At 39.9% G+C, this 144,179-nt stretch overlaps 7 protein-coding genes and 2 long non-coding RNA genes across 15 annotated transcripts in view; 6 read left to right on the top strand and 3 right to left on the bottom strand.

Annotated features, from left to right (window-relative positions):
* Positions 1 to 9,225: 9,225 nt before the first annotated feature.
* On the bottom strand, positions 9,226 to 14,429 carry LOC116255770 (uncharacterized). Its single transcript, XR_004172956.1, has 3 exons — positions 14,292 to 14,429; positions 11,976 to 12,061; positions 9,226 to 10,594 (listed from the first exon to the last, which is right to left on the bottom strand). It is a non-coding gene; the product is annotated as an uncharacterized LOC116255770 (long non-coding RNA).
* Positions 14,393 to 79,148, top strand: LOC116255768 (peroxisomal nicotinamide adenine dinucleotide carrier-like). 3 transcript variants are annotated; one of them, XM_050078384.1, is made up of 11 exons: positions 14,393 to 14,605; positions 14,704 to 14,808; positions 14,953 to 15,027; positions 16,805 to 16,935; positions 17,206 to 17,260; positions 19,183 to 19,329; positions 62,841 to 62,909; positions 62,995 to 63,105; positions 77,251 to 77,352; positions 78,032 to 78,086; positions 78,657 to 79,148. In XM_050078384.1, the coding sequence occupies exons 1-11, from the start codon at positions 14,525 to 14,527 to the stop codon at positions 78,845 to 78,847; spliced, it is 1,122 nt and encodes a 373-aa protein (XP_049934341.1). In that variant the 5' UTR covers positions 14,393 to 14,524; the 3' UTR covers positions 78,848 to 79,148. The 3 variants fall into 3 exon arrangements, with proteins under 3 accessions (XP_049934341.1, XP_031487614.1, XP_031487615.1); XM_031631754.2 differs by having other exon boundaries at positions 77,251 to 77,319; XM_031631755.2 differs by having other exon boundaries at positions 77,251 to 77,371; positions 78,657 to 78,796.
* LOC116255769 (uncharacterized) lies at positions 20,809 to 25,290 on the top strand. Its single transcript, XM_031631756.2, has 2 exons — positions 20,809 to 24,888; positions 25,170 to 25,290. Exons 1-2 carry the CDS (start codon positions 23,937 to 23,939, stop codon positions 25,205 to 25,207), a joined length of 990 nt encoding a protein of 329 aa, XP_031487616.1. The 5' UTR covers positions 20,809 to 23,936; the 3' UTR covers positions 25,208 to 25,290.
* LOC126410152 (uncharacterized) lies at positions 64,558 to 66,175 on the top strand. The gene is made up of 2 exons (XM_050078385.1): positions 64,558 to 65,746; positions 66,040 to 66,175. Exons 1-2 carry the CDS (start codon positions 64,717 to 64,719, stop codon positions 66,081 to 66,083), a joined length of 1,074 nt encoding a protein of 357 aa, XP_049934342.1. The 5' UTR covers positions 64,558 to 64,716; the 3' UTR covers positions 66,084 to 66,175.
* Positions 79,149 to 101,511: 22,363 nt separating the features above from the next.
* On the top strand, positions 101,512 to 104,935 carry LOC116256686 (uncharacterized). Its single transcript, XM_031633098.2, has 5 exons — positions 101,512 to 101,882; positions 102,002 to 102,051; positions 103,432 to 103,555; positions 103,646 to 103,750; positions 104,244 to 104,935. Exons 1-5 carry the CDS (start codon positions 101,699 to 101,701, stop codon positions 104,882 to 104,884), a joined length of 1,104 nt encoding a protein of 367 aa, XP_031488958.1. The 5' UTR covers positions 101,512 to 101,698; the 3' UTR covers positions 104,885 to 104,935.
* A 1,869-nt stretch (positions 104,936 to 106,804) lies between these two features.
* On the bottom strand, positions 106,805 to 110,108 carry LOC116256540 (uncharacterized). Of its 3 annotated transcripts, none has more exons than XR_007573662.1 (3): positions 109,200 to 110,092; positions 107,232 to 107,562; positions 106,805 to 107,144 (listed from the first exon to the last, which is right to left on the bottom strand). It is a non-coding gene; the product is annotated as an uncharacterized LOC116256540 (long non-coding RNA). The 3 variants fall into 3 exon arrangements; XR_004173152.2 differs by having other exon boundaries at positions 107,398 to 107,562; positions 109,200 to 110,070; XR_007573661.1 differs by having other exon boundaries at positions 106,805 to 107,562; positions 109,200 to 110,108.
* A 15-nt stretch (positions 110,109 to 110,123) lies between these two features.
* LOC116256539 (uncharacterized) lies at positions 110,124 to 112,096 on the bottom strand. The gene is made up of 4 exons (XM_050078481.1): positions 112,058 to 112,096; positions 111,180 to 111,419; positions 111,040 to 111,097; positions 110,124 to 110,954 (listed from the first exon to the last, which is right to left on the bottom strand). Exons 1-4 carry the CDS (start codon positions 112,094 to 112,096, stop codon positions 110,848 to 110,850), a joined length of 444 nt encoding a protein of 147 aa, XP_049934438.1. The 3' UTR covers positions 110,124 to 110,847.
* A 4,267-nt stretch (positions 112,097 to 116,363) lies between these two features.
* On the top strand, positions 116,364 to 118,044 carry LOC116256537 (protein ALP1-like). Its single transcript, XM_050078409.1, has 4 exons — positions 116,364 to 116,712; positions 116,795 to 117,023; positions 117,100 to 117,552; positions 117,623 to 118,044. The coding sequence occupies exons 1-4, from the start codon at positions 116,431 to 116,433 to the stop codon at positions 117,634 to 117,636; spliced, it is 978 nt and encodes a 325-aa protein (XP_049934366.1). The 5' UTR covers positions 116,364 to 116,430; the 3' UTR covers positions 117,637 to 118,044.
* Positions 118,045 to 120,807: 2,763 nt separating this feature from the next.
* LOC116255403 (tetratricopeptide repeat protein SKI3) overlaps positions 120,808 to 144,179 on the top strand; it is a 66,245-nt gene continuing 42,873 nt past the window's right edge. The window contains exons 1-15 of one of the 3 annotated variants that reach the window (XM_050078420.1): positions 120,810 to 120,949; positions 122,916 to 122,975; positions 124,754 to 124,859; positions 124,961 to 125,173; positions 125,259 to 125,381; positions 128,032 to 128,115; positions 128,213 to 128,263; positions 128,343 to 128,435; positions 134,857 to 134,997; positions 135,074 to 135,154; positions 139,438 to 139,685; positions 139,765 to 139,936; positions 140,905 to 141,020; positions 141,121 to 141,178; positions 142,378 to 142,443. In XM_050078420.1, coding sequence (XP_049934377.1) covers positions 124,809 to 124,859; positions 124,961 to 125,173; positions 125,259 to 125,381; positions 128,032 to 128,115; positions 128,213 to 128,263; positions 128,343 to 128,435; positions 134,857 to 134,997; positions 135,074 to 135,154; positions 139,438 to 139,685; positions 139,765 to 139,936; positions 140,905 to 141,020; positions 141,121 to 141,178; positions 142,378 to 142,443 — 1,497 coding nt within the window. In that variant the 5' untranslated portion in view covers positions 120,810 to 120,949; positions 122,916 to 122,975; positions 124,754 to 124,808. Of the gene's footprint in view, positions 120,950 to 122,915; positions 122,976 to 124,753; positions 124,860 to 124,960; positions 125,174 to 125,258; positions 125,382 to 128,031; positions 128,116 to 128,212; positions 128,264 to 128,342; positions 128,436 to 134,856; positions 134,998 to 135,073; positions 135,155 to 139,437; positions 139,686 to 139,764; positions 139,937 to 140,904; positions 141,021 to 141,120; positions 141,179 to 142,377; positions 142,444 to 144,179 lie in introns of those variants that run through there. The other 2 variants (XM_031631202.2, XM_031631203.2) reach the window with 2 other exon arrangements.

A 144,179-nucleotide genomic window follows, 5' to 3' on the forward strand; every position in this document is an offset into this window, starting at 1 on the left:
TCATTTCCTTTTATTTTTTTGAATTAACTCTGCATTTCAATAGTGTGTTTGATTGCCTCAAATTTGAGATCCTCAGGATTTGAAAACCATGGATTTAAGGTCAGACAATCTCCTTCTGGTGTTAAATCTCAATACAAAGAAGTAAAATAAGGATATTAAAGGTTGGCCTTAGATCCTTAGATGAACCGTAGATTTTATCATGGATACATCAACAAAAGCATACTACATCATATCCAAGGATTTCAAATATGAAGCTATCAAATACCCCTTAATGTTAATTCTGCTAATGTTGTGCTTAGGATAGTAACTTAATAGTTTAATGTTTTTTTATTTTCATATTTTAGCAAGGGCATTTAGTTTAGGTGGCACCAGTGGTATGTTAATGTAAGCGGCTAGCTAACTTCTAAATTTTTCTTCATTGTCATATAATCCGTTGATGTGACATGTGCATAGAGGTGTCTTGGTGCTTCTGATGATTTTCATGATATTCTCAATCTCCTTCATTGTTGCAGGAATGATTTTTTTATAGTCACAAGTTTAGGAGTAGTTGACTACTTGATTTTCACTATGTTTCATTTTTCTAATTAATGTTTCATAGTAAGTTCACATGTGTGATTTTGCATCATTAACAATGTGTAGATTCTGGTCTTGTGATATGGATTCATGCGTCTAGTCATGCATTGCTTAAAAAAATTGCATATATAGTTGGTAAGCATGTTTTCATCCATCTAGATTCATTTAAGTTTCATTCATGAATCGGTACTTTTCTATTTTTTGACCAAAATCTGGCCAACAACCATGATTTTCGACGAGCTTAGATTGTACTCATGTCCATTGATCGAGCTTGTTGGAGGTGAGGGCACACAAGCAAATCAATGAAAAAAAAGGATAAATTACCACCGTTATTTAGTGTTATAGTTTAGGAAGTTGTTGTTTTGTTTCTTTTTTAGGATTTTGTCAAAATGACTTGTGAGGATTGCACGTTTTTATTTTGGTTAAGCCAGTTGTCACCATCCAAGATGCACACCTTGGATGTGTCTTAGTTAAGAGAGCATAGTCAATGTTCAGACTGAATATTAGACACAATATTGGCTTGGTGTATCAAAGATCTATGCCTTTGTTACGCAAATGGCCTTTTCCATCCTTCTAAGATCTAAGTGTGCCTTGGTCATCGATGGTGGCAGGCAAGTATGGTGCATAGTCCCACAAATTTTATTTGCTAATACCACATGACATTATGATACATTCTGACATTTTAGCAAAACTTTAAATGTTGCTGAAGTTATTGATTGATCATGAGAGCTGAAGATTGTCAAAATATCAATATCAATGAGCAAAATAAATGGAAAACTGTAGTTCTGTAGATATTCTCTTGTTTGGAAGTTCAGTAAATACTTGTAGCTGACCCTTTATAAGAATGTGTAATAGCAAAACAATGTGCTTTTCTTGCATTAGACTATTGATGTCCGCATTGATATGTATAAGTGTCATGTGGTGTCTAGCAGTGTGGCACATTGTTAACAATTGATTCATATTGTAATAGAAATATGATTTTTGTTGTGCCTTTTCTATATCATGTTGTTGACTATATTTTATTGATGTCCATTTGATATCTTTAAGTATCACAACTTCACATCACTAACATTGAGATTTTAAGTGTTTGTTGGAATCAAACTATTAACAAACTAGTGGCCAAAACTCGTAGCTCTTTGTGACGCATTGCTAGCAATTAATTTGTCTATAATAACAATATGATAATCGATGGTGCTTTTCCTACATCAAACTACTGATTGTTGTAATAGCACTATGATGACATGTTCTGCCTATAACAACTCTTTTTATGTTGTGCACCCCCTCGCCATGCATAATTTGACATATATATTTGAATGTACATGTTGTAGGTGAAGTAGTTGACGAGTGGAAGATATGAGACATTATAACATAGTTAACTCTGTCAACATCAGATGTAGAATTGTTTAACTCTGTCAACATCAGATGTAGAATTGTCACTAGCATTACCTACAAATGAAGTTTTATTTGTTGATGACAACATGGATGAAAAAACCAAGTGGTCAAATATGTAAGCCAAATGAAAATTGTAAGCAGTTGTTACAATGCAGTGGGCGATGATCCTATAAATGCACCTACCCATGAACACAACACAAGTGATCTACTCATTCTACAAGTAAAGGAAAATGTATCAATATGTTCATGCATACATGAAAAAAGTGCAATGGATCCTTCTGTCACTGGTATGAAGGCTCCACGTGAGGGAATGGAGTTCAAAGGGAAGATGTATTCAACTCCTACAACAATTATGTGTTACACCAAGGGTTTAACATCAAGAAGGGTAGTCACGACTGTTGTAAGGAGGACTTGTGTATGTATGAAAGAGGGATGGCTGAAGGAGAGCAAGGCCAATAGATTTAGAAGGGAACTTCAAGGTGCAGGTGCATTGCAAGAATGGTGATAAGGAGGCTAGCAAACAACAAAGTTTTTATTATGACATTCATAAGCGGACACAACCATCCCATGGCATCTCATGTTATTGCTTGAATGTTGAAGTCACATTGGAAAGTAACATGAGCCCATGCCACCATTGGAGAATTAGCATCTAACGCTAGCATTCCTCCACGCCAGATGTACAACTATATTGGCAAGTTGAGTGGTTGACAATGTACCTTTCACTCCCTCTGACCTAAGGAACCACCTCTAGTGAAAGAGATAATGTGACATAAAAAGCGATGAAATACATGCTACCATAGACTACATGTGAAAGAAGTCGAGCAAGGACCTTGGCTTTTATAGTGATCTTTATTAATTGGATGAAATGGATATGTAACAAACATGTTTTTGGCAGATACTTGATCATAATCACTATCGATGCTTCAACAATGTTCTTGTGTTTGACACTACAATAAAGATCAACACTTAACAATGGGCATTTCCACAGTTTGTGGGTGTGAACGAACCACTACTCCCAGAGCAGCGTATCTAGTGGCACATTTTTGTATGACCAGAAAATAAAATGCATTGGTTGGTTGTTTTCACTGTTTAGTGATGCAATGGGGTGTACCCACAAGCTGTGTTGACAAACAGGGTCAGTGGCCATAGTGCAAGTGTGGTGGACAACACACCAACGAAAAATGTACAAACAATATAGGCAACATTTTCAACAAGAAGGCTAGTTTCAAGAAGTGCATCTTGAAGTCAGAAGACGAACAATCTTTTCTATCATCACGGAATGAAATAAAGAGAAGTTGGCACTTGCATATGGTAGCTAATCTTTTTGTGCATATATAATAAGCATGCACAGGATTGAGAGTATGCATGTGACCCTTTAAAACCTCTATTTGTGTTTAACAATCTTCTGATTTTTTAAGCAACATGAGTTATTTGTGGAAAATCTTAAGGTGGCGTTTGATGGACTGGAAACCTAGAATTGGAAAAATATTTCTGGAAATATATCTCCTGAAAAAAATGAATAGGAAAAATCATTCCGATTCCGATTTTGATGTGTGTGTGATGACTGAGAAACAAATTTTCATAAATATGTTTCTTAGTTTGATGAAGAAGAAACATATTTCCAGATTTCAGTTACTTCTCACAACAAATAATGGAGTTCCACGAAACCATATCTCTCTGCGGCATTTCATCAAATACGTGCTAGCCTCTTCCAAGCTCTTGCATTCCCCATACATATCTATCCAAGGAGTTGCATACCACAACATTGTCCTGTCTTGGAAACTACAGTTCCTAACATAACTATGAATCTTTCTGCCTCTTTCAACGTCCCCCTTTGCTGCTTAGATTGATAGAATTTCCATTGTCAGTATACTTGTTGAATCTGATTCTTTCTTCTTCCATCAGTTGAAACACCTCCAAAGCTTCTACATATCTACCTCTTTGCGCATACCCGCTATTCATCGAGTTTCACAATACAACGTCTCGCTCAGTCATTTTATCAAATAGTTGGTGTGTGTCATCAACATTAAAGTTGTTTGATCTTTTAATGATTTCATTTTTTTTCCTTCTGTCACACCCCAACCTTTTGACCCTCAAATATTTTTTTTTAACCATAAAGCATTGAGGTGTGACGACACAACAATTCAAAAAGGAGGAAGTTATGCCATTCGAAACAATGAGCAAACTTTCATTTATATAACAATTTCAGTTCATACAAAATCACATCTGTGTATGACAAAAATGTCCCAAATCATATAATTGATGCCTAACAAAAACAAGACATCAATAAAATCAAAATAAGATGCGCTGACACTACAAAGGACCCAAAACCTCTCTAGTAGGATGTGAGTGAAGTCATTTGATCAACCTGCTGCCCCGGATCTGCCAAAACCTAAAAAGAAAAAAAACAATTAAAGGCTTAGCCTTCGCTGGCAACAAGCCATGAAAATCCCAAACCCTCTTAGGTAGGGCTCAAATATGAGATAATCAAAATCATGAAAACAAATTATCATCATGTCGTGTCATGGCATAGTCACACCATTTATCAAGAAGGCCCCTCACATATACCACGACATGTAAATGTCATTCAATGGCCATGATAACACAATTCCATCACATGTCAGACATGCATAAAGTATCATCTTCATTCATTTCATTAACATGCACATCATTCACATACATTTCATTTATATTTTTATCATTTTCATTAGCTTCAATGAATTGACAGTTCTTGTGGGTGCAAACACAAGCACGTGCACGCCGCAGACAGCTTACAACCAAGAGATAACCCCTGTGGTGGGCCATAACAGTATGGATCAATTCCCATTGTAGCGGTAGAGCACTCATCCATGGGTGAGTGAATTTTAAGGAGAGATACTCAGTCTTCCCTAGGACACCCAGGTTGGGAAGGCGGCAGTCGAACGCTCCAAGCACATCACACAACAGTACCCTGGGACCTTGCACCGCCTGCGCTCCAAACAGGTGAGACTAGTGGCGAAGGCGGGGCAACTCCCAAACACATAGACACATCCCACTGGCCTCTCATCTCTTATTCTTTCATTATTATGATTATAATTACGCATTCACAAAATAACTGGCTAGCTCATGAGGTTGGTTCACTTCACGAGTGCACCCATACCTCCAATTGTCTCCACACGAGGGCTACACATATCATTAACATTATTAGCTAGCCTTCATAACAATACGGGTACAACCACCCTTCCATTTCATTCAATTGCATCATTGTCCGCAGCAATACATATGCAACAAATCATAATATTCACATTCATAAAAATTCACATCTTATCAAACACATCATTTACATTTTTCAAAACTTAGCTAAATCCCAGAGAGTAGTCTTGATCTGTGATTGGCTCGTAGCTGTCCTAGGTAATTATCATTCTAGGATGCTTTCTAATGCACAATTGGGGTCGAGGAGACACTCGACTCGATACTCCACCTCATTTGTCCTAAGCAGTTATCAATTCTAGCATACACATGCAAATGCGTAACAGTTTTCAAAACAAACTTCTAATAGTTTTTCAAAACAAAGCTTATCATATATCAAATCATTCGCATGCATACATACATTCACTCACAAAATAATCATTCAATCGCATCACAATCCTAGGATCCCACGATCCTAGGAACACACATTCACACGTTGGCGCCAGGGATTTGCCTGAAATGCCGCCATACCTGTCGCGTGTTCACAAAACACTTCAAAATGCCTCGAGCTTCAAGTCTTGTTGCTTAAGGTGTACTGGACGTGCTCAGTGTACCTGCAAACATACACAAGTGGTAAATTCTCTACTAGTTTAGTTTTGCAATCTATACAAATATAAAACAAAATCATTGAGACACATGTCATCGTCTCAAGAGGGTGTCGATGGGTAGTGTCGACCTACAAAGCCCTCCAATAGGCCTCTTCTCAGCCCTAGAGGTTATCGCCAAATGGTTTAAGCTTCACGCTTTCGATTTGAATCAATCACTAATCCATTTCTCCCTTGCTTCCTTAGTTGGGGTGTCAACCTAACATACCTACAATACCCGAACACAACGTACGTGCACCTCTATCACGGTTCTAAATCTTCTCCACACCACAATAATTTCTGCCATGTTTCCCCAATTGCTTCAAAAATCAACTTATAATGCTAAAGAGATAAACATACAAGTGGGCACTTGTCTTACTCAACATAGTCATAATCTTCCCCCAAAATAGCAACATCGCTAATATGCATTCTAAATCATCAATTCTTAATTCTAGCATGCTCAAACAATAATTATATGTGCTCCAACAAAAAATATACGACAATCTAAGCTCGATTATGTCTTTCTCACCCCAATTTCAAAGTCTTAGCTGTTGCAGTCCTCACGGCAGCCACCTCACAAGTTCAAGTGATCCCCCAAACAACCAAAATTAACTGTCGTCGTCACCTCCCAAGCCTTCAACTCGCTAGTATGAGGGAAAATGATGTGTCCCCAAAATAATCACAAACAGCAATAAGGAGGTTAGAAGAGGACCTTCCGCAGTGAAGAGTTGGTTCAGTTAAAGATGGGAGACACTCGAAGTGAGGAAAAACTGGCGGGAAAGAGAGAGTGTGCAGAGGGAGAGTGCATGATTGAGGGGTTGCAGATATAGGGGAGACTAACAGGGAGAGGGTTCGGGCAAAGGGGAAAGACAGGCAGAGGGGAGGGAAATCGAGCTAGAGAAATGGGAGAGATGGTGAGGAGGAGACAGATGAGACGATGAGAGAACTCAAGCAGAGAGAGAGAGAGAGAGAGAGAGAGAGAGAGAGAGAGAGAGAGAATGTGTGGGCAGAGCCGCAGAAGGAGGGTGCTGATAGAGAAGGGAGAGGCTGCGTAGGAGGGAGGAGGAGAAGAAGGAAGAGGAAGGAGGAGGCGGAGAGAAATCGGGCCTCACCTGAGCGTCGCCATGCTGTTCTCATCGCCGCCCTGCACCAACCTCCGTCTTCTTCTTCTTATTCTTCTTCTTGCTGGCATGAGAGGCAACAAAGGGGAACTGAGAGGAAGACGAGGGAGAAAGGCCCTCGCGTCGGGTTCTCATGCAACAGATTTCAGGTCCGGGTCTGGACCCGCTCTAGCCCGATCTGAAAACATAAAGCGTTACACCTTCTCTCGATTCTCTCTTCCTCTCCCTGATTCTTCCCCATTGCAGCCAATAGAGGGCGATGGCTGCCTTACCAGCGCTAGCCTGCACCAGGCACAGGCACTGGCTCGCCGGTGTCGCTTCGGCTGCCACCGCTCGACAAAAAGAGGAAAAGGCAAAGCGCCTCCCTCTCTTCCCCTGTATGTCGACTCAGAGAAAGGGGAGGCGTGAGGTGCCTCCCCCATCTCCGCATCTGGCTGCCCTCCCATCGCCAGTAAGATACCGAGCGGCAGCCTACCGGCATTGTGAGGGTGGTCGCCCATTAGGATGGAGGAAGGCATTTCACACCTCCCCTGAGCATGGCGGCGACGGGTAGGGGGGAGGAATGGCGAACCTCTGCCTTCTTCTTCAGGACAAGGAAAATAGAAAGGAGAAACCCATCGATGGCTCGCTCCATGGTCAGCAAGCGGAGGAACCGACATCTATAGAGGTTTACTGCTGAAAATCGAAAAACAAAGATAGATACAAAGGTTTGGATTGTTTTGTGAGGATGAAGGCGTGAGTGTGAGCATGACGAAGGCATGAGTGAGGACGAAGCCCTAATGGGCAAAAAAAAACCAGAAACATATTTCCACCTCTCTCAGTGGAAATATGTTTCCTGAAACATATTTCCAAAATCGACCTCAATGGTTGAAAAAATAATTCTGTGTTTGTTGCCATGGAAATTTTTTGAAAATTTGAATAATATTTCTCGTTGAACAGTACATTTCTAGGGCATCAAATGTGCCCTAAGAGAAATGAGCTACATAGGCAGGGCTGCACACGAGCCGAGTCGAGCTTGCCCAGCTCAAACTCGACTCGGCTCATAGAGCTACAGCTCGAGCTCGACTCCCTGACACAAGCTCGAGCTCGACTCGATTGTATAGAGTTGAGCTCAAACTTGACTCCCTTAACTCGATTAACTTGTTTAGAATAGAAGAAACCAACCTCGAGGAGGCAACGAAGCTCGTCGAGCTTAGCTAGTGGCTTCTAGAGTTTATTCCTAGCTTTGACAAGCTGTTCCTCCATATCCTTCTCCCAGGCTGACACCATCTTCCCTCTGGCGATTGCACGCAAAAACCTTCACGCTGACCCACCCACTTTCACTTGTTCAACTATCAGGCTAACCCCAACGCCATCCCCAGCGAGGAAGCACGAAAAGAAAATGGAAGTCCTAGGGCAAAAATCACAAATGAACGACAAAACAACAACCAGGTAAAAATACGGGCTAGGGTTTCACAGAAGCAACTCAGCACACAGTGGAGATGGAGTCTGAGGGGGAGAGAGAGAGAGAGAGAGAGAGAGGGAGGGCGTGGAAGGGCAAAGAAGAAGGAAAGAGGGGTTTTGCCCCTTTCTTTTTTTCCTTTGTGCCATTCGTTGGGTGGTAGAGAGGAGAGAGAGTGGCGGTGAGTCGGTGCGGCCATGCTCCAGGCGCAGTAGGGAGGGGAGGGAGATGATCAGGGGCTGCGACGCCCCCTCTTCTCGAGACACGACAGAGAGATAAGAGGAGGTTAAGGGCTGTGACGCCTGTTTTCTCTAGACACAATAGAGAGAGGAGGGAGGATGTTAATGGCTGTGAAGGTGGAGGAGCTAGGGGCTGCGCTCCAACCTCTGTTCTTGAGACATGACAAACATTGAGAGGGAGGTGGAGAGAAGGAACCTTGTTAGAGAAGAGGGAATTCAGGCGGCAGATGGCCAGCAGCTCCAGGCGGCACAATTGCAGGGAGAACGGCAGTGATGAGGAAGAAACCCTTCCCCTGTGTCTTTCTCTCTTCCCACCGCAGTAGAAATGAGAGAGATAGGGAGAAGTCGAAACGAAAATGTTAAAAATGAAAACAAAATAAACAAAAAAGTTTAACCTAAATTGGTGAATCAGTTTTGGTGACTCAGTGAACCGGTTCATATAATTAAGCAAAACGATTTTCAGTAATCGAGCCGAGCCGAGCATAAACGAGTCGAGTTCTTACAACTCGAACTCAACTCATTTAATGTTTCGAGTGTAAGTTTAAACTCGAGCTTGGCTCGTTTATAAACGAGTCGAGCTCGAGTGACGATGTTGATACATGTTGCAGAAGTGTACATACCCATTGTGTTTGAGTGGCTGAGGAGTGAATTTGTTGAAGCTATCAACACTCCACTAGAGGAAATTGCATGTGATGACAATGTGCTTATGTATCTGGTTGGGGCAAGCCAGGTGTCATGCAGCATAGAGGGAAACATACTTCAATACTTATGCATGAAATTTGATATAGTGGTATCTTCTGCCAACATGCATTAAAGGTGTTGATGCGCAAAAACATCAATGAAATACTTAAAACACTACTTGCTAATGTATTGGAGCACGAACGTGAAGAGGGAGTTGTTGGGCAAATGCATCAGTATTAAGGTAGTCGACAATGGCAATTGTTTCATTACCTCCTACTACCGACAACTATATATCTCCTTAATGTTGGTTGTTGAATTTGTCTCAAAGAATGAACAAATGTTCTAGCAGGTCGTAGAGTTTTGGAAGAAGATGTTCAAGCATGTTAGTGCATTGGATGTTACTGCTGAGAAAGGCCCCATTAGCAGCAACCAAACCTATGACTCTTGACCTAGATGAGAAAATTCATCCAAAGGTTAACATTCTATTCAATAACTCCATGGTAGATGTTGTTGATGCTGATGGATCCTACCACAATGCAAGAAGTAACAAGCATAAATTGTCTATTACTATTGATCATGGTCATAAGAGATCCAAAGACCAATACAAAGTTTGCAAAAGGTGAAAAAAGAGAAAAGGATGAGGCATAGTGCAATGAGAAGGTCACTAATTGCATGATGAAACTTCAGCAGCCTACAGCCTATAGAGGACACAATGTTGTGGAACCTCAAATTTTTTGCCATTACAGTCAGACAAAGTTACTTGAACAAATGCATGAATGCCCTTTATGGCAATTGCTAGGTCACACAGAGTATCTGTCAATAGGTCACATAGATGTTCAAATTCACTCTAAAAGAGAAACATTGTGCTATCAATTCCATAGTGTTTTTATGTACATGTAGATGTATTTTGCTAAAAAAATGCTATGAAAAACGTTTTATGTAGAAGTACATTTTTTATGATAGACGTAAATATTTAATATGAATGCACCATATTTTTTGAGAAGATATATACTATTACACCCTGATTTTTCATCATTTTTTTTAACACTAAACATCAAGGCGTGACAACATAACAATCAATGCAGAGCTACAATTTCAAAATAAGAATGGGGATGAGTATTTTATTTATGCACAACAAATATTTTTTTGTATACAAAATGACTTTATATGATTATAAATGACTGCATAACAAAACAATGATGCTTCAAACCAAAACAATGTCATCCATGGACCACAAGAGCAAGGCATGATGTGTCGGCACAACAAAGCACAAAACTTCCCAATAGAATGTGAGTTGCGCCCTCTAATCAACCTGCTGCCATTGTTTACTTGGACCTGAAAAAGAAAAACAACAAAGGCTGAGCCTTCAAAGTATGATGACAAACAAGGCAAATACCTAACCCTCTAGGGTAAGGGTTTAGAATTTGGAAACTAAGAGCAGAATGAATCACTACCACAACTACGTGTAGATGGATATGTGCTATATGTTGAACTAACAATTAATTCTTTCCATGTAGTAAAAAAAGTATGGGTCTAAACAACCATCACAAGAGATTATATTTCACTACTTTATATAATTTGTCTTGTGTAAGTTTTCATCCATCATCAATGCAACACTAGCACACTCTTTGTTAATCAATATACATTCATTCACATTTTCGTTAACAATTTATAGCCCTTGTGAGTGCAAAGCATAGGTGCATGCAGCCACAAGTGACCTCAGGTTGAAAGACCATTCCAACGGTGACCCAAAAAACTAAGGATCCATACTTACTGCAGCAGTAGAGTAGCCTTTCAAGGAAGAACTTAATCCAATGGGAGTTGTTCAATTTTCCCTAGGATACCCAGGTAGAGAAGGCAGGAGCCTAATGCTCCAAGCATAACACATAATGATATATGACACCTTGCACCGCCAGCCCTCTAAAAAGGAAAGACCAACATTATAGGTGGAATGTATCCCAAATGTATTGCCTTGAGCAACATACACAATATTTTTGGTAGAAACACAAAGTCAACTCAATTACTTCAAGCCCAAAGCAACCCCAAAACACATTCGTTGAGAGGTCATGTAGTCAATTGTTGCCCTAAGAGATAGCTTAACAATACACAAAGGGTAACACCCTACCTTTTGACATACCATTCAAGGTAGGCATTAACCATATACAATACAGAGTACACTTACACACTTAGCAAATAGTGAAATAAAGTGTAAATTTCACGATTTAATTTATTCCATACTCATCATTTCACAATCACAAAGAAAAGGGGATTCTGCATCATTCATTGGACACAAATCCTTAGCCGAACCACAAAGAGAAATTTCTATCTGTGGTTGACATGTTACTATCCCAAGCTGTTATCATGTTTGGATGCTTACTAATGCATAGTCAGGGTTGAAGATATATTCAACTCGATATCCAGCTTAAGGTTGTTCTAAATCGTTATATTTCTAGCATATTTATGCCCTCATGAATTCGTTAAGGACAACTGACAATACATTACATGCATGTGAAAGACATTATCATATGTGAATTTTACCATTTTCATGAAGGCTATACAATCAATTATTTGTCAGACAAAACACTAATTCATGCATTATTCTTAACAAAGAAACGTTGTTTTCATAGTCCAATAATCCTAGGAGTCCACACCAATTAGAGGTTGATATAATTTATATTTAGAATTAGTAAGGGACTTGCCTAGAATGCCATCATACCTAGTTCATGTCTCCACAAACAACAAAAAACGTCACTTGAGCTTTGAATCCTCTCACTCAGGGTCAGCTTGATGTTTTGGGTCCATCTGCAAAAATTTAGATTCATAAGTTCTCGAGTTGGTTAGTTTGACACTAACTCCTAGCACAATTTGATGACAGTAAATAGACAAAGTCAAAATTGATGTGCCATGTGGAGGGGAGGCCAATTCCTCAACCCGACATGATTTTGTTTCACCCCATTACGAGCGTTTATGTGAGCATCCTTGCTGCTAGGTTTCAATGCAATTTCTCATTCCCAACTTCAACTATTGCACCAAACGAAACTGAATTCGACCCCAACACAATCCTTGAGGCTGAATTGAGATCAATTTGAAGTCTTCCTTTGTCTCTTAGCTCATTAATTTTCACAAATCCCTAGCTAAAAACTCGAGTACTTAAGTTTAGTGACATTTTCTTCAAATCCCACTAATCGTGACTTGCTATTAACTTTTATGAGACTATATATATTGGGTAAGGGACAAAAACCAGACTTTTAAATTCATATTAAAAAATGTTTTAAACAAAATGTGAACTTTATAATGTGTTTATAAGCACAAATTTAATACCAATCATGCTAGTTCAAGTCAGTTTTGTAAAAAAATGATCTGTTTACTTCTCATTTTTTGATGTTTCTTTCGACTATGAAAAAACATTATTTAGGTAAGAAAATAACTAACTTAGTATATGTTTCTCATCAAATCACTCTTAAGATCATATCTATAAGGTTAGATTTCAAAAAAATAATATTTTAAGAATTAATTTCAATAGGTCTGGTTTTTCTCTCTTACACGAGTGGTCTGGCTTTTACCAACTTTCCTCTCTCTCTCTCTCTCTCTCTCTCTCTCTCCATTTTATCGGCTCTCTCATTTTCTCTCTCTCTCTCTCTCTCTTCCTATGTGTATATATATATACACACACACATGAAATTTCCCCGACAAACAATCACAAGACTTAAAAAACATCTAAGCACGATCACATTAGTTAACATCAAGTTTAAATGGCTAAGGGCTGAATAATTGATGCAATTTCGCATAAACATGCACAAACTAAAATTCTGGACATGACATCAATTTTTCATTCCCGAAATAACATTAGCCCTATTTGCTCAAAATTTATTAAATCACACACAACAAAGAGCTTAATTTGTACATTCAAACATCCCACCTCACTCAATTAACAGCCCTGAAATTATGGATTCCACTAATCATATCCTTATTGACCCTAAGGCCAATCCCATCTTATAATTCCTTCATGAAGATGTTAAACTGCTAAATAGAATGCCAAGTACCTTTAGAGAAAATTAAAATATCACCTGCCAAAGTAATACCAAGCCTACCAGTGCAGGGCATTATAGGAATGCTAATCTTTTTTATCTTCCACTATGATTTTGAAACTTCTACTAATGACCTCCATGACAATATTAAATACATAAGATAAAATGAGGTCACCCTCACTTAAGGCGTTTGGCTCCTTAACACCATCATTCCTCTTCTCCATCAATGAGGACTGAGCATTGTAGTGTGTAGTGTTGCATTTCATGACTTGTAGGTTAAAGCCAAGAGCCAGTAGACTACTGCGAATAGTAAGGCAGGAAACTTTGTCATAAAAAATCCATCTTCAAACAAGTAACTGTCTAGCGCCTTTTGCTAAGCCAGTCAATGAGGTCTTGAGGATAAATGAATTGACCATAGACTAGTCTGTTTGTAAGGAAGGCTCCATGACTAGCATCAAGTATCCTAGAGAGGATAGATTGCATGTGAAGGACCATGATATTTGTGATGAGTTCATATATGCTCTTACATAGTGGAATGCATCGGAAATTGCCTACACATATGGCTTCTTTGAATTTTGGGAGGAGCACAATGTTGGTTCTATTGTGCAACTTATAAAAATCTATTATTGTACTAGAGAGGTCTTTCCAGCTGCGTTACTTAAGGATACTTATATGACTGGAAGGGTGGAGGGCACTAATGTCATCTTTTTGCTTATTACTAATGCGTATATAATGACAAAGATACTCTCAAGTCTCAATTTACATAACAAAAAAAAAAAGAAAACTTCTTGTAAAGATAAAGATCCAGTATTATGACATCAGGATCCACCGGATATCATGCTAAAGCTTAAAGTGGGATGGTGTGGCAAATTTGCCATTAGTTGGTACTTACCCGACGACTAGGTTGCTATTTCTAACCTTACGAGTAGGGGCCCTGACGATTAAGTTTTTTGTTTTTTTTTTACACAAAGTACTAAAAAAGAATATATAAATTTTTTAATTACCAAGGTGTCCCTTCTGTTCCCTTCAGTTTTTACGGCGTAAATGGGTTGAGCGCACGCAACTCACTTCCGAGAGGGTCAGCCTGCCTCAGCCGCTCGGGTGGTGGAGCAATATCGGTACATAGCGGAGGCCTTTTTTTGGTACAGATGGCAGCCACGGGGACTCGGTGCATCATAATCGTCAGTTGCAAGTGGTTGGTTGGAGGTGGGAGGAGAGGGCTGCGCTGCTGGTGGCAATGTCGAACGCGCTTGCCAATGGGGTTGCCGGAGCTGGAGGGGGAATCATCGCCCAAATCGTCACCTACCCGCTCCAGACGGTTAGCTCTTAGACCCTCGCCTCGTTTTCCGACGAAGAAAAGGCACAGAAAATATGTAAAAGTGTCCATTTTGAGCTCAATCCCTCGACTCCACGCAGTTAAACACACGGCAGCAGACTGAAAGGGTTGCCAGAGATCGCGCTTCCTCTTCTGGAACGCAGCCCAAACGCTCCTCCAAGGGAACCCTGGCGGAGATCATCCAGGTTCGATTTTCATCCCAAACTCCCTTGGGGAAAGCTATATTTTAGATTTCCCCTGCCCCTCTTAGCATAGAGCAGCGATTCCTAGTTCCCAAAACGCAAGTCAAGTTGCAATCCCATTCTTCTTTCTATTCCACTAACTTGCAGGTCATCAAAACTGAAGGTTGGGGAGGTTTATACAGTGGGCTGAAGCCCTCTTTGTTGGGAACCGCTGCATCCCAGGTGTGTCCTTTCGTATTCACTTTATAATGAATAAACTCCTAGACCATTGTCTTTTGCAAAAACGGTGATGTGTCATAAGTGGGCGACCTAATAGACTCCGACGACCTAGGGTAGGATTGGTCCATCTAGGTACTTGGTTTGACGGATTTTAGTGCGCGCCATATGCTGCCTCAGTTTTACTACGAATGAGGGAATAAACGATAACGAAGACGATTATATACAAACATTATCGTTCAAGAAGGCTAACGCTTCTGATTTCTTAAACACAATATTAGTTTGAAGTGATTCCTAGGTATGTAATGTTGAGAAATATCTTCCTCAACTAGTTCTAATACCATTCCAATCGGTTCATATGAAGATTAACTAGCGATTAGTTTGGGTGCTTCAACTTGCCTTCTAACATGCTCTGTTTCGCTCCCAATAATGCATGAAGTGGTCATGAGGTACAACAACAACATGTAAACACCACAAGCTACAAATTTTTGAAAAGCGAGAAGAATCAACCACTTCGGTGAATAATTTGGTCGAAGAGGCCGTACATTTTGCGACAGTTGTTAGAGACAAAATAAAACTATTTAACAATTAATTAATTATATAGCATATTGTAAATTAGCATTTTGCCATTTTTTACTTGCAAAATTTGTATATATATATATATATATATATCGAGGCGTGCACAAGTGACTATTTTTTTATGGATTACGGTGTTCGACACTCGTACCCGTGTCCATGTCCATGCGACATGGGCCTTAGGCATGCCTAATCGCATTCATTCAATGAAGTCAATGGTAGATCTAGTAAGACACTGGACCTAGTCAAACCTGTTATTAAGTCATAATGAGGTAGTTGTGCAAATAAAGTGAAGAGGTTAAGGTCAATATAATATTTTAAATAGGGTATTAAAAGTGAAGGAAGGGAAACCAAAGTGCTACTTTGTTAGAGAGAGAAACAAATCAGATGGGAGCTTTAATGCCTCTAAATCTTGGTCATAGAAAACATTTTTTTTTTTAAAACATTTTTAAAATGTGAAAATAAGTCAGCTAAAAAAACTGCAAAAAAACACTTTTTATGAAAAAACGTCAAAAATGAAAAACATGAAAAATGTGTTTTTTTCGTGTTTTTTATTTTTTTTGTGCTTTCACGTATTTTTCATATTTTCCCTATTTTTGTGTTTTCATGTTCTTTATGTTTTTATTACCAATTTTAATTTTTGCATTTTACTTTTAAGTTTTTTTTTAATTATTTTAAATTTGCTGAGATTTTCCTGAAATTTTCTCAAGAAAATAACTTTACCATATTTTATTTGAGAAAAACCTCACCATTTAAAACCCGGAATGATATTTGTGACCATGTCCTAAACAAGGCTTATTTAATGCTGTATTCTTGCTTAGTGTTAAACCTTTGCTTAATTTAACATTTTAGAAGCTGTTTTCAGTCTTCATCAATTATTTGTAAGAAAATCAGTACCGCATTCATAAAAGTTCTCTATTATTTTTTGTCATTTTGTGTTTTTTTTCTAATTTTTTGTGTTTTGGAAAATTTCCCAAGATGTTTCCAAGAAAGACAGGCATTTGATAAATGCTTGATAAAGCCTTGCCGAGAACGATATTTGTGGCAATGATGGTGATCCATGTTCAGGCTTCAAATGTATTTCTGTCCAAAAAATATCTAGGAAAAACGAGACATGCTGGTTTATTTTCCGTGGCTAAGTTTTATATATAACAGACAGATCTGTTCATGTTGAAAATGCTTACTACTCCTGATGTTCTTTTTGCAGGGAATCTATTATTACTTCTACCAAGTATTAAAAAACAAGGCTGAAGCCATTGCAGTTGCTCAGAAAAAGGAAGGCCTTGGAGATGGTACTGTTGGCATGTTTTCTTGGTTGGTGGTTGCAGCCATGGCTGGGTGGGTGAAATATGCCAAGCATGATTTAGTGATCTGTGCATGTTATTTTGATTAGATTGAAACTGTTTATCCTTAGTAATGTGTTTCCATGTCATTTAGCTTTCTTCTATTTTCATTTCAAATTCAACAATATTACAAATCTGAATATCATAGACCAAACGACTAAGAATAAAATGAATCTTTCAAATATAAATTTCATTTGCATAAAATCTTTGGTCTGGAAATTTCATGTCTGATCTATGGTATCCTCCATTGTGTTGGTTCATGCAGTTGCGCTAATGTGTTGGTTACAAATCCAATATGGGTTATTGTTACTCGCATGCAGGTAAGTTCAGACTGTCCAACTAATTGGCTTGATGTTCATGTGCTACATTATCCTGCTTAGCTCTTTAGATATGTTTGGTGAATTTTCTAGTGGCAGCACTTGGCTTATATAAAACTTAAAATTTCTGATTTTTACCATCAATTATCACAAAATAGAGTTTCTCAATATAATTTTTTTCCTTTAAATGTTAGTGCATTTCTTCATATCAAGCATTGCAAACAAATTACGCAGTGAACATGCTCAATTATGATGTTTAGCTATTTGTTTTTAGTATGATTTTATGTTTCCGACATTTATGTTGTGCTTAAGTTGAAATTGGCAATGATATTACATAGGACTGCAACCTGAACAACAAAGATTGCAATGCAAAAAAAGCGAAAAAAAAAGCATGTGATTGCTTTTGACACCCAAACGAAGGAAATAACTTCATGTTACCTCAAGATAGCTCTGCAGTTAGATCCAAGGGTATGATCCATTTCATCTGTTGCTTGTTGTATGGTTATGATCTGTAGAAAGCGTGTTAATGTTAAGATGTGATAGACCGTGTTTTGGATCTGGACCATGATCAAAGGACATCCTATATATTGCATGCGTCTCAGTTAGTGCATGTCCAAATTGTTTTCTTTATTCGATGTTGTAAATTGGTGTATAAAGGGCAGTGTTCCCAACTTGTAATCATGCTTATAATTATAATGAGTTAGAGTTGGGAGCTGGATTAATTGCTGCCACACCTCCCTTGGGTGCATTCTCTTCTCTCCTTTCCTATGTTTTTTGCAGAATATGATTGTGGCAATTAAATCAGATTTTGATATGGCAAAATCTTTCAGTTAACAGTAACTGTTAGCTATGGAACTAATGGTCCTGGGAGAGATTGAATATGCAAATAGGATGAGGGAGTTAAAAAACGGAACTTGGTTAACTGTTTTGATTGTTGGTGACTTTCACGAAACCATACCATTTTGTGGCATAACTAGCCAAATTGTACAACTTTTATATGTTTTTTCACAACAACATTGGACTGTTCTTGGACATAGGATGATTTTTATAAGACTTAACATGATAAAAGTAAATTGTATACGAAAAGTCAAAAACATGTAGCTGGCAGACCCTTATGTACCAGACTTTGAGGGAAACCATTTAAGCCATCTATTATAAGGAGATCAGATAGTGGAGATTAAGTTATAAATATATAAGCCAAACTGTATGCAAGAGTCGGAAATGCCCTTAAAAGAGACGAGGGATTTCTTTTAAGGAAACTCATTTGGTTCGTCTTTCTCTCTCTCTCCTCCTATGAAGGCTATTTAGTTATTTTGGACTCTTCAAAAGATAGCTTCACTTCTATATTTTCAACTTAATTTCCATTGTCTTACCTCCTTAAAATCGATGGCCTAGATGACTACCATCAAGTGTCGTATATGAGGTATATATATATATATATATATATATATATATATATATGTATATATAGCCGTGTCCAAATTTCCAATTTTTTAACACTCATTGTATCTGAAACTCATGTCCATGTCCGACACTAACGCCTGTGTCTCTGTCCACACAACATAGGTCATTGTTCATGCATTGATATCAGTTAGGTAATATTTTATTCTCCTGTAATAATCCCTTAGTTGTTCTTCATGTATTGATATCAATTAGGTAATATTCCAGCCTCCCGTAAAAATTTTTAAATGAACAATAATAGAAATCATTAAAATATGCATTGCCACGTTGAGGTTCAGTTTCAAGAAATATCTAGGTAGTATTGTGATATTTTGTTTAATTAGATTTTCGTTCATCTGTTGACTTAGTTTATCTTTGAACTATATTTCACCAATTCTCATGGACTTTTCTTGGTAGATAGATAATAGTAGTCATCAGCTGTTGGTAAAGGAGACATATGATGGATATTGCTTTTATTCTTGCAGACCCACACTCAAGCACAAAGGCATATTTTGGAGAGAGCAAGGAAAGTCATGGCTTCTGAAAATAATTCATCTGATCTAAGTTCTATTTACAATAAGTCATCTGGCCTTCTACAACCGCCAGTTCATCCATACGGAACATGGCATGCAGTCTGTACTACTTGCATTCTTCTTTATGTTAAAAATATTTATTAAATATGATTATTCTTCCTTGATAAGTTAAATTGCTGACTTATTTTAGCTTTAAATTGAGATGTATCAAAATTCTCATGCTCATCTCTAGTTTTGTTTGTTGTGGACGTGGCTTTCTGAAGTATCTCTTTTCTCATTTTTCGGTCTAAATGAATGCATTCCTAACAATGTTGTAAAAAATGTATCATAAGCTGTATTGGTCTAACCAAAGGTACGTTGTACCATAAAAGATCATAATGTATCATAACTATATCATAAATTATTTTTTTTAATTAAAAAAAATCAGAAAATAAAGAAAAATAAAAAATAAAAAAGTAAAAAATAAAAAAATATGTTCTTCATAAAAAAAATGTTATACATAATGATAGACTTATTATAGCTATGAAGTTACTATTTGTCATTCCTGAACATTCATAATCATAATTCATAATCAACTGCAATAAGATTATACTTCTAGCACATTAAGAAATACCACATGACATGATATACATCATAACCATAGATTCATAAGGTCCATAAGTCTGCCAGAAAACACATCAAAAAACAAATTTTAGTTGTTACGATTTACATCATAAAATGATAATGAAATGATGAAAATTTTCAATGTCAATACAAATAGCAAATGAAAGCACTCTCGACTCTCATTCATAATCTTCATTCTCATCTTCATATGCATCTTCATTGTCATCTCCGTCTTCATGAAGTTGAACATCCTCACTGACATATCCTGCAGGCTCTCCATCAGCAATTTTTGTTCCTTCAGTTTCAATGTTGAAGCACTAAAGATGATCATCATCAACTATTGTGGTTGGTTCTTCCTCAACCCATGGTTCCAACATGTCAAAGGAATCCAAGCTGATAGGATCAAACTGAGATATGTGCTTTCTTGTTGATGTTTTTTTTGTAATTGCTTATGTTAAATGAGAAAAGTCTGTTAATATATAATTATATATATTATAAAGCAAATCTATATTAAAATATTTAATTACTTCTGAAACAACTCTATATTAAGCCGTATACCCTTTGTTGTAATCTCATATTATATCGAACAAAAACAAGGTCATTCAATTGTTCGAGCTTGTTCCTCTTCTTGTTATAGATATATTGGAAAATGCTCCAATTCCTTTCGCATCCATTAGCACTACATGCCCGGCTGAGGACTTTAATTGCAAAAGGTTTAAAGTTTGGACAATAGTTCGCAATTCTATTTCACCACAAATTTACAAAAACTAAAAGGAATCCCATGTAAAACAACAAAAAGATAACAAATGTAAATACAATTTAAAATTTATGTGTAATTACCTGGAATGGTTGTGCTTATTCCCATGTCAATTATCAAACTTAACAATATAACAAAAATACAATCATATAGAATATGAATGTTATATTATTATGTTCTGTATAATATTGTTAAGTCTGATAATTGTATATGTTTAAAATAATTGTATAAGCAACATGGGAATAAAGACAACCATTCGAGCCAGGGCAACCATGCATGCAGGTAATTACACAAAAATTTTAAATTTACTTTACATTTTTTTATCTATGTAATGTTTTACATATGATTCATTTTTTTTTTGTTTAGATTTATGGTTGAATAGGTTTGATTGTCCAAACCTTAAACCTTTTGCCATTAATGTCCTCAGCCAGACATGTTGTACTAATGAATGCGAAAGGAATTAGAGCATGTTCCAACATATCCATGACAAGAAGATGAACATGATCGAACATAAAAGGTTGAAGGACCTTGTTTATGTTCGATATAGTATGAGGTAGAAACAAAGGTAATAGAACTTAATATATAGTTGTTTCATAAGTAATTAAATATTGTAGTATAAATTTGGTTTATAATATATATAATTATATATTAACAATTTTTCTCATATTTAACATAGTCAATTACAAAAAACATCAACAAGAAAAGACACATCTCAATTTGATCCTATAAGCTTGGACAACTTTGATGTGTTGGAACCACAGGTTGAGAAAAAACCAACCCCAACATTTGATGATGATCATCTTTAGTGCTTCAACATTGAAGTTGAAGGAATAGAAATTGTTGATAAAGGAGAGCCTGCAGGATATGTCAGTAAGGTTGTTGAACTTCATGGTGATGACAATGAATATGAAGATGAGAATGAAGATTATGAATGAGAGTTGATAGTGCTTTCATTTGTTATTTGTATTTGACATTGAAAATTTTCATCATTTCATGATCATCTTATGATGTAATGCATAACAATTAAAACTTGTTGTTTGATGTGTTATTGATAGCCTCTAGGGCTATCAAGGGGCTGGCGGCAAGGAGTAGGGAAGAGAACCAGAGAGAGAGAGAGATTAGGAGAGAGAATAAAACCTCATCATAAACTTGCATTAGGGCAAATCACGCCCAAAATACTTACAGCATAAAGCAAAGTGGGTCTCTGTTAAATACCCGATCCAAATTGACTAATAACGATAACGTAAAATAAAACTTGTCTATCATTATTAAACTAAGACAAAACCTAACATTTCTCCCCCCTTCGAACAACACCTTGTCCTCAAGGTGTGAATGATGGAAAACGAGAGATGATGTCCTCGCTATCTTCCTACATTGCTGGTGCATCTTCATTTGAGAGCCATTCAATAAGCCATTGGTGACGCCACTTGTCGTCTATCTTTAACTTCCTCATACTGATGCACCGAAAAGGTGTAAGGTTAGCTGTTGCTTCTACGATTGGAGCAGAATCGTCCTCTTCGCCCGTGGGAACGCTGGTGCAGAGCTTCAGTTTCGAGACGTGGAATACTGGATGTATAGAGCTGCCTGCTGGAAGAAGGAGCTCATAAGCAAGTTTACCTATCCGTTAGCTGATTTTATTGGGTCCCACGTAACGAGAGAGTAGCTTTTTTTGTCCGGGTCCTTGTAAGCTCGTGGTACGTTGAGGGGGCCTCTTCAAGAAAACCCAATCACCCTCTTGAAACGTCACTGCTCTATGGCAGCAGTTGTATTGTATGACCATCCGATTCTGGGCTGCAGCTAAATGCGCTTTTGGGTCCTTCAAGATGACATCCCTGCAATGCAGCTGGGTATCCACCATGTCGTCTCGTGCGGTGCCCGGTAAATAACGATCAATCGCCGGTGGGGGTTTGCCATAGATGGCTTCAAAGGGGGTTGTATTTGTTAAAGTGCACCAACCGGTGTTGTAAGCTAGTTCTGCCCATGATAAGTAAGCTGCCCAGCGAAGCATCAGAGGTAGGTTTCTACGCAACGATTTACTACCTCTGTTTGCCCATCCGTCTGCGGGTGATAGGCGGTACTCATCTTTAGTTTTGTGCCCTATAAATGAAAATACTCTCACCAGAATTGACTAAGGAACATTGAATCGTGGTCACTAATAATGGATTGGGGCATGCCATGGAGCTTCCCAACGTGTTCTTGGAAGGCCTGTGCTATAGTTGTTGAAATTAGAAAGTTTGTTTTTAAATGTGGTAGTTATTTGACTATTTAAGAGTTAGGGTTCCTTTCTGTCCTTTTAATATTTTATTTGTCCTTCTCTTGTAACTGCCTCAGCCGTGCCCTAATCTCCCTTTAAGTTGAGATTAGAGCACGAGATCAAAATATCTTTTTCGTCTCTCTCTCTCTCTCTCTCCCTTTCTCATTCTCCCCTTCTTCATCACGCAACATGGTATCAGAGCCTACGCTGGTGTGATCGACTCAAGTTTGCTGGCGTGATCCTCTCGTGCCTTCCTTGTTGCAGTATTGATTCAGTCTGCTGGCGTGAACCTTCAAGTCTGCTGGCGTGAACCAATCGTCTCAGACTTCTTGTACGTGAGCATCTCAAGTTGTTGTTGGCGTGATCGCTGGTTTCCCCTATTTTTCTTCTTGCGTGGAAGAGGACCTGATCTCGCCTATGTGGAAGGCGTGATCAGATCCTCTAGTGGAGTGCGTGGACAAGGTTATGGGCTGTTGATGGACGCTGTTTAGAGTATTTGAGTGGAACGTTATGCTGTTAGTGGCTGCGGTGTAAGGTATGATCAGAAGTTTTGGTGACGCAGAACATGTTTTGCTGATTTTTTTTACGAAAGATATGGACGTGCTGTTTAAGAGTTGAGGTTGGGAATAGTAGAAGCAGCGGCAGACGTTGTTTGTAAGGTTTTTTTTCAGCAAGTTATTTTCTGGCGTGTTTTTCAGCAGGCTGTATTCCCTGTTCTTGTCTGGCGTGTTTTTCAGCAAGCTATTTCCAGCAAGTTGTTATTTTCTGGTGTGTTTTTCAGCAGGCTATTTTCAGCAAGTCACTATTTTCAGCAAGTTATTCCCTGTCCGTTTCTGGTGTGGTTTCAGCAAGCTACTTTTATTTGCTGTTTGGGGATGTGAAAGAAACGTGTGCATGTTCCTTTGTTTCATGTTATTCCTGTTGTCCTCGTGAAGTTGCTGCTTATATACAGTTTATCTTGGTATTCTTATCTTTGCTGTGATTTATTATGGCTGAGAGCTGAAATTCCGAGGGTGGTAACGATCACAAAGGAGGTGGAAATCCCTTCTCCTATGGATCTACAGTTAAATTAGATGGACACAACTATGAACTATGGTCCAGATCCTTTATGTTGTCTGTTATCGAAAGAGACACATAATTGAAGAGGATGAGCCTACTAACAAGTCAGGGAAGTACATAACCTGGGAAGAGGACGACAACATGGTAATGTCGTGGATTATGAATAGTGTTCAACCTCAAATTGCTTCTACTATTACGTACTATACTACTGCGAAGGAGATGTGGGAATTTCTTAGACAGACATATTCTCAAGATAAGAATGTGATTAAAATCCTTCAAGTTGAAGAAGAGTTGCACAATCTCCGACAGGGAAGTCAGGATTTATCTCAATACTTTGCCATAGTTAAAGCCACTTATGAACGTTTGAAATTCTTGCGTCCTCCGTGCAAATCGTGTTATAAGTCACACTTTGAACCTACTATGGTTGCAAAGTTTCTTGCTGGTCTCTCTCCTGAATATGCTGCTGCTAAGGATCAGATGCTCACTGGAAGTGAAATTCCTGACCTCTCTGATGCGTACAACAGACTTAGCCGTCTTGCTATTAGTCTGTCTCAACCAGCTGGTGTGACGCCTGCCTCTGCACTTGCTGTGGGGGGTGGTCGTGGTCATGGCTCCACTTATAGTACAAGAGGAAGAGGTATAGGTCGTGGAACTGGGGGCCGTGGGAGGTTCCAATGCACGTATTGTGGTAAGATTGGTCATTTAGAGGATCGATGTTGGGATAAACATGGTCGCCCATCCTCTGTGTCACAGGGAAGAAATATGGTCACCAAACAGGGCAAGAGCTCTACTTACTCGTCTATGGGTTCTGCACAGACTGCCACTCCTACAGTGGAGGACTCTTCGCCTAGTATAGCTCCAGAGACAGTTAGCATTGACAGAGTTGAGTATGAGCAATTTTTGGCACACAAAGCCTCACAGGCTTCAGCTGCTATAGTGGTGACTGATCGAGCCTTCTCAGCGGGTCCTTCCACGTCTGATTCAGGTACTTCGTGGATTAATGATTCAGGAGCATCAAGACATTTCTGCAGCAGACCCGAGTCTTTTACTACTCTGCATAAATTTCCCCAGCCACGTCATGTAAAAATTGCAGATGGTAGACTGTCACCCATATTGGGTTTTGGAGATGTGAAACTCTCTAAGTCTATGACTATTCCACATGTTTTATATGCTCATAAATTTCCATCTCATTTACTCTCGGTTAAACAGTTGACTACTGATTTACACTGTCGTATTATTTTTGACCCTGGTTCATGCTCATTTCAGGACTTGCAAACTGGGAAGACGATTGGTGGCGGCTATGAGAAAGGGGGCATCTACATCCTGTCGACTCCTATGGGCCTTGCTGCTACCTCTTCTACATCAGAGTCTACAGTCTTCCAGTGGCATCTCCGGCTTGGTCACCCTTCAGCACCCAAGCTCCGTTCTCTCCTTCCTAATCTCTCTGTTCCAGAGTCTTTTCAATGTGAGGCTTGTCAACTGGGCAAGCACACACGTAGTAGTTTTCCTTCGCGTCTTAGTCCTTCCAGTCAAGAGTTATTTGATCTTCTTCATGTTGATGTGTGGGGGCCTAGCAGGGTTGCTAGCCGAAATAAGTTTAGGTACTTTCTTGCCGTTGTTGATGATTATTCTCGAGTCAGTTGGGTATTCCTATTGAAGGAAAGGTCTGAAGTTATTTGTATTCTCAAAAACTTGATTATTGAAATAAAGACTCAATTTGGTTCTGTGGTTAAGTGTATCCGCACTGATAATGCTCTTGAGTTCAAATCATCTATCTTAATGACCTTTTATGCTGAAAATGGTATCTCTCCCCAATTCACTTGTCCTCATACCTCACAACAGAATGGAGTTGCTGAACGAAAGCATCGCAACTTCTAACTGTTGCTCGTACCCTCATGCTTCATAATCATGTTCCTGCATACTTATGGGGTGATGTCATACTCATGGCTTGTCACCTGACCAATCGTTTGCCGTCATCCTCCATTGACCACAAAGTACCTATCAAACTTGTTTATCCCAATCGAAGCTTGTTTTTCGTTGCACCAAAATTTTTTTGTTGTACCTGTTTTGTACACATTCTTGGGCCTAAATGTGATAAACTTGCTGCTCAAGCCATTAAGTGTGTGTTCATTGGCTATCCTCGAAACCAAAAAGGGTACAAGTGTTTTGAGTCGGCAACTCACAAAGAGTATATCAGTGCGGATGTCACTTTTTTTGAGTCTCAGTCTTACTTCAGTCATACTTCTGCCTCAACTGAAGTACCATGTCCTATCCTTTTACCTATTCCTCCTATCCCGTTGCAATCCTTTCCATCTCCTACTCTCACTATGAATAGGTTTCAGGATCCCCCATTGGTCTACACTCGGCGACAGGACTCCTCTCATGGTCGACCATCAGACTCTTCTCAAGATGTAAGCCCCACTGAAGTAAGTATACCTGATGTTGTTCCTTTAGATGACTTGCCTATAGCCCTGCGCAAAGGCAAGAGACAGTGTACCATGCATCCTATCTCTCACCTTGTTTCCACTGCCCATCTTGATGATAACTTACAACAGTTTCTGAAGGCTATGACAGTTCATACTGTCCCAACTTGTCATCAACAGGCCTTACTAGATTGTAAATGGCGAACAACTATGCAAGATGAGATGGATGCTCTCGTACAGCGTGGTACCTGGGAGTTGGTTGATCCACTTAAAGATTGTGACATCGTTGGTTTCAAATGGGTATTTACAGTCAAATATAATTCAGATGGGTCGTTAGAGCGATACAAGGCTCGATTAGTAGCTAAAGGTTACACTCAGACATACGGGGTTGACTTCTTTGAGACGTTCTCTCCAGTGGCACGATTGGGCACTATGCGACTTATTATTTCTGTTGCAGTACACTCTGATTGGCCTATGTATCAGCTTGATGTGAAGAATGCTTTTTTGTATGGTGATCTTGAGGAGACTATATATATGCAGCAATCACCAGGGTTCGAAAGACAGGGGGAGTGTAGTAAAGTGTGTCGGTTGAAGAAGGCTATCTATGGACTCAAACAAAGTCCTAGGGCATGGTTCCACAAATTATCAGAGGTGGTCTCACAATGTGGATTTGAACGATCTCCGTTGGATCATTCCCTATTCATCAAGAAGACCTCCACATGTATAGTTGTCATGATAGTTTATGTTGATGACATTATCTTGACAGGTGATTGTGGTCGAGAAATATCTGCTACAAAGGTCTTTCTTCAAAAACATTTTGTCACGAAGGATCTTGGTCACTTGAGATATTTTATTGGGATTGAAGTTGTGGAAAACAAAGAAGGTGTAGCATTGTCTCAAAGGAAGTATGTCCTTGATTTACTGCAGGACACAGGGATGCTAGGGACCAAGCCGGCTAATCTCCCTATGAACCCACGTATTCACCTTCATGATGATCAATCAGAACTTGTAGATTCTCGATCTTACAGGTCTTTCATTGGAAAACTACTTTATGTTACTGTAACAAGGCCAGACATAAGCTTTGCTGTTGGAAAATTAAGCCAGTTTATGGAAAAGCCTAGAAAAGTCCACTGGGATGCAGCGATGATGGTATTGAAATACCTAAAATCATCCCCAGGCAGAGGCCTCTTCTTTAAGAAGGGTGAATCTCTTGATGTTGTTGCTTATAGTGATGCTGACTATGCAGGGTCTGTTGATGATAGAAGGTCTACAACTGGCTTATGTGTCTTTGTTGGCGGTAATCTCATATCATGGAGAAGCAAGAAACAAAATGTAGTCTCTAGATCAAGTGCAGAATCTGAATATAGAGCAATGGCTCAAACGGCAACTGAAATTACGTGGGTTAAATCTATGCTAACGAATATGAGTATTCATGTTCCTCTTCCTATGAAAATGTACTGTGATAACAAGGCGGCCACTTACATTGCAAACAATCTAGTATTTCATGAAAGAACAAAGCACATTGAGGTGGATTGTCATTATATTCGTGATCTTATAAAAGAAGGTGTGGTGTCCGCTGTTCATGTTGCTTCTGAAGACCAAGCAGCAGATATGTTTACTAAAGCTCTTCCAATTGGTGATTTCTCTAGATGTTGTAACAAGCTGAGCATGGTTGATATCTATGCTCCAGCTTGAGGGGGAGTGTTGAAATTAGAAAGTTTGTTTTTAAATGTGGTAGTTATTTGACTATTTAAGAGTTAGGGTTCCTTTCTGTCCTTTTAATATTTTATTTGTCCTTCTCTTGTAACTGCCTCAGCCGTGCCCTAATCTCCCTTTAAGTTGAGATTAGAGCACGAGATCAAAATATCTTTTTCGTCTCTCTCTCTCTCTCTCCCTCTCTCGTTCTCCCCTTCTTCATCACGCAACAATAGTCTTAGCTGAGAAAGGGTGACTCAAGGCAATGAAGTGTGCATACTTTGATAACCTGTCAACCATCACTAAAATCACTGGTTTTTTGTTTGAGCGGGGTAGGCCTTCGATGAAGTCCATCGAAATATCTTCCTAAATCTGTTCAGGGATTGGTAGCGGCTGCAGTAACCCGGCTGGTCGTTGTGTTTCGTATTTGTTACGTTGGCAAGTATCACACTCTTTCATGTAGTCTCGAACTGTCGTTTCATACGTGGCCAAAAGAAAACGGTTCGTAGTCGGCGATATGTTCCTTCCACCCCTTCGTGCCCTGCCTCTTTGGAATCATGGAAATGTGCTATCAACACGACTGGCAACTCCGTGTCGGTGGGTATATAGATGTGATCACGGAAGTACAGATAAGGCGGCCGCCATTCATACCCGTATTTGCGCGTGGGATCATCTTGCAAATCAGTGCGAATGCGCTGAACCGAGGGTGCATTGTCGTGCGCCTGAGCTATTCTATCCCAAATCTGACACAGTATAGAAATGGCAGCAAACAATTGGCCAGATGATTCCCACTCCCCCCGCCTTGACAGGCTGTCCGCAACGAGGTTATCTCTACCCTTTCGATGTTTGACTCAAAATCAAAGCCACTCAGCTTTAATACCCATTTCTGTACTTCAAGAAGCAACGCTGATTGTTGGAGACAGTAGCACAGACTTTGGTGATATGTGATGACCACAAAACGTCGCCCCAATAGGTAGTGTCTCCAATGCCGCACTGCTAAGACTATGGCAATCAACTCGCGAGCATAAGCTGATTTATTGTGAAAAGCAGAGCCCATGGCACGACTGAAGAACGTGATTGGGTGCTGGTTCTGGCTCAAAACGGCCCCAATGCCAACGTCAGATGCATCAGTCTCGATTTTCGAATGTGGCCTCGAAGTTGGGCATTTTCAGTACCGGTGCTGACGTAAGCGCTTGCTTTAAAGCTTCAAATGCCTTTTCGCTTGAGGACTCCAACGAAACCCGTTCTTCTTTGTCAGCTCAGTCAAGGGAGCTGCTATGGTTCCAAAATTACGAACAAATAGTCGATAGTAACCCGCCAGACCAAGAAAACCATGAAGCTGTTTCACCGTGCGAGGGGTCGGCCATTCCTTTACTGCTGCAACCTTGTCTGCCTCCATCAAGACACTGCCTTGACTGATTACATGGCCCAGGTACGTAACTTGTGACTTGCCAAATGTGCATTTGGATAAGTTGGCGTGCAAGATATGCTTTCGCAAGAGAGATAGAACGACATGCAAATGTTGGAGCCTCCTCGTCTGTGCTAAACACCAAAATGTCATCCGAAAAGACAAGGACAACCCTATGTAGGTAATGTTAAAATATAAATCCTTCACCAGCACGTTGAAGAGGAGTCTCTTAGGATTCCACCTCCTTGTAGAATGTGTTAAAATATTTAATGTCCTTGTAACATGTGAAGAGTCTCCTAGGATTCTATGTTATAGTTAATATCCTTGTTATATGGGAAGTCTCCTAGGATTCTATGTTGTAGTTAATATCCTTGTAATATGTGAAGTCTCTTAGGTTTCTATGATGTAATTAATGTCCTTGGAGCTTGTGAAATCTCCTAGGATTCTACGATTGGAGACTCTTAGAATTCTGAAAATGAGATTATAAATAGAGGCCGTGCAAACCATTTTGGCTACGGCTTCTTCTCCTCAGTTTCTTCTTGTTTTCATTCACTCTCTCTCTCTCTCTCTCTCTCTCTCTCTCTATCTTCCTGCTTGAGTGCTGTTTTCGGGTTACAGATATTGGTGCTACATTTCTATCATGGTATCAGAGCGCCAGGTTACGTTATCTCTACCAAACGAAATGCCCAAACAGGTCTGATCTGGTTAGAACTCTTTTCTCATCTTGTCTCTATCCTGAATTTACTTTTCTCTTGCGCAATTCTTGTTCCTTTTTTCTTCTTGCTTACCAAGGACACATCTTGTTATATCGTGTCTTCTTTCCCTCTCATCTTCTACCTATATACCATTCTTTTCTGCTGTCATGGAAAACCTTTCGCATTCTGGCATGTCCTCAAGTTTTCTTCCTCACCTTATTACCGAAAAACTCAACCATGAGAATTATCTGATCTGGAAAAGGCAAATCATGCCTTTCATAAGAAGTCAAGGCCTCTTTGGACATCTCGATGGTTCAACAAAGGCTCCACCAATATCCGTCTTACAGGAAATAAAAAATGAGGCAGGAGAAGTTATTGTTGTTCATGAAGACAACAATCCTGAACATGCTATGTGGATGAGACGTGATCAAAGTCTGGTTGCGTATATTTTGTCCACTTTATCTCAACAAGTGTTACTTTCAGTTTCTGATGATTGTACTGCAGAAGAATTATGGGAAACCCTTGCTGATACCTTTTCCCAAATATCAGAAGCTCGAATTATGTACTTAAAGAAAGAATTTCAGAATTTGAGCAAAGGTTCAACGTCTATCATGGATTATTTGGGGCGTATTAAGGCCGTCGCAGACCAACTTGCTGCCTCAGGGAATAACATTTCTGATAAGGAAAAGGTGCAGCAAACCTTGAATGGACTTGGGCATGATTATCATGCTTTTATTACAGCTCTTGAGGTCCTTCCTGTTCTGCCTTCCTTCAACGAACTACAAGGTAAACTTCTCCAACATGAAATGAATATGAAAAGAGTCATTGAAAGGACTGATCAAGGGAACTCCCAAAATGTGTTGGCTATGAATGTAAAGTTTGGTAAGAGCCATGGGAACTCCAACCATGGTGGTCGTGGCATTCTACCAACACCACATAACCAAGGTATGTCTCCTTTGGATACTTCAAGAAAAATACCAATTTGTTTTCAGTGCAACAAGAAAGGACACATGAAGGCACAATGTTGGTTTAATCCTCAAAATAAAAACAAAGGAGTAAGATTATAAACAAGGAGGACAAAGTTCTAAATCCACCGCTGAAGATATGCAACAGCTATTGATGGCCGCATTCTCAAAGATGACTATAAAGCAAAATGAGCAGGGAGAATGGTTCTTGGATTCAGGTGCAGCTACCCATGTGACAGGAAATGCAGGTAAATTGACTAACTTATCCCCTCATTACGGTAGAAGTTGCATTATAACAGGTGATGGAAAATCTCATCCTATTACACATATTGGAAATGCACATATTCCATTGTCATCCTCGTCTCTATCACTGTCTAATGTTGTTCTTGCTCCCAATATCAAAAAGAACATCATATCCATTTCTAAACTCATTGATGATACAAGCTCTTCTGTTGAATTCACACCTTCTTCTGTCTATGTCAAGGACCTCCAAACGAAGAAAATGTTCGCTAGAGGGGAGCGTCAAGGGAATATGTACGTCCTCAAGGAATGTCTACCCAAGGATTCATCCACTTTTGATATAGGATTGAAGACATTTTCTCTTTCTCATAATGCGTCATCAGTGCCAAGTTCTTGATATTTTCAATCAAAAGTAAGGGGCCCTAACCAATTTTTGGAGTCTGATTTGTGGCATAGTCGGCTAGGACACTGTGGTCGACATTTCATTGAAAAACTTGTCACAGATAGTCTCATTCCAAGATCAAGTTTACCTCTTACTTCAAGTGTCAAAAAATGTTCAAGTTGTGGACTTTGTAAGAGTCATGTTTTACCTTTCCATAATATAAATCAAAGGGCTTCCAAACCTTTTGAAACTATTTTTTCTGATGTATGGGGGCCAGCCCCTATTGATTCCATGTCTGGGTCAAGATATTATGTCTTATTCATTGACTCTTACTCACGTTTCACCTGGATTTACTTCATGAAACACAAATCAGAAGTACCTCACATATTTCGAAACTTCTATGCCATGATTCAAACTAAATTTTCATCCAATGTGGTGCATTTTCAATGTGATGGAGGGGGAGAATATTCCTCGCTTGATTTTATTGAATTTCTACGTGAAAAAGGGATAACTAGACAAATTTCCTGCCCTTACACACCACAACAAAATGGTGTAGTTGAGCGGAAACATCGACATATAGTTGAAAGCGCCATGAGCATGATGCATGATACTAATGTGCCCATTTCCTTGTGGACTGAAGCCTTCCATACTGCTGTATACATAATAAATTGTTTGCCTATGACACTCTTGATGTCTAAATCGCCATATTTTACACTCTTAGGCAAACAACCTGATTACAAGAACTTGAAGGTTTTTGGTTGTGTATGCTATGTTCACGTTGATGCTGCCTTGAGGAACAAGTTTCAAGACAAAGCTATTCAATGTAGATTCGTTGGATATGCTGATGAATATAAAGGTTTTCGATGCTATGATCCAACAACTAAACGTATCAAAACTTCAAGAAATGTCATTTTTGATGAACATAGTTTTGATAATACAAATGAAATGCCTATGACCATTGAATCTTATGATCCCTGGACCAGTACACAGTTATTCAATGCAGATCCTGTTATAGAAAATGATGTGCCTCAAAGTGAAGATTCAGAGAGAGCAATACAACCGTCGGATATGGCTCAAAGTGAAAATCAAGAAGATCCAACACAGTCATTAAGTCATCACGAAAACAATAATGAACAGAGCAACGATGCACATCGGTATTCCGGTCTTATCTACAGTCGACGACTAAGGGACAGAGATGCTCACAGTGAAGAAGACAACATGCCCCACCTTAGAAGATCCCAACGCATTCGTCATCCCATTCACAGGTGGGTTAGCTATGATTCTTTATCACTTGATTTTCAGTTATTCATGGCAAAAGTTGGCAAGGAGGAAGAACCTACTTCATTTGATGAAGCATCAAAATCACATCATTGGAGAAAGGCTATGAAAGAAGAAATGGATGCCTTGCATGAATGTGGAACATGGGAGATCGTTCCGAGGCCACACGAAAAGAACGTAGTGGGCTCCAAATGGGTATACAAAATTAAATACAAACCTGACGGCAGCATAGAAAGACACAAAGCAAGGTTAGTAGCAAAAGGGTTTACACAACAATATGGAGAAGATTATGATGAGACATTCAGCCCTGTGATCAAAATGGGAACAATTCGCGTGATTATATCATTGGCAGTTGAATATGGATGGAGACTACATCAAATGGACGTGAAGAATGCTTTTCTTCATGGTGATTTAAGGGAGGAAGTATATATGGAACAACCTCCAGGATACACGAAAGGAGACTCTCATGCATGGGTTTGCAAACTAAGAAAATCTATTTATGGACTTAAACAGGCCTCACGTTCGTGGTTTGACAGTTTCTCTTGCAAGATTCAAGAATGTGGTTTTCGGAGATGTCCTCTAGATCACTCTCTTTTCATTTATCGAAAGGAAAACATATTTACTTTACTTCTTATATATGTTGATGATATTGTTATCACAGGCAATTCAGAAAAACACATAGAAGAAGCTAAAGTTTTGATGATGCAAAACTTCAAAATGAAAGAGCTTGGTGATTTACGATTCTTTCTTGGAGTGGAGATTGATAGGCACAATAATCGCCTCACATTGACACAACAGAAATACACGTTGGATTTGTTGAAAAAGTCAGGTATGTCTGATTGTAAGCCTGTTGGAACTCCTAGTGTTCTAAATCAAAGACTAAGTGCTCAAGATGGGGAGTTATATGAAGATCCTACGCAATATCGAAGTATTGTTGGGGCACTTCAATATCTTACATTTACTAGACCAGATATTATATATGCTGTGAATCAAGTATCCCAATTTATGCATGCACCTAGAGATACTCACATGGATGCTGTCAAAAGAATATTAAGATATCTTAAAGGGACAGCAGGAGATGGCTTAGTTTATGGTAAGAGTGAAAATATAACTACTGGACATCAACTTATGACATTCACAGATGCAGATTGGGCTGGAGATCCCGATCAAAGAAAGTCCATTTCTGGTTTTTGTATTTTCATTGGACGTAATCTTGTGTCTTGGAGTTGTCGAAAGCAAAAGGCAGTAGCAAGATCCAGCACTGAAGCTGAATACAGATGCATGGCTGCAGGTACTGCTGAAGTTACATGGGTTAGACATTTGCTAGAAGACATTGGAGAAAAGATTAAAACATCAATGTTAATGTGCGATAATCAAAGCGCTATTAACATTGCCTTTAATCCCGTACAACATGGTCGAACAAAGCACATTGAGATTGATCAACACTTTGTTAGACAAAAGGTGGAAGACAAGGAAATTCAGCCTATTTATGTTCGTACAGATGAACAAGTTGCAGACTTATTTACAAAAGGATTAACAAAGGAACGATTCTGGTTTCTAAAAGGCAAGTTGTACATGGTGCAAAACCATGCACAACTTGAGGGAGGGTGTTAAAATATAAATCCTTCACCAGCACGTTGAAGAGGAGTCTCTTAGGATTCCACCTCCTTGTAGAATGTGTTAAAATATTTAATGTCCTTGTAACATGTGAAGAGTCTCCTAGGATTCTATGTTATAGTTAATATCCTTGTTATATGGGAAGTCTCCTAGGATTCTATGTTGTAGTTAATATCCTTGTAATATGTGAAGTCTCTTAGGTTTCTATGATGTAATTAATGTCCTTGGAGCTTGTGAAATCTCCTAGGATTCTACGATTGGAGACTCTTAGAATTCTGAAAATGAGATTATAAATAGAGGCCGTGCAAACCATTTTGGCTACGGCTTCTTCTCCTCAGTTTCTTCTTGTTTTCATTCACTCTCTCTCTCTCTCTCTCTCTCTCTCTATCTATCTTCCTGCTTGAGTGCTGTTTTCGGGTTACAGATATTGGTGCTACATTTCTATCAGGTAAGGCCTAAAGACGTCATTCATTAGAGGCTGAAACATTGCCGCCGCGTTGGTGAGACCAAAAGGCATTACACGGAACTCGTAATGGCCGTCGGGTGTGAGGAAGGCGGTATTTGGCACGTCTGCTTCTATTACTCTGATTTGGTGTAGCTGACTCGTAGGTCAAGCTTGGAAAAGAACGACGCTCCTTGTAACTGTAATGCTCGATGTCTTTCAGGCGGGCCGGGTCGGGTCCAGATGCTTGGGCCGGCGGTGGCGGCGTTCGGGTAAGCCTTCAACCTCGCCCTAACTCTTCCTTCTTCTCCTCCTCCCTCTCCCATTGTTCTGCCGTCTCCCCTCTCTGCCGCACGGCCTCCTCTTGTGCAGCCTCTCCCCTTCCATTTTTTTTGTTATTTCTCTCCCTCTCCTCCTCTGCTCGAGCTCTCACTCCCACACTCTCTCGTCCTCTCTGCTGCACACTCTCCTTTTTTCCCCGCCCGTTTTCTTGCTGTTTTTGACTGTTTTGGGGCTGTTGGTTTGGATTGCAGTTGGGGACACATCTTTCCCCTCATAACAGCGACTAGACGGTGTTGGTGGTGGCGGCATTACACGATTTTTGCCGTTTGGGGATCGTTTGAATGCTTGAGGTGGCTGCCGGAGGCATCGCAGCAGTTCGGATTCTTAAATTGGGGTGAGCAAGGCCTAATCGAGCTAAGATTGTTGTAAATTTTCTGTGGGTGTATGTATAATTATTGTTTGAGCATGCTAGAATTTAAAATTGATGATTTGGGATGCATATTAGCGATGTTGCTTTTTGGGGAAAGTTTATGATTATGTTGAACAAGCGATGATTCTTGCCTATAATGATCTTTTAAGCTTGAGGTGTGAATTTTCGAAGCTATTTGGGAGCATGGTAGAGATTTGGATGTGGGTGAGAAGATTTAGAATCGTTTTAGTGAGCATGTGGCGCATACTTTTGTCAATGGGCGTATTTCTATGTTAGTTGGAGTAGAGCATGTAAGTGTTAGCGTATGGGGATCGGGTCTGTTCAGACCCGATCCATTCTCCTTATATCCACACGCCTAAAGTTACTAGGCGGTGGCTCTCTTGTAATTTTTTATCTTTTTATGTACAAATCTGTTGTACCCTATTAGGGTTATTCTTTAATTAAAGATTAAGGAACGCAGGGCTGAGTTAAGCCGGCTGCTCCCTTTCCTCCATCGTCTTCTTTCATCCTCTCTTCTCAACATATCTGTTTTGCATACGGAGAGACAAGTACTTTGTGAAGATTTTTACATGGTATCAGAGCCAGGTTGCATCGTCCTCCGGTGAGTGATTTCAGTTTGATGTGATTAGCCCTAATCTGCCCTAAATTCTTTCTTTTCTGGCGTGATCATCCCTCTTTTCAGTTTCTGCCCTAAATCTTGCGTGATTTGCCCTAATTGATTTGCCCTAATCGTTGTGCCCTAATCTTCTCATCGTTTTGCCCTTATTTTTGTCGTTGCCCTAAATCAATTATGGATCAGCCGACCCCCTCTCTTCTATCTTCCAGCTTTCTCTCCCAACTTATTTCACAAAAGCTGAATCATAGTAACTATTTGACTTGGAAACGTCAAATAGTCCCTTTTATCAAAAGTCATAGACTCTACGGGCATATCGATGGGACCACTCCAGCACCTCCTATGTATATTGACCGTGAAGTGAAGAAAACGGTAGTGGGAGATCAAGCTGCTGGGGCTGCGGCTATGAGTGAAATCAGATTTGAATATGAAACCATTACTGAAAATAATCCTGAGTATGAAGCTTGGGTGGCTCACAACCAGTCTCTTGTTGCCTATATTACTTCTACTTTGTCAGAGGAAGTATTAGGAGGTATTGATGATGATTTAACAGCCCTAGAGTTGTGGTCTACCCTTGCCACCACGTATTCTCAAGTATCTGAAGCACGTTTTCTGCAGTTAAGAAGGCAATTTCAGGACATCAAGCGTGGGACGCGTACTGTTTTGGAATATTTGAATGAAATTAAAAGTGTAAGTGATCAACTTGCTGCCATTGGACATCCCGTCAGCGACAAGGACAAAGTGCAACAAGCCTTGAGTGGATTGGGAACAGATTTTGATATTTTTTGCACAGCCTTGGAAGTCCTACCTATTCTTCCATCTTTCGAAGATCTCAAGGCTAAGTTATTTCAACACGAAGCTAGTCGTGTTCAGCGACAGAATTTGATTCCTTCCAACAGTCACAATGTACTGATCACAGGGACACATGCATTGCAAGGGAATCGCACTCGTACTTGGATTCCTCAGGCAGGAATGGGAAGAGGGATTCTCCCAACACCACAGGGCATGAATACTACATCTGCCACATCTAGAAGGGTTCCGACTTGTTTCTATTGCAACAAGAGGGGGCATGTAAAGTCAGAATGTTGGCACAACCCGTAGAACAAAAATAATCAGATTAGACGTGAGAACAAGGCAGCAGCAGGGTCAGCTTCATCATCATCTGGATCTAATGTTTCAGCAGACGTACAACAACTCCTCATGACAGCCCTGTCTAAGCTTCATTTGAAACAAAACGAGCAAGGAGAATGGTATGTGGACTCTGGAGCAGCAGCCCATGTTACTGGTGACGCAGGTAATCTCTCTAGTGCTCTCCCTTATTTAGATAAAGGCTCAGTTGTCACGGGAGATGGTTCCCATCACACAATATCACACATTGGAAATGTACAAATTTCTATGGGCTCTTCTTCGATTCCATTAAAGAATGTTCTTGTTGTTCCAAGTGTCAAGAAAAATATTATTTCAGTGTCCAAGCTTATTGATGATACTCAATCCTCTGTTGAATTCACACCCTCTTCTGTTTATGTCAAGGATGCTCGAACCAAGAAGACATTCGCTGAGGGCACTCGCAAAGGAGATATGTATGTCCTTGAAGGAGCTCCACAGATGTCAAAATCTCACCCTTCCGATTCATGTTTTCCAAGTCATAGTGAAGTCAATGTCACAGAGTATAATAAACCATCCATTTGGCATGGTCGGTTAGCTCATTGTAGTCAATCTTTTGTTCGAAGTCTTGTTGCAGACGGGCTCTTAGATAAGTCCAGTCTGAGTTCTGTCAGTGAGTCCAGCATGTGCTCGAGTTGTCATATCTGTAAGAGCCATGCCCTTCATTTTCAATTAATAAATAAAAGAGCTCCAAAGGTTTTTGACACCATATATTCTGATGTTTGGGGCCCTGCTCCAGTTCCTTCTTCTTCTGGGAGTAGATACTATGTCATTTTTGTTGACTCATATTCCCGATATACTTGGATCCATTTCATGAAACACAAATCAGAAGTTTTTCGCCTATTCACTCAATTTCATGCCTTAGTTCAAAATAAATATTCCAGTAATATTGTGCATTTTCAATGTGATGGTGGTGGTGAATTTATTTCTAATGAATTTACTGAGTACTTACTAGATAATGGGATCACTAGACAAATTTCATGTCCGCATACACCTCAGCAAAACGGAATTGCTGAAAGGAAACATAGGCATATTGTTGAAAGTGCACTTAGCATGATGCATGAAACAGACTTACCTATGACATTGTGGACCGAGGCTTTCCATACGGCTGTAGATGTTATAAATCGATTGCCATTGGCTTTGCTTGATGGAAAATCACTATTTTTTCTTTTACACCAAGAGCAGCCACGTTATGAGGAGTTGCGTGTTTTTGGATGTGTGTGCTATGTGCATGTTGATGTTTCCTTGCGAAACAAATTTCAAGATCGTGCTGTTTTATGTAGATTTATAGGGTATGCTGAAAATTACAAGGGTTATAGGTGTTACAATCCTAAAACTGGGCGTGTACATATTTCACGGCATGTTGTATTTGATGAGAACAGGTTACAGGATCCCAAGGCTACTTCTGTGACACTCAAGGACAAAAATGAAGTTTATGATACTTGGCTTCATGCTGAAATCTTAAGACAAGGGGCAGCAATGTTGACTGAGCACAATGAGCAAGTTGTTAATGAGCCCGAGACATCTGTAAGTAGTTCCTTGAGCAGCACTACTTCCTTGGACAGCATGCCTTCATCTTCTCAGCCCAGTGAGCCACCTATGCATAATCGGTTCTCAGGCCTGGTGTATTCTAGGCGATCAGTTCCTACTGCAGTTCCACGCCAATCACAACGCGTGCGACATCCTATTGATAGATGGGTGAGCTATAACAGTTTTTCTTTGGATTTTCAGCTGTTTATGACAGAAGTCAGCAAAAAGGTGGAACCAACATCTTATCACAATGCGAGTAAGGAAAAATGTTGGGTTGAAGCTATGAATGAGGAAATGGCAGCCTTGCATGAATGTCAGACTTGGCAGATTGTCCCTCGTCCAGCTGATAAGAATGTTGTGGGATCCAAATGGGTTTATAAACTGAAATATAAACCAGATGGTAGCATTGATCGGTATAAAGCACGACTTGTGGCGCGCGGTTTCACTCAGCAATATGGGGAAGATTATGATGAAACATTCAGTCCAGTCATCAAGATGGGAACAATCCGTGTCATTATTTCTCTTGCAGTCTCGTATGGATGGCCTCTCTATCAGTTAGATGTCAAAAATGCTTTTCTTCATGGAATTCTTAAGGAAGAGGTATACATGGAGCAACCTCCCGGCTACACTACTCATGATTCTCAAAAATGGGTTTGCAAATTACACAAGTCTCTATATGGGTTGAAGCAAGCTTCTAGGTCATGGTTTGATCGTTTTTCTCATCACATACAACAAATTGGTTTTCTCCGAAGCTCTCTCGATCACTCTTTGTTTATCTATCGCACTGGAGAAGCTACCACCTGGTTACTTATCTATGTTGATGATATTGTTATAACTGGGAATTCTTCTTCACATATATCTTATGTTAAAGGTATGTTGAAGCAAGAGTTCAAGATGAAGGATCTGGGAGAATTGCGATATTTTTTGGGTGTCGAACTTGATAGGACAAATGATAGTTTGACTCTTACACAGCACAAGTATACCCTTGATGTTTTGGATAGGGCAGGTATGACTAATTGCAAACCCATCACTACCCCTAGTGTTCTGAATACTAAATTGACTGCATCTGATGGAACTGCTGCATATTCCAATCCCACATTCTATCGCAGCATTGTTGGTATGTTACAATACCTTACCTTTACTCGCCCAGACATAGTATATGCTGTAAATCAGATTTCTCAGTTCATGCATGCATCCACTGAAGGACATATGGATGCTGCTAAGCGGATCCTACGGTATCTCAAAGCTACTCTTGGAGATGGACTAGTCTACACCAAATGTTCCAATGTTTCTCTTGGACATAGCATATATACATATACTGATGCCGACTGGGCAGGCGATCCCGATGACCGACGATCAGTTTCAGGTTTCTGTCTCTTTCTTGATTCTAATCTCATTTGTTGGAGCAGTAAGAAGCAGCGTGCTGTTGCACGATCTAGCACTGAGGCAGAATATAGAGCCATGGCTGCAGGGACGGCTGAAGCGTCATGGTTACGTCATTTACTTGGAGAGCTCAATCTTCCTATTGTTCGGTCATCATTACTATGTGACAATCAAAGTGCGATAAAAATTGCTTTCAATCCCATTTTGCATAATCGCACCAAACATATAGAGATTTTGATCAACATTTCATTCGACAGAAGGTTGAAGAAGCCGAGATCTTGCCTACTTATATATCTACCAATGAACAGATAGCTGATCTTTTTACCAAAGGTCTCACAGGGCAGCATTTTTGGGATTTGAAGAACAAGTTGTGCATGATCAAATCTCATGCACAACTTGAGGGGAGCTGTTAGCGTATGGGGATCGGGTCTGTTTAGACCCGATCCATTCTCCTTATATCCACACGCCTAAAGTTACTAGGCGGTGGCTCTCTTGTAATTTTTTATCTTTTTATGTACAAATCTGTTGTACCCTATTAGGGTTATTCTTTAATTAAAGATTAAGGAACGCAGGGCTGAGTTAAGCCGGCTGCTCCCTTTCCTCCATCGTCTTCTTTCATCCTCTCTTCTCAACATATCTGTTTTGCATACGGAGAGACAAGTACTTTGTGAAGATTTTTACAGTAAGTTGGGTGTATTATTGGGAAGACGATTCAACTAAAGAAAGCTAATCAGAAGTGTGTTAGTGATGGTTTGATCGAAGCCTTGAGTTTTGACGTTTGGTGGCAACGTCAAGAAGTTGGGAAGAGGCCTATTGGAGGGCTTTGTAGGTCAACACTACCCGTCGACACCCTCTTGAGGCAATGACATGCCTCAATGATTTTGTTTTTGTTTGTTTTGATTGTGAAGTTGAACCAATAGAGAATTTAGTCATTTACCACCTGTGTATGTTTGCAGGTACACCAGGTACGTCCCGTCGACCCTAAGCGACTAGATTTGAAGCTCGAGGCATTTTAAAGAGTTTTGAGGGCACGCGACAGGTATGGCAACATTCTAGGCAAATCCCTGCCTGGGGCAAATGTGTGATTGTGTGTTCTTAGGATCGTGGGATCTTAGGATTGTGTTGTGATTGATTGATTGTTCTGTAAGTGAATGTGTGTATGCATGCAAATGAATTGATATATGATATGATCTGTTTTGAAAAGCTATTAGAAGCTTGTTTTGAAAATGTTACGCATTTGCATGTGCATGCTAGTATTGATAACTGTTTAGGATAGATGAGGTGGGGTATCGAGTCGAGTGTCTCCTCGACCCCAAATTGTGCATTAGAAAGCATCCTAGAATGATAACTGCATAGGACAGCTACGAGCCTATCACAGATCGAGACTACTCTCTGTGGTTTGGCTAAGTTTTCCAAAGATGTGATTAATGTGATAAAGGATGTGAATGTTTTGTTTTGTTGCATACACATTGCTGCGGGCAATGATGCAAATGAATGAAATGGATGGTAGTTGTACCCATATTGTTATGACGGCTAGCCAAGTGTAACGCTCGGCGTTTTGGGCAGAGCGGGTCGGGGTCGGGGTCTGTGGTTTGTAGTGCCGGCGCGTCGTGTTTTGGGTTATATTGATGTCTTGTTGTTGTCAGGCATCAATCATATGGTTTGTGGCATTTTTGTCATACACATCGATGTAATTTTGTGTCAACTGAAATTGTTATATAAATGAAAGTTTGTCCCATTGTTTTGAATGGCATAGCTCCTTCTTTTTGATTTGTTGTGTGGTCACACTTCAACGCTTTATGTTAGAAAAAATAAATTTGTGTTTGAGGGTGAAAAAGGTTGGGGTGTGACAGTAACTCATCCAATAGATCCTCCACTATAGGTATAGGGTATCGATCTTTGATGGTGATGGCGTTGAGGGCCCGTTAATCTACGCATAATCTCCAATTTCCATCTTTCTTTCGCACGAGTAAGGCTGGTGAAGCAAAAGGACTCATACTCGGCTGAATGTCACCCTGCGCTAGCATCTCTTGTACTAGTTGCGTGGGAATCTCTCTTTGGAACGGGTTGTATCGATAAGGGCGTTGTTTGATGGGGGCCGCGCTGGGTTGAAGATCGATCTGATGGTCGCACGAGCATGGTGGTGGTAGTCCCCTAGGGGCTGCAAACACATCTGAGAACTCATTGAGGAGTGAAGATAAACGTACTCCATTTATTGCTGGCTTCGTTTCCGATGTTTTGATTAATTGATTTGCTCCATCAGACTCATGAGCAAGACAAAGCTTGTGGATGCCCCTTTGAACATCTTGTAATTAGCCATTTCTGTCGCTGTTGGTCGCGTGCTTGCCGAGAGCATCAGTCGATGGCCATCATGTTGTGTAAAGTGCATTCTCATGCCAACAAAGTCCCACACCACCTCGCCAAGCCTTCGTAACCACTGCATGCCCAATACGAGATTGGTGCCTGCCATGCTAACATGTACAACTGCACAGGAAAGCAATGGCCTTGAACCTCCAGCTTTTCTTCAGTGCAGCATCCCTTACATTTCATGCAGCATCCCTTACATTTCAGGGTAATGCCATCCCCTACCACCACGTCAAACACTGTGTATCAATCTTGCATCCCAGTGCTTTCACAGATTTTTCACGTATAAAGTTGTGAGTAAAGCCCGTATCGACCAGCACACTCACGGTTCGGCCTCTTAGCTTTCCTTCTACTCTCATCAATTGAGGCACCTCGTTCCTAGCAAGTGCGTGCAGGGAGATTTCCGGCGGGTACCCCATGGTCGTATTCACGGCTGACGACTCACCCGACGCCCTGGTGGTGTCCCCTTAATTGGCGCCACTTCTTCTTCTTCCTCCACTAAGTACATGTGAAGATGCTTGCATAAATGCCCGACTGTCCACGGTTGGTCACAATGGAAGCAGATTCCTTGACGCCTTTTCTCTTGAATTTGTTCAGGTGTGAGGCGGTGTACGATTGGCCGGTTGGGTCCTTTTGTGGTGGGTGCCTTGCTTATCGATTTCTCCTGTTCGATCATGTACGTTGGGAGTGTGCGCAAAGCGTTAGATGTTCGATTGACGTGTGGTCCTGCTCCCGACGATGTGCCGTGGACCACACCTGGCATATCGAGAAGAGAATCTCTGGCGGTTGGAGGAGGCGGTGGTGGCAGCGACGCAGGGGGACCGACGGGGCTGTGGTGTAGTTGCAAGGCGTCACGGAGGCCAGCTGTGACAACGGCTTGGATGGCGTTGTGCAATCGTGCTTCGGTGTCGGCGTGCGGTTGTTCAATCGTTTGTAGGCGGCGGTTGACTTCAATGATGGTCTCCTCTGTCCAGACATGATGGGCTTCGTTGGCAGCGAGAGCTACGTTGTTTTTCACGGCGGCATCGGGATCTGTTATGGCTCTGATACTAGTTGATAGCCTCTAGGGCTATCAAGGGACTGGCGGCAAGGAGTAGGGAAGAGAACCAGAGAGAGAATAAAACCTCATCATAAATTTGCATTAGGGCAAATCACACCCAAAATACTTACAACATAAAGCAAAGCGGGTCTCTATTAAATACCCAATCCAAATTGACTAATAACGATCCAAACTGGCTAACGTAAAATAAAACTTGTCTAACATTATTAAACTAAGTCAAAGCCTAACAGTTATCTAGCAGACTTTATGGACCTTATGAATATATGGTTATGAACTTATGATATATATCACATTATCTTATGTTATGTTTATTGATGTGTTAGAAGTAGAATCATATTGTAATTGTGTTATAAATTATGAGTACGAATGTTCATGAATGATGAATTGCAACTTCATAGTTGTAGAAACAAGCAACGCAAGAAGATAATGGAGAAGGAACACACGATATACGTGGAAAACCTCAGTAAGAGGTGAAAAACCACGGAGAAGCTCTAACCTAGGGGCAAGACCGCAACCCTAGGAGAGAGAATGTTATTTTCACTTAATCAACAATTACACAATAAGTGAGATAATATAAGAGGGAGGCCCACCTAGGGTACCGAGCCACCCTCGGTACCCACGCCCATGGGACCGGGTCCATATCCAGACCCGGTTCCCTATACAAGATATTCTAACACTCCCCCTCAAGCTTGGCATACATGTCAAACATGCCAAGCTTGCTCACATTTTTCTCGAATTGAGATGTACATAAGGCTTTGGTCAAAACATCGGCAATTTGATCTTCAGACTTCATGTACGGCAGGATCAACTCCTTGGAATCTATACGCTCCCGTATGAAATGGCGATCAATCTCCACATGTTTAGTTCTGTCATGAAGGACAGGATTGTTTGCAAGGTTAATCGCAGACTTGTTGTCACAGTACATCTTCATCTTTTCTTCCGTTTCAACTCCAATATCCACTAGGAGAATCTTTAACCATAGCATTTCTATAACTCCCATAGCCACAGCCCTGTATTCAGCCTCAGCACTGGATCTAGAGCAAACTTCTTGCCTTTTACTTCTCCATACAACCAGGTTACCCCCAGAAAGATGCAGTACCCTGTGGTAGACCTCCTAGTATCAGTGCATCCTGCCCAATCTGCGTCAGAGTATCCTTCAATATTAAGTTGGTCTTGTTGAGTATAGAGTAATCCTTTCCCTGGGTCATTCTTTAGGTACCCCAACACTCTTTCTGCACTCTTCCAGTGACAATCAGTAGGAGCATGCATAAACTGACTCAACACATTCACAGCATACGTAATATCAGGGCGAGTAAGAGTAAGATAGATGAGCTTACCAACCAGCCTCTGATACCTCCCTTTTCCTTCCTCATCAAGGATGTTGTCAGTTTTGATGCTTATCTTTGTACCAGACTCCATTGGAGTTAGAAATGGCCTACATCCAAGTTTGCCTGTCTCCTTTAAAAGATCTAGAGTGTATTTTCTTTGGCTCATAACAAGCCCTGTCTCTGACCGAGCAATCTCGATTCTCAGAAAGTACCTTAGTTTACCCAAATCTTTAAGATCAAATTCGGCAGCTAACCTTTCCTTCATCTTCCTTTTTTCTTTTTCATCGTCACCTGTGACTATCATATCATCAACATACACAAGAAGAAGACTCACCAGGCCATTTCTCTGCTTAATGAATAAGGTGTGATCACCATTTCCCTGTTTGTATCCATTAGTCTTCATTACTATCCTCAGCCTTTCAAACCATGCTCTAGGAGACTGCTTTAACCCATACAAGGCTTTCTTGAGATGACAACATTTTCCGCTTTGAACATATCCAGGAGGCATGCTCATGTAGACCTCTTCTTGTAGATAGCCGTTCAATAAGGCATTCTTGACATCAAGCTGATCCATGCTCCACTTCTTTTGCACTGCAAGTGCTAAGATGACCCTCACAGTTTTCAGTTTACCAACAGGGGCAAAGGTTTCAAGGTAATCAATACCATATTTTTGGCTGAACCCCTTTGCAACAAGACGAGCCTTATACCTCTCCACGGTGCCATCCTGTTTGTATTTCACATTGAACACCCACTTGGAACCAACTAAATGAGTCCCCTTGGGAATATCAACAACTTCCCAAGTATCATTCTTTGCCAAGGCCTCCATCTCCTCTGTCATGGCATGCAGCCATTTAGGGTCCTCTCTAGCATCTTCCACACACCTGGGAATCACAGACTTAGACAAGGATGTAATAAAGCATTTGTAATCCTTACTAAGTTTCGCATAAGAGACAAATCTCTGAATAGGATGAGAAGTACATGACCTGGTGCCCTTGCGCAAGGCTATAGGAAGCTCTTCATCGATTTGACTTGGGTCATTCGGGGAACTCACAGGATTGGGATTGGTTATATCAACATTCTCAACCACATCTGTCTTCTTCCTGGTGTACACCTGGCCAAACAAGTGATCACGAGCTGTGGATTGATTGACAACAAGGCCCCCGTCCGTGTGACTGTCTCTGCCGTTCTTTCCGCCGCCGTTGGAGTTCCTTGTTTTTCCCGCCGCCCGCCGCTGTTGACGTTTCCGCAGCCGCCGCTGTTTTTTTCCGCCACTGCCGCTGACGTTTTTCGCCCACCGCCGCTGACGTTTCCGCCACTGCCGCCGCTGCGTTTCCGCCGCTGGTGACCTGCGGCGCCGCTGTTCTTCCACCGTTGCTAGGGTTTCTCTCGCCGTCGCCGTCAGGGCTTCTTCTGCCGCCGCCGTCAGGCCTTAAGTCTCTTCCGCCTTGGTTCTTCCACCTTCGCCGCCGCTTGTCTTGTTTTCTCTTGGGCTGGTGCCGCGTGTCCTGGTGTTGGATATTGCCTTCCTGTGGGGATTGTGATGGCAGAAGACATGACTTGCAAGATCGATGCTGCCTTTGACTCGGGCAGTCATACCAAGAGCGAGAACTTGCCTGTTCAAGTCACCTCCATTCGGCTGAACAAAGACAACTATCTATCTTGGTCTGCTGCACTTGAAATAGGGATTACCAGTCGCGGTCGTCTTCCCTATATCACTGGGGAGAAACCTGCCCCTTCTAAAACGGATCCACACTGGGCGACTTGGGCGTTGGAAGACAGCCAAGTTAAAGTATGGATCATTAGTTCTGTTTCCGCTGATATTCAGCCCCTGATCTTGCGTAAGTCGACTGCATATGACATGTGGACTGTGCTTGCAAGGATGTATGGCCGTAAGAAGAGAGTCTTGCGCACGTACCAAATCAAACGTGGCATCTACTCCCTTAAACAGGGTGACTTGTCTGTGGCATCCTTCTTTGCAGCCCTGAAGACTAAATGGGAGGAACTGGACTATCATGTGAATGATGACTGGCATTGTGGTTCTGATCATGCCCTGTACTGGGAAAAAGAATGGATGGACCGGACCTTCATTTTCCTTGGAGGATTACGTGATGAATTTGAATCCATTAGGAGCCAAATTCTAAACTGTGACGAGATTCCTGGGATTGAGGAGGTGTATGCCCGGGTAGAATCTGAGGAACAACGTCGCCAAGTCATGCATATTGACTCCAGCCAGGGGAGTTCTCCCTCAGCGTTTGTTAGTCGTGCCTCTGGGACTGGACAACGTCCTGTTAGGCGTTGTAGTCATTGTAACAAGTTGGGGCATTCTGTGGATTTCTGTTGGGATATTCATCCTGAGAAGAGACTTGTTCGTGGTCGTCCTCCTTCTAGTCGGCGAGGGTCGTCTGTGCCTGACTCTAGTCAGGGTAATTCATCACATGTTGAAAAATCAAAGCTTTCCTCTGAGCAAATCAAGGAGTTGCAAGCTTATATCAGCTGGCTTTCTACTACACAAGAGGAAACTTCCACGACCGAGGGAGCTAAGTTAGCTCAAGCTCTTGTGGCCACAAGTGATCAAGGTAATCCCTCCCATGGTGATTGGATTGTTGACTGTGACAAGATATTCTAACAATAGTCATAATAAGTCTATCATTATGTATAACATGTTTTTTATAAAGAACATATTTTTCTTGTTTTTTTTCTGATTTTCTCTATGTTTATGATTTTTTTAATTAAAATAAATTTACGATGCAGTTATGATATTGTACTATACAATGTATTTTTCTGTCGGGCCGATATGGCTTACGATATGCTTTTTACAACATTGGTTATGATATATATCATGTTATGTTATGTTTCTTGATGTGCTAGAAATAAAATCATATTATAAATTATGATTATGAATGTTCATGAACGATGAATTGTAATTTCATAGTTATAATATGGCTATCATTATGTATAACATATTTTTTATAAAGAACATATTTTTCTTGATTTTTACTTATTTTTTTAATTAAATTATAATTTATGATTCGTTATTATATTTTACGATACAGTGTAACTTTTGGTTGGACCGATATGGCTTACGATACGCTTTTTACAACATTACATAATATAATAAATTTGAAGATTTTTCTAATAATAATGTCTTTTATTAGCTTGAGTAATATAGATGAATGTCAACCATGAAGAAGCACATTCTCATTATATGGGAAAATCATCGATAAATGGGAAAAACACATGTTGGTTTAGAAAATCAGTTTTAGTGCAAGAGCTGCTTCAGCCAAAAATCTTCTTGGGATATTGTTAGTGGTATACAGAGTTCTAGTATATGCCTTTTTTTTTAAGCTAGCCCATTTAGCATGGGGTTTTAGGACAGAAATTTTTTTGAACACTTCCATTTGTTTCAAGATAATGTTTTGAATTTAGACTCGTAGAGTCTATCATAAACATTTTCAGATTCTTATCAAATTAACTTCATGGTCATTTTTAAAGGATGCGAAAAACCTCTATGTAACATGGACACATCACCCTTAGTGCTGCACACTCATTGACACGATGTGGGTGCTGCTGCTGTGTGGCCCTCATCAGGGAAAAACGAAAAAGAGAGGGGAAAAGAGAAGGAGGAGAAGGAAGAGAAAGGAGGAGGAATGAAGAGGGGGAGGAGGGGAGAGCATGTACCTGGTAGTGGGAGAGAAAAATGTATATTTCACTTAGTATTAAGGTTTTTTTGAATTTTTTTTTACTTCCTTCGTATTTCCAAAAGTAGACCTATTTTTTATGTGTAACTATCTTACTTTCTGAATCCTCTTTTATTACAATAAGAGGCTACCATGAAAGAATTTTCTCGACTTTTCAACACATAAACCCATCCATGCACCCACACACGCACACACACACATATATATATGTTGCAGCGGAGAAGAAGAGAGTGAGAGAGAGAAGCTGCCGTGAGATTGAACTAAAAGAACCTGTTATTACGATAACCCTTATCTCTCTTATAAAATAGATTAGGGTAAAAAGGGATTTACAAAATAACTCAATGGGAAATAAGGAAAATATTAAAGAGATCTTATAACTCTTTAATATTACAAGTAACCTCCTAAAACATAAAACTTTTCTTATTCAACACTCCCCCTCAAGCTGGAGCATATATATTAAACATGCTCAGCTTGTCACAACATCTAGAGAAATCACCAATAGGAAGAGCTTTGGTGAAGATATCTGCAGCTTGATCTTCTGAAGGAACATGAACAGTGGCAATAGTTCCTGCTTGAACGAGATCCCGAATGTAATGGCAATCCACCTCAATATGTTTAGTTCTTTCATGGAAAACTGGATTGCTTGCAATGTGTGTGGCTGCTTGATTGTCACAATACATCTTCATGGGAAGTGTGATTGACACACTTAGGCTGGATAACATGGATCTAGCCCACGTCATTTCTGCTGTTGTTTGAGCCATAGCTCTGTACTCGGATTCTGCACTAGATCTTGACACCACACCTTGTTTTTTGCTTCTCTACGATATGAGATTGCCTCCCACAAATACACAAAATCCTGTGGTAGATTTTCTGTCCTCTACTGAGCCAGCATAATCAGCATCACTATAGGCTTCCACTTTCAGAGTCTTGCCTTTTGTGAACAAAAGGCCTTTGCCAGGAGAAGATTTCAGATATTTAACCACCATCAAAGCAGCATCCCAATGAACTTTCCTTGGTTTTTCTATAAATTGACTTAGTTTTCCCACTGCAAAACTAATGTCTGGTCTTGTCACGGTAACGTAGAGAAGTTTTCCAACAAAGGATCTGTAAGATCTAGAATCTGATAGAAATCTAGCACCAATATCTGTAACCAGAAAACAGCACTCATGCAGGAAGATAGAGATAGAGAGAGAGAGAGAGAGAGAGAGAGAGAGAGAATGAAAACAAGAAGAAACTGAGGAGAAGAAGCCGTAGCCAAAATGGTTTGCACGACCTCTATTTATAATCCCATTTCCAGAATTCTAAGAGTCTCCAATCGTAGAATCCTAGGAGATTTCACAAGCTCCAAGGACATTAATTACATCATAGAAACCTAAGAGACTTCACATATTACAAGGATATTAACTACAACATAGAATCCTAGGAGACTTCCCATATAACAAGGATATTAACTACAACATAGAATCCTAGGAGACTCTTCACATGTTACAAGGACATTAAATATCTTAACACATTCTACAAGGAGGTGGAATCCTAAGAGACTCCTCTTCAGTGAAGGATTTATATTTTAACACCCTCCCTCAAGTTGTGCATGGTTTTGCACCATGTACAACTTGCCTTTTAGAAACCAGAATCGTTCCTTTGTTAATCCTTTTGTAAATAAGTCTGCAACTTGTTCATCTGTACGAACATAAATAGGCTGAATCTCCTTGTCTTCCACCTTTTGTCTAACAAAGTGTTGATCAATCTCAATGTGCTTTGTTCGACCATGTTGTACGGGATTAAAGGCAATGTTAATAGCGCTTTGATTATCGCACATTAACATTGATGTTTTAATCTTTTCTCCAATGTCTTCTAGCAAATGTCTAACCCATGTAACTTCAGCAGTACCTGCAGCCATGCATCTGTATTCAGCTTCAGTGCTGGATCTTGCTACTGCCTTTTGCTTTCGACAACTCCAAGACACAAGATTACGTCCAATGAAAATACAAAAACCAGAAATAGACTTTCTTTGATCGGGATCTCCAGCCCAATCTGCATCTGTGAATGTCATAAGTTGATGTCCAGTAGTTATATTTTCACTCTTACCATAAACTAAGCCATCTCCTGCTGTCCCTTTAAGATATCTTAATATTCTTTTGACAGCATCCATGTGAGTATCTCTAGGTGCATGCATAAATTGAGATACTTGATTCACAGCATATATAATATCTGGTCTAGTAAATGTAAGATATTGAAGTGCCCCAACAATACTTCGATATTGCGTAGGATCTTCATATAACTCCCCATCTTGAGCACTTAGTCTTTGATTTAGAACACTAGGAGTTTCAATAGGCTTACAATCAGACATACCTGACTTTTTCAGCAGATCCAACGTGTATTTCTGTTGTGTCAATGTGAGGCGATTATTGTGCCTATCAATCTCCACTCCAAGAAAGAATCGTAAATCACCAAGCTCTTTCATTTTGAAGTTTTGCATCATCAAAACTTTAGCTTCTTCTATGTGTTTTTCTGAATTGCCTGTGATAACAATATCATCAACATATATAAGAAGTAAAGTAAATATGTTTTCCTTTCGATAAATGAAAAGAGAGTGATCTAGAGGACATCTCCGAAAACCACATTCTTGAATCTTGCAAGAGAAACTGTCAAACCACGAACGTGAGGCCTGTTTAAGTCCATAAATAGATTTTCTTAGTTTGCAAACCCATGCATGAGAGTCTCCTTTCGTGTATCCTGGAGGTTGTTCCATATATACTTCATCCCTTAAATCACCATGAAGAAAAGCATTCTTCACGTCCATTTGATGTAGTCTCCATCCATATTCAATTGCCAATGATATAATCACGCGAATTGTTCCCATTTTGATCACAGGGCTGAATGCCTCATCATAATCTTCTCCATATTGTTGTGTAAACCCTTTTGCTACTAACCTTTCTTTGTGTCTTTCTATGCTGCCGTCAGGTTTGTATTTAATTTTGTATACCCATTTGGAGCCCACTACGTTCTTTTCGTGTGGCCTTGGAACGATCTCCCATGTTCCACATTCATGCAAGGCATCCATTTCTTCTTTCATAGCCTTTCTCCAGTGATGTGATTTTGATGCTTCATCAAATGAAGTAGGTTCTTCCTCCTTGCCAACTTTTGCCATGAATAACTGAAAATCAAGTGATAAAGAATCATAGCTAACCCACCTGTGAATGGGATGACGAATGCGTTGGGATCTTCTAAGGTGGGGCATGTTGTCTTCTTCACTGTGAGCATCTCTGTCCCTTAGTCGTCGACTGTAGATAAGACCCGAATACCGATGTGCATCGTTGCTCTGTTCTTCATTATTGTTTTCGTGATGACTTGATGACTGTGTTGGATCTTCTTGATTTTCACTTTGGTCCATATCCGACGGTTGTATTGCTCTCTCTGAATCTTCACTTTGAGGCACATCATTTTTTATAACAGGATCTGCATTGAATAACTGTGTACTGGTCCAGGGATCATAAGATTCAATGGTCATAGGCATTTCATTTGTATTATCAAAACTATGTTCATCAAAAATGACATTTCTTGAAGTTTTGATACGTTTAGTTGTTGGATCATAGCATCGAAAACCTTTATATTCATCAGCATATCCAACGAATCTACATTGAATAGCTTTGTCTTGAAACTTGTTCCTCAAGGCAGCATCAACGTGAACATAGCATACACAACAAAAAACCTTCAAGTTCTTGTAATCAGGTTGTTTGCCTAAGAGTGTAAAATATGGCGATTTAGACATCAAGAGTGTCATAGGCAAACAATTTATTATATATACAGCAGTATAGAAGGCTTCAGTCCACAAGGAAATGGGCACATTAGTATCATGCATCATGCTCATGGCGCTTTCAACTATATGTCGATGTTTCCGCTCAACTACACCATTTTGTTGTGGTGTGTAAGGGCAGGAAATTTGTCTAGTTATCCCTTTTTCACGTAGAAATTCAATAAAATCAAGCGAGGAATATTCTCCCCCTCCATCACATTGAAAATGCACCACATTGGATGAAAATTTAGTTTGAATCATGGCATAGAAGTTTCGAAATATGTGAGGTATTTCTGATTTGTGTTTCATGAAGTAAATCCAGGTGAAACGTGAGTAAGAGTCAATGAATAAGACATAATATCTTGACCCAGACATGAAATCAATAGGGGCTGGCCCCCATACATCAGAAAAAATAGTTTCAAAAGGTTTGAAAGCCCTTTGATTTATATTATGGAAAGGTAAAACATGACTCTTACAAAGTCCACAACTTGAACATTTTTTGACACTTGAAGTAAAAGGTAAACTTGATCTTGGAATGAGACTATCTGTGACAAGTTTTTCAATGAAATGTCGACCACAGTGTCCTAGCCGACTATGCCACAAATCAGACTCCAAAAATTGGTTAGGGCCCCTTACTTTTGATTGAAAATGGCAAGAACTTGGCACTGATGACGCATTATGAGAAAGAGAAAATGTTTTCAATCCTATATCAAAAGTGGATGAATCCTTGGGTAGACATTCCTTGAGGACGTACATATTCCCTTGACGCTCCCCTCTAGCGAACATTTTCTTCGTTTGGAGGTCCTTGACATAGACAGAAGAAGGTGTGAATTCAACAGAAGAGCTTGTATCATCAATGAGTTTAGAAATGGATATGATGTTCTTTTTTATATTGGGAGCAAGAACAACATTAGACAGTGATAGAGACAAGGATGACAATGGAATATGTGCATTTCCAATATGTGTAATAGGATGAGATTTTCCATCACCTGTTATAATGCAACTTCTACCGTAATGAGGGGATAAGTTAGTCAATTTACCTGCATTTCCTGTCACATGGGTAGCTGCACCTGAATCCAAGAACCATTCTCCCTGCTCATTTTGCTTTATAGTCATCTTTGAGAATGCGGTCATCAATAGCTGTTGCATATCTTCAGCGGTGGATTTAGAACTTTGTCCTCCTTGTTTATAATCATGTCTTACCCCTTTGTTTTTATTTTGAGGATTAAACCAACATTGTGCCTTCATGTGTCCTTTCTTGTTGCACTGAAAACAAATTGGTATTTTTCTTGAAGTATCCAAAGGAGACATACCTTGGTTATGTGGTGTTGGTAGAATGCCACGACCACCATGGTTGGAGTTCCCATGGCTCTTACCAAACTTTACATTCATAGCCAACACATTTTGGGAGTTTCCTTGATCAGTCCTTTCAATGACTCTTTTCATATTCATTTCATGTTGGAGAAGTTTACCTTGTAGTTCGTTGAAGGAAGGCAGAACAGGAAGGACCTCAAGAGCTGTAATAAAAGCATGATAATCATGCCCAAGTCCATTCAAGGTTTGCTGCACCTTTTCCTTATCAGAAATGTTATTCCCTGAGGCAGCAAGTTGGTCTGCGACGGCCTTAATACGCCCCAAATAATCCATGATAGACGTTGAACCTTTGCTCAAATTCTGAAATTCTTTCTTTAAGTACATAATTCGAGCTTCTGATATTTGGGAAAAGGTATCAGCAAGGGTTTCCCATAATTCTTCTGCAGTACAATCATCAGAAACTGAAAGTAACACTTGTTGAGATAAAGTGGACAAAATATACGCAACCAGACTTTGATCACGTCTCATCCACATAGCATGTTCAGGATTGTTGTCTTCATGAACAACAATAACTTCTCCTGCCTCATTTTTTATTTCCTGTAAGACAGATATTGGTGGAGCCTTTGTTGAACCATCAAGATGTCCAAAGAGGCCTTGACTTCTTATGAAAGGCATGATTTGCCTTTTCCAGATCAGATAATTCTCATGGTTGAGTTTTTCGGTAATAAGGTGAGAAAGAAAACTTGAGGACATGCTAGAATGCGAAAGGTTTTCCATGACAGCAGAAAGGAATGGTATATAGGTAAAAGATGAGAGGGAAAGAAGACACGATATAACAAGATGTGTCCTTGGGTAAGCAAGAAGAAAAAGGAACAAGAATTGCGCAAGAGAAAAGTAAATTCAGGATAGAGACAAGATGAGAAAAGAGTTCTAACCAGATCAGACCTGTTTGGGCATTTCGTTTGGTAGAGATAACGTAACCTGGCGCTCTGATACCATGATAGAAATCTAGCACCAATATCTGTAACCAGAAAACAGCACTCACGCAGGAAGATAGAGATAGAGAGAGAGAGAGAGAGAGAGAGAGAGAGAGAATGAAAACAAGAAGAAACTGAGGAGAAGAAGCCGTAGCCAAAATGGTTTGCACGGCCTCTATTTATAATCCCATTTCCAGAATTCTAAGAGTCTCCAATCGTAGAATCCTAGGAGATTTCACAAGCTCCAAGGACATTAATTACATCATAGAAACCTAAGAGACTTCACATATTACAAGGATATTAACTACAACATAGAATCCTAGGAGACTTCCCATATAACAAGGATATTAACTACAACATAGAATCCTAGGAGACTCTTCACATGTTACAAGGACATTAAATATCTTAACACATTCTACAAGGAGGTGGAATCCTAAGAGACTCCTCTTCAACGTGCTGGTAAAGGATTTATATTTTAACAGAATCCACTAATTCTGTTTGGTCATCATGAAGATGTATACGTGGATTCATAGGTAAATTTGCCGGTTTAGCTCCTAGCATCCCTGTGTCCTGCAATAAATCAAGAACATACTTCCGTTGAGAGAGAACAACACCCTCCCCATTGCGAGCAACTTCTATTCCCAAGAAGTATCGTAGAGGACCCAGATCTTTCGTCACAAAGTGTTTTTGAAGAAACAGCTTTGCATCAGAAATTCTTGATCAGAATCACCCTTCAGGATAATATCATCAACATAAACCACGAGAACAGTTATACCTCGGGAAGCCTTCTTGATAAACAAGGAATGATCAAGAGGAGATCTCACAAAGCCACACTGTGAGACTACCTCGGAAAACTTGTGAAACCACGCACGAGGACTCTGTTTGAGTCCATAAATAGCTTTCTTCAGCTTGCACACTTTTCCACACTCCCCCTGTCGTTCAAATCCCGGTGGTTGTTGCATATAGACAGTCTCATCAAGATCACCATACAAAAAGGCGTTTTTGACATCCAGTTGATACATGTGCCAGTCATGGTGGACAGCCATAGAAATAATAAGACGAATGGTTCCCAACCGAGCAACTGGAGAGAAGGTCTCAAAGAAATCCACACCGTAGGTCTGCGTGTAGCCCTTAGCAACCATTCGAGCTTTGTATCGTTCCAAAGAACCATCAGAATTATACTTAACTGTGAATACCCACTTTGAGCCAACAATATCACATCGAGGAGGAGGATCAACAAGTTCCCAAGTGCCCCTCTGCACTAAGGCATCCATCTCATCTTGCATAGCCCGTCTCCATTGGGTGTCTAATAAGGCCTGCTGGTGACACGTAGGAACTGTATGAGCAACCAAATCATGAATGAATTGTTGCATATTCTTACCAACCCCATCAGTAGACACAAAATGAGATATAGGATGTAAAGTACATTGCCGTCTGCCTTTGCGAAGAGCAATAGGTAAGTCTTGACAAGGATCAGAATGAGTAGGGTTATGCGCTTCAGATGTACTTACCTCCTGAGAAACGGTTGGCAAAAGATTATGAGAAGGGTCCTGTCGACGTGTGTAGACCAGCGGTGGATCACGAAACTTGGACACAATAGACGAAGGAGATTCAACAGGGAACGACTCCAAAGGAATAGGAGGAATAGGTAGTGGGTCTGGAGACCGTGGCATCTCAGTAGACATAGGAGTGAGGCTATAATAAGGTTGAGACTCAAAGAATGTGACATCCGCACTGATATACTCTTTTTGAGTCAAGGGATCAAAGCATTTGTAGCCTTTATGGTTTCTGAAGTAGCCAATGAAAATGCATTTAATGGCTTGGGCTCCCAATTTGTCACGTGTGGGTCCAAGAATATGAACAAAGCATGTGCAACCAAATACTTTGGGAGCCACTGGAAACAAGGATCTTTGTGGGTGCACAAGTTTAATGGGGATCTGGTTATCAATGCAGGATGAGGGTAAACGATTGGTTAAGTAGCAAGCAGTAAGAATAGCATCTCCCCAAAAATATGCAGGGAGATTAGTATGAAGCATAAGGGAACGAGCCACATTTAAAAGTTGACGATGTTTTCGCTCAACTATTCCATTTTGGTGGGAAGTATGGGGACATGTAAACTGAGGAGAAATGCCATTATCTGAGTAAAACTTCATTAAAGTAGATGCCTTAAACTCAAGAGCATTATCAGTGCGAATGTTTTTAACAAGAATACCAAACTGGGTCTTTATTTCAATAATAAGATTTTTGAGAGTACATACGACTTCAGACCTTTCCTTCAAAAGGAAAACCCAGGTGACTCGAGAATAATCATCTACGATGACAAGAAAATAACGAAATTTTGACCTACTAGCAACTGTGCTAGGACCCCACACATCAACATGAAGAAGATCAAATAGTCCACAACTGGACGTATTAAGACTCGATGAATAACTATTATGAGTGTGTTTGCCAAGTTGACAAGCTTCACACTGGAACGACTCTGGTAAGGAGAGATGTGGAAGGAGATGACGGAGCTTGGAGACAGATGGATGACCAAGTCTGAGATGCCACGGGATCCGACAGGAAGTAGATGCCCCCTTTCTCATAGCCTCCACCAATCGTCTTCCCAGTTGGCAAGTTCTGAAATGAACATAAACCAGGGTCAAACGTAACACGACAATGTAAATCATTAACCAATTGTCCGACAGATAACAAATTTGTGGGAAACTTAGGAGCATATAACACATTGGGAATAGTCATAGATTGAGAGATCTTGATATCTCCATATCCCATAATGGGTGACAATCTACCATCTGCAAGTCTCACATGACGTATCTGAGGTAGTGAGTGTAGCACAGTAAACATAGAAGGCGTACTACAAAAGTGCCTCGATGCCCCTGAATCAATAATCCAAGTAGTACCTGTATCATGTGAGATAGTGTCAACAGACATAGCGCTGTCAGTCATAACTGTGGAGGCCGATGGCTGAGTAGATCTGTGTGCTAGAAAGTCCTCATACTCTGACTTATTGATACTCACAGTCATTGTCTCAGGCTGAGAAGAAGATAAAGACTCATCTACTACTGATGACGCTGCTTGGGCCGCTCCAATAGAAGACTGTAAAGAGTTCTTCCCTAGCTTTGATGTAACATTTCTGCCTAAGGATGGCGCTGCAGTAGGACGACCATGTTTATCCCAACATCTTTCTTCCAAATGACCTATTTTCCCACAATAAGTGCACTGAAATCTCCCCCGACCTCCTCCTGACCCACGGCCCATGCCTCTTCCCCTGAATAAACCGCGTCTACGTCCTCCTAAAGCTGCTAAGGCAGAGGCATGGATATCACTGGTAGGTGAAGAGAGGGTCACAACAAGACGACTAAGCCTGTTGTAGGCTTCAGCTAGATCAGGGATTTCTGCTCCAGTCAGCATCTGAGCCTTTGCTACTGCATATTCAGAGGAGAGACCCTGTAGGAATTTCGCAACCATAGACTGTTCACCATGGGTCTTATAACATGTTGGACATGGAGGACGTAATGCTTTAAGTCGCTCAGAGATGGACTTAAGGGAAGCGAAGTACTGAGCAAGACTTTGGTCACCCTGTTGCAGATTAAGTAGTTCCTCCTCTACCTGCAATATTTTGCTAATATTCCTGTCATTCGAGTAAGTTTGTTTCAAGAAATCCCACATTTGCTTAGCCGAGGTGTAGTATGCAATAGTTGATACAAGGTTGCACACTATTCATGATCCATGACATGACAATATTATTATCTCCCTTCCATGAACTATATTTTCCACTCTTTTCAACAGGTTCGTTTTCTTCTATAACATGCTCCTTTTGATGTCCAATCACAGACATCATAAACACACGAGACCAAATCTCATAGTTAGATCCATCTAACTTTACAGTAGAACCATACGAAAATGGATTTCCTCCACTTTTAACTTCATGAGAAAAATCAGATTTATTACTTTCAGCCATCATAAATCTGTCCACAAGAGATCAACCACCAATAGCAAGAGAATATATATATATATATATATATATATATTTCTATTGAAAAAGAAACTGATCAACAAGAACAGACGTCCCACACGGCAAAGTTAGATGCGCAGAAACAATCAACCTGCTGTCCAACTGTTGACAGCAATACCACAACAAAGAGGACTGCAATCTGAAGACAGTAAAACGCTGCTATCAGCAAGCCCACAACTGAAAACGAATCCCCACTGTTTGTATTGTTTGCGCTGACCAACGACTTATCTATTTATGCATCTAACGCTGCTGTACCACAGCTTATCCTTCACAGATCATGAATAACGACAGCAAATAAAACCATCAACATAAACTTGCCATAGACGTCATAGATAGCAGTCCTCCACTTGGCTGCGTTGATCATATAACATATCAAATCATAGGCGATTAATCAGCGCAGACTCCCACACAGCTGCGATACTATATACACTTCTGAAAAAAAATCCACGGCTGGAGTCTATTCACGCATCTCTCCTAGCGTGAATAGACTCCTCCACACTGTTTCGTTGCTGGAAAACAACAACTAGAATAGGCGAGAGGTGAAGGAGAAAGAAACGGAGGAAGTAGAAGAGATCAAACCTGAAAGGAGACGGAGGATCGCCGACGGTGTGCGTCACGTCCACGCGCTGGCTGTGTGCTTCAAGTCTCTAGTCACGTCCGTAGCTCTGATACCATGTTGCAGCGGAGAAGAAGAGAGTGAGAGAGAGAAGCTGCCGTGAGATTGAACTAAAAGAACCTGTTATTACGATAACCCTTATCTCTCTTATAAAAGAGATTAGGGTAAAAAGGGATTTACAAAATAACTCAATGGGAAATAAGGAAAATATTAAAGAGATCTTATAACTCTTTAATATTACAAGGAACCTCCTAAAACATAAAACTTTTCTTATTCAACAATATATATATATAATAAACGGGGATTCAGAAAGTAGTGCTATAGCGTATACAACATATATATTGTTATATATATACTTGTATAACTGTATTTACGTATACATATATAACGTATTATGTATAATATATTACATATTGTTATAACATGTAATGATGCATGTATATTTTACGTATATACAACATAGTATGTAGTAATATTTATTACTACATTATATATATTACTATACGTTATACATTATCATATGTATGGATTTATAATATATGAACTTATATTTGTATCATATATATGTGTATATGTATATTATACGTAATATATTACTTATATTTGTATCATATGTATGTGTATATGTATATTACATATGGTATATATTTACAAATACATATATCTATTTACAAATAGATATATGGAATAATGCTGCTCTCGCATTAAGTTTTTGGGAAAATGCTGCACCCACACCCAGACCAACACCCATAGCCACACCTGTTACAAATAGATATATGTATTTACAAATACATATTTCTATTTACAAATAGATATATGGTATAATGCTGCACTGGCACTAAGTTTTCTGGAAAATGCTGCACCCACACCCAGACCAACACCCATAGCCACACCTGTGTGACGTAGAACCCCATGTTTTAGGAAATAGATGTTTTTCCTAGAGAATTACTACCAATCAACTTCTCGGACCAGTGATCCTGCACTGATGCGTATTGATGAGAGAAACTTAAACTCAGGTTTGTTATAAGTATATCTTGGATATAAAGCCTTCTTTTTCCAAATTTGTGATTCCTTTAATTTCAAAGAAGCACAATTAGCAGTTGAAACTTGAAACACATGAAAGAAAAATTATAGTGCATTTGGGAAAACGAGAAATATTTGAGGTCATGTGAGAAGAAGCACCTAAATCAAGTATCAAGGACCTTTACCATTAGGAAATGATGTGGACATGGTAACACATGTAACAAAAACTTTAAGTTTAAGGGGAGGTTGGATGTCTTGCACAAGTTGATTTAATGGCATTGCTCTACTGGTTCATGATGGACCTTCATTCTTAGTAGATTGAAAGTGGTTAACGTAACAAGCTTCTTCCTTCACTTGGGACCAATGGGTTTAATATGGCCCAATCTTTACATAAGTGATAAATTACTGTTTTTTGTTCCTTTGTCTTGCTCCATCCCTTTATTTTGAAATTTATTGAAGTGGGGATGCTTATATATCTTCATATTACTTCTGGATCATATGGCAAAAACTTCATGTTTTTTATGGTTAACTTTCTTAGACAACATCATAGCCAGACACTGTCAGTTGTCACTAACCTTTCTCATTCCGTATCTTTTCTCCCACTTGGTATAATATCTTCAATGTGTGTGTGTGTGTGTTTGGGGTTTTCATTTTTTTTTTTTTGGGTTGGGTTGGGGGGTGGGGGAGAGGAGATGGTGGGGAGGATGGGTGGAGTCAGAAAAGGTAGAAGAGTAGATCTAATTTTCTCAAGTTCAGGTGTAAGCCCATTCAAGAAATTAGAAGGATGTTCTTCCAATTGCCTTTGCCTCATTTCACTCGCGTTACCAATCCATTCAGGCTCCAAAAGAGCTAACTCAATCCATATGGAATTATTCTGTTATGATCATCTCCATTTGTTGAAAAGTTGATGCTTTTCTTTGGAAAAAATTATGGGGCAATTCTCCTGAAGTATACACTCTTGAGATATTCTCATGCTTAAGATGCCATTTTAAATTTCAAATTATTTGTGTTAACAATTATTTCCACCATGGAGAAGAACCGTGACAGAATGAAGATTTTATATCTCTGATTCCTCAAGTTCCTTATTGTCTTCCTCAAGAGCCATGTCTTTTTTGACACTGTCAAAAGGTCTTCATTTCCCATTTTGAATTTGAGTAAGCTCTGGCTCGACTTCTGAGATTGCACCTTTAATTTACCCTGAAGTCCTTTGCCTTTGATGTGAGTCTTCACATTTCCTGCCCAAACTTAATAGTTTGACCCGTTTAGCTTGAAGCCTGATGAGAAATGAGAATCCCTGTTGGCCATTGAAGAAGAGAAAATGAGTCCATGACAAAAGGGTATTTGACAGGAAAAAGATGAGACTTCAAGTCAGCATTCTTCCCAAGAAAAATCACCTCCGATAGCTTGATTAACCTTTTTCAATTACTTAACTCTGTTACCATGTGTAATGAATGCATATCTAAAATATATAAGCCAAAATAGAAGGCTTATACAGACAATAGTTACTCAAATCACAAAGGCACAAGAAATAGTAGTGCTCAAAGGCACTTGGAACAGTGATTAAAAAAGGTTTGAATTGAACTATGGTTAGCACTCAGAAAGGACAGCATACAATGGGAATAATCCCCTGTTTATATATGAAAGCAGCAACAGGCTAGCCAGTGGACTAGCACCAGTGGCTAGAAAACTCTCTGTTGGGCTCCAAAATTGACCAGATTTCAGAACTGAAGCCGATGAAAAAATAATAATAAAATAACAAAAGGCTACAAAAAGAAATGTAAACATGATCTATAATAAACTATAGCACACACATGCACACCCACACACACATACATAAATATATACATATATTTTACCTAATTTAACATTTCACAACAAATATGCATGTGAAAATAGCTTTGCTCTAGCTATTCATTTCTGCAAATGAGTATGCACTGATGCCTATCTTCACAATTTTAAAGACAAAAAAACATCATTGGCTTAGTACAAGCACATGATGATAGGAAGATTTGGTGGGACATGTAGCAACTTGCTTTGACAGTATGCACAGATAATTTTTGGTTGCACAGAGCTGACATTTAATTTTTTCTGTTGTAGCCATGAATCATTTACTTCAAGGCCGTGCCTTCCACTTTTACTTCTTCCAGTTAAAATTCGTTCTTCATTCTTTGATGATATTTGCACTGCTCAATGGTTTAGGTTCACGAAATTTATTCTGAAGCAGGAGTACCAGGATTCTGGAAAGGAATAATTCCAACTCTTGTTATGGTTAGTGATTTAGTAGTAAACTAGGATTGATCAGAGTTAATGATACATGGTAAATAATTACCAAAGTTTTCTTATCCATATGTAGGTCTGCAATCCATCAATCCAGTTCATGATTTATGAAACATCATTGAAATATCTGAAGGCTAAGCGGCAGGTCTCAAGTAAGCATCAGTTCAAAAATGTCACTGCTTTGGAGGTATATCAGTTTTCATCTTCGAGGACTTGTTGGATAATAGTGTTAAGAAACATAATGGTTAATCTAGGTTTGAAAGAGCGTTACCTCATAAAGAATGCACAAGGCATGAAAGAAAATGAAATTTCAAGAAAAAAGAATACAAATGAATGGGGCATAGTCCTTGCATGGAGCACTAAGTAACACACTCTTGAAAAAGGTTGCCATATCCGAATCGTGTCGGGTGCAGCTTGGGGGCGCTTGGGTGCAGCAACAAACAATTTCTTTTATGTTGAATCATTAATAAAATCATAGTTTGTTAACCATTAATTGTTATTTATGGCTAGTTTTATTGTTTGTAACTTTGTACTATCTATCCTCACCACACCTGCATCGTGTTCATGGTTTTCTGAAAAATGCTGCACCCACAACTGCACATGCACCCGCACCCCACACCTGTGTGAAATAAGTGCACATACAAATGAATGTGGCATAGCTCTTCTGCATATACAGCTAGAACCAAAATCATAGCCACTGGGCTAGTCCAACAGCTAGATTGGCTAGCCATTGGACCAGGTAAATGAATAGGTTGATCTAGCTAATTCAAATGCACCATTATAGGCAAATGCATTTTGATTTAAAGATCACAAATAAAGGAACCTGCTTGTATATATGCATGTTTCTATGTTATGCATAATTTATGTGTTTTTGTATGTATATGCTGTTAAGATATGGTTCGGGTCAAGTCAGACTGACCCATCTTCACCACAGCGGTGGCATACTTGTAATTTTTATTGTTGTTTTGTGTATTTAATTGTAACACAAATTATATTAAGGACAAGGGGCAGGCGCCAAGCCTACGGCCTTTATTCTTCTCTCTCTCTTCTCGAGCAGCATGTTCATCTTCTCGTCTTCTCGCATCTCCTCAAGACTTCATTTGGTGGTTTGGTGATATACATCAAAATCTTGCATGTGCATGTTGTTAGATTATGTTAGAATATGTTGCTGTGGGAACCGGATCCATTCCTGGACCGGTTCTATGGGGCGCGGGTACCGAGGCGGGCTCGGTACCCTAGGCGGCTTCTCCTCTCTCCCTCTTTATATTGTCACTTGTGTTTAGTGTTGAATTAAGTGAAATATAATTTTTCTCTCTCCTAGGGTTGCGGAGTGCCCCTAGGTCAGAGCCTCCCCGTGGTTTTTCACCTCTTTCTGAGGTTTTCCACGTAGATTGTGTGTTCGTTCTCCACTCTCTCTCTGTGTGGTTCGTGTTTCTACATGGTATCAGAGCCAGCGGAGTTGGAGAAGCGTTTTTTCCGAGGATCGTCAAGTTTTTTCGTCGCCCGACGCCGTTGAAGTTCCGGCGCCGCTGCTGCCCGTGTGACGTCGCCCTGCTTTGCCGCCGCTGTCCTTTGTTCCGCCGCCGCCGTCCTCTGTTCTGCCGTCCTCTGTTATGCCTCCGCGGTCCTCCGTTCGTCCCGTTCTTTGTTTCTGCCACCGTGGGTGGCCTCTGTGTTGCGCCGTCGCCTGCTTTACGTTGCCTCTGCCTCATTCCCGCCGCCGTCGCCGCTGCCTCCTTCCCGACGCCGTTGCCTCATTCCCGCTGCTGTGCCTCTTGTTGCTGTGTGCTAGTTTGTGATGGCAGAAGCGATGGGGACTCAAAAAGATGCCGTTCTTGACACGGGCAGCGCCTCCAAGACTGAGAACGTGCCGATCCAGGTCACCTCCATCCGTCTGACCAAGGACAATTACCTATCTTGGTCTGCCGCTCTCGAGATTGGGATTACTAGCCGTGGGCGTCTCTCTTACATCACTGGCGACAAACCTGCGCCCATCAAATCTGATCCTCAATGGGCGACGTGGGCGTTGGAGGACAGCCAAGTGAAGGTGTGGATTATCAGCTCCGTGTCATCCGATATTCAGCCCCTCATTCTGCGGAAGCCGACCTCTTTTGATATGTGGACTGTGCTTGCAAAGATGTATGGTCGCAAGAAGAGACATTTGCGCACCTATCAGATTAAACGCAGTATTTACTCTCTGACACAGGGTGATTTGTCTGTTGCTGCCTTCTATGCTGCCCTGAAGACCAAGTGGGAGGAGTTAGATTATCATGTGACTGATGAGTGGACATGCGGTTCAGATCATTCCCTCTACTGGGAAAAGGAATGGATGGACCGTACGTTTCTGTTTCTGGGAGGCCTGCGGGATGAATTTGAGTCTATTCGTAGCCAGATTCTTAATGGTGATGAGATTCCGGGGATAGAGGAAGTATATGCTCGTGTTGAGTCTGAAGAACAACATCGCCAGGTGATGCATCTTGACACCGGTCATGGCCCTTCTGCCTTTGTCAGCCGTGCCTCAGGGACTGGGCAGCGTCCTGCCCGACATTGCACTCATTGCCACAAGTTGGGGCATTCGGTGGATTTCTGTTGGGATCTTCATCCCGAGAAGAGACTGGTCAGAGGTCGTCCTCCCTCTGGCAAGCGTAGCCCTTCTGTGTCTGATTCCAGTCAGAGCAATTCTTCTAGTGGTGCAAAGTCCAAGTTGTCCCCTGCTCAACTCAAGGAGCTACAGGCGTACATCAGCCGTCTATCTACTACCCCTGAGGAGTCCTCCACGTCTGAAGGGGCTCAGCTAGCCCAAGCTCTCGTTGCCTCGACTGATCAAGGTAACCCTTCTCTTGGTGATTGGATTGTTGATAGTGGAGCCACTCACCACATGACAGGGGACTCTAAACTCTTTCAAGAATATCAACTTTCTTCTGGCAAGCAACGCGTGTCTATGGCAGATGGGTCTTCTATCTCTGTGGCTGGGAAAGGGAGCTTGTCCCTGTTGAACAAATACCGTCTCCACAATGCCCTGCATGTTCCAAATATTCCTGTGAACTTACTCTCTGTCAGCAGTATTACTAAAGAATTAAACTGTAATCTGATTTTCTCTGCTGATCATTGTTCCCTGCAGGACTTGGTGACGGGGAAGAAGATTGGGATTGGTTCGGTTACTGATGGGCTCTACAGGCTGCCGGTCCAAGTTGCTTCAGCATTGATTTCTGCCACGAGTGGTCACTTGTCTGGTGTGAACGATAGATCTACTGTTCTGCGATGGCACGAGCGTCTTGGACATCTACCCTTCCAGTTAATAAAGAAGTTGTTTCCTCATTTGTTTGCTTCTGTCTCAATTGACTCCTTCGCTTGTGAAGTGTGTCAATTGGCTAAACATGTCAGGGCTTCGTACCCTATTTCTTTGAATAAAACCACTCATCCGTTTGCCTTAGTTCATTCCGATGTTTGGGGTCCTTCTGGAGTACCCACGTGTGGTGGTTGTCACTATTTTTTGACGCTTATTGATGATTACTCTAGATGTACGTTCGTGTACTTGTTGCGAGAACGTAGTGAGGTTCCAGCAGTTGTGAAAAACTTTGTTGCCTTTGTTGAGACTCAATTCCATACTACTGTTCAAGCTTTCCGTACGGATAATGCAAGGGAATATGTCTCCCAATCCCTTGATGAATTCTTGAAAGGCAAGGGTATTGTTCATGAAACCTCTTGTAGTTATACCCCTCCTCAAAATGGTATAGCTGAACGTAAAAATCGTCATCTATTGAATGTTACCCGGGCCATTATGTTCCAACGTCATGTCCCGAAGCGGTATTGGGGTGATGCACTTCTCACTAGTGCACATCTCATTAACCGTATGCCTACTAGGGTGTTGGATGGTCAGTCTCCTTATTCTACCCTGTGGCCCACTCAGAATCCGTGGCCTCTTACTCCTCGTGTCTTTGGGTGCAGTTGTTTTGTGCATAATCATAGCCCTACTCTCAAAAAACTTGATCCCCGGTCTATTAAAGGAGTTTTCCTGGGGTACTCTTCCACTCAGAAGGGGTATAAATGTGTGGATCCCACTACTTCCAAAGTGTATGTTTCGAGGGATGTCACATTTCATGAACATGAGTCGTATTTTTCGGTGAATCCTCTTCAGGGGGAGTGTCTTGGGAACAAAGGGGAAGAGTATTCCTCTAATCAGCTAATTCAGTTTATGGAGTTTTTGGATTACAAGGTTAGTCCCAGTGTGATTGACACGGTCACGGTCAGTAATGAGAAGGGCAGCCATATGGAAGGGGTCACAGTGGATGCTCAGCCCATTGTTGCCCGGGATCACTTGTTTGGCCAGGTTTATGTCAGAAAGGAGAAAGCTACAGTGGAAGATGTTGGTGATGAGGATAGAACCAATCCCAATCCTGTGATCTCCCCGGATGACCCAAGTCCATCGAATGAAGAGCTCCCCATTGCTGTGCGCAAAGGCACCAGGTCATGTACTTCTCACCCTATTCAGAGATTTGTTTCTTATGCTAAGCTCAGTACAAATTACAAATGTTTTATCACAACCTTATCCAAAGTTGTTATTCCCAGGTTGGTGGATGATGCTAAGGATGATCCCAAGTGGTTACATGCTATGACAAAACATGGGAAGTTGTTGATATTCCTAAAGGGACACACCTAGTTGGCTCTAAGTGGGTTTACAACGTGAAGTACAAACCTGATGGCACTGTAGATCGATATAAAGCTCGTTTGGTTGCAAAGGGGTTCAGTCAGAAGTATGGAATCGACTATCTTGAGACCTTTGCCCCTGTTGCAAAGTTGAAGACCGTGAGGGTTATTCTTGCTCTTGCTGTGCACAGGAAGTGGCGCATGGACCAGCTTGATGTTAAAAATGCGTTCTTGAACGGCCATCTGGAGGAAGAAGTCTATATGAGCATGCCTCCCGGGTATGTTCAAGAGGGAAAATGTTGTCACCTCAAGAAAGCTTTGTATGGCTTGAAGCAGTCGCCTAGAGCTTGGTTTGAGAGACTAAGGATCGTTATGAAGTCTACTGGGTACAAGCAAGGAAATGGAGATCATACCCTATTCATAAAGCAGAGAGGTGGTCTGGTGAGTCTTCTCCTTGTCTACGTTGATGATATGATTGTCACTGGCAGTGACGAAGAAGAAAACAGAAAGATGAAGGAGAGATTAGCTAAGGAATTCGACCTCAAGGATCTGGGTAAGCTGAGATACTTTCTGGGGATAGAGATTGCTCGATCAGAGACAGGGCTGGTTATGAATCAAAGGAAGTACACTCTTGACTTACTAAAGGAGACAGGCAAACTTGGTTGTAGGCCCTATCTTACTCCTATAGAGTCGGGAACTAAGATAAGTATCAAGACGGGCACTATTCTGGATGAGGAAGGAAAAGGGTGATATCAGAGGCTAGTAGGTAAGCTTATCTATCTTACTCTAACTCGCCCTGATATCACGTATGCGGTAAATGTGCTAAGTCAATTTATGCATGCTCCCACGGATTGTCACTGGAAGAGTGCAGAAAGAGTGTTGGGATATCTAAAGAATGACCCAGGAAAAGGACTGTTGTATACTCGACAAGACAAACTTACTATTGAGGGCTACTCAGATGCAGATTGGGCAGGTTGCACTGACACAAGGAGGTCTACTACAGGGTATTGTATCTTTCTTGGAGGTAACCTAGTTGTTTGGAGAAGTAAGAGGCAAGAAGTATGTTCGAGGTCTAGTGCTGAGGCTGAGTACAGGGCTGTTGCAATGGGGGTTACAGAGATGCTGTGGCTGAAGATTCTTTTGACTGATATTGGTGTGGAACTGGGAGATAAAATGAAGATGTACTGTGACAACAAGTCTGCGATTAATCTTGCCAATAATCCAGTTCTACATGACAGGACCAAACATGTGGAGATTGACCGTCATTTTATCCGGGAACGCATTGACTCAAAGGAGCTGATTCTGCCATATATGAAGTCTGAAGATCAAGTTGCAGACGTCCTAACTAAAGGGCTTTGTACTTCTTCATTCGAAAAGAATGTTAGCAAGCTTGGCATGTTTGACATGTATGCCAAGCTTGAGGGGGAGTGTTAGAATATGTTGCTGTGGGAACCGGATCCATTCCTGGACCCGGTTCTATGGGGCGCGGGTACCGAGGCGGGCTCGGTACCCTAGGCGGCTTCTCCTCTCTCCCTCTTTATATTGTCACTTGTGTTTAGTGTTGAATTAAGTGAAATATAATTTTTCTCTCTCCTAGGGTTGCGGAGTGCCCCTAGGTCAGAGCCTCCCCGTGGTTTTTCACCTCTTTCTGAGGTTTTCCACGTAGATTGTGTGTTCGTTCTCCACTCTCTCTCTGTGTGGTTCGTGTTTCTACAGATTATAATACTGCATCACAGCCTATTTCAGCAAGGAGGATATGATGCAATGAGATGAAGGGATGCATACACAAAAGCCCATGGTAGACAAAGATGTGTTTGTCGTGTCCATTTATATACAACAATTGTTGCAAACATTTCCAAGGGACAAAAACACCCTTAAACACATGGATATTATAACATGATAAGCTTATACATGAACAACATATAGAGCAAGTTTGGATTTGGATTAGCTTGAGATCCAACTGTTACAACTAATACATGCTCCCTCATGTTGTATGCTCCTGAACCGTGACCATCTCTTTAAAAGCCAAAAAATTGATGCTTTGTTCTCAATTAAACTATATTGGTCTCAATTTCCTTATCTTCCACCTTTTACTGGATGATTTGGCTCAACCCACTTAGAGTTTTCTCTACTCTATGAAATCTCACAACTGATAGTAGCCAGCTTATCTATAATGTTCTTCATTTTGTTTAAATTAGTGTCACCAGAATCACCCTGAATTGGCTGACTAATTTGTATTTAATTGTGGCAAACTTATTTGATTTGGCAGCTGATTCAAGAGTCCCATTTTTTAAATAATTTGAGGTTTTTCTCATTTCAATATTTTTCATTGTGTCCTTTCCATGAAATGCTTTTTAAAAATATTTTTCACTGATTCAGCAGAACTTGTGAATCAGCTGATTTACCAAATCAGCAGCCTAACCAATTTGGTTCAAGAACCTGTTTTAAATATTTCATGATAAACATTTAGTGTTTCTTCAAGGTCTAAAATTTTCCAAGTGCAATCCTTGCTTCCAACATTTGGGAAGAGGTTTTCACATCAATCTATTCCATAATTCTGCCACTAAACAATCATTCGAGATGGATATCAACGTCTCCTAGGATAAGGTGCATTTAGTGTAAGCAACTAATTCCTCAGCCCGCTTCAACCAAGCCAATGAACCATGGAGCTGGATTTTGAACAATTTGAATTGAGGCCATTCTTATCCTTTGTTTCCTGCTTAGCAAATTATAGTGAGGCTGGAAGTGATCCATCCAGATGTCTAGAGTCTCTAGACAGATCTTGACTCCCTTATGCAAGGAATCATTTGCCTCTTCCAAGTTTTTCATGTACATGCTGAATTAAGAATCAGTATAAGAGAAGAAAGAATCCATGGACTTGAATGACAATAGAAGAAAGAAGACTATATATATTCAGCAATGTAAATGAATCATCAGCTCAGCTGCATGCAGTTTTCTGAAGGGACATTTTGCTTTTTCCTGAAATCCCCGAATTCCAGTCTGAAACATGTGATCAAACCTTTTGAAAACTTGACATACTTTAAGGTCAAAGACCGAAAAACAGTTTCAGGAAACATGAAAAGATGTACTGAGTTGTGAATCTGATTTTGATGAAATAGAAGAAATAGTAATCTTGATCAAAGAAATCAGGACATGTTAGAGAGACCAACACTTTAACTTTCAGAAAGATGGAAGTTTTTGTTAAGACGTGTTTATACTCAGTATTAGGCTTGAGAGGGCACTTGTGTAATAATGTTTCTTTTAATGACTTTCTTGTAACTTATCCCTCTCCTCTAGTCTATATAAAGAGGAGTTAGGGATTCTTTCGATGTTAATTAAAGATTAGTTCTCTTAAACTCATCATGGTATCAGAGCTCCAGCCGTCTCCTCCTCAGCGAGTTGTCGCCGACTGAGCGGCGCCGGCCGCCGCCTCATCGGCGTCAGTTGCCGCCGCCCTTTGCCGCCCTGTCCATTGCCGCCCGCTGTCCATTGCCGCCTGATCCATCCCTGCTGTCCCTCGTCGCCCTACCCATTGTCTGTCTGCGCTGCCTCCGCCTCCGCCTGCGCCGCCGCGCCGCCGCCGCGTGTGCACTCTGCCGTTGCTCCGCCCAGCAGACTGCTTCGCCTGTCATCTTCGCCGCCGCCTCAACGCTGATTTTTTTTTTTCCTCTCAGCGTCTTTCCGCTGCATGCTGCTCCGCCGCTGCTCTGCACGCTGCTCCTCCGCTGCACGCTGCTCCGCCGCTGCTCTGCCCGTGGTTCTGCACGCTGATTTTCTTCTCAGCGTCGTCTCTGGTATCTCTCTTCGTTCAGTTCTGCTGTTGCCTCTTCTCGCCGATCAGACTTCTGGATTGCTATCTGCGTTAATTGCTTCATGATCAGCATGTTGTCTTTCGCTATGTGATTGTATTCTTTTGCCTGCACTTCCTATTCCGTGGCTCGGTTTCCTCCTTTGTGTTGAAAGATGTCTGAAATCAGCAGTGGCGCTAATACCTCTTCCTTTGTATCGTCGGGAGAGATGAAGAGTTCCCCATTTTCCAACATTATCACCAAAATGGATGGGGGTAATTACGAGATGTGGGCCATGCAAGTAAAAAGAACTTTGATCGCTCATGAGAAGGAACATCTCATATTGGAGCCCGAGCCCGTACAGAAGGTAGGAAAATATACTACTTGGTTTAAAGATAATTCATTGGTTATGGTATGGATTGTTGGTACTCTCTCACAAGAAATTGCAAATGAAGTCTTGCACAAGGACAGTGCAAAGGATATGTGGGATTCCCTTGCTGCCACGTATTCACAGGCAAGAAATGAAACGCGCATTATGCAGCTTCATCATGATATCCATCAGATGCGACAAGATGGCCGACCTCTTCACACTTATTATTCTAGTCTCAAGTCCATGTTTGAGAGACTGAATAGCTACTTTCCCGCATGCAAGTGTGAACAACAAAAGGCATACAGAGATATGCTTATGGTAGGGGTCTTTCTTTCTGGTTTAGACTCTGTTTATGAATCCGCAAAGAACCAAATGCTTACTAGTCCCTCGATTCCTCCTATTGATGAGGCTTACAGTAGGCTCAGCAGAATTCCGATCTCTGCATCGACTGTTCCTGATACCACTTCTGCTATGCTTGCTACTCGTGGCAGAGGTGGACCCTTTTTTGCCAGAGGACGAGGGGGCCGTGGCCGTGGCAATACCCCTTCGCGCCCTGTATGTCAGTTTTGTCACCGCATTGGTCATATTGTGGATAAGTGTTAGCAGAAACATGGTCGTCCAGCTTTTGCAAATCAGACTGTATCTACTGATTCTCCTGAGCAGCCTAAGCCTCAGCACACTGCCTCCTCCAGTGAGTTGCATGTAGATGACATTCTCTCTCAGTTGAGGCTCTTGATTGGCGACAACGCCCATCAAGCCCCTGGTCCGACCACTTCTACTGTTCCTACCGCTGCGAGTGCTTCTTCATCTGGTATGTATTCTGCCTGTACAGTCTGCTCTCCTCCTGACACTACAGATTGGCTTATTGATTCTGGTGCATCGACACATCTCTGTGGGGATAAGACGCAATTCACCTCTTACGTCCCTACTCCACCGGGTCGTTCGGTTATTCTAGCAGATGGAAAAGATTCACCAGTTGTTGGACATGGAGAGGTCCAACTTACTTCATCATTGCCGCTGCAGCACGTTCTTCATGCACCAGAATTCCCCCATAGCCTACTTTCTATCAGTCAGATTACCAGAGAATTAAATTGTCGTGCTATATTTGACTCTTCCTCTCTTGTGTTTCAGGATATACTGACGGGCAGGGTGATTGGCAGTGGCCGTGAACAGGGAGGTCTCTACAGGCTAGTGCATTCCTTTCCCTTTGCTGGATCTACCTCGTCGGGGTCGTCCTCATCCTCGGCTTATACTTGGCATTTACGTTTTGGACATCTCCCGTTTCAGAAACTGCTGCATGTTCTCCCTCAGCTGTCTCATAAGTCGTCTTTTCAATGTGAGTCTTGTCAGTTAGGCAAACACCATCGGTCATCCTTTCCTCCGCGGTCTAGTAGAAGTAGCCACTCTGTGTTTGAGTTACTTCATTTTGATGTTTGGGGCCCGAGTCGTACTCCTGACCTTCAGGGTCATCGGTATTATCTTGTTGCTGTTGATGATTACAGTCGTGTTAGTTGGGTTTTTCTTATGAAACACAAATCTGAAGCGGGTCATGTAATCAAAAATTTTATCAATGAAATTCTGACTCAGTTTGATACTTGTGTCAAGATTGTGCGCTCTGACAATGCTCTTGAGTTCTGTGCTTCCTCTTTAGAACAATTTTTCAGGGATAAGGGTATCATTCACCAAACTTCTTGTGCCTATACCTCTCAACAAAACGGGGTTGCTGAAAGAAAACACCGCCATATTCTTGATGTCGCCAGAACCATTATCATACACAGCCATGTTCCTCATTCTTATTGGGGAGATGCTGTTCTTACAGCATGCTATCTTATTAATCGCATGCCGTCATCTGTGTTGGGAGATCTTATTCCTTTCTCTGTTCTTTTTCCTGACAGAGAATTGTTTTCTGTTGCACCTCGTATTTTTGGATGTGTTGCCTTTGTTCAGTTGCTTGGTCCTGGGAGAGATAAGTTATCCCCTCGGGCTATCAAAACGATCTTTGTTGGTTATTCCCGCACTCAAAAGGGATATCGTTGTTATGATCCTTCTACTCGTCGATATTATGTGAGTGCTGATGTTACCTTTTTTGAGTCCACCTCTTATTTCTCTCCAAATGGAACTCAATTAAGGGTGCCTGAATTTAGTGATGAAGTCCACCTTCCTTTACCTCTCATGAGTTATCCACAACCCGTTGCTTCGCGTTTTGGGGCTATCTACCAACGTCGCACTAAACCTGTTCAACCTGCCCCCTGTGCTCCTGTGCCTTCACCCAGCATGCCCAAGGTACTTCCTGAACACACAAATCCTGCTGACCATTCTTTATGTGATGATGCCACAGGGGACTCTCCAGAGCATGCTACGGGTCCTCATATTAATGAACTTGATATGCCTATTGCTCAAAGGAAAGGCAAACGCAGTTGCACTATGCATCCTCTCTCTGGTCATTTGTCCATGGCTCGACTCACTCCTACTTACCGACAGTTTGTCAAGGGACTGTCGGCTGTAGCTCTTCCACAGACTCCCATGACCGCTCTTTCTGATCCCAAATGGGCCGCAGCTATGCAAGAAGAGATGGATGCCCTTCAGTCTAGAGGCACCTGGACACTAGTTACTCCTTCATCTGATGCAGCTATTGTTGGTTGTCGATGGGTATTTACTGTTAAATACAGAGCAGATGGCAGCATTGAGAGATATAAGGCTCGCCTGGTTGCAAAAGGCTATACTCAGACTTATGGGGTTGATTATTATGATACCTTCTCTCCTGTGGCACGCCATGCTTCTTTACGGGTTCTTCTCGCTGTTGTCGTCAGCAAGAATTGGTCTCTATCACAACTTGATGTCAAAAATGCCTTTCTGTATGGTGACCTACATGAAGAAGTGTATATGCAGCAACCACCAGGGTTTTGTTGCTGAGGGGGAGTGTCAGAAAGTGTGTAGATTGAGAAAGGCAATTTATGGTCTGAAACAAAGTCCTCGAGCTTGGTTTCAAAAATTATCAGAGAATATTGAGAATGAGGGCTTCAGACGTTCTTCGGCTGATCATTCCCTTTTTGTCAAGAAAACTTCTACAGGTACAGTGATAGTTCTTGTCTATGTTGATGATATCATTGTTACAGGGGATGATATTCAGGGGATTTCCAACATCAAGGGCGTCCTTGGACGACACTTTGTCACCAAGGATCTTGGTGAGCTACGCTATTTCCTAGGTATTGAGTTTGCCAGAAATCAGAAGGGTCTTATCATGTGCCAAAGGAAATACGTTACTGATGTTTTGCAAGAGACAGGTATGCTAGGATGTCGACCTGCCTCTACACCCATGGACATCAATACTCGCTTGTATGATGATGATACTGAAGATGTTGATGCTAGACAATATAGAGGGATTGTTGGGAAGCTCCTATATATCACTGTTACTCGACCTGATATTGCCTATGCTGTCAGCAGAGTGAGTCAATTTATGGATAAGCCCAAGAAAGTCCATTGGGATGCTGCCATGATGATTCTCAGGTATCTGAAAAATTCACCAGGAATGGGACTCTTCTTTCAAAATGGTACATCTCTCACTATATCTGTGTATGTTGATGCTGATTATGCGGGATGTCACCTTGACAGAAAATCCACTACTGGGTTTTGTGTGTTTATTGGATCCAACTTGGTCACATGGAAGAGTAAGAAGCAGACAGTGGTTGCCAGATCAAGTGCAGAATCTGAGTATAGAGCTATGGCTCAGGCTACTGCTGAAGTTATGTGGGTTAGATCTCTGATGTTGGATCTTACTGTGGAAGTGCCTCTTCCTATGCAATTGTTAGGTGATAACAAAGCTGCTCTGTTTATTGCTAATAATCCTGCTTTCCATGAGAGAACCAAGCATGTTGAAGTAGATTGTCACTATACCAGAGACATGATTCAAAAGGGGTTTGTAAGTACCTCCCATATTTCAACTACAGGGCAAACTGCTGATATTTTTACTAAAGCTCTTGCAAGAGGACCATTCCAAAGTTGTTGTTCCAAGTTGAGCTTGTTTGACATATACGCTCCAACTTGAGGGGGAGTGTTAAGACGTGTTTATACTCAGTATTAGGCTTGAGAGGGCACTTGTGTAATAATGTTTCTTTTAATGACTTTCTTGTAACTTATCCCTCTCCTCTAGTCTATATAAAGAGGAGTTAGGGATTCTTTCGATGTTAATTAAAGATCAGTTCTCTTAAACTCATCAGTTTTGTACATAATAAATAAGATGAAGAGACAAGGGATCAAATAAATAGGCTTTACCCAAACATGATTCTGAATTTGAGAGCCAACTACATAAGGAAAATTGACAAATGGCTGTGGTTGCTGTCAATAAACGGAGAAGAGAAGGAAATCAAAAAAGGAATAAGAAAAAAGTTACGATTTTTTTTTTAAAAAAAGGAGAAAATTTGCGCCTCAGAGATTTAACAGTAGATCTCTGTGGGCATACCAGTGGAATTCACACCCTATGCTCTGGTACATTGTCAGGGTTTGATGCTCCACCAGAGTATTTCAGCAAGGAGGATATGAAGCAAGGGGACAAAGAGATGCACAAGAAGCCACGACAGCCAAAGATGCGTTGGACATGCCCTAAATTATGTACCTCTTGTTACAAACATTTACAAGGGATTGTAATAAAGCTGTAACACATACCCTTATAAATGAAGAACATACACAACACTTGTTGATCTGGATGAGGTCCATGTTAGAATTTAAGGATTAGCTCTAATGTAAGTATGCATATATGTTTTTATATGTACTATCATATATCTTAAACTCCTAACAGTTTGATGTATGATTTGTATGTATAAATATATGTATGTATGCATAGGCCTTTTTGTATTTATTTTCCTTTTATTTTTCTTGTATTTTTCTGTTTATTTTTTATTTTTTTATTAGCAAAGGGAACTAGCTGTTGGCTGCTCCCAACGGCTAGAAATCTAGCCGTTGGAGCTGCCCAACAGCTAGCTCCTTTTTATCATTCTTCGTTTCTTTCTTTTATAAATATGGGACTTGGATCCCTTGCTTAGCATGGGCCTTAAGGCCTGATTTGTGTATTATTTGAGATTGAATACAAGTTTTTCACACCTAGATTGAGGTTTCTCCTTGTGTGATTTCTTGGAGTGGCTGGTATCTTCAAGAGTGTGACTCTTGAAGTGTTTCTATCATTAAGTTTAGGCCTGATTTACAGTCCAGACCTGATTACCAAAATTAATACTGCTTACATATAATCTGCATGATCATTTTCTTAACATTTGTTCCATCTTATTTGCTGTGGAAGAGATTTCCTGCTACCTGATAGTTTTTTGCTTTTTTAACAAATAAAATTGCAATCTTCAGGTGAGGACAGTAGCATGTAGGAAGTAAATATAAGGGTTAGAATTCCCTTTATGTGGAAACTTGCACCACGTCTTTTTCTTTCTTTGGGATACCATTCATAAGTGAGAGTATCTCATCCATGTTTTTTTTGTCACGGTTTTCATAGTTTTCTTATGGACATTTTGTATTCCCTGGACAGGTTTTCTTACTTGGAGCTATTGCTAAATTGGGCGCAACTGTTTCCACATATCCTTTGTTAGTAGTTAAGGTGGTTTATGAAATTCACGTGCTCAACTTGTTGGTACTGAATATTCATACATGTACTTCTCTGTTATTCTTAGTTACTTTCAGATGTCCTTGGAGATGACAGACAAATTTTCCATTGTATTAGAACTTAGTAACACTTAATTTTTCTTGATTTTATGAAAATAAATGCTTTGACATATGATGGAGATACCTAAATGCCTGTGTCAAAACCATTATTTGGTAACCATTGCCTCCAGTTGGAACTGGTATTTATGTCATGTTAAACTGATGAATGTTGATTGTTATATGTACGTGGGACACTTTTTTATAGAAAGCTTGATTTTCTTAAACTTTCCTCCAGTTTTTCTTATGATGTCTATTCTTTTAGGATTTTTAATAATAAAAATAAATTTATGACTTCACACAATGTATCTAACTATCGGCTGTCTGATGCACATCATGTTGTGCACTTTATAATATTGGTCTTTTGGTTAGCAATAGATGAACTTGTCGTCTATCCTAGCTGTAGAAAGTGAAACATGGTTGGCACAAGAAAGTTTGTTCTCAGGAAGTGATTCATGGTACATGGATAAACATTTTTCTGCAAGTACTTGTATGTTTTCTTTAAACATTTTTCTGCAAGTACTTGTATATTTTCTTTAGTGTTAAGTGTGGTTCTTTCTTCTCTGCTTTGCGAGACCTAAGTTACTTTTGTCCTGCTTTTCTTATTGCAGTCAAGACTCCAAGCAAACCAAGAGATTGGTGGTCATACTTTTCTTAAATATGGTGGTATGTTATTTGAAAAAGTTTTATCTGATTAAATATGCAGTCAGGGGATACTAAAATGTAGTATTTAACTTTTTATCATTGGACGGACATCGTTGCTGTCTTTTTCTCCATCACAGTCCTTGATTCTGTTGAAAACATGTCTTCATACTCTCAGGGAGAGAGAAGAGAGAGACACTAGCAGTTGGTTCTAACCATATTTACAATTTGCATCTGTGGAATGACTGACAAACCAAACTAGGCTGTCCACCACAAAAAATGGTCCAACTTTTAGTATTTATAATGCAAGTACAATATAGGGACCATGAGAAAGGACCTGAAAAACGGTTGAGCTCATCAATATCTAGAAAGGGGATGACGCTGATAAAGTTCCAAAGACCTTTCCCTCTAATACTTGTTTCCAAGTATCCAGTGTAACTTCATTTCATGTCAGCTTGACACAACATGTGAAGTGTTCATGTGATATTGGTTAAAGTTTAAACATGTTATAAGATAATTATTAAGCCTTCTACCTTCGTCAAAGAAGTTAACAATTTTGTTTCCAAGTTATGTTTGATGGTTTAACTGATCCAGGTACGTTGGATGCAATCATCAAGATGATCCGTTATGAGGGACTACATGCATTTTACAAGGGAATGACTACCAAGATTGTGCAAAGTGTCTTTGCTGCCTCTGTGCTTTTCATGATGAAGGAGGAGCTAGTTAAGGCAATCCAACTGTTATCTAATAAGACTGGGAAACTTATTGGACATGTAGCAATATGATTATGGAATCTGGATGATGTTTCAGTAACCCCATTATTGTCATTGCTGTTCAAAATGCTAAAGAACAGTATAATGAATTACTTGCTTTTTTTTTAAAATATCAATTCATACCATCAAAATTCAGTTGTACTTTTAGTTTCTAAAAGAAGAATTCAGACTCAGTTGTGGCAGCTACTTCAGCAAGAATTGGGAGGTTGGTCCTTTTCTCCCTTAGGTTGAAACCGTGGACTCTATTCTTGAGTTATAAACTTTGTTTCATTGGTGTAACATGAGAAACTCAGTTATTCTGTTTGCTTTGTAATATGAGTGGTAATTCATGTCAATAGATTAGTCAATCATGAGTATTGGCCCAGCAGGGGAAGAAAGGGACAAGTTACCTTCAATGTTGAAGCAGTATGAAGTTGTCAATGTAATTCTTGGAGGAGAAACATGTTGCTGCCCTTTGACCTGAGGAGCTTTGTCCACCAATTAAAGTCTGGAGCTTCAAGCCTGTCAATCCACAAATTATTTTAGTAATAGCCATTTCAAAATCTTAATAATCATTGGCTAAGAAACTAATCACATAATATTGCATCTTTGAGGACAGTTGTTTCTAATTGTTTGAATTAGTTGAAGAACTCGAAACTTATTTGTGAAATTTGTTTAAACTATTTAAGGTACTCAAACTTCATTATCAAGGTGGGAGCTACATTTGCTTGGTTGGAGTAATGCAGGTTTGTCTTAAATCATGTTTTATTCTTCATGACCATATTATTTGCAGAAAGTTCAACTATTTACTCTCTCTCCAAGTTTGTTTTAGCTGCAGATGTGGATGGCACAATCTTCTTTTCTGAAGATTTTGTTTCAGGGAATGCTGAATTTTGGAGCAACAAGCATGTTTATCCTTCGCCTATCCATTTCACAAAGATGATGGAGTTGCAGCCTCAAGCAAAAGTAAACTTAACCGCGTAATTTGCAAGCTTATTAATGCTACACTGTTATGTTCAGTGCAGGAAGCACATTTCTATGGAAACTGTATCCTTTTGGTTCTCTATTTCTATTGTAGCATTGTAAATGCATTTTTTCCCTTGACCTAGACTTTATGGATATAACAACATAGCTTCCGGTGGTGGGAAAGATTATTGATAGTGGGTAATAGTATAGCTATTTAGAGGATGAGTTAAAGAGGCATAGTGTGCTCTTTCCGTATAAGGTATGACATCATAATCTAAATCCTTTGTGATGAATGTTACAATTAGTTCTCTACATTATTCTTGAAATTGTTTGTAAAGTTTTATTTCTAACAAAATGATTTTTGTTAAGTGAGAAGACTTTAAGTTTCTAGGTAGTCCTTTGCAATATTTAATAGTTAGGAGATCTCTTTAAACATTTTTCTATTTTTGGTTGATGTTATTTGTAAGTCTCTATTGCTGCCCTAATTTCTTTATTAGTGAGATTAGGGTTAGTTAATAATATGATTTACTCTCTCTACGACTACCGGCTGTAACATGATATAAGGGCCAAGCGATATCCACCCTTCTCTGCCGGTGGCTGACGTGACTTTTTGTCGACCACTTCTTCTCCTTTTTTCTCTCCCACCTCTTGTCTTCCTCTATCATTCTTTTCTCCTCATCTCTATTGATCGGGAGATAGTGGAGCAGCATGGAAGGGGAACCTAATCACATGTGAGAGGTATGTGTGATTAGGTTCCCAACATGGATGTAGTGGAGCGTGAGCAACTGCGTGGGAGTTGCGTTGGCAAGTTCTAAGTCAGATCTGGGCTCGTGGAAGGGTGTTTGTACATGGACCATATTCTTATTATATTTTTTTTGGCTGACTGGAAAAGTGGTTGCAATTTGGGTATACTCTTATCAGAGTGATCGTCTGTATTATATGCATATGTGGATTCTAGTAAGCAATGGTACGAAGCCTACTACGTAGGTGGACGGATTTACTGAACAACAAGTTGGTATAATTTTTTAAGTGCTTTTATTGATGTTGGAAAATTCTGCTGCCTAGATCCTCTCAAGTTGATTGCTGTGATTGGTGGACTGATTTATTAACAGCAAGTTGAGAGATATTGTTTTTAAGTACTTTTATTGATGCTGCAAAATCCTGCTCCTGAAATCCGTTGAAGTTGATTGTGTGTGCTATACTCTTGATTTTATCAAAATGCAACTAAATTAAGGTCATATTACCCAGTCTTGCATTATAGTTGATGAAGGCAAGACAGAGATGTAATATGAGCATAAGAACACGAGCAACCTCTGTTCATATGACTACTATAAAGTTAGATGAATCTAATTATGAGATTTGATTTCTTGTGTTTATGATGTCTGTGATTGGACATCGGAAGAAGCATGTTATAGAAAAAAAGAGTCTGTGGTGAAAAGTGAAAAATATAGTACATGGAAGGAGATAGTAAATTATCATGTTATGAATCATGAATAGTGTGCAACCACAACTTACCTCTACTATTGCATACTATAATACCTCTACCAAACAAATGTGAGATTTTTTGAAATGTACTCTAATGACAAAAATGTTGCAAGATCTTGCAGGTGGAGGAAGAATTACTTAATTTGCGACAGGGTGATCAAACTCTTGTACAGTACTTTGCTTCTATCAAGTCAAGTCTATGAAAGACTGAAAGTTTTGTGTTCTCCATGTTCTACATGCCACATGACTCATGGTGAACAATCTATGATGGAAAAGTTTTTGCAAATACACAGTAACAAAGGTGTAGATGTTGACTGAAACAAGAATCAGTAACAAAGGTGTAGATGTTGACTGAAACAAGAATCAGTAACAAAGGTGTAGATGTTGACTGACACAACTGAGACTTACAACAGACTTAGCCATCTTGGCAGAGGTAGAATAAAAGAAATGTTAACACACTAGGTGCACCATGAACAATAAATAGTAAGCACAATGTAATATGAACATTCAAACGCATAACTCCGAGCACCGAGCAATGACGTAGCTTCGTAATGAAATGTAGGGCTCCACGTTTACGGCCGTGACACACAACATTACTGAGTCACCAGGAATAGTAGAACCCATGATGATCTTGTCGTGACTCCCAATAAGATTGAGTTCAGTTATAACTGCAGTAATAGCACACCTTGTACTTTTACGTGGGGATAGACTCCTTGCTTGTACCCCCGAGTACCTAACAATATGGTCTCTTCTCAATGTAAGCCCTTTTATAGAATTTGGGCGTCTGCATTGCCCACCTAACCCTTTTTTATAGTAGGCTTGATTGATATCCAGTCGGTGTGCTCTTGAACAGTAAATCCAGCCCTAGGTCATTGCCCTACGTCTAGCTCATGTTCAGCTTATCAACATCATATAATTAATGAAACTAACAAAACACACACACACACACACACAATTAGACTCTGCTTGAAATCATAACCACGTAGCCACAATTAAGTCTGTATCTGCACATATGCAGCCCATTAGGCTTTTTACAGCTGTCCAATTCACCTATATATCACAATTGCACCAGTCCATGATTCCAACGTCCACCTAATTTCCAAAGTATAACCACTTACGATATTATATGATGCATATATAAATAGCACGAACAAGTCATTGCTATAGATATAATCTCAATCTTTGCCTTAGTTCAGGAGGATCACTATAACATTTCTTGATGATACACTTCAGTGGTCAAACGACACCCATTGGTGCTTCTATATTAAGGGTCGGATGTTCGACTAATCCTCCAATTGCACAGGTAGGAGCAAAAATGACAGAAATAATCTTTCCGTTTTGCTCATGAGCACACAACAAACCCCAAACAAGACAACGAGCATGAGTGCACCTTAGGAAGTCATAAATATACGGAGCTTATAGCCAGCGGTGGTGATTGGCCACGTGCTGCCTATGGCCTAGCCAAGTAGGCTGCAGGACCGGTCGTAGGCAGCTACCACAAAGCAGATTGTGCAATTCCAAAACTGTCTGGGCTGTCTACTTTTTCAGACACGTAGAACATGTCCCGAACGGTCAATTTATCAAACATCAAGTCGTAAAGGGCTATTTCACAAACTGGGTGGTTGAGGGTAAAATATCCCCATCCATGTGGTTTTTTGTCAAACAAAAGATGTCAATTTATAGAAAACTAAAAAAATGTATGATTCCTATAATGTGATATAAATTATACATTAAATGAATGAAAACCAATTTTGGAAGCAAAAAGAAAAACCTCAGTGGCACCATAGCTGAAATAGACTTTAATTTTAAACGATTTAAGCTTCCAAAAGCTGTCAGACTACTATTCCTAAGGCACCGGCTTCTCTTCCTCTCTTAGCCAAAACCTTCTTCCTAACTCTTGTCTCCCTTTATCTCTCCCTTTCTCACAAATGCATGATGGAGCTCGACCTCCTCTTTATTCCTGTTTTTTTTCAATTTTTATCCATAATCTTCAGACTTTTTACTTTTAAACTTAAAGATTTTTAGTAGCTTTGATTTATAGATTAGTTTTAAACTTGGAGTAATTAAGATTACTCTGTAGTTAAGTCATAATTAAGTACATCTTAATCTTGTTTAGGATCATTAATCCTCTGATTCATCAATTCACTGATCCACCCATTAATTTGTACTCAAATTCCTTAAGAGTACCCACATTTTTGAACAAACAGTTCACCAGTACTTAAAAACTGTATTTAAGATCCAAAAATTCTTTAAAGTAATTAGACTTCCACCGGCCAATTCTTGGCCACACATAATCCAATTTCAGTACAGTGAGTATCAGTGGAAAGCTTATCCCTATCCATCCGTACTAGTCTCATTGGAGACTCCAGTCAACGAGAAAGTTGACCACTGTAACTAGCGATTTATAACAAAGGTTAAGATACATGCTTAAATGTATATTTCTATCTTTTCATTCCGGTTGAGTTTGATTACAGAGATAAAAGAGTTTGATTGCAGAGATAAATGGAGATGAGAGAGAAAAAACTGTACGGGCGGGTAAATTTCACCCGCCGTACTCCCTACATATCAAACGTGGTGAACTTTCACCCGTTTCTCGTAAAAGCAAGCGGGTGAAAGTCCACCTGCTTGAAAATCCGATCTCACAGCGGGTGAACTTTCAGCCGCTCGAGGTTGTCCTCTCACGCCCCTTTTCTGTTCAAGAAAACCCAAATACAGTGACGGCATTCCTCGCCCCACCGTCGGAGCTGCGGAAACACTGACGAGTCACTGCCTCTCCGTCGTTGCCTCCATAGCATTCTCGGACGTCGATGAAGCCCATCATCGTTCATCTGGTAGCTCGAACACTGCCCTTGGTCCCGTTGATGTCGAGCGATCTATTTCTCCCCAGCGAGAGCTTGTTGCAGGTGCCCTTGGTCCCGTTGATGGACGACATTCGACTGAGATGGACTTCGCTGCTTGGAGCTGCTGATCTGGTGCCTCTTCTGCTGTCGGCCTATTTTTGGAGGTGTCTTTCTTCAACATCTTCTTCATGCTTCTTCTCCCTTCTTCACTCGTCCCTGCTCTGGTCCCTGCTCTGGTTACAGGGGAGTATCCTTCAACATTGTCAAAAGTGAGTGTCTCACGGAGATATTTCTCTCATTCTCTTTGATTGCTCTAAAACTGTGAGGTGATTCTTGAGTAAACTTAACCTTGATTGAGAAATGAGTTGGATATGGATGTGTTCATAGACACCACGAAGGGTCATGTGTACTGCGGATCTGGTATGATTTCTTCTGCGCGTCAAGTATTTGATACGATGCCTGAGAGAAGTTTTTTCTTAGAGAATTGTCGGATATCTTCTGCTATTGGTTATTGGTCCACATTTTAACATCCCTGCTGCAGCTCTATCAACATTTCAGATATGAAATGTCTGTTCTTTGTGAATTGCTTTGGCTAGCCTCAAGTGACAAAGGATGGTGTGATTGTTGCAAGAAACATTGAGTTATGAAAAAAGTCTCCTAATTTTGTTATTTTGTGCATCAAACGTAGTTAAATTTATCAAGTTAAATTATTCATGTGCATCAAACAGGACCTCAAATCAAAAGAGAGTTAAATTTCATCCTGTATTTTTTTCTACAAAAATTTACCGTGATAAATTTATCACGTTAAATTCTTCTTTGCAATCAAACGCAGCCTTAGTAATAATTTGCTCTCCTGTTGCTCCTCATAATTAAGATTTTGGAACGCAAGTTCTAGAATACTAGTTCTAAAATTGCTGGATGACATTTTCCAAAACGGCCTCTTGTTTGTTTTATGTAGACCAGGTTTCCCTGAATCAAGTTTCAATGTTTGATGCTCATGGACTTATTAGAAGGAACATGTCGAAATTTAACATTGTTTTTTTAAATTTTCTTAAGGCCATGGGTTATTTGTACACAGTTTTATAAAGGATTAACAATATTGTTGAAAAATCTAAAAAGTAATGGGGCGTAAAAATAATTTTTTAAATAGACACCATGCGCTTTTGAAAATCTCTAAGAAATCATGGGGCATTGAAGTTTTCCATAAACAACAGTTAAAGCCGTTCGACGTAATTCTTTTTCATTTGCATCGACCGTTTCTCTCTCTCTCTCCTATCCGTTGTGTCATCTTCTCTTTTCACCGTGAACCGTCGATGTCGGCATCGGCCTCTCTCTCTCTCTCTCTCTCTCTCTCTCTCTCTCGGTGTTGTCAGCATTGATGGCAGTCAATGGTGCTTTCTGACGTTTTCAGTTTTCCAGTCGCCGGTGGCGGCCCTGCTACCACGTCTCTCTCTCACTCTCTCTCTCTCTAACTCTCGAATTTTTATCTGGTTTATTTCTAGTTTTCACGTGGCTTCTCGAACGATGCAGCATCGGTTGCCAACATTGCAGCGTCAACGTTACAATGGTTGCTTTTTTTTGTCCCTAGATAATCGACCCACCCCTCTGGCAGGACGAGATTTATGGAATCTACTTGAAATTTCGAATTTTAATTCCGGGTGAACAGTGTATGTCTAGGCCATCAAACGGGCCGTAATTGAGGTATCGGATAATACTCTAATGGAGTTTCTTCATCTTTTTCTTCTCTCTCCCCATCTCTCCCTCTCTCTAACTTAAATATGTTCTGTAATAGCATTTGCAATATTTGAGTAGTGAAATGATGAAATATTTATTTCACCACCTTTACGACCTTCCATTTCATAATTCTGAATTATGCAACTGTACGTGTAGCATGATCATCTTTCTCTTCTGAACATGAGAAAGTTAAAAGGTAAGCAGATCATTTTTTCACCATGTAACTAGTTATAGCTGACTATTCTGCTCATGGTGGCACACACACACATGGACAAATCTACTACATGTGGCTTTAGGTTCTTTCATGTGATTTATCAATGTGAAGCTGGATGTCACAGTCAAAGTATATTCTCATTTACTGAAATGATTAAGGAGTACCTATGAGGCTATGACATAATTAAACCTTTTGACTTCACAAGGAGTTGTGCTATGTCTTGACCTTATAATTATACATGCAATGATGTTTGTAGATCAGGGGCTTGCGGTTCATTTTTTAGACTAATCCAAAGCTTGTGAAGCTGTATATATGAATCAAAGGAAGACAGAAGACAAAACGTACCAATGCAAATAATATGAATAAATATATTTGATTCCATTATTTGGACATGTTGCGAATCAGCAAATCTTCTAATCGGTCAATTCAAACACATTCTAACCACTCTATTAGAACCAGCCTAAAAAAAGCCTCTCTCTTTCATTCATATTAGGGTTTACTACCATGATGTAGCTTTACCCATCGAAGTGTTGTCGCTCCATCTCCAACCACAGGGCCAGAGACTCTCGGAGAGATTACTTGTGCATGCTAGGCCTATAGCTAAATGGAGACAGATGGGGGCAAAGCATTTTGAGTGGCCATCATTTCAAGAGATTCTGAAGAAAGAAACGATGAGGCATTTGAATGTACGAAGGAAGCGGAGGCAAAGAAGCGAGTGAAGATAGTCATCCATGATGTTATGTTGCGTACCGAAAAATGTCAGAGCCTTTCCTGTGGACAGCCATTGGATGCTCATTGGCATATCTGGTTAGGTCATTTGCAACTACGAAACTGCTTTCAAAGAGCTTATGAGGCAATGGCAAATCTGAGCCTTCCCAAGCTTCACCATTCTTTCCATTCCTTTCCATATTTATTGAGCTTCGGAATGAGGAAGAAGTCAATCTGGTTCTCCAGGAGTACTCCCGATTCGTGAACCACAAATTGTTGGGAGATTTCCTCATGCATATACAAAACAAACGAATATGCCCTAAAGGAGGATCTTATTTATGTTAAATCAATTAATCGAAAACTTTAACTATAGCGAAAGCGTACTTGAATCCATCTGAACAACTGTACGGTGATATCGCAGTAGGATCTTCCAGAATCTATGCGTGAGCATGTGCGGCTTCTCTCAGATGAGAAAGAGACAACCCTATAAAGTAATGTTTCAACTCTCTTTCTGTACATGACCACAAAGACCAGTGTCCTTTTATATTATGAGCAATTACGGATTCAACCTATCAAAGAATCTGAAATTACGTACATGTATCTATACATTATAAAAATACCTCATACCATATAAAATGACGTGATATCCCAAAACACAATCACTTAACCAGATATTTACATTAAGATAGCCATAGTGTCTGAATTTCCTCATTTACATATGCCGGCCCACCAAATGATGCTTATAATCTCCCACTTGGGCCAAATATGTCTTTATACATTCAGACATTACATAAAAAACCTTAAGAGCCATAACTGCTATCTTATTAAACGTTATTTTCACCAACATCGTCCATGATCATATCAACACAGAACCAAAACGACTTTCGCTATATTAAAATTAGTTAAACCTTCAATGATAAAAAAATGTTGACATAATCAATGACATAAATCTGGTATGGATGTATAGCATGAGAATTACATGTAATGTGATTACAACTTGTTTATTCTCAACTGGTCGTACTTTAAAACCTTATGGAGATAAAAAACACAAACACAGAATGCTACCAAAGAACTTTAAACTACATTCTGCAGAAAACTCAAAATATGTGTCTATATATAAGAGCAAACAAAATATAAACTCTCACTAAACCAGCACATCATTCAATGATATAACTCTCATACGAACAACATGTTCGTGAAAGACCTTAGGTGTTAAACATTTAGTAAGCGGATCTGCAATCATATAATTTGTCCCAATATGCTCTAAAGACAGCTGACCATTCTGTATCCTCTTTTTAATAGCCAAAAACTTAATGTCGATTAAGCCTAGGCAACGGGCCGCGCGGCCCGGCCCGGCCCAATCGGACCCGGGTCTGGGCCGCGGAAAACCTGGCCTGGGCCGGGCCGGCCCGACCCGACCCGACTCTCGCTCCCCCTCCCTCTCCACTCCACTCCCGACTCCCCGCTCTCCCTCTCCACTCCCGACTCCTGCTCCCCCTCCCCCACCCTCTCCCTCTTTGCTCCCTCTCCCTCTCTGCTCCCGCTCCCCCTCTCCCTCCCTGTAGCTCTCTCCCTCTCCCTCTCCCCTCTCCTCCTCCCTCTCCGCTTCCCCTCTCCCTCTCTGCTCCCTCTCCCTCCTCCTCCGTCTCCCTCTCCTTCCTCCTCCGTCTCCTCCCCCTCGTCCTCCATCGAACTCTCAGAGCGCGACGGGAGGGCGGGGGAAAGGGGCAGGACCCGAGCCGGGCTGAGCGGCCCGGCCCGATGCCCAGGCTTAATGTCGATGTACTTCGACTTTGACAAACTGCGGCTATTATTAGAGTACATGACTGCTGAATTATTGTCATACAATAACCTTACTAGTCTTTTTACACCATTCATAATGCGCAGCCCCGTGACAAAATTCTGCAACCACAAAGCATGATTGGATGTCTCGTAATATGCTATGAATTCTGCTGTCATGGTTAAGGTAGCTACTAGTGTCTGTTTAACACTTTTCCATGAGATAGCTCCTCCAACCAATAAAAATACATAGCCTGAAGTAGACTTGCGATTGTCTTGGCACCCAGCAAAGTCAGAATCTGAATACCCAATGATCTCCAACTGGTCTGACTTCTTGTATGTGTGCATAAAATCTTTTGTTCTTTGTAAGTACCTCAATACCTTTTTGGCTGTTTTCCAATGATCCATACTAGGATTACTTAAGTATATGCTTAACATTCTAATAATAAATGCAATATCCGGACGAGTACAACCATAAGCATGCGTAAGGCTTCCCACAACAGATGAATAGGGAATCTTTTTCATTTCTTTAAATTCGAGTTCATTTTTAGGGCACTGTTTGAGACTAAACTTGTCTCCTTTAGCAACTGGAGTATCTCCTGGTTTACAATCTTTTATGTCATATCGCTGAAGCACCTTATCAATCTAGGTCTTTTGTGATAATCCAAGAATATCCCAAAAAAATCTCGAAATATCTGGACCCCCAATACAAAACATGTGTCATCAAGGTCCTTCATGTCAAACTTTGTTGACAAAAATTTCCTAGTTTCATGCAATATACCTACATCATTACTTGTCAGCAATATATCATCGACATACAAAATCAGAAAGATAAATTTACCTCTACTAAACTTTTGGTATACACATTCATCAACCATATTAGTCTCGAAACTAAATGAAACTATAACCTGATGAAATTTGTAATATCACTGACGGGAAGCTTGCTTTAGCCCATAGATGGATTTCTTCAGTTTGCAGACCATTTTCTTTGCATCTCCTGAAACAAAGTTTTCTAGTTGCACCATATATATCATTTCATCAATGTCTCCATTTAAAAACACTGTCTTTACATCCATCTGATACAACTCTAAGTAAAAATGAGCCACAAGTGTCATTATGGTCCTGAAAAAATCTTTCGACGAAACTGAAGAGAAAGTCTCTATATAATCAATGTCTTCCTTTTGAGTAAAGCCCTTTGCAACAAGACGTGTCTTATACATTTTGATGTCTCCTAATGAATCCATTTTGGTTTTAAATATCCATTTACAACCAATGGGTTCCACACCTTCAGGTAAGAGAACAACGTCTCATACGTCATTATCCATCATAGACTTGATTTCATCATTCATGACATTTATCCACTTATGAGATTCAGAACTCTTTATCGCTTGCTGGAAGTTAATAGGATCATCTTCCATTAAGCCCATATCAACATCATGTTCTTGGAGATAGACAAAATCATTTGAAATTGTACTTCTCCTTTCTCATCTCTCTAGTGGATCTCCTCAGTGGCACCTCCACTTGATTTTCTTGAGGTTGTTGAGTTTGTTCTTCAGTGGTTTGAATAAGGAGGCCGTCATCATTGCCTTCTTTTGAATATGTTGATGGAACAATGGCAGTAATAAAGACTTGACCATTGCTTACAACATATGTCTGAGTAGACTCGGGTCTCTCTTCAAAGGCAATACGTCTAATCTTATCACCTCTCCTAAACTCAATATCCTCAAAGAAAGAGGCATTTTCCGTTTCAAAGAAAGACTTACTGGTTTAATGATTGAGACTTCTCATGAATCAAATACAGGTAACCATAACGAGAATAGTCGTCTATAAATATGATAAAATATTGTTGTCCATTCCAACAAGCCGAAGGGAATAAACCACAAACATCTGTATGAATCAGTTCTAAGACGTCTAAAGTTCTATTTGCACCTGTTTTCTTAATGTTTGTTCGTTTTTCCTTTATACATTCAATGCAAACAGTAAAGTCTACAAAATCAAGAGATTCAAGAATTTCATTCGACATAAGCATTTTGATCATCTTTTCAGAGGTATGTCCTAAACGCTTATGCCACAACATAGCAGAATTTGATGATATTAAGCAACCATATCAATCAAATAGAGGTTATCGTTACCTGACAAAGAACCAGTGGCAATCAAATTTGAGTGAAGAAACAACTTTAATTTACTACCTCCAAATGAACAAGAATAACTAAATTTGTCTAGTAAGGAAATAATATCAAATTTCGTCTAAAAGACGACACTACAAAAGTTTCTATCAAATTTGAATAACAACCAGTCTTTAACAATAACTGAAAATCTGCTATGGCTTCAATCTTCGTCTTCTTGCCATCGCCCACATAGATGAATCATTTAGCATCATTTGGCATTCAGTAATTTAAGCAGCTCTACATAGAAACACTTATGTGAGTAGTAGCACTAGAATCTACCCACCAAGTGTATTTGGGTACTTAAATTAAATTAACCTCAGAACAAACCAAAGTGAGATTAATTGAGCCCCTAAAGTTTTCTGGGATTGATTTCTTCATTATCATTAGACACATGCGGTTTGAGCGCTCCCACCGTTCAAAGTTTCGCTTGTCCTCATGAAAACTTTCATCTGTTAACTCAAGTAGGGATGACTCTCTAAATGCAATGTCTAAGTCCATGCAACCCAGAACAATTATAACAGTTTCTTTTCAATCCTTAAAATTTGAACCATTTAACTTTGGATGCAGATATCATGGAAGCAAAACTCACGGTGCAAAGAACAAAAATACCAAACATGCTGACAATCAATACATGTACATAGATGAAATAACAAATATAAATGAATTTAAACACAATGGCCTAAATCACATCACAAAGTATCAGTATAACATTAATATCCAATCTTTGGATTGAAATATTAACTGCAAGTGGTATTCTTGGTCGATAATGAATATAGATAATTAGCCCTATCAAATAATGAGCTCATCTTTGGATTGGCTCATTATTCACATAGAAACCTAAAGAATTATAACATATTCCGTGCCCTTTATGCCTAAACCTGACCAAGCAACAATCTTCATTTGAGTTGATCATTACCTGCATGGTTTAAGTATACTATCATCTAATGTTCGAAACAGGCAAATTCCTACAACAGCGACATAAAGTATAAATCTACTCATTTTGAACAACAGACATGACCACACATCAAATTCATAGTCCAAATATTCATCTAATGTCCACCTACAAAAGAGTCCAAGATTTTATAAACTGGTACCATAATTGTGCTTAATGAGTCAAGAACCACTGAATTGGTCTTAAAATGGCCCGTATCGTTCTTAAACCGCAACTAAAACACCCACATGGCCCTAAATAGGGCTGAACCGGTTTAAAAATTGGCGAACCGGTCAAAAAATAGACTCAATCGGTTTTGAAACCCACTGAACCGATTGAAAAGGCTAAAGTTGGTTTCAAATATGAATGAACCGGCATGGACTTGTCCTGAATCGGTGTGAAAATCAACTGAACCGGTCTGAAAACGGTCCGAATCGGTAAGAACCGTTTTAAATTTCAACTGAATCTGTTCCGGAAAGTCGAATTGGTTCTGAATCAAATTGAATCGGTATTAAACCGAATGAACCGGTTCGATTCTCTTCAGAATCAGTTTGATAAAATGAACCGTATTTTCAAAATTTAAACTGTATGGATACGGGTCGGTCCGACATGGCCCGACCCTGATCCGAAAGCCATATTTTCATTAAACAGTATGGATAGGGGTCGGTCCGACATGACCTAACCCGGATCCGAAAAATCGTATTTTCAAAATTTAAACCGTACGGATACGGGTCGGGTCCGACATGACCCGACCCGACCCAGATTCGAAATAATCGTATTTTCAATATTTAAATCGTATGGATACAGGTCGGTTCCGACATGACCCGACCCAGATCCGAAATTCTTACATGCGGCAACAACTTTTTTTTTTATTCTTATGGATCTAGGTCAGGTCTGTCATGACCCAACCCGGGTCTGACTTCCTACCGACGCGAGCGGTTTCACCGTTTGGCGTGCCCCTCCATGTTCCTTTTCGGCTGCAACAGTTACCTTATGGATTCGGGTCGGATCTTTCATGACCCGACCCGGGTCTGACCGCTTACTGCGTGAGCGATTTCCAGCAGCGATTCCACCGTTCACATTCTCTCGACCATGCGACAGCCTGAGAGCAGAGACGAGAGAAAGCGTGTCTGCGACCAACTCGAGAGAGCAACCAGAAGGTGGTCGCTATCTCTCTGTTCGTCTTTCTACGGCTGCAACGGAAGCCCGACTGCTTCCATCACCCACGCCCATTAGCAAGGGACAATTGCACTAGTGCCCTCTTCATCCACCGATGCGGATCATCGGAGAGACACCATTGATTATTGTATTGCGACCGAAGAAAGAAGAAGATCCAAAAACGGAAGAACTCACAAAGTTCATCCAAAAATTGTTCGGATGCTTCAACAATTAACCCAAAAATCCAATGATTTAACAATAAACATAGGCTCTGATACCAATTGTTGGGAGAATTCCTCATGCATATACAAGACAAACGAATATACCATAAAGCAGGATCTTGTTTATTATAAATCACTTAATCGAAAACTTTAATTGTAGCGGAAGCGTACCTGAATCCATCTGAACAACTGGACGGTGATATCGTAGTAGGATCTTCCAAGGTCTATGTGTGAGCGCGTGCGGCTTCTCTCAAATGGAGAAGAGACAACCCTAGAAAGCGATGTTCCAACTCTCTTTTTGTGCACGACCCCAAGAACCACTACCCTTTTATATTATGAGCAATTATGGATTTAACCCATCAAAGAATCCAAAATTGCGTACGATTATCTATACATTATAAAAATTCTCCATACCATATAAAATAACATGATATCCCAAAACGCAATCACTTGACCGGATATTTACATTAAGATAGCCATAGTGTCTGAATTTCCTCATTGACATATGTCGGCCCACCAAATGATCCATACACAAATGCCTCGTCTCGCCGACTGTCGTGTCCCCTCTTGCCGACTATCGTGTCCCCTCTCGCCATAGGTCCGATGATCTAGTGACATTACTATGCTAGGTTTTCAATTGAAGCTTACATTTTTGGATTAAATAACCACCTTTCACCAAAAAATCAAATCGTGAGAGAGCCCAAACAGAATCGAGGCTGCCTGCGTATGTATTTTCGCCTACCAAAAAGTGGATGAAAGAAAACCAATTTCACTACTTGAGGGACATCCAAGAAGAACGAATGGGTTTCCCTGGTTATACAGCATCGGTCAAGTATTATCTGACCAAAACTTTCTTAGGAGGATAAAAGTTGTTAAACCCTTGGCTAACTAGGAGGGTAAAACTTTCTTAGGCGCTATCATAACGAATGGGTTTCCCTGGTTATACAGCATCGGTCAATATACAGCATCGGTCAAGTATTATCTGACCCCCCCCCCCCCCCCCCCCCCCCTTAAACCCTTGGCTAACTAGGAGGGTAAAACTTTCTTAGGCACTATCATAACGAATGGGTTTCCGGTCAAGTATTATCTGATTATATAATAATTATTAGTATGGCTAGTTAGCTTTTTTTGTTTATATCTAATGTCCATAAATGCATTTTGGAATTTAGTTTTTAAGATACTATCTTGCAGGTTACAATCAGCCTATCATAAAGATTATAGTTTATTGCCATCGTAAACCACAAAGTGAAGGTAATTAATTTATTATTAAGGTTATTTACATATTTTATTAGAATTCAAAAGTGAATTTTAGTTCGAATACAGCTATGAATTTAAAGGTTGATTTTGAATTGAATTCATTTATTAATTTTAAAAGTCACGATATATTATAGAACCTTATTCATTCCCATTCAAGTCTAGTATGTGAATATTCAATAAATCAGAATATGGTGAATGGTACAATTAGTTGACATCGCAAACAATGCAAACCGCATTTATACCGTGAAAATTTGAAGAAAAAAGCTTAACAAAATTGATCACTTCTATAAAAGCATTCACATATAGAAAGCTGCTTACACCTAAGTTTGACTAAACCACAACTACTTTGACTGGACTCACGGGCTAAAGATTTGACCCAGCTGGCCGACATACTGCTCACCGGTCAACCCTTTCCCACTGCAGCCTTTATGAACCAGAAAGTTCATCTTTCCAAAAGCTCATTTGTGGAGAGATTTTCCTTTTAACACTGCAATCTATGATATAATGCGTATGTATGCATGATTATGTATGAGATACGCGTAAATCACCTAAAACATGCATGAAATCCGGATAAAATGTTAACTCATGCATGATATATATGTTCTTAGATGTTTTATTAATCACTTAATAACTATTGCCAATTGAATTTTGATCCGACATATTTGGACCCGCAGTGCTGGACCTTGCTTGGAATAGTATTAGGATTATAAGCACTACAAAATGACTTTAATAATATAACTTAAAACAGAGTGAAGGTTTGACAAATTTTCTTTAATTGCCCTTTTCGATGTTGGTTTCAGGTGGCCAAATGTAAATTGTTGAAACATCAGTCTGCTTTTGCTGTTCATAATTTCAAGAGACAAGTGACTGAGCCATGGCTGCTTTGGTAGTTAGCATGGTTGAACGGGTTGTTGCCTACTGGTGGTATTTCATGTACTCAACAAGTACTCTGCTCGACTGGGCATAAATGGTAGCTGAGTAATCATGTTCGACCTAACCCCAGTCATCTCCATCAAAAAAAGGGGGAAGAACTCAGTCCGTTGCATTATAATGAGCACACAGTGATTCTTCTGTATATAATTTATATCTTCTACACATAATGACTTCATTATCACGAGAAGAAAAAAACTGTTTCCCATTAAGAATTTTGAATGCTAAGACCTGTAAAAAAGTTATAAAAATAAATAAATTACTTAAAAATGTATGCTTCTATCCTCATTTGCAATATCAATTTGAAAAGAAAAATACCTCGGAACAAAGTTGCAAAATTCGCTTGAATCGGCTGCTTGGATCAGTCGATTCGAATTGAGTTGGTGCAAATTCAAGAGTGGCATATGTCAGCTATCCAACTGCTCTGGCCGCCGTTCATGCTTGCTCTTGTCAGAAGGCACGGCATCTTCATTTTCTAAAGCAAATATCGAGCTTTGCTTTTCATCACCTAAACCTGCTCTCACTCAACGTTACGAACCACCATTGTTGATGGGTCCATGCGATGTATGATGGCATGGGCTTCCAATAACTATGCACTTTTGAAGCTTCGTGATCAATGGGGTCCATCGCCCCCATCTCCGCCACATCTTGAGCTTGTATAACCATTTGTGTGCGGAGTTCAGTAGGGCCTATTTGGATTTTCCTTGTACTTTGAAACAATTATTTTTCAGTCCTAGAACCACTTGAAAAATGATACATTTTATTTTTAGCCAAAGAAAAAGAGCATTTCATTTGTCGGTTGGCATATTGACCGCTGACTGGTAAAAATTCCTTTTTCTTTATTTTTCATCTTAAATATGACTAAGGCCACCAGTTTAATGAACATGTATCCTTCTGTAAATTAAGGGATTGGAGTTTGTTATAAACAACACAAATACATGAAGACTTGAAGCAGTTGAATTGATACCTAAATTGCAAGATTTTGAGATTGTGTCTGGCTTGCATTTGATGAACAATGTTTTGGGAATAATTGAAATACTTTCATAAACACTTCGACTTAAAGATTAAGATATTATTAATGCTATTAATTTAGTTGCTAGAACAAAACAATACCTTCAAGATTTGAAAGATGATGGTTGGGAGTATGTTATGAATACAATTTCTATATTTTGCAATAAATATAACATTCTAATGCTTATACTAGATGATATGTATGCACATCAAGGATGACCAAGACATAAATCTAAAAAGTTAACGTGTTACATCATTATTGTATTGAGGTGTTCTATGTTATCGTTGATTTACAAATTCATGAACTAAATAATCGTTTCACTAATTCAAATACCACCCCTTTCAATGATATGTTTAAGCCCAAAGATTTTTTTTTGGTTCTTGATGTAAATAAGTTGATTTGTTCAGTTGAGATTTATTCTAGAGACTTTCAAAAAATAGATCTAAACAGACTTAGAAGTTAATGGGAAGTACATATTAAAGATATAAAGGCCAGTATTGAGTTTTCAAATTTAAATTCTTTGGCAAAACTTGCATAAATGATGGTGACAATGGGAAAGCATATAGTATTTCATATAGTTTATTTGTTAATGAAGTTGGTATTAATTCTACCAGTTGCAACAACAAGTGTTGAAAGATTATTCTCAACATTGAACAATATCAAAACTTGGGTTCACAATAAAATGGAAGATGAATGAGTTAATGATGTTTTAGTTACTTACATTAAGAATGACACATTTGACATCATCATTGATGAATTAATTATGCACTGCTTCTAAAATATGAAGAGCCGGCGATATCAAACGTGAATTTGTCTATAATTATAATTTTTGTCTATTTTTTTGTAAAAAATAGCTATTTGATTTTTTTGGGTCAATTGTAAATATGTACAGAACTATATCTATTTTATTTATTTTTTGAAGTCAATTATAAATTTGTACAGCTATAGTTAATTGAATCCCTTTTTGAAATTTACGGTCAATTGAAAATTTGATAGTTATATATTTAATGCTCCACGAAAAAAAAAGTTTGCTCCGCCATTGCATGGTCACATGTTTTCAACCACTAAATTTATTTTAGCTGTTACTTGAATCCAAAGTTATAATCACGCGAGTAACATGGAAATCCATTGTACAATGTTTTAGCTTGAGGGCAACAGTAAAAAGGACGACAGTAAACTAATAATTATAATGTTTTGAGAATTTCAAGTGGTTTTCTTTTATTCTTAATGGAGGCTAATTTTTAGTTGCTATTTATTCCCATTTGCAGGTCATTTCCCTTAAAAGTTTCTTAGCAAATTGATTGACGGTTCAGTCTTTCATAGACATTCCAGCAGTGTGAGGAGTGGTGGTCTTTTCACGTGAGTGGACAACATTATCATGCTACATGAAAATGGGGAGCACGCGCACACGCGCGTGAACGATCGTGTTCATGAGAAAAAAAGTTGTTCCAAGCACTATGTCGATGTTGTACATATCCGTTCTCCTTGAGCCGTATCGCCTGTACGTGTCGATCCTTGTCGAACTGTGTACCGGCCACATTAAAAAATAATTAATAATGAAACATATTTTCTGCTGTTATTAGATTAATACACCATGTTGACCAATATAAAGCCGATTTGACCAGCGCAAATCTTGTATCGGCCGATATTTTAAGGGAGACCCGTTTTGGCCCGCCTTATCGTTTCGTTTTCATTTTGATACATAGATATCAACTTCATAAAATCTTGCAATATATAAAAGACTTCACCGACGCCTTTGTGTCCTCCGACGAACAGGCCCTAGGCCCTACAGTGTTAGAAGAAGCTGTCATTTTGATTATTTAGATCTTGATGAAAATCTCCTTACAATCAATTCTACATCTGTAGGCCTTCCAATATTGGCGAGACTTTTCAAAGTCTTCCTTGCCTGTGAAGAATGCACCAACTATTACATAGCAAGGAGGAAACTTGGATTTTAGCTTTTCACATCTATTGAACCTTTTAGATCACCATGAATTGAGATTAGGATATATAGTCTTTTATTCAGTCATCCACGAACCACGTACTAGGCATTGTTGAAGTTACCGATATATCTATCTATTAAAGGTCCTTTGGCAAAGTGTCTTATGAATCTACCCCAAACATTAAGGTAAATTTATGAAACAATAGAAACAACAGCACTATTGTTTCCTGAACTTACCTCAATATTTAAGGTAGATTCATGAGACGCTCACAAAGTATTCCTACAACCAATGACTCATAAAATTACAATGGCAGCAACATGAAGACATTAAGTCCTCTCAAGGGTTCGGTGCCCTCGCTTGGCCATCGGCTGGTAAAAGGCTGATTGCTGGTTCGAATGGTGTGACTCACTGTTGTAAAAGGCGATGAGGTGAGGCGAAGCGTTGATCATATCATGAGGCAAGACAGTGATTGATTGAAGCATAAGCTTCATGGTCAAATTTGTTAAAGTATATAACATTCACAAAAATAACGTGAAAACTGAAAGAACAAGTAAAATAACAATAATATGAAAGTAGACCAATTTATTGTGAGTATATATATATATATAATATTTGCTTTGTGAATCATTTTGAAATATTTTTTATTTTTATTCAAAGTTCATTAATAAATAGTAAAAAATATTTAAAACATTAGACTTTAGGCCACATCATATCATATGCAAGTGTTGACGTGCTAAAAGGAGGTGTGCAGATGCAAAAATTCAGTGACATGATATGATGCCCACATGTCACCAGAGACATTTTAAGTTTCACTTTTCATTCATTTGGGCATGTATTTTTGCAAGCATCCATAGTCTTTATGGACAATCTTAATGACAACAATAATGGCAATTAAAATGTGATAATAATAATTACTTATTAATTCTATATGCATTATATGCTAGTAATGTAAAATCAACCAACTTGAGAATATATACTCTTTCATTAAAAATTGATAAAAGTCAATCATTTGCATAGTATAAATTTCAAACATTGATAAATTGTTAATGCACAGAGGTCTCAATGTTGATAATTGAAACAAATTGATGGCAAGAAACAGAACAGGTGCAAAAGAAAATACGAGGCTGGTTTTTTTGCACCTGTGAAATTTTTAGAACAAAGTAATCAGTTTCCAGTTAATTTTCTAATCTTCTCCTATCAGCACTTTATTAGTTCACCTTTTGAGCCATTCTTAAAAATTAATGAGCATTGTGATGGTCGGACGACCGCTTTCTATCCATTTTCCTCTATGGCCAACGGCTGCTCTCTATCTCTCACTTTGTAGAGAGATTGAGCGAGAGGGAGAGGGCCAGCGGCACTCACACACAAAGTGAGAATGAGAGATTGAGTGGCAAGACTGATTGAGAAGATCAAGGGACATAGTTGATTTCAGTGGTGGCTACACCACCAGCAACAACAGTTCTAATATCCGCAATGGATGAAAATGGGGAAAATAGTACAATACCAATAGGAGAGTACATTGGGTTGAAGCATACACCTCAACCTGGTGAGGCTTACCCTTTATGAACACTTGCGCTTCACCCTAGTGCTTTGAAGTGTTTTTACCCTAGTGCTTTGAAGTGTTTTTAGAAAAATTGTCTGGATGAGCATTTTCTTGGCATGAGGCGTATATGAGGCTTATGCTTCTTACAACTATGGCTGAGAGTCCTCTCATTAAGGGTGGGTATCAGGCCGGGTCGGGCCCGACACTCACGCATAAATAGTCCTCTCCGCTCCCCATCGGCCCGATAGCCCGGGTCTCGGCCCGGCCCGGCCCGCTCTCCTGACCCCCTTTCCCCCGCCCTCCCGATGCCCTTTCCCTCTCCCGACCCCCTTTCCCCCTCCCGACCCCCTTTCTCCCTCCCTCCCGTCGCCCGCTGGCTATGGCGTTCGGTCTCCACCGACTACAGCAACGGCGACGGAGGAGGAGGGGGAGCGGCGAGGGAGACGGGGAGCTGAGAGGGAGACGGAGACGGGAAGGAACTCATGGAGAAAGAGAGCGAGAGCGGAGACGAGGAGGGAGAAGGGGAGCGAAGAGGGAGACAGAGGAGGACAGAAGGAGGGGGAGCGGGGGACGGAGGGGGGGAGTCAGGTCGGGCCGGGCCGTCGCCGGGCCTGGCCTGGGCTAGGTTTTTCCCAGCCCGGACCCGGGCCGGGCCGATGCCCAGGCTTACCTCTCATACAAAACTGAAATCTCTGGAATCTTTGATAAGCAAGGGGAAGCACGTACTTACTAATTATGCATCTTCTGTTAAAAGGCACGGAGTTTTCTTAATTTATTTTTTGTTCTATTTTGCTGTTATCCTAATTTTCTGACGAGCAAGATGGAGTTAGGCAGAAACTCTCTCTTCAAGTTTGAGAAAGTGACATACCACAAGCCTATGGTGGGTCCTGTGCATGGAACCCACTATTCATTAATCATTAGTTATTACGCCCAATTTAAAGGATGAGTCTGCCCTTACATGCAGCAATTTATTTAATGCAAAATTGCCTCTTAAGGTTAGTAAAGTTCATCCCTTCGCTGTCATTGATAAATCTTTAATGCCTCAAAGTAGTTTCTGAAAATTGTTCTGTTCGAGCAAAATGGAACGAATATTAAAAATTTAAAGAAGATAGAATGAAATATGAATACAGGCTATCAGTCTTCTTTTCTGAATTATTTCCGAGCATTTTCGGCCGACTGATTGTTTTACTTTACGTGAAGGATCTCTTTATGATTTTCTCTCCTTGACGGTTTTGATCCCAAGAGAAGGCGATTTCCATTTTTCTCGTTTGAATTAACTTTTTTTACCATTTTGTGGCTTCCCAAATGCATAAGCCGCTCATCCAACTAACCTCTTTTTTTTTCTCCTTTTGTTGTTATCTTAATGGAACCAAATTCCTTGATCGAAGTGTTAGGGAATTATGAAACCTTTGATACCTTCAATTAGGGTAATTTCAGGTTTCATAGCTTGAAATTTTTATTACAAAATCAAAATTTGCTGTTAAATAAAGGGCGTTAAAATTCTGGAACGAAGTTCTGTTAATAGAACAAAAAAAAGAAAAATTAAGCATATTGGGTGTGTGTGATTCTTGGGACATAGCGTTTGGTAAAAGAGAATTTACTTTTTCAACAGTGAAGGATGGGTGTGGTGTCTGCGGTCGGAACAGAAGTTCTATGTCAGTCTTTCTCCAAAAATGAGCGTTGGTTTGAAAAATGCGATTAAAGGAAAGGGTGGTGAGAGACGGATAAATGATTTGTGGGGTTAAAACCTTAGCCGCGCTTTTGTTGGATTGAGGGTGTTTTCGTAACTCGCTCTTTTAATACGCTGGCGTTGTTTGATTATGCCTGCAAACTGCAGGATTTTGGCCAAATCCTGGTGTTATTTATCTTCTCAAACAGATGATGATGATGGAGGTGTTCGTCCTTATCCCCATCCTCGTCCGCTAGCATCTCTATTTAGGCCGAGTTGCTAGTTTTGATTGCATCCTTCTCCTTCTCCTTCTCCATTCCTGTACAATGGTCAAGAATATAGGCGTACCGATGCTTTTTTTCTTTTCTCTTGTTCTTGCCTCTTTCAGTCTGTGCAATGGGACGACTAAGAACGTCGCGAGGATCTACGAGATAAAGAGGGGAGACTTCAGTGTCAGGATCACTAATTGGGGAGCTACTGTGGTGTCTGTTATTCTTCCCGATTCCAAAGGTATGGATTCTTCCTGATGTTTTTTTTTTGTGAATAAGAGCGGGTTTCCTTTAGTTGGTGATTTGTTGCTTGGCTAATGAGGTTCTCTGGCTTTTTGCTTTCTGGGGTTGTCTCTGCAGGCGAACTCGCTGATGTCGTACTTGGGTTTGATGAACTCTCTTCTTACTTTGTGAGTTCTTTTACCCTTGTCTTTTATGCTGGAATTTTTCTTTAAGGGGATATACATTGTTGATATCTTTTTTTCATGCATTGTGTGTCGAAATCATGCTGGCAAATGATTTATTGTGGAGTTTCGTAAAGCAAAAATATGACGGTCATATTCACCAAAGGTTGTCATTTTCTCTAGCTTTAACGAGGAGAAGACAGAAGAACATGACTGAGTATGATGGTTCATGAAGAAGTTGTAATGTTCGATTGATGTACCGTGTGACAACTTTTCATAATAACTTGGGCCTCTCATACGAATGGAAATTATTATAGGTGTATCCTGTTTGTTCTAGTTCTTCATGAACTTGTGTCTTGCCAGATTTACCGAAGGTGATAATGACATGTTACTTTTTCACTTCTTTTCTTAACAAGTCAAAGCTTTTCGGATGAGTACCATGGTTTTGAGTGCTGACCCAGCATAATAGCTCACAAGCATGTAGAAACATGTCTTAATCAAGTTAGTCCATCTTAATAATAGTAATAAGTTTACTGTTATTACTGCTGCTGTTCTTATGATCATTGTGGACTGGCCTTAGAGACCTCGGGGTCTATTTGGTAGCTGGTCCAATTTTTTGGTTTCCGATCCATATCCCTTTTTGGGTTTCTCCAGGTAGAGACGGATTTTGTTTCATTCAGTAAGGCTTTTAGGTTGTTACAAAGGTCTCTTTATCTGATTTGAGGTTATCTGAACTGGGAATGACGTCAACTTACAGCTGCTGCACTCTAGCTGTATACAAGGGCTTTGATCTGAATGCATGTGCAGTTTCCTTTGATCAAAGGTCTATATATCTGTTGTGGCGTTAGTCCTAATTCTATGGCTCATATCTTATTAGAAACATGAAATGTATCGCGGAACTCTTGAAGTTTGCAGTTGTTTACTGCTGCATGTTCTTAATTGCCCAGTGTTGTTTCAGGCAATGAAGTTTCAGTTCCCAAAGATTGAAAATTACTTTAGAAGTGTGAAAATGGTTGCATTCCTATATTAAAGGGAAACGGCTAATTCTAGTGCAAATTTCTTCTTCACAAACTTGTCTTATCATTCAATTATAAATTCAGGCTTGTTCATACGGCTTCCAAAAATTTGCCAATGATTAGTTGGGTACATTGCTAAGCTTATGATCAAAATATTGAAAAATAACATTTTTTGCTCTGAACTGATAAACATTCAATGAATATATGTTTACATGGTTCCTTCATGGGAATTTAGCTGAATAACAATGTTGCCCTGATGCCGGCATATGCAGTAAAGTGAAATGAGTATGATTTGCTAGAAATGCTGTATGATCTTATCTTAGCTATTGTTTATCTGTCCTAATGTGTAGTTCTTGATAATTGACTATAGAATGACACAACATACTTTGGAGCAACAGTTGGAAGAGTTGCCAACAGAATCAAGGGTGCTCAGTTCACTCTCAACGGCACTCACTATAAACTTGTGCCTAATGAAGGCAACAACATGCTTCATGGTAATTCTTTCACCTGTATATTTTCATTAAAGGCAGGAAACAATTTAATTCATACACCATTTGCTTTTCAATTTTCTACTATATGGTCAGGTGGTCATCGAGGCTTCAGCAGGGTTGTTTGGAGTCTCAAAAGCAAGAGAGAAGGAGAATATCCAGCCTTGACTTTCTCTTATCACAGCTTTGATGGCGAACAAGGTAGTCTTTAGGATTTTTTGAAAGTAATCTTGGCATGCAACAAAATGCAGTCAGTCTTAACTTCATGGTCCCTGTCATGACTGTTCATCACTGAATTTTCTGGAATCATGTGGCTATCACAATCTGGCAAAGATCACCCAGTATGTAGACTAAAAATGACCTGATGCTACCTGCTCCAATAAAAGGTAATGCCCATATAGTTGATATTAGTTTATCTATACTGATACCCTTCTGGGCCATAGTGACTGGATTACTGTATCCAGCTATTTGCACACTCTTGGTTTGAATAAAGTCTGCACATGTATGAGATAGCAAACTTTTCAAGAAACCATGTGGCTTACCCCAGGTTATCTCAAATAATACCTGCTCTTTCAGTTTTGGCGTATATTTTTCAATTGAGAGCATGATATGTCCGCTTTTATTTTTTCTCTTCCATTTCTTTCTTTTCTTAAATTTAAGATAGAGATTATTCACCAGCCATGTTGTCATTCAGGATTCCCTGGTGATGTTGATGTTGATGTAACATATCAAATTGTTGGTGACTATATGCTAAGCGTGGTCATGAGAGCACAACCAAGAAACAAGGCGACGCCAGTTAACCTTGCTCAGCACACTTACTGGAATCTTGGTGGTCAAAATAGCGGCACCATTCTCTCCAACAGGGTGAAGATCTATAGCTCTTCTTATACACCAGTCGATGCTGAGCTGATTCCAACTGGCCAGATTCTCTCTGTCTCAAACACACCTTATGATTTTAGGCATTCTACGGCAGTTGGAGAACGAATCCATGAAGCTCAGGGTGGAGGATACGATCTCAATTATGTGTTAGACTCTCATCCTAATAAACATGGTCTATCGCGGGCTGCAACAGTTCACGATCCAAGGTCAGGCAGGGTTTTGGAGCTGTGGACCACTGCTCCTGGATTGCAGTTCTACACAAGCGGCAAATTGAAGGATGTTGTGGGAAAAGGTGGCTATGTCTATGAACCATATGATGGGCTTTGCTTGGAGACTCAAGGGTTTCCGGACTCTGTCAACCATCCCAACTTCCCCTCTCAGATTGTAGAACCTGGTCAGGTTTACAAGCACAAAATGCTGTTCAGGTTCAGAGTCTCGAACGGTCGTAGTTACTAGGTTATCTACTGGCTAATGTTGGTTACATTAATAATTTCCATTTTGTCTTTCTCTTTGTGTTATGGTCTCACATTTTCAAATCAAGGGAAGATCATTTTAGATCTCCAAAAACCAGCTTGCTTGTGGCAGGCCACCACCCTTTTGTTGAATTAGGATCAAATAACAAAGAGTGAATGAATCAGATGAAAAAAAACAGGACAAGTCAAGCGGCTAAATCAGAGCCGCAGCAACTTCAGCAGATGACTGCTTTAATATTTCTAAGCTCTCCATGCCATCTGCCTCTTCCTTCCAGAGAAGCGCGAAAGCGATTCAGCTATCTCTTCTGATTCGACTGCAATACAATCTTGCCTTTAGTATCAGCACAGAACTGCAGAAAATTCTGCTCTAAGAGGATATGCTTTCACTAGCATCGGTGACAGGGTATGTGCTTTCTCTTTTTTTATTTAACTTCTAAAGAAGCATAGTACTTTTTCTTCGTGGAGTTTAGGGATGCTGCAGTATGCACCAAAAATGAGGAAATTTTGTTCATAAAGCACACAAAATTAGTTATATAGACTTCACATACATACATCACGGTGAAGTAATTCTTGGGTTAGTCCCTCAGCATATTTCTCTTGATTAAAAGATTATCACATTCTGGTCAGGTGACTCATCAGCTACCGTATCTGAAGTGTTTTTTCAACAAACTACATGACAGCTATGTGCTTGCAATGCAGCAGCGTGGTGAGCACAGAGCGGACTATTCTGTCGCCTTGTACTGAATTTGTAGGTGCTTGCGTGTAAAGCTACTTTTGTGTAGCAGGTGGTCACGACTGAACGATGGCTATATATGTCGAGAGAATAGAGATCGTTCGACCCCAGGATCGTAATTTGGCCCGCTTATTAGCTTCAATCTGATGGCTTTTAATGGCTACTAAAAACTCAGTTTCTTTAAATATCTGCTTTGTTGTCCTCAACATCTCTTTAAAGCCTTTGAAATTTTCTGCCTTCTTTTTCGTCTTTCTACAAAAATGATATCCCTCTCGTTCACTCATCTTTTACATATATTTGTCTTATTGAGGAGCTGTTTAGAACGTTCATTCTTCGCAGGGAAATAAATAAATGGATGCGTTTAGCAAACCGTGAAGGCTTCAAACGCTACACACATCAGAAATATATTACTAAATATCCTGCCATTCCATGCCTTTGATATTATCAACCTTTACCATTTCGGAACCTTCACGAGTTGCTATCCATCTGCCACAGGAGCTCCTACTTGGCCACAATCTACGCATCGAAAAATCCCACTGGTTCATCGCATTTCTAAATCTGAAATAAAATATGAAGAATAACCACATTCTTTACCTGCACCAGTGTCCCACTCAAAAAGTGGAGCTTAGAGGTCGTTTGATTGTTGTTCATTGGGACAGAACGTCCTGTTCATTACACTATTGTCCTGTGCTCATAGACAACGATGTTCTTTGTCCATCGTTTGATGATTTTAAGAACAGAACACTACGTTCTTTTTGGTGTTTGTTACGATCCGATCTGTTTGATGTTTGTGTTTTGCATAGTTAGTTCTGGTGTTTATTTATGTTCTGATCAAACTGTCTATTCCATCCGGTGTTTGAACAGACTACAACCGCATGTATGCAGTTTTCTTAAGGGCAACTTCTTTGGGGTGGTGAATCGTAGACTAAAAGCATCTATCATTTTTTTTTCAAGAAATACTTCACAGATATGACAGTTGACTTACCGTTATGCACTTCTCTAGAGAGAGAGAGAGAGAGAGAACTAGTTAGTAAAAATTTTTTACCATGAAACAGGATGAAAGAAAGTCAATCAACTGCACATCAACAATGCTCAAACAACTAGGACATATATCCTCCAGCTTGCAGACCTTACTGAGTTGTACGTGCCAACTTTCAAATAGCCAAAAAATAAGACCCAAACAGCTTGTTTTTTCATTAACGAAGAAAGTTGACAAGCAAGCTGAAACCAGTTCGCCATGTTGGACTAGAAATGGTGCATCTAAGATTCTGGTAGTAGTTTTTTTTTACAATATCAAGCACATGTATAAATAGTATATTATTCAATATTGAAGCCCTCCTTTCTATAGAAATGCCATTGTCTACAAAGATCAATATTTATAAATTTCAATGTTCGGCCATCCTTGTTCAGCATGCGACTTCACAAACATGGCTAGGAGTTTGATTTCATCATCTTGCAGCCTAGGTCCAAATGTACACTGACCTCTTGGCGTGCATTTCTCACCAAATCCCTGCAATGAAAAGGAACACCTTACTTAAATATCACACCCTAGAGAGAGAAAAACCTGTAAAAGCAAACAGTCAGTGTAGTCACCGACATTCTTCCCTTTCCATGGTATGTGATTTCATATATGCTCTCTTCAATCGACACACCATTCCTCGAACAATAAAATTCAAAAGGAATTGCTCAGTTGGTATCTCCTTTTTCAGCCTGGCCCGCAAAGCAAGAAAATATGATTCTAATATAAACTGCTAATTTGTTACCTCTCTATATCATTATTGAAGAGTGTGGCACCCTGCATGCTCATTAACATGATTGATTGGATGCTTTGAGAACCATTCACAGGTTGCAGTATATTCCCAACCGCCATCATGGCATCATGGCTTCCAATGCAGTATATTCACTTATTTGGGTTTTGTCTCCTTGCTCTGTGAACACAAGCAGGAAAAGAAATTCATCTAAAAAAGGTCTTGAAAATAGTATGAAATCAAAGAAAAAAAAAAAGAAAAAGGGATGATGAAGGAGGATCCTGGATCTGGACCTGACATGCCAGTTGACAATGCATCTAACAATGCTTCTAATTCTCAAGATCAAAGTGGACTAGGGCATGGTGTTGGGGATGTCTCCATGCCACTGCCGTGTGGGTACTCAACTTGAGAAGTCAGATGATAATAGATATGATTGTTTAAGCTGCTATTTTGTGATACGGTTTAACTAAACTGTTAGTCCTTTATTTGGAGCAGTTCCAAGAGTGTAGTGGACTGCAGTATGTTGGAAGTTGAAGAGGCTAAGAAAAAGAAGATGAAAAAGAAGAAAAAAAAAATAGTGTTGAAACTGATCAAAACATAGATACCAACCATGTCTCAATGTTAATGGCATTGTCACCAGATTCACATGGGCAGATTCAATTCAGTTTGACAATACTATGGCCTAGTTTTCCCGAATAGTAAGATGCCACTGCAAGCAGAACCAATAAGGCAATAATTTGAGCCCCAAATGAGCAATAGAACTTTTAAATACCACTGCCGCTAGCCACTAGACTATTGAAGCCAGACCCTTAACAACCCCACCTCTAAGGCAGCTCAGACAGGCATGCTAGACTGCAATCTAACCAATGAGCTCAGTCGAAATTACAAGCTAAATCTGATTCATCAGCCTCCAACAACAATAAAATTCTGTAGTGCCCCATAACCCTCAAAAAAGCTGGTGCATCATCATTAATCATCGACAATGTTAACACAATTCTTAGACTAAGAATGGAAAGAACCTGTGGTTTCCTCAAAATCCCGAGAGGAGAAAAACCATTTTCTAAGTAACAGAACACGATCCCTTCAATATTTTCTTGAAAAATGTCAAAATAAATCCAGTGACCAGCATGTGTCTAACTGGTTCATTATCTACTCAACTTTTTGCTACAATAAGCACCACTCCCCACTCATATTATATCATTAGATAAAAATGGGTTTTCGAGTTCCAAACGTGAGCTCACTATGGACACAACAAACGCAGCTTCCTACCTGAAGCACAACAAAGTGTATATAGTTGAGGCATTTCATCAGACAATTTGTCTGCAACAAACATGTTTCTCAATATGATAAAAAAGCATGGACAATAAACATCAACTGAAGCGGAACAAATCATTTGAGGCATTTGAAGTAAATCGTGAACAAATCAAGCAGCGGAGAGAAACATCAACTAAAAAAGGAAGACAAAGGAGGACGAGAGAGAGACCGGTGCCAACGACATTCGCTGGTCAGCCATAGGTTGGACTGTGCGAGAGGATGATAGTGAGAGACAGAGAAACTGGCACCGACGATTTTTGTGTCGGTCGATTGGAGAGAGAGAGAGAGAGAGAGAGGCGTATACCTTCTTCAACCGGTTGTAAAGGCCAAGGTGGCCCGGTAGAGCAGGCTGAAGAGGAAGAGGAGAAGGAAGACGCGCGTGAATGAAGCTGAGGGTTTCACGCTCGCGAGAATTCCCTCGAGTAACAGATCGAGCCTCGAAATCATCGGATCTCGGACGAGAGAGAGAGAGAGAGAGAGAGAGAGAGAGAGAAATGTCTGACCATGGAGGTAAGGAGCGAGGATCTCATCGCAGATGGTATTGAACCAGGACCTCCTCGCGAGCATGGCGTAGGCGTTGGCGATGGCAATGGCGAGCATGGCGTAGGCGTTGAAGATGGCAAGGGGCCAGATGAAGAACAACTCATGCCAGACCAGCCTCACGAAGAAGAAGGATGCTCCGAGACGAGGTAGTCGCCGAACCGATCTTTGTACCAGGAAGCAATACGAAGCAGGGGATCTGGGAAGAGGGTGGAAGGAAGTGCGGCCTGAAGCAATACGAAGCAGGGGATCTGGGAAGAGGGTGGAAGGAAGTGCGGCCTGCCCGTTCAGGAGAGGAGCACAGATGATGAGCACGAGGAAAAAGGTGAAGAGGATTAGGTCCAAAACCAGAGTCGGAGGAGAAAGGCAGTTCCGGGGAGGAAAGAAAAACGGGGTCGAGGGCTCAGGATCGGGAGCGGGAGGGGCTGTCCTATCATGTCTGTTCTAGCGTGAAACAGAAATTGAATTTATAGTCCTGTTCAATCGTCCGTCGTGTCCAGCCTGTTCGGTGTCGGGTGTCCTGTAGCTATCAAACCTAGGCCCCGTTTGATGGGCGAGAAAAAGTCGATGGAGCGGTTGAAATTTGTACGGGCGGGTGAAATTTCACCCGCCCGACAAAACAAGCATCAAACAGGGTGATTTTTCACCCGTTTAATGTAAAAAGGAGCGGGTGAAATTTCACCCGCTCGACAATGCTTTCACCCCAAACGTCCTCCCTACGTAGCTTCTTCTCCCTCGCATTCTTGCCTTCTCACGGTCGCACCAGAGGCGTCGCCCTCTCATCGTTGCTCCTCCGCCATCTCCGCTCTCAACATCGCCGCTCCGCCGTCACTACTCCGCTCCTCCACCGTTTCGCCAACCCACAGTCACCGCCAAGTAAGGTTTCGTTGTCTCCCTCTGCTCAAGAAACGCCCAAATTTTTTTTCTCTGTCTGTTGCTCTCGTTTTCTCCCTTTCTCTCTTGCGATATATTTGGAGGTTCGTCAACGCCACATCGTCGTTCCGCCCAAGGAACGCCCAAATTTTTTTTCTCTGTCTCTCTTTTCTTGCTCCTCGTTGTCTCCCCGTCTCTCTTGCTTTCGTTGTCTCCCTGTTTCTCTTGCCATGGGTTGTCTGATTTACCGGTGCTTTGGAGGTGGGGATTTGCGTTTTGATTTTCTTAGTAGGGTATTCGGGATTATGTGCAGCGGTCATTGTTCATTTATTGGGATTACGTTTTCCTTGCTCAATCCATTCGTTTAATCTCTGCATATTAGATCAGTTCTGAGTATATGTATCGTTGCATCTTAGAAGCAGTTTTACATTCCCAAGTTGAGTGCATTATTCATTATTTCCTCGTTTCTGCAACAACCCTTTCTTCATTATTTTTGACGTATTGTTTCTCCCAGTTGAGTGCATTATTCATTTTTATGCAAGCGAACCATTTTTGAGGTAATTTCTTCCTGTCTACTGGGAAATGCCACAACGGTGGACAACTGAGATCTGCCTCAGGTTTGCTCAAGATGAGATTTTTTTTTTTTATTGCCTTCCATGAGGAAAAAGAAAAGCAAAAATATCGCCAACTTCAGATTAGATTTTAACAGAAGGACCAGGCAAGCAACTAGGAGACCACTCAACGGAAGCTTGACATAGGATCCGCAGCTTTGCCAGATCTTGCATCTGTCCACGCTTTCGCAATGGTCTTCTTCATTTCATCATCACCTTCTTCATACATGTTTTGCAGCAACAGAAGTGACCATATGTTGAGTACTATCGAATATCACGTCCCAAAAAAAGGATTAAGCAGCATCTTTAAAAATTACCTTCATTAGATCCATTATTCCTGCCATGGGATCTTTTTCTTTGTCCATACTTGGTTTTAGCTACAATTCAAATACCAGCCTTGTTATGGCTGCAATTAGAAATAAGAGATACAATACATGACAGAAGACGACAGATAGTTACCTTATCCTCTTTGAAGTGCAAATCCATCCAATTGCCCTTGGAAGCTTTGTGCAATGTGATGATTACTTTGTTCGGCTTAACTGTAACCTTCAATTTTTCAGGCACTATTTCCTTGTTCAATTTGGGAATAGCACATCGATAGTTCTTGCCTTCGACATCATGAAATTTCACATCAACAGACATCTCCTTAAATACTGCGTCAACCTTTTCCTGATCCACACCCTCCAGTGAGACATATAACTGTGATAGGATTTACAAAAAAACGCAGCAGTCAAAGCTGCCATAGAGCATCGCCGGTAACATGGAGCTTAAAGCTTCAAGAACTATCAAAGAAGAACCTAACTTATTTTGTTTGATTGGAAAACGTCTTAGTTCATAATGCCGAGCCGCTTCTAATGAGAAATTTCCTAGTGCCGTGCGGATGCTATTTTTCTTTTCTTTGTGGAAGTTATTCCATAGTTTGGACTTGTGCTTTCTTTTGCTTACACACTTAACCTGTTACCACTTAACCTGTTAACTTACACACTCACTCTCCACTTAATCACTCTCTAACATTGCAGCGAGAGTGAGGACTTCAATTCTAGAAGAATATTTGAGATCTGTTCATTAAACAACATTCCTTGCATCGTTGTTCATGCCCCCACAACTCTCCCATGTTCATTAAATTCCATCAGTAGTTTGATTACATCATTAGCATTTCAATTGATTTTAACTGTTGTTCATGTTGTTGTTCATGCTAGATTTATAAATTTGTTAGTGAAGAATTATTATACAAAACGTTACCATGGAAGACAGTGGTCATTGAAGAGAAAATTTGACGTGGACTGAACCACAAATGGACCACTTAGTCCAGCTTCTTGTGGAGCAGTCACGCATACCTGGCATGAAATCCGGCGGAGGTTTGAAGCCCAAAGCATACACAGCTATTGAAAAAGGAATGATGGATAGATTCGGTCCAGAATTCACGAAAGACAAAATAAAAAACAAATTGAAGTATTCCAAACCCAACTTGACAGTGATGAAAGAAATGTTGAACACAAGTGGGTTTGGCTACGACCCAATTAACAAATGCATTGAGGTCGACCCCCAAGTATGGAACGACTATGTTCAGGTAAATTATAAAATTAATTCTGTTACGTTTTGTCTCACATGTATTTGCTTGTGCAATATTTGAACACATGAATTTTTTCAGAAATATCCAAATAGGAAAAAGTACAGAGGGCCAAAAGTATGGAGATACTATGATGAGTTCGCCGAGGTATATGGCGAATCTCATGCAACTGGGCAAAATGCAGTAACATTAAACAACGTGCTACAAGCTGAGACTGAATCACTCCCATCTACACCTGCTTTCCAGAATTCACCTTCTTACATGCAGTTTGACAGTGAACAGTTGTAATGCTCGTTGGTTCGACGGGTCGGGTCGAGCTAGGGTCCAGACCCGGAACCGACCCCCACTCGCGTAAGGGCCCGACGCGAGGCCCTTCTCCCTCGCCTTTCCCTTCCTTCTTCGTTGTCTCCGGTGGTCTCCTGTGGCAGCGCAGAGGGAGGAGAGTGACGGTCGGGTGGTGGTGGCTGGAACGGCGACGGAGGTGGTAGCGGCGGCGGCGGCGGCGGCTGGGTAAACCCTCTCTCTCTCGTGCGATTTTTCTTGCTCTGCCACTCATGCCCTTTTGTCTGTTTTGCTCTCTGCCGCACGTCCCCTCTTCTTCTCTCTCGCCATTTTCTTTCCCCTCTTTCCGCTGGTTCTCTACCGCTCGACCCTCTTCTCACTCACCCGCACTCCCCCGCCTGCTCTTTCTCTCTCTTCTCACCCCACGGCTGTTTTCCCCCTTGACCGAACCCTTCCTCTCTCTGTCTCTCCTCTCTGTCAGCGTCCCTTTTCTTTGTTTATTTCAGTTTTTTATTCCCCCACTACTACCGTGGGTCTTTCCTAGCAACAGAGTTTGTGTTAAACTTTTTGGGCGTTTGGGGTTGGTTTGCAATTTAGGGGACGTTTTTCCCCTCTTACCTGCTAGTAGGGTGTGTAGTGAGCAGCGACAGCAAGCAATCTCAAGCATTGGCACTTGATCGGACGTGTGAAGTGGTTGCTAGAAGGGTTGTAGCAGTTTGGATGCTTGTTTTGGGGTGAGCAATACCTAATCAAGCTCAAAATGATGAGTATTTATCTTTTAGAGCATGTATAATTATGGTTCTAGCATGCTAGAGCTTAGAATTGATGATTTTGGGACGCATGTTAGTAATTTTGTTTTTGGGGGAAACTTAGGATTTGCGTTGGAAAGTGATGATTCATGTATTTAATGATCGTTTAAGCATGATGGATTAAGTTTCGAAGCTTTAAGGAAACATGGTAGAGATTGTGAGGTTGTGGGGAAGTTTTGGAACCGTCTTAGGGAGTGTAGCGCAGACTTCGGTGAACGGGTGTATCATGAAGTTATTTAGGGATATATGCATTTTGGGATGTGACTTGAGGTTGATGCCTTACTTAAAGAACGTTATTGAGAAAGGAATTAGTGATGGTTTGATTGATGGTTGAAGGCTTTGATTATTCGAGGCGACGTCAAGACGTAAAGGAGGAGGCCTATTGGAGAGCTTGTTGGTCGACACTACCTGTCGATACCCTCTTGAGGCGATGACACGTGCCTCAAGGATTTTATTTTTGTATCTTTTCGTTTTTTTTGTTTGATTGGTGTAGGTATCTAGTAGAAACCTTATTCTTGTTTATGTTTGCAGGTGCACCGGGCTCATCCCGTCGACCTTGAGTTCGAAGCTTGAGGCATTTTGAAGAATTTGGTGAGCGCGCCACAGGTATGGCAACTTTCCAGGCAAATTCCTGCCTGGGGCAATTGTGTGATTGGGTGCTCCTAGGATCAAGGGATCCTAGGATTATGATGTTAATTGATTCACTATTTTGTGATTGAGTATGTGTATGTTGCTTACATGATATGAATGGGTTAGAAAGATTATTAGTCATTCGTTTTAAAAATCTTACGCATTGGCATGTGCATGCTAGAATTGATATCTTTTTAGGACAGATGAGGCGGGGTATCGAGTCGAGTGTCTCCTCGACCCCAATTGTGCATTAGAAAGCATCATAGAATGATAACTGCATAGGACAGCTACGATCCAACCGCAGATCGAAACTACTCTCTTTGGATTGGCTAAGTTTTTCGAAGAGGTGATTGACATGATTGATGTGAGGATTGATGTGATGATTGATATGAATGTGTATGTTGTTGCATATGCATTGCCATGGGCAATGATGCAAATGGATGTTTTGGAGGGTAGTTGTACCCGTATGGTATGACGGCTAGCAATGACTGTTACTGTATGTATAGACCTCATGTGGAGGTAATCGGAGGTGTGGGTGCACTCGGGAAGTGTACTAACCTCGTGTGCTAGCCAGTCATCTTGTGAATGTGTAACTATAATGATAAGAATGAATAACTAAGAGATGAGAGGCCAGTGGGATGTGGCTATGTGTTTGGGAGACGTCCCCCTTGATTGCCACTGGTCTCGCCTGTCAGAGCGCAGGCGGTGCAAGGCCCCAGGGTTCTATTGTGTGTTGTGCTTGGAGCGTTGGGCTCCTGCCTTCCCAACCTGGGTGTCCTAGGGAAGGCTGAGTATCTCACCTTGGACTTCACACATCCAGGGATGAGTGCTCTACCGCTGCAGCGGGTGAAATGGATCCATACTGTTATGGGCCACCACGGGGGTTGTCTCTCGGCTGTAGGCCGCCCGCGGTGTGCACGTGCCTGTGTTGCACCCACAAGAACTGTTAATGCACTAAAGTTAATGAAAATGCAATGTGTTTGACAGAATGCATGTGACTGACGTATATGTGATTGATATGAATGCAAGTGTTATGTTTAAGCATGCTTCGCATGTGACTGATGTTGTGTTAGTGTGGCCATCAAGTGGCTTTTACGTGTCGCACTCAGACGCGACATGACGATAGATGGGTTGTTATTTGTCCCTTTATTTGAGCCTTACTTGAGAGGGTTTGGCATTTTTCTGGCTTGTTGCCATACTGCGAAGGCTGAGCCTTCAGTTGTTTTCTTTTTCAGGTTTTGGCGGACCCGGGGCTACAAGTTGAGCGGATGGCTTCACTCACGTCCTACTGGGGTGGTTTTGGCATTGTCGTTTGTAGTGCCGGCGCGTCATGTTTTGGGTTTATTGATGTTTTTTTGTTAGGCATCAATGTTATTGATTTTGAGGCTTTTTGGTCATGCACATAGATGTGAATTTGTAGGGAAACAAAATGGTTATATCAATGAAAGTTCGCCCCATTGTTTGGTATTGCTTGGCTCATCGTCAATTTGAATTGTTTGGTAGTCACACCTCGATGCTTTATGTTTTGAGAAAAAAAAAAATAAATAGTTTGAGGATTAAAAGATCGGGGTGTGACAACAGTCATTTACACAGACGCCAAATGATGGTACACCCCTACAATCGCCACTACCTACAACTCCTACAACTGAGAATCCGACAACCAATACAAGTTCACATAGGTCAAAACGGAACAGGTCAACCAATGATGACATGTATTACAATTTGTTGAACGGTATAGTTAAAAATGTGGACGCCCTAACACATACTTCTAGAGGGTTTCAATATGCCAAATGTTGTGAAATTTTACAAGAGATGGTGGACACAGGGCTACTAGATAGTCATACAAGACTGCTGAGTCTGGACCTGTTAGGAGAGGGAACGAATTCCATGATCTTTCTCAACGTTCCACCTGAAGACCGGCTAACATGGTTGTCGCGTAGACTTGGTACTTTATAGGTAAGATTCCATATTTGTTAGTAGAATTATTTGTATGATTCATTTGGCACAATAACATTTGTTGTATGTTTTTCTTATAATTCCATGATCTTCCATGTAGTGTGAAATTGTTGTTATTGAAGCAATCTGTTTATGTTCTTCATCATGATCTTGTCCTGCAATCCTTTCTTTTTTGTTGTGCTGAAACACATGTTGGAAATTATGTTATTCAATAAACATCCTTACATGTACATGCAGTTTAGTCAAAATGATTGATGTTGACATGTTCGAAGATGACGATGAACGAGTGCTTTTCATCATTCGAATGGTTTTTGTGTTTGTCTTCTTTTGGTTAAAAGACCAACCATCATCTAGGAGGATTGTTCATCCATTTCGAGATGCTGGTACATCTTTTGTCCAACTTATGCTTCACGGTCATCCTAGAAATTGTTTGGACTTACTTCGTATGGAATGACATACATATATGAGACTGTGTAACATTCTAAGGGATAGAAATTTGTTGGAGGATGCTCGTGACATTACCGTAGAAGAACAAGTAGCTATATTGCTTTTGACAATTGGACATAATGAACGGAATCGTGCTGTTCAAAATACGTTTCAACATTCCGGACAAACAATAAGTAAATATGTCAGCCTAGTGCTACGAGCGATATGTATACTGGGTAAGGATTACGTTCGGCGGCCCAATGATGAGATGATGCCAGCACATATTCGACATTCTAAACGATTCTTTCCATATTTTGAGGTAATTTCATCATCTTGAACTCAACATGACACATACAACAAGACATACTACAACATGACTAACTAGTTGCCTTGTCATATAGAATTGTTTAGGAGCAATCGATGGCACACATATACCTGCATGGGTCCCAGCTTCAGATCAAGCAAGGTTTCGCAATAGAAAAGGTTTCGTTTCTCAAAACGTCATGGCTGTAGTCGGATTAGATACTAGATTCCACTACGTTTTGGCTGGATGGGAAGGAAGTGCAACAGACTCAAGAGTATTGTACAATGCACTAGATCATGAAACAGACCCATTTGTTGTCCCAGAAGGTACGTAGTTCCACCAACCAATTCACTCTTTTAAGAAGCATGTATCAATGTAGAAATAAATTTTGTTCAATTGTAGGAAAATTTTATCTGGCTGATGGGGGGTATCCAAACATTGTCGGCTTGCTTACACCTTATCGAGGACATCGTTATCATATGTCTGAGTTTAACACTCGGGGAGCACGCTCACCTAGAACAGAAGAAGAATTATTCAATCATAGGCATTCATCACTTCGAAATACAGTAGAAAGAACTTTTGGCATGTTGAAAGGTCGTTTTCCAATATTGAAAATGCAAGTTCAGTATCCATTCCAAAAACAAGCTCAAATCGTTCTAGCTACATGTGTATTACACAACTTCATAATTGAACACAATCCAAATGCCGAGCAATTTGATGATGAAGATGCACCTTCGACTGATAACTTCGTCTTAAGCGAACCTGAAATTGCAAGCCAAACACATCAGCGAGGAAGCAACAATGCTTTGAGAGCAGCTATATCATCTCAAATGTTTACAGATTATCAATTGAATAGTAAGTTTGTTTATAAATGTTGACCAATTTTTTAGGTTTGATTGTCTGACATTTGTTTTCTTTTCAACAGGACAACGAAGATGATGCCCCGCCGAAAGTACTATGTGGTTTTCGAAGGGTGTGAGCGAGGCATATATGATAGCTGGGAGCGGTGCCAACCATTAGTCTATCGGTACAAGGGTGCCATCTTCAGATCGTTTGATTCCTTAGAAGTAGCAGAAAATCACATGTATGAGTATCTCCAGAACAAGTATGGTGTGCAAGTACGCAGGTCTCCACTCATTGAAGATGTCATTGCAAAGCATGATATAGAAGACACGAAGATTGAAAAACGGAAGTGCAACCACAAATGTTGGATTACTTGTTTTGTGATTATATGTTTTCTTTGTTGGATATGTACTCATTAAACTTTTTTTTTTTCTTAGTAGAAAATACACTCTCTTGTGGATTCGTACTCATGTAACTTTTGTGGAGATGTACTTTAATGGATAAAACTTCGTTATGCTTTATTTGTTCATTTCGTCAACAATTTTTGTTTAATGCTTTTGGAAACAAATATATAACTTTTGCTGTTGTAGATGCTCTCAAGAAGGTGCTTTCTGTTGTAATGTGTTGCTGGATATTTCTTTTTGCTTTTTGTTACATATATCATGTGAATGGTCGTCTTTTAATGAATTGTTCGTATGGTGATTTGTTTTGGGATGATTCATGAAGAAATATATGGGTTCTGCAGTCCATTTTTTGTTTATTGGTTTTGGCTTGGTGGTGTGTTTTGGTAATCTGTACATATAAGAACCAGTGATAAGGTGATGATCTTTCTCGTTAGATGTTTCGGCTTCTTGACACAAGCTTTTGTGGCATTTATAAAGAGTGGTGATCTTTTGTTGTTTTGGAAGATCACATTCCTACTCCTTCCAACGTCAGATTGGAGAGGAGAAAAAAAAACAACATTTTTCAGGTTAAATTTTTCCTGTGCATCAAACAGGGTTAAATTTACCACGTTAAATTCCTCATGTTCATCAAACAGGGTTAAATTTACCACGTTAAATTTCACCCGATAATCAAACAGGGCCTCGTTTTGGAAGAGGGTGAAATTTCATCCACTAAATTTTTCTAGAAAAATTTACCCTGGTAAAATTACCGCGTTAAATTTTTCTCGCCCATCAAACGGACCCTAAGAAAGATTCTTTTGGAGTGAGATGTCCCATGCGTTCAGGAGATGAGCGCAGACGATGAGCACGAAGAAAAAGGTGAAAAGGATTAGGTCCAAAACCAGAGTCGGAGGAGAAAGGCAGTTCGGGGGAGGAGAGAAAAACGGGGTCGAGGGCTCGGGATCGGGAGCGGGAGGGGCTGTCCTGTCGTGTATGTTCCAGCGTGAAACAGAAATTGAATTTATAGTCCTGTTCAATCGTCGTGTCCAGCCTGTTCGGTGTCCAACTTTTGATGAAGAAATCAACTCAATAGGACACGTGTGTCCTGTAGCCATCAAACTTAAGAAAGATTCTTTTGGTGTGAGATTTAAGAAAGATTCTTTTGGTGTGAGATGTCCCACGATCGCTGCCATTCAACGTGTTTCCTCTAGCTATAGTGATTGCTAGAAAACAAAAGACAAGTTCATCGGTGCAAAACAAAACGCACCCGTTTTTTTTCATATCCTCATCAAATTATGACCGCCTTTCCTCTTCCTTTTCTTTACCTGCTAAGAGTGCAGTGGGATGTTGTCCCCTCATGCAGATGGGTTCGTGGAACAGTGCTGCCAAAAGAAAACATAAATCACCTTGAGGCTTGAGGCATGTTACCTACTGCATAGTTAGCAAACCCATGAATCGTTCTGGGATCGGCAGCCAAGGTGACTCGTTAGAGTTAGGTATTTTATTGTGGCAGTCTTCAAAGAGGAAAATTTTGAAAAAAAAAAAGCTCTCTCTTCTCCTTATCTTCCCTTTCTCTCTCTTTCTCTTTTTTTCAAACCTAACTTAGAGATTCCAACCCGACCCGACCAGACCTGAGGTTTTTGAAAGTCAGGCATAAACAAGCTGAACCTTGAATCGTGGCCAGGCTTTTAGCCGATTCTAGTTACTGAGGGGATTCGTGAGTTGGACCACCGAGTTTGCCAACTATGGCCTACCCCATTGTACTGAATGGGGTAAAAAGGCAACCTTTTAGGGTTTGTCACATTGTCAGACTTGTGAATGGTTTGTGAGGCCGGGTTAAAGGGTGCTATTTTATAGAATTTATGGCAACTCATAAAAGCTTTTATGTTGTGCCATGTATAGATGCTAAGAATTGCGTCTTGAAGGTGAGCTAGGTAAATTTGAGGTCACTGCTTCGGAAAGTGGTTAAGCTTCTCACAGATGAGAAGAGTAAAGAACAAATTTTGGCTAAGCTGGATGAAAATATATCTAGAAGGTAAAATTGTGTGCAATTGACCTCTGCCTAGCATCTTAAGTGCCAGTAGCAGATCTTCTATTCGCTGAAGACGTCATGGCATCACATAATTTAATCTTCAATGAACTGAACTTTGGACAGCGTGCCTCACGGCAGAATATATATTATCCATGGCTTAGTGCGCAACTCTTTGCTGTTGTTGGAAAGTGTCGTCCAACTTGCTTGCAATGGTAGGACCAACATAATCATGTCTAAATGGATTCTTCTATGTCAGGCAGATTCAACATGATTATCTACAGCCTCAAAGGGGAAGAACATTCATTTCCTTCACTTATCTTTACTTTCAATCAAATTGCCTCCTAAAATGAAAAATAATAGCATTATTAAAAAATGGCTCCCCTTTACAAGGGATTTGGATGATAATCTAAAACAATGTTTTGGGCGACAAAACCTGGTTTTACCTAAAACACCATTTTAAGAGTGTTGTGATGACATTAAAATTGGGTTTTTTCAAAACTTGGTTTTCCTGAAAAACCTGCTTTCACATAGGTTTTTCATATGAGATTGATTTTTTCCTCTAAACAACGTTTTTCACTTTTCATCCAAACATCTATACCAATTTTACAAAACTGGGTTTTGAACTAGGTTTTCAAAAACTTGGTTTTGGCAAAACCAAGTTTGTTGTCCTCAACCATTTTTTGTCGGATCCATTGCCATAGTTGGCATTTCGGATTTGAATTCCAATTGACTGAACCGGTTCTTATTTGGATCCCGAATCCAAAAGAGCCATGTCGAAAGCATGTCGAATTCGGCCGGGTTCTAATGAAATTCAACCCATATCCGCTTTGTTTTTAACCTCGCGCGGTGAAACTCACCTCCGAAAAGAGCCATGCACAAAAGGTAGAACAGCCTTCTCGCGACTAGAATGAGGCGGGAGCAAGCAATCGCCTAGGGTTTCTGAGTTTCTTCCCACAAGAAGGACATCGAAATCGTCATTTTTTCTTCTTGTTTGGTACAGCTTTCTTTTCTCTCTTATAGTCTTTTCGAAGAGGGAAATTTCTAGGGAAATTATTGTTTGGCCTCGTTTATTTGGTTCTCCCTCTGAACGTCTTTGATCTTTCAAACATAGTTTACGAGAATGATTATCTCTGGGGAATACACCTGTTGCTGCGTGGAATTCTCTTGTTTGCTTTTGTCTTGTGTTGTTGTGGTGCACAGACAACGCAAGACGATGACGCGATACGGCAGCGCCATTCAAGCTGGCCAGTGTAGCGATTGGAGGTGTTTTTGGGTGGCTATTGTTAGCGTTAAACCGAGTTTTTTCTTACATCACCATAGGCCAAATTTTGATCGGGGTTGTGTTCCTTAACTAGACATCGTTTCTGCATTAGGCCAGTACGAGGGCTAATCTCAATGTCGGACTGGACAATCATGGATAAATATGTCACAAGGGCATAACATAGCTGGTCGGGCTAATACTTGTTATTTGATCAATTCCCGTGAATGCTACTCCTCTGGACTGCAAATGGTGGACACACAACCTAGTTGATGGAGGCATTGCTTCCACTTAGGTCCCGAAGCCGCTTGGAGCTTTGGACCTTAGGGGTTGGTGAAAGTGGGAGGGGCTTCAGCCTCGTTGGAGTATCTCTCTCTCCTTATGAGTACATGAGTCCAGGAGCCATGAATTTTTCACTAGGAAGGCTGAATTTATTGTTTCAAAAATTTTAACAGGAGCCGCCCAAACATAATTTTCAAAATTTGTATATAGGATAAATAAAATTTTGGGGAGGCCCCTGTCGACCTCCCTAGCTCCGTCCCTGCATGAGACACTTAACAAATCAAGCACTAAAAAATGTGCTAACTTTACCATTAGCCATTGCAACTCAGGAAGACCATTCTCATAATATAAGCATAAAAAATAAAAGTCCTATGCCCTCAAACCTACAAGAGAAATACCACTTAAGAGTAAATATTGTCTTCGATAAGATAGAAGTCAATGTCTTAACTCATGATGAGCGGATACATACAATGAAAGATGTGAAAAGGAAACTAAAATCTGATCGCTTTTCCTGAAGCCATATGCATGAACAACCTAGCTATCAATTGAGTTATATCAGCTGCATGTTGGTGGCAGTTTTACTGATCTCATGGTGTGTAATTAAAATTAAAGTGTGTTTAGGCATTATTGCACACTTTATGTTTTTATGCATGTCTTGAAATTGGTCTAATGTTTAATTTGCTTTGTTTATCACATGATCATATCATTCAATACTATGTGATGTCACAATAAAATGATAAATTCATGTGCATGAGTAGATGGCTTAATTGTATTGGAGTTGACTTAAAATAAAATGAATAATTATTTGTACCAATGAATAATTATCTACTTTAATTTACATTTGGTTCAATTTAATCACTCTCTTGAATCAATTAGCCCATTGTTTCACCACCAAACATGATATCCCTTTTGTTTAAGTGCTTCAATTTAATCACTTTAGTCTAATTGTTTCAATCTAATGCTTCAATTTAATAGCTTAAAACTAATTGCTTCATCTTGATCACTTCAATTCAATCGCTTGGTTTTAACACTTGAATTGGATCACATCAATTTAATATCTTCACTTGCTGGTTCTTACCAATGCTTTTCTGTGGCACTTCAAACTAGTAATTCCTGCAATTTTGTTCAGTGTCATATCCATCTCAAGATCTTCTTGAAACTAGAAGGTGCTTGCTAGAGACTTCTACTTGTTGGCTAAGCATTCAAAGTCTTCCAACTGACCCCAAAAAGTCATATATACAAAATCATGCTTAAATGCATCCACAATTGCTCTTTTTGGTCATTACTCAATTGACCATACAAACATAAAATTGTGCACCATTGACAATGACTACATTGTTTGTATGGAACATTGTTTGCATCCCAAATTTTTCATTGGTTTTGGAGTGCTCCAGAAAAATGTGGTTTTGTTTTGAAATAGGGAAGAAAGGGACTCGCCCGTCGGTACGAGGATCGACCATTCCCGGCGCCTTTACTGGGGGTAATCAACCCAAGGGCTATATTTATCATTGATGCATTTCGTTTTGACTTAAACATCTTTTTGATTCTATATGCGGTGTAGAAAATATTGAAAGTTTGATGTTTCAAACTTTTCAAAAGACTCTTGAAGAGTTGCTTGAAAATGTGAAATATTTTGAGGAAAAAGTGGAATTAGTAAATATCATTTGAAAAGCTTGTGAAATCATTTTGAAATCACTTTAGTGTTGTCTTAAGACTTTAAGTAGGTTTAAGATTTTGCTTTAATTCGGTTACCACCTAGTTAGAGCTCTATCCCCTCTTGTTTAAGTTCTTTTAGAGATATGCTTGTGATTATAAGTGAAATAAAGTGCATGAGAATGCATGGATGCATTTATCCTATATGATTAGAAGAATGTAAAACATTCCTACCACAACATTCATCTAAAGTCATTCCTACCACAACATACATCTAAGATTTTTGTTTTTGTAAATATCATATATATGAAAGAAAAGTTTTTGCCTCCCTCCCTTGACTTCATTTCGCAAGCCTACCTGTTGTTTTTTGTTGACAAAATCTATTTCCCCTACCTTGTCTCTTCCTTCCTTCCCTCATCTGCATCTCTCTTCTGCTTCCTTCCTCTCATTGCCCCCTTTGATTTTATTGATCTCATCTAGCATGACATCCTCTTCTGCATTCCTTTCATATTTTCTCCCACCTCACCTTCGTTGCTTTCACCTAGTAAGAGCACATCTACTTCCCCTTCTCCATCTCCTTCATATTTTCTCCTTTCTTCACCTGCGTTACTCTTATCTACCAACATAGTACCTACTTTCTTCCTTCTATGCATCTCTTCCTTGCCTTCATTACTTTCAGATAGCAATCTATTATCTACTTCTCTCATTTCATCTCCTATCATTTTCTTGCCTTCATTATTTTCATTTGCCAAGACTTCTTTTGTGCCCCCATCTACTTCTACTTCCTTCTTTGGGACAACTTCTCCCTCTCAACCACAATCCACTCACCTCTTTACTTTCATCTCTCCTCTCACCTCCATCATTGCCTTCAGTCCTCTCATCCTCCTCCTCCTCCTTCCAAACCACGTTAATCCTCCAAAAAAGTTTAGTTCTAGCTACCCCCTTCTTATTAACCTCTCTCCAATCACTAGGAGAGTGTGGATGAACAGAATCCTTTTCAACAAGATGCATGGCCAATATGCATGACATAGGAATTCAACAATAATTACTAACAAGATATTAGTATAAATTGTAGGAGAAAATTGTAATTGGCAAATTATAAATAGTTTGCCTTAATGATTTTGCTCAACAACAAACAAATCACTCTGTTTTTGAAACATAATTTGCATGTTTGGATAACAAGACCAAAAAGACATTTAAAAAAAAACCTAAGGGGCCAAGTTGTTATTGCCTTTTTGAAGCTATCATTTTATCAAAACTGGATTTTTACATACCCATCTTCATTGATTACCCAATCCAAGTTTTAAATAATGTCTTTTCCTACAACAACGTGAGTGTCATCTAAACACACCCTTACGAGTTGTTCGACTAATGGAATGGTTACATACTGTTCCACCGTAAATATGTCAAAAAAGGTAAGTAACCATTCCATTTGCCTAACGACCCTTTGAATTCACACTTCTTAGTAAAGAGACACAGAAAGATTTTGTTTGTTTAGTCGATTAACAATTGATTTGAAACTTTTTTACTTTAAATGGGAGCACTAAGTAATTTACCATGCAACTGTTGTCGGTTGCCTGCTTATTTTTCTTTCTTCATGTTCAGGAATATATTCAAGATTGAAGGTTCAGCCAGAGCCAGTAAATTCTTGAAGCAGTCGATGGAGGGACAAGAATTTGACGTGCAAAACCCTTCTCATCATTTCGACATGGTTTGGTTTGCCTCACTTACATTTCTTCTCCCTGTTCTTTGATTTCGCACGCTTTTTGTTTTTCTTGTTCTGAAAAATGAAGGCCTTCTGCATGACTACAGGCTGTCTTCTTATGGGAGAAAGGAGAAGACAAGAAGGTTGCGAGGGAGAAAGCAGCTGAGCATTTGGTCCTCTCAGTTAAGCTAAACCCAAGCAATGGCGCAGCGTTTCGCCTTCTAGGGCATTACTACAGCCTGGAGTTGGTCGATTTACAGCGGTCATCCAAGTGCTACCAGAGGGCAATCACCATTAACCCTGACGATAACGAGGCTGGGGTCTGCTCGTTTGTCTTCCTTTCTTTGCTTCTTTCCCTAAATTTGTTTTGAATTAACTTTGACCGGTTTGTTTGGGAGATGACAGGAGGCGTTATGTAATTTGTTGGACAGAGGAGGAAACCAGTCTTTGCAGCTGACAATCTGCCATGAAGTGGTGGAGAAGTCCTCCCGAGCATTCTGGGCATGGCGGAGATTAGGGTACTTGCAGGTTTCTGAAATACATCTAAATCTTTTTGTTGTTTGAATTATTTCTTCCTGCTTAACTGCTCAATGTTACGCCTTATTAGGGCCCTTGTCTAATTCCCCTTCCTCCTCTTACAGAGAGGATTATTGGGAAGGGTTAGAATCCTGCAGAATGGCTGCAAGACCTTCTTCACGAAAAGCAAGATTAACCAGTAAGGCCTCACGGTTGGCATCTTAATATGCGTTAAAGAACAGGAGGGTGGAACAAAATATAACTCTCTCTCTCTTTCTCTCACCCACGGGCAAATAACACCTTTCTCAATCACCTGCTCATCCAATCTCTGGTCATGGCTGGGGGAGGGGGCAGCTAGCACTGCCCGTAGGATGGCAGTTGACCCTCTTTGCTTTGTGGTCTCACTGGCTCTTGATGTCATTGTTGGCCCTATCATCATTGCATTGCTGCACTGATGACCCTAATGGCCCTCCACCGGCTCTAAGATTCTTGCTACTTTGTTGCCCTCCTTCTACATCTTGTTGCCTGACGTTACTGCCCAGTCGCCCACCAACTAACGTTACATCAATAACATTTGAGCAATTCAATTAAAAAAACAAAGAAACATGCGAGCCAAATTGGTCTGAGACATCAAGAAGCCCAACCAATGGAAAAGAAGCCAATTCTACTAATAACTAATCTGCAACCCGCAGGCTTCTGTGAGTAGACAGAGCAGTCCTGATAGTGCAGTGGGGCTCAGTGCGTGGCTCAAGAAGTAGCCCAAGATTGGCTGCTATGGTATATACAATCCTTTGGGACTCCTTTCTGCTGGCCCTTTGCTTCTATCCATCCACCTTGTTGGTCCCTGGTTTTCTGCTGCTTTTTTCTAACCCATTGCCTATGACCACCGCCTCTCCTAGTTTCTTTGATGGCCTTGCTGGCTGGTATCTTTGCTTCCATCTTCCATTGATTTTGATGGCCTCCCTCTGCCAATCCCACTGCCTGTTGACCCCTCTGCTCTACTCTGGCTTTTCCATCCTGTTGATCTGCCTTTCAGGCCACACTTAACTTCGCGTTCCTTGGCCTTTTGCTGCGCTACTGGTCATCCATTTGCCATTCTTGCAGATTTGTTTGCACTGTAGGCTGTCAATCTGTGGCTGCTTCTTGGGCCATCCACTGCGCCCTTTTGCCCTTTGGAACTGCTAGTTTGCTTGCACCAGCCTGTTTGTGGCACCCTCCCATTAATGCTGCGTCATGTTTGGCTGATGTGTTTATTTCCTTAGTGGCCTTAAATATCGACTAGTTATTCGTGGTGGCTTCTTTGCCTCTGATTGGCTTTCTTGGTGGTTTGGTTGGATTAATGTGCTCATTAATGTATCTAGCTAATTTGGCCAACATGCTACTTTGTCTTTCGTGTTATACTGCTACGGCTAAGAGATTACAGATGACCTGTGGTTTTGTGCTATATGTTGGAACCTTGGCAATGTTAAATAGTATTTTGTCTTTCTCTTTCTCCCCCCTTCTCTCTCTTCCTCTTTGTAAGGTCATGCCTCCAATGAGATATGTAAATGAAAATGATACATGAAACCGAGAAGCATATAGGGCCTGCTGTGGGCCTAACTGATGAGCAGGATAAACGTGCTCACCCTAGAACTTCTATAGGGCTCTCCACTTGTGCCTCAAGGTCAGGGTGGACATCCATCTTGCTGAAGTGCAGGTGTTGGAGTTCAACCATTCAAGTAATTATCTGTATCTGGAAAAATGCAGTTGTATCATGTTTGTCTTCGTGACAGTATGACAAACCATATTTGGAAACAGTGATGTTGTCAATATTTTTATGAAGAAATGGACGTTTATAGTTCTTCAACTTAATTACGTTTTAGAAATGATTGAATTTTCTTAGTTTTGCATGTCCAAAGGATTGATTCTTGAGCCATTTCAATTTTCAAATCATTAGTATATCTTGACAATTTTTCCATTGTTCAACTTCAATGTTTTTTTTTGGGTTTTTGATGCATTCCTGCTCTTCTGTTTTCCTTTTCATTGATTTGAGATATTTGAATTTTATCTGAAGTTGCGACTGAAATTTCAAATGCGTGCACTTTATTCAGGGAAAAAGACATCAGTTATACAAGTGTGAAAAGTGGTACTTTTGTGTTTGAGCCTTCATCTGTTGGGAAGAATTCTAAATGCACAAACCAGATGAGAGAGTCAATGCTAACAGACAAAATACTGGCGAACGTGATAGGTGTTTGCAGTGGCTGGGTTTGACCAATTTTTTGTAAATAAATTTGGCATAGATGTTATGTATTAGATAAAATGATCAAAATGAGCCTTGGTCCAGTTTTAGTTTGGCCAGCTTTGCCATTAGTTGGAAACTTAGAACTTAGAAGTTAGAAGCATACTATTAAACGGTCATCTGGTGATTTTTCTGAATAGCCTGGAGAATTGTGACTCTGTTTATGTGTTTTTGGTGGACTGTATTCTAGTGAGAAGATTGTCAAACATTCATGGATAAAGTTGGAAACTGTTTTTTCCAATCAAACTAATAGTTAAATTATGTCCTTTAGTTTTCTGTTTGTAGCTTGCTTGCCCATTCTGATTTTTTAGTTCCTATTTTCCTTTGGAAATATTGGAAATACAATGTTGCAGCAACTTATGCTGCTCTGATCTGATTTTGCAGGTTGCTGAAAAGATGTGGCCAGATGCAGTTCAGAGCCTTCAGCATGCAATTCGAGGCTATCCAACATGTCCAGATTTATGGGAAGTAAGGAAGTTTATGGGTTTGTCACTCTGCTTTTTTCTACTGATCTGTGGAAGTTCTTCCTTTACGAAACTGAACATGGTATGACATTTTTGTGTAGGCCCTAGGACTTGCATATCAGCGGTTGGGCATGTTCAGTGCTGCCTTAAAGGTGCATTATGGTATCTTAATGTTGCATTCCTCATTGTTTCTTGATGAAGGATCCTTTGTCACCAAGATGAATATGACAGTCATATGGACGTGCATCAGAGCTCGATAACACAAGAGTTTTTGCATTACTTGGGAGCGGTAACATTTTGATGTTACTTAGTTCTTATAGGAAGGTAAGATCATTGTGCAACGTGTTCATCTTCTCAGGTCTTCCAACGGATTTGCTGGTTCATGTGTTTATATATCTACTCATCTTGAGTCTGTTGGGGCAAATGGTTGTTACAGAGTGTGCGTTCTGTATAAATACTAGTGTGACCTAAACAAGGTGTAATATGAATATATCCTGCATATTTTTCAGTTTATTATAATCAAAGGGTTTCAAAGGCTGCATTCCAAATTAATGTTTATTTCTGTTGAGAAATGCACTATAAGTAACTCCACTACCTCATCCCCAAGTTGAAGATGACAGCCCTGACCAAGTAGTAGGTTTTGTTCAGATTCATGATTTCTTTTTTTGGTTTTCTCTTTTGCCAGAGAACAAGAAAGACCTCTTATTCACGTACATATTCCTGCTGCTTCTTCCATCTCCTGTGCACCTATTGCTTGCTCTATCTTATGAAAAGGGTTCATTCTAGGGTTGGATGGTTTGTTATCTATGTTTTTTTTTCCTCCTATTTTGCCCATTTGGCCTTGTAATGTTCTTTAAAAGATTACCCTTTCAACCCTAGTATTCTTTTTATCTTTTTGCTAATGTTTAAAGTTGCTAATGTTTAAAGCTCATTCCTTGAGTTAGATGATTTAGCTGGACTTGACCTCCTACTGGGTCAACCTAGTAAAGGGACCCATTACTCGCAAAAGAGTCACCCAAAACATGTTTGACTCGTTGATTAACTCGTTTCACTCGTTAACTCCCTTGGTTCACCTAAAGCTTGTTGGACCTACCCAAAATTTGGTGGTAGATGTTGTTTTGACTTTGACGCAGTGATTAGAGTTCCGCACTCTAATCCTCGTGGGAAAGACACCATAAGTATACTCAGACAAGCTCTCCTACCTCAGAATTAGCTTTCCTGCAGTTTTTGTTTGACCTGCGGATGTATATCACACATCTACACTACAACCATCCAGGGCCTAAGGGTCTACATCAAGAGGGGATGATATAGGATCAAGATCAACCACACGAGTGGGAGAACAACCATATGCAATCTAGAAGGGAGACTTCCAATAGAACGGTTCACCGAGCTGTTGTATTCAAACTCAGCCTGGGGAAGCACCAAATCCCAAGTCTTGGCATGATCACCAACTAAGAAACGAAGTAGGTTCCTTGGTGCGGTTGACCGCCTCAGTCTGACCATCAGTTTGAGGGTGATAGGCACTAGTAAGCTGCAAATTAAATGTTTAATATGATAAACAAGCATGTTTACTTCATAGTAAAACTGAAAACTATGAGTTGCCTGTAATAAGTATCAAACAGATCATAGATAGACAAATAAACAAACTGTAATCAAATGATTTACAACTTACAGGGTTACAGAAACAAAAATCTATATAAACATTATTATTTATTACATTAAAATTAACAGTAAATATGGATTATAGGAAAATAAACAGAGTTACAGATTATAATGAAACAGAATCTATATAAACATTATTATTCATTACATTAAAATTATCTGTTATTATGGACAAATAAACTGACTGCTATCAAATGAGTTACAGACAGAGTTACAGAGCTTATAATGAAATAGAATCTATATGAACATTTTACATTAAAAATACTACATAATATAGAAACAATATATGATATATAAACAGTTGCAACCTAAAAATGTGCAACACAATGATCTCCAGCACCCATTTAATCTTTATTAAATAGTCTTTAAGAGCCCTATTAAGAGACTCTTGGACTTCCATGGACTATGCACAGGCTGAAGTTGTGCCTAGTCCATTGTAGGCATGCACCTCAGGTGCAATATCACTTGCATTGCCTACATGCACTTAGGAAATGCAGGTGGAGTAGTGAGTAAGAGTCACCACCTACATGATGCCTCAATGACATATGGGAGTCCTACAATGAAGTTTATCGAGACATGGTCACAAGGTCGGTCAGGGATAGGTAAAGGAGTGCACAGTCCATAGTTCTGATGCTTGCGCTTGGCCATTTGGTAGACTCGATAACTGTTGACAAATTTGACTACATCTTTCCTTATCTTGGACTGGTAATAACGTTTGAGTAAAGCAATGGTCTTTTCCTGACCAAGTTGTCCCGACAAACCACCCTCGTGAGGTTCAAAAACCGACTACAATCTCAATGAAAAATTGGGAATACACAATTTGTTGCCTTCGAATAGATAGCCATTATGAATAGTAAAGGACAGATTGGAAGCAGCTGGATTTGAAATGCAGTTTTCCTTGATCTTTTGGAAATGAGGATCTGCAGGGTATAGATCTTTCCAATTTTCAAATCCAAGAATCTAAACATACATGGACATAAGAAGACTGTTTTTTCTGCTCAAAGCATCAACTACTTTGTTGAAGGTTCCAGATTGATCCTTGATGCAGAACGTATATTCTTGTAGGAAAGTTACTCATTTGGCGTGTCTAGCATTGAGCTTCTTTTGGCTATTTAAGAATTTTAAAGCGTCATGGTCTGTATATAAAACAAAATCCATTGAAATCAAGTAGTGATGCCATTACCTTAGGGCTTTGGATGACTGCATGAATCTCGTGGTCGTATGTAGAATATTGGTGCTTGGCCTGAGTCGATTTCTCATTGTAGAAGGCAATGGGTCAACGTTTTTGATTCAGAATGTTGAATTAGAAGAGTTTATGTTTCTAGGTGGCTCTTTGTAATATTAAAGAGTTACAAGATCCCATTAATATTTTCCTTATTTCTGTTTAGTGTAATATGTAAATCTCCTTTCTACCTTAATCTCTTTATAATAGAGATTAGGGTTAGTGAATGAAGTACGTTCCTTTCTCCTAGCCTTACGGCTGCTACTCTCTCTCTCTCTCTCTCTCCACATCTCACGACAGGGCTCCAAATCTCACAGCTGCAACATGGTATCAGAGCAGGCGTGACTGGCGACGTGAAGACAACAGTGGCTGGGGCGTGAATCAGGCTGGCGACATGAAGAAAAAACTGTCGTCGACTTCTCCTCCTTAGGCCATCTCTTCCACCGTCTCCTTCTCTTCTCCCTCTTCCGTCTTCTTCTCGTGCTACATACGTTTAGTTTGAGTTGACTGTTTTCCAGCAACTGAACCGTCTGGAGGAGTCTATTCACGCTATGAAATTTGCGTGAATAGACTCCAGCCATGGGTGTATACACAACTATGTTTTATCACAGCTGGGTGGGAGTCTGCGATGGTTTATGTTGAAAGTTTTTTTTCTAGCGTTATGGTCAACTGGCCCTGGTGGATGCCCATACCAAAATGCATCGTCTTCAAAGTTTGCAAATTCTGACGCTACATCACCATGGTCGGTGTCCTAATGGGGTGACCAACCTCTGCTTGAACTGGTGGGCCCTCCAAAGGTGTGTGCTAGTGCTGTGTTTGTATTACTCAAGGCATTCCATGTTAATCCCGAGGTGGGGAGGGACCGACACAAGTGGCCTATGAGTGATGGAAGTGGAATGGGTGCCTATCAGGGTATTGGGATGGGGTTCCTGTGGGGAACATAGCTTTAGGTTGTGGTTGGGTCAGTGTGAGAGCCTTAGTGAGGTTCAAGATAATAATTGGGGCTTGGATAGGGGTAATATGAATGGCGCTAGAAAAATGAGGATATAGGTAGGGATGATACAGTTGCTGATAGCCCAAGGAGCTGAACCTTGGGTTTGCGCCTAAACTAGTCATCATATCCCAATTAGGATAGGTGGGACCTTGAATTGAGCCCTGTGGACGATGGAGCCAAGGTGGGAGCTCGATTTGTGGATTATAGTATGTGAGACCTAGTCCTGACTTCGCATAAAGTGAAACTGCGATTTAGTTGGAATCTTATTTGGGCCTAGGTGGTCATGGAATCGCGTATTTGGATGGGGGCAAGTGCTTGAGATTGAGTTTAGGGTAAACCCGAGCATGACCCATTATAGATGGTCTCTAGATGGGTGTTAGGACCCACACCCAAACCTTGATGCCCAAAAATTGGCGCCAAAGTGTTAGACCTGGTTTGACGTTGGTCCGACGATGTTGTGTTCGTGGAATGCCAGCTGGGGCAGATGTTGCCCAAATAAGGGTCTGGGAGCTGGGTTCCGCCTCTTCCTGTGCATGATGGAGAACACCACCGGGTATGTCACTTTGACTCTTCAAAGAAGGGGCTGCACCCGTGTTGACATGATGCTGGTGCTGGTGCTGTGCTGCTCTGACACACACCCCAACCGCATCCTTTCTTATGCAAGTTTAAATATTTTCTATTTTTTTCTTCTCCCTGACCCTTTTCTTTTTTTATGTATAGTAATAGAAGTAAAAAGAAAAAACAGATTAAGCTAAGAAACAAGCTAAAATTATATATATTTTGAATATATACATGTATAGATATACTAATAAATAAATATATTATATATGTACACCCTCACTGCACCCTCGCACCCAAATTTCTTGGGATACGTCGCACCGGCAGCGGCACCAGCACCTGTACCTCGCACTCATGTGACATAGGTAGTGTGGCTGGTTGCAAGCCCTCTCACCGGCAGTTGGTAACTGCTGCATGGTGGTAGTGGATGGAGTGTGATTCTTGCAAGTTCATCAACGAAATATGCACCCACATTGCTAGGGACAATGTAGAAAAATATTGAGGCAACCAATGATACTTGTGTGAGGTGAGCACTGGTGGGTGGAGTAGCTTCGGCTGCCTGTGGGTGGGGGGATGGACGCTGGGTAATCCGGCAGTGAATGAGTGAAGTCTAGCAACATTAAAGTTGGCCAATAAACTTGAAAATTGACCAGTTGATGCACCACACAAGGGTTTGACATCTTTGGTGCGTCTTCTTCTTGGCCTCAGACCTGCGTTTACGTTTTTTTTTTGTTGCTAGATTTCAACCACATATTTTTCTTCCATTCATCAATTTCATTGAGCTGCTTAGTCATGGAAGCAAGGGTTCGACTACTTTGAACCTGGTTTTCACGATTTGCCTCCTCCAGGCAAGATTGTCTTAATTGCTCTATCGTTGTTGTTTGCAAATCTCATACGCGCTTCCGTCAGTTTCAACATTACATCCTCAATGTTTTTTCCTGATTTTTTTTCCTTTTTCTTTGGATTTGTCCATTGCAAGATTGTTCCTCAGGACTTCGACCATCACAAAGATCGAGGGAAAAGCCCGTCTATATTGCCACTTTGATGTAGTGATTAGAGTTCCTCACTTTAGTTCCTGCTAGAATGGCATTAAAGATGAACAAAATTGAAGAGAAACACACAAAAAACATGGGGAACCAATAACAATAGAAAATTAGGTTTTTTTTTAATCTATCATTAGTCGAAACCAAATGAATAAATCCTTTTCTAAGAGTATTGAGCCTTAGATCCTAATTGGATCTCGAACCCTCAACGTAAAAGATCCAAAACCAAACCAATAATTATAATCCATTCAAAAGATCTAAATGGCTACAAATCTAAGATCCAGACTCTAAATCACACTGCGTCAGACTTCAATGCTTGATGTTGTGTTTGCTTGATGCTTGTGTTTGTTGGGTTGTTTTTCATTGACAAATTGATACTTGACACACGATCAATTTGAAATATGCAACCATAATGTAACTTAATGGTTTAGTTTCTTGTTATTACAGAGTAACTATAACTTAACCATGGCGTTGTCTTATATTCTATGTTTAAATGACTTATATTGAAAGTCAATAGTTAGCGAAACTGGCCCCCATGAGTTGACCTGCTTAGTCATGAGTTGCGATTGACTGGGTTTTAAAACTCTTTACACTCTTTGCCAACTGGACAACTTCAAAATTATGCTTCCTAGAACCTTCTAAATATTTCATAATTACCCTAATGAAAAATAAAAGCCTGCAGATGCAGCAGCAGTTGATACGACTGTAGAATAACATAAAATAAGAATTCAAACAAAATAACACATGCATGATTCAAAATTTACAGATTCTAAAGAAGAAACTATTGAACAAAATATGAAAACGCAGTTCTGTATGTGTTTCATGAGTGTGTATGGTGTAAAGAACAAAACTGAAATCATAAATTTTGGATTGGAAAGGACTTGGTCAACTTTGACCGAGTTCTAAATCAGACGGATACGCTCTTGCGTATGTTGACCGAATCCGGTACTGTTTGACCAGTACCCAAGAAGTACCCGGGACAGTAGCAGTACTAGTATCGGTGTCGTACCTGACCGGTACGGATATGCCTGTCTTTACAGCAGTACCCATGTCCGGATAAAGCAAGAATGATACAGCATAAATGACCATCTTCTCAGATTTTGTATGTTTTCACTTTTCTATTTATCTACTTTTTGGATTTTCTTTTTCCAATTTTATTGGAAGTTCATGAGATTTTTTTTTTTGTCATTTGGAAAAACTTCCTAGCAGAGCCTGCCAGGAAATTGCTGAGAACAATATGTTAACATGCAATTGCTATCCTTGCAGGCAGTTGATATGTTTCGTGAAGCTGCAAAGATTGCACCTCAAAATGTGTCTGCACATTATGGACTTGCTTCTGCTCTTCTTGGAATGTCAAGAGATTGCATTAATTCTGGTGCATTTTGGTGGGGTGCTTCTCTATTAGAGGTCTGCTTTCTAGATGTTGTTTTCTCCATTATGCCTTTTAGTGCTTGCTATTCAATGGACATTACTGGTATTGCAGGAAGCTTCTGTCATTACCAGAGGCTGTTGTCACACTGCAGGAAACATGTCGCCCCTTTGGAAGTTGCTTGGGGATATTGAGGTATTGAAGCATGTCATTTTAAAGCTCTTGTTACTAGAGCATATGTCACAATAGACATTTATCTTAAAAGATGGGCTTGATGCGTTAGCTGCTACAGTCCTGAGCTGTACATTATAGAATATCACACAGTTGCAAAAATTGGAAAATTAAATTGAACTACAGAAGATTCATTCAAAAGTTGGAATACTTCAGTTCAGGCATTAAAAGCAAGTAGGAAGCAGCTTGTTTGATAACTTGGGGAAGCTGTGCAAGAACTTGAAAGTTCTCAAGAATTTATGTTTTTGAGGGAATAACCATTTTTGAGTCACAAGACAAATATGTTTCAAGGAAGTGTCTCAAAAGTGTCTTTCTTGAGAATTCTAACAATTGGGCTTTCTTGGGAAATTTTTGGATATTTAAAATATAAGATCAAAAGTTGAAAAAACTCTGATGCTATTTCTAATGGAAATTAAAGAATATATTACTAATTTACTAGAGTTTTTCCTGAAATAGTGCAAAAAATAATATTTTTTTCTGAACTAATGGTAGCATAAAAAATATATATAATGAATATTTGTAATTGTAAATATTTTCTTGTTATGTTCAGTTGTATAATCTTAACTGTTCATGTCATTAGCATAAATTTCTTTTAATATTGCAACATTTTGCAGAATATTTTGATTTTGTGGCTATCTTTTGAGCATACTAATTGGAATTCTTGAGGATGTCAAGATTTTTTACCATTGTCAGTGGATTCTCAAGTTGCAGACTATAAATTTGTGTTTGACATTTTAATGAGAAGGCACACCTAAATTGATTGAGGCTGCGATCACATTGTTTAACCCTCTGATATTATGACCATGTTTTCTGACATGGCATCAGAGGCACAAATCGGGGACTGTTTTCTTCCGAAGGTGTGATGTTGGAGATCTCTTATGTGCCACATGTCAAATATTCATTTCTCTGTTTCTCCTAATCTGATCTTCTCATTCTAAGTCAGCTTGTTGTTTATAATTTGTTCTTCTGTCTACCTATTTTTATCATTCTATACGTCGTTTATTCACATGTTATAATTCTTCATCTACTTATTGACTGCGCCCATGACTCCTATGGTTAAAAACTCACTGAGTCAATCCATTGACTTGGGTGACCTGGCTTGGCTTGTCTTCTTATTGGGTCAACCTGGTAGGCAAACTCGTTTATGTATGAAACTCGACATAACCCGGCCAAGACTCTACTGATGCAGTGACTTGGGTGAGTTTCACATGCAACTCTACTGAATTGGTCGTGCAAGACTTTATAATGAGCGAGTCAATGGTTAAACGACACAATTTAAACAAAAAAAAAAACTTTATGGTTATTTTATAATGATGTTAAGAGAAACCTGTCTTAGATATAGGAGAAACCCAACTGGGTTCATTTCTCTGTAGCGAGGGTTGAAGCAAACCCCCTTTTCATTGTCAGCCAGAATGCGTATGCACCTTTTTCATCCATCGGCCATATTCCGGTAGGTGCGGCGACTCTAACAATGATGTCAGCATCAACAAAGAATCCAGCAGGATTAAGGCACATTTTTTGTTTTTTGTCCTTGTTGTTTGCTGCTTGCACTATTGCCGCTTTTTCTTTTTGTAACCATGTTTGCAGCCACATTTCCAGTATCTTTGTCTCTTACACATTTTCTGCTCTCTAACTCCCTTTCTGGAATTTTTCGTTTCCTCGTGACTCTCTCTCTTTCTCATGGTCTGATGCTCTTACCTTTGCTACTAATTTCTTTGGATTTTGAACTTGGATCGCTCTAGAAGAAATACCATTTTGCTGTGGTTAGATAATAAATTGTGATGCGTAGACTGTTTGCATGGTTAGATATAAATTATTTTCTTAAAAAAATGTCAACAAAAGTTGGCCTGCGTCATGAGTTGACCCACCAAGTGTCGAGTCACAAATGGCCGAATTGAGTCCCAAGTTACGTTGTTTAAAATATTGCAAATGTCTTATTTCTTCCTTAGTCTGTCATCCCCTTTTGCAGGCCTCTTTACTATATGTCCTATTTCTCTCTCTCTGCTCTTTAAAATCTGTTTTGTTTCATTCAAACCTGTCTTTTCTTCTGCACTTTGTTGGGCACAAGTCAATAACATACCCTATTATTCTGTCTAAGCTCTGATCAGCGCCCACATACAACATCAACATTATTTGGTTCCAAATTCAGAGCAATGCCTATCATGCACTCTCTACTGATTCACTTGCCATTTCTTCATCAAGACTATGAATACAAGCAATGTCATCGCCCACTTGAAATGCAGTGCGGACTTTCACAATCTTTACTTTTTTGTTATAATGCTCAATCCACTTGTTAACTATGTCATCTGGTTACTTCAATAAGGTTCCCATGCTTGTGTTGGGGACACAGTAAGGCGGGTACTTGGCCACATAGTCACAGAAAACGCGTTTTTTTGAAAAAAACGCGAAAAAAATGCGATAAATTAAATGGCCGTTTACAACTAAAAAAAAAACGTGTTTTTTTTAAAACATTAAAAACGAAAAAACGTGTTTTTAAAGCTTCTTTTTCTTGTTCTTTTCACTTTTTTCATTTTTTTAATGTCAAACTGTTTTCTTTTTTCTTTTTTATTTGTTGCAAATCTACTTATCTTTTGATATTTGTGTTATTAGTATCTCACTTATTTTATTTTCCCCCCATTTTTAGCTTTTTATTTTTTTAAAAAAAATTAGCATATTTTTCCCATATTTTCCCTTTTTTTTCAAGTTCGCCGTATTATACCTGAAAAAACCTCTCCGTTTAAAACTCCAAAACGTTATTTGTGACTATGTGTGAAATGCAAGTGAGTGTATAAAATCAAATACAAACATGATGGAAGCATCAAAAGCTACAGGGCTGAGCATCTTGCTGAAGATTCACTTAGTAAGCTAGACAAGTTTATGACAAGATATTTAGTCGAAGTGTCAGAATGACACCATTTGGATGTATTCTTACAAGTTAATATGAAAGAAGTATACATGGAGCAACCACTTGTGTACATGGAAGGAAGTTCAAGGGGTTATGTCTGCATGCCAAGAGAGAGCCATATATGGACTTCAAGCAAGCGTTGTGGTCATGGTTTGACATTGCACTGCTTGCCCCTTCTATCCTGTCTTCTCTTCGTTTGCCATTTTTTTTCTTGCAAAATCCCCCATATGTGTATGATCTTCATATTCAAAATATTAGGGAGCAACATAAAAATGATTTTTTTCAATTTCTAGATTATTTTTTGTAAGAGATTGAGCATCAACTGTCTGAAGGTGTCCTATAAACCCATCCTGCATATCCAAAAAGTATGATATGTGTATCAATTTTCATGATTGCAGACATAAAACGGACACCAAGATGATTAGTTTTCTGAAAAATACTATATATACACATAGCACCAACACAAAAGATGTCACTTAAATAGTATATTTGTGCATTATACATAGACATTATACCCATGGTTTGCCCAATACTTCGCCGACACATAAAACTTGATTGATACCTAGATGACTTGGCGATGTCATCATCTGACTTGGTTGAGTCTTGCAAATTTCCTTTTTTTGTTTTTCCTTTGGACCAAGTAAATGACTTCTGTGTTAGCTTGGCTGAGTTTTTAAACATTGGTTTGACAGCAAAGGTCATGGTATTTACTGGAGCTTTAGTTATTCATTTTGCTGCACCATTACATTGTGTTTGTGCATCACCATTTGAATGTGGAAGTCAGCTATTGATCCTCATGCCTGTTTTTGGGAATTGTTGCAGATTGTTCTCCATTATTCGTTAAACTGTGCAGCAGCATTATAATTTATCCATCCCCTTAGTGCATCTTCACAAGCTTGTGCGTTCTCTTGTCATACGAATGATGTTATCTTGATTAAGTCAGCAATCTGGAAGATAATACCATGTTCCTGTGATGTCCATTTCAAAACCTGGAAAGAAAGGAAAATGGTCCAGATAATATGGCTGTAAGCATATAGGAGTGTTAAACAGGTTTTTGAGCTACAAAGCCATGAAAGTAAATGACATTCTTTCTGCATAGAAAATATTTCATATTAGTATTTAGTACCATGTGATAGTTTCGGGTTTTATTGTGTGAAAATACTACAACTATCCGCTTATGCTCCTAAGTTTTGATTTTACTATGTCTTTGTGTTTGTGTCCAGTGTCTCATTGTAGGAAAATAAATGTTCAGCAGCTGCTACACATCCTTAGATGCATCATGCGTATACTATAGTTGGATTAACATGTGGAGGCTCTAATGACTAGTTGCTTGATCTTTCAGATGACCTATGCAAAATGTTCACCATGGTCACAAGAAAATGGATGTTGTGAAATTGATGAGGCAGCTTTTGCAGCCTCTATCCTGACTTGGAAGGAGAAGTGCCAATTGGCTGCTGTTACTGCAAACCGTGCTTATCAAAAAACTCTGCATTTGACTCCATGGCAGGCAAACATGTATGCTGATGTTGCAATTTCTTTGGATTACATTTGTTCCCTGAAACAATTGAAACCAAATGATGGGACTGATCGGTATGTTTTCTTCTTATTCCGTTTATGAAAATGTGATTTTCGTGATACCAGTTGCACAAATTGATCATTCGTCTATCAGGCAGCTAGCAGAGAAGATGTCACTTGGTGGATTGGTTCTTGAGTGCAGCAACAGTGAGTTTTGGATAGCCTTAGGGTGTTTGGCCAATTATGGAGCATTGCAGCAACATGCACTCATTAGGGGATTGCAGTTGTGTGTTTCTCATGCTGCATCATGGTCTTACCTTGGAAAGGTTAGTGAATTAAAAAAAATCATCAATGATTTGACAGGTTAAAGTAAGTTGGATCTTTTTTTATTTTTTTTGCTTGGAGCTTGTTTGGATGTATTTGGAACTTGTTTATGCAAAAATTGTGTTGGGGGGAAGCAATTTTTAATAACTTGATTTTCTTTACTGATGCTCTTTGTGATGTGTGGGCGCAAGTTTAAAAATCTTCCTCCTCCTGCCAGACTACATTGTGCTAACTACAACACTACATTGTCCAGAGGCCTAATTCAACATGTCACCTTTAAGAACCTGCTTCTTGTCTGGTGTCGGCCCAGTTTTTTCACTACAATTTGTCAAGCTCATTGTAGATGCAATTCTCTTAAACAGTGTTTCATCCTTGACAATATCACTAATCTCGGCCCTAACAGTGCAAAGTATACCAGAAACAGTTAGGATGGAGTCATGACCATCCGAGAAAGCGCTCATAACCAATAGTGCTGGTCTCCCTCTCACCAATGAATACAGTTGTGATGATGAAGTACCCATCACCATTGGTCCCTGTTGGATACTCCATCCTGTTTGTTGTTGACAATCTCCATGCCCTTGTATCTCTTCTGCTAAACAATCTCCTTACACATAATGGAGCTGTGACAGCTGGGTGGAGGAAGATCAAAAATAAAGGAGAAGATTGGAGAGTCAACTACTGCAAATGCCTCTAACACATATTTGAAATGAAGTTCTATTTCTTCCTAAAATTGCTCTTCAATCTGACATGTTCAAAGAGACAGAGGTCAGCTAGATATCCTCAACATGAAATTTGAGGAAAAGCAATCAGATTATAATTTTGAGGCCACCAAAGGCATCTCAATCATTACTTTTAGCCACTGAAATATTAAAAAATGCAAATAAAAGTAATAAGGTTATTGAAAATTTTAAGAAAAATATATTAAAAACATGGGCTTTCATTGATTTATCCATGTGTCATCTTCAAGCAGCTCTTTCATAAGGAGGGACATGTGGTCATTTCAAAGCAAACTTTAGATCGTGCTAGAAGTTTAGATCCTTCACTTCCCTTGCCATGGGCTGCCATGTTGACCAACAGTTCTGCTGGGTAAACTATTTAATTTTGTATTTTTTAGCTTTAATGGTGGTTGTAGCTGTTTGGCTCTTAACCATACGAACACTAAATGGATGCACTGTGATGGTTTCAGGGATATTTCATGGGATGAGGCTTTTGAGAACTGTCTTCATTCAGTCAGATTGTTGCCTGTAATGTCCCAACGCCTTTTATTGCATGTCAAAGCTTACATGGTCTTTTATGTGTGCTTATGGATACGGCTCTGGGTATTATAAAGTTTATTCTCTTGATTTAGTGTTAACTTTGGTTGATGATTTACCTGTTAATGTATTGCTCTTTCCCTCAAGCATTCTAGATCTTGAGTCTTAACTATCTGATAGTACAAATGTAGCAGTAGCTAACCGTGATGGTTCATGATATTTTTTTACAATGTTGAAATTCAAAAACACACTGGAATCATACATTTTTTTTTTGTTAATCTTCACACAAAAATGCATTCCATATAAGTGTTCATTAAATGGATTAGCATTTATATTTTTCATGTATTCCAATTTCATCATGTGTCCCTTATTTAGAGATGCTTTGATATTTTTTCTAATATGCAGAAATTCATTTATGTGTTGTGAGAGAATGTAGAAATTGACTTGCCATGTGGGCATGTTTTGTCTGATCTGGTGATAGTTAGATGTACGTAAGGTATCTGTCTGTCGCAGACAAGTTGAATTTTCCATTGTAATCATATAGTCAACTTTCATCTTGGTTCCAATACTTCAGTTTTTTTCAGCTGCTTTCTCAACTGATAGTTCAAACTTCAAACCAGTGTCACACAAAACATGTTATTTTAAAAAAAAAAAGCGTGAAAATGAAACTCCATAAAAAAGGGAAAAGGATGCTTTTTTTTCAAAAAAAAAAAAAGAAAGAAAGAAAAAAGTGTCTTTTTTGAAGTGTGATTTTTTTTGGGGCGGTGGCATGAATTGTAGTTTTTGAAAATTTTAAATGGTAAATTTGGAAAAAGTTAAATAAAATGTAAAGTTAAAACACTTAGTCGACAGAAGGGTAAAACAAGTCGATAAAAGTTTTAGGGTTTATAAGTTTTGAAATTAGGAAAATTTTTGACTTCCGGCGAGTTTTCTGACTTCCAATTCACCGGCGTTCAATGTCGAGTGACAGCACACGAGTGGCATAACTGTCCACTCCGGCAGCAGTACAGCAGTCCCCTGGGCTTGCATGCTTGTATAGATTATTAAGCATTTTCAAGCAGTTTCGGCTCCAGCCTCAAAATTACATATATTAGCATGAGCTGGTAAAAGATGGTCCTGTATTAGTTTTCGGGGTTGTTTACCTCCTATTTAGTATGCTATATGATTGACTAATCTTTTATTTTTTCCAGGTAGTAGAATTCCAACTTGGGCTTGCGAAGCTTGCTTTCATTTCTGGTCATTTGCAATCTTCACAGGTAGGTTGATTCTGACATTCTTAGTGCAAACTAATCATTCATATGATCCATGTAATCGTATGTATGATGGGCTTATGCTTAGATATTTTGTTAATGAAAACAGTGGTTCTCAAATTCATGATGTTTGCCTTTGGCTGCATCATTTTGTTTTTTTTAACCTTTGGTGCATTTTAAATCCTTTGACTCTAATTATGCTTTTACAGTGAAGGCTTGCTGCAGCGTGTTAATGTTTGACACTTCTTACTATTTTGCTTGTCACACGATATCTTTTATACTTGAAGCAGGAATATCTTTTCTATGGAATATAAATTCTGGCTTCTTGAATCCTTTGGTCTTATTTAACTTTTCTTCAAGTACAGTGTTTCAAGTGGCCACTAAATTTCCAAATTTTGTCGCTCATTGGTTGGCACCCGTGCATGCTGTGTTTTCTTAGGAGCATGGTTTAAAAGTTCCTCAGGATGGGGCCTTTATTCCTCTAATTCAAGTGTAGTTCACACCTCAAGGCATATTGATCACAAAAATTTCTATAAGGAAATCTTAGTGGGTTAGAGACATGTATTACCAGTTTTTCAGTTTCTTAGCTAAGAGAGTAGCAGAAAGGGAATTTTACTTTTATTATGAACATGATGAACTTTACGTCTCCTATGGTATAAACTACTGACATGCTGATGCTTTACTCAACTAAGAGAAAGATAAGTTTGTGATAAAAGCATGAACTAATCTACTTTCACCTGTCACAAATCTTACTAAAAGGAAAACCTTCATATGAGGTCAAAGTTGATGTGTGAACTTAGCATGCAAGCTGAGTAGATATATGTAACTTTATTTACTTTAACACTCTATGATTGTCAATCTTCTATAATTCTATTCTTTCAATTTCTTGTCAGAAGCTTTAATAGTTTTCACTTTGTTCTCCTTTTACCATTTTACATACACAAGATTGGATGCCTAGTTGGGATCCATATTGTAATAAAGATCCATTTGAGTCATTTTAGTCGTTCTATTTTTGTTATTCATTTGGAGCCTAATCTGATTGATCCAAATTACTCGTAACCCTATTTAAGGGGCTCTTTCTTGTTTTGGGAATTAACCAATGCTTGATAAACCCTAAATTCTATTGTTTTCTCTTGTTTTTCATTGTTTTCTTTCATTTAAGTTTCATTTTCCAGACGTTGGTGTTCTTCTGGGGATTAGAGTTAATTTTCTAATCGTTGCATCAGAGTGGTATCAGGGCAAGGTCTCTCCTTCACCTTCGTGATGGCCAAGACATGAGGAATGATCCAGCTATGGGAAAATCAAATGAAAATGAAAATGGAAGTTTAGAGAAGAAGCTTGAAGATCTCGTGCTTTGCTTGATCAAATCGATTTACAATATGCACGAAATGGCAAGCACACATGGAGGAAAATATGGAAAACAAAAACATGCTCATGTGGAAAAGGCAAAACATGAAAATCAACTATATATAATGTAACAACCCGACCCACTCTTGGGCTCAGGCCCCTGGTTTGGCGGATCCCAACCTACTCCCTAGCAGTTTCGGCTCCAGCCTCAAAAAGGCTAGGAACCAGGACAGTCATCTCATTAATGACCCCACTTTATATGCCCTTGAAGATCTCTCGCAATCTTCAATACATGACTAAACTTTTGGGGTGTTACAATGTCACACCCCAACCTTTTTGACCCTCAAAAGAAGTTTTTCTTTTTCTTAACATAAAACATTGAGGTGCGACGACAC

This window comes from Nymphaea colorata, chromosome 6, assembly GCF_008831285.2.
Source record: "Nymphaea colorata isolate Beijing-Zhang1983 chromosome 6, ASM883128v2, whole genome shotgun sequence".
Taxonomy (NCBI): domain Eukaryota; kingdom Viridiplantae; phylum Streptophyta; class Magnoliopsida; order Nymphaeales; family Nymphaeaceae; genus Nymphaea; species Nymphaea colorata.

Coding starts and splice junctions, on each gene's coding strand:
- LOC116255768 (XM_050078384.1), top strand. CDS start 14,525: ATGTCGAACGCGCTTGCCAATGGGGTTGCCGGAGCTGGAGGGGGAATC. Junction 16,936..17,205: donor GTGGTTGCAGCCATGGCTGG/GTGGGTGAAATA, acceptor TGGTTCATGCAG/TTGCGCTAATGTGTTGGTTA. Junction 62,910..62,994: donor TAATTCCAACTCTTGTTATG/GTTAGTGATTTA, acceptor ATCCATATGTAG/GTCTGCAATCCATCAATCCA.
- LOC116255769 (XM_031631756.2), top strand. CDS start 23,937: ATGGTCCAGATCCTTTATGTTGTCTGTTATCGAAAGAGACACATAATT. Junction 24,889..25,169: donor TCCTTCCACGTCTGATTCAG/GTACTTCGTGGA, acceptor TGCTCATTTCAG/GACTTGCAAACTGGGAAGAC.
- LOC126410152 (XM_050078385.1), top strand. CDS start 64,717: ATGGCAGAAGCGATGGGGACTCAAAAAGATGCCGTTCTTGACACGGGC. Junction 65,747..66,039: donor CGTTGCCTCGACTGATCAAG/GTAACCCTTCTC, acceptor TGTTCCCTGCAG/GACTTGGTGACGGGGAAGAA.
- LOC116256686 (XM_031633098.2), top strand. CDS start 101,699: ATGGTCAAGAATATAGGCGTACCGATGCTTTTTTTCTTTTCTCTTGTT. Junction 102,052..103,431: donor ATGAACTCTCTTCTTACTTT/GTGAGTTCTTTT, acceptor AATTGACTATAG/AATGACACAACATACTTTGG. Junction 103,751..104,243: donor CAGCTTTGATGGCGAACAAG/GTAGTCTTTAGG, acceptor GTTGTCATTCAG/GATTCCCTGGTGATGTTGAT.
- LOC116256539 (XM_050078481.1), bottom strand. CDS start 112,096: ATGCTTTGGGCTTCAAACCTCCGCCGGATTTCATGCCAG. Junction 111,420..112,057: donor TCCGCCGGATTTCATGCCAG/GTATGCGTGACT, acceptor ATCCTATCACAG/TTATATGTCTCACTGGAGGG. Junction 111,098..111,179: donor TGCACTTCAAAGAGGATAAG/GTAACTATCTGT, acceptor TTTGAATTGTAG/CTAAAACCAAGTATGGACAA.
- LOC116256537 (XM_050078409.1), top strand. CDS start 116,431: ATGAGACTGTGTAACATTCTAAGGGATAGAAATTTGTTGGAGGATGCT. Junction 116,713..116,794: donor GATTCTTTCCATATTTTGAG/GTAATTTCATCA, acceptor CTTGTCATATAG/AATTGTTTAGGAGCAATCGA. Junction 117,024..117,099: donor CCCATTTGTTGTCCCAGAAG/GTACGTAGTTCC, acceptor GTTCAATTGTAG/GAAAATTTTATCTGGCTGAT.